The sequence below is a fragment of the Manihot esculenta genome, chromosome 6 (assembly GCF_001659605.2).
Source record: "Manihot esculenta cultivar AM560-2 chromosome 6, M.esculenta_v8, whole genome shotgun sequence".
Taxonomy (NCBI): domain Eukaryota; kingdom Viridiplantae; phylum Streptophyta; class Magnoliopsida; order Malpighiales; family Euphorbiaceae; genus Manihot; species Manihot esculenta.
The window spans coordinates 4,815,358-4,959,536 of NC_035166.2; the positions used below are offsets into that span (position 1 = coordinate 4,815,358).

General features: G+C 34.6%; 7 protein-coding genes across 10 annotated transcripts in view; 3 read left to right on the forward strand and 4 right to left on the reverse strand.

Moving 5' to 3' along the window:
- Positions 1–21,605: 21,605 nt before the first annotated feature.
- On the forward strand, positions 21,606–29,094 carry LOC110617289 (VIN3-like protein 2). The gene is made up of 5 exons (XM_021759989.2): positions 21,606–21,835; positions 21,986–22,056; positions 23,755–24,400; positions 27,054–27,373; positions 27,640–29,094. Exons 2-5 carry the CDS (start codon positions 22,038–22,040, stop codon positions 28,821–28,823), a joined length of 2,169 nt encoding a protein of 722 aa, XP_021615681.1. The 5' UTR covers positions 21,606–21,835; positions 21,986–22,037; the 3' UTR covers positions 28,824–29,094.
- A 1,523-nt stretch (positions 29,095–30,617) lies between these two features.
- On the forward strand, positions 30,618–32,137 carry LOC110616814 (ribulose bisphosphate carboxylase small subunit, chloroplastic 3). Its single transcript, XM_021759308.2, has 3 exons — positions 30,618–31,118; positions 31,313–31,444; positions 31,620–32,137. The coding sequence occupies exons 1-3, from the start codon at positions 30,966–30,968 to the stop codon at positions 31,848–31,850; spliced, it is 516 nt and encodes a 171-aa protein (XP_021615000.1). The 5' UTR covers positions 30,618–30,965; the 3' UTR covers positions 31,851–32,137.
- A 7,798-nt stretch (positions 32,138–39,935) lies between these two features.
- On the reverse strand, positions 39,936–79,974 carry LOC110617564 (replication protein A 32 kDa subunit B). Of its 3 annotated transcripts, none has more exons than XR_002488392.2 (11): positions 79,468–79,974; positions 79,019–79,123; positions 78,856–78,953; positions 78,699–78,740; positions 77,826–77,903; positions 47,206–47,284; positions 47,001–47,087; positions 46,842–46,921; positions 40,768–40,836; positions 40,289–40,430; positions 39,936–40,052 (listed from the first exon to the last, which is right to left on the reverse strand). XR_002488392.2 is itself a non-coding variant. In XM_021760434.2 (10 exons), exons 1-10 carry the CDS (start codon positions 79,576–79,578, stop codon positions 40,346–40,348), a joined length of 834 nt encoding a protein of 277 aa, XP_021616126.1. In that variant the 5' UTR covers positions 79,579–79,974; the 3' UTR covers positions 39,936–40,345. The 3 variants fall into 3 exon arrangements, 1 of the variants encoding a protein (XP_021616126.1); XR_002488393.2 differs by having other exon boundaries at positions 47,001–47,081; positions 79,468–79,968; XM_021760434.2 differs by having other exon boundaries at positions 39,936–40,430.
- On the reverse strand, positions 52,014–53,670 carry LOC122723833. Of its 2 annotated transcripts, XM_043957720.1 has the most exons (3): positions 52,449–53,670; positions 52,222–52,355; positions 52,014–52,109 (listed from the first exon to the last, which is right to left on the reverse strand). In XM_043957720.1, exons 1-3 carry the CDS (start codon positions 53,332–53,334, stop codon positions 52,014–52,016), a joined length of 1,116 nt encoding a protein of 371 aa, XP_043813655.1. In that variant the 5' UTR covers positions 53,335–53,670. The 2 variants fall into 2 exon arrangements, with proteins under 2 accessions (XP_043813655.1, XP_043813654.1); XM_043957719.1 differs by having other exon boundaries at positions 52,075–52,355; positions 52,449–53,334.
- LOC122723832 lies at positions 55,680–58,568 on the forward strand. Its single transcript, XM_043957718.1, has 4 exons — positions 55,680–56,739; positions 56,833–56,966; positions 57,089–57,164; positions 57,262–58,568. Exons 1-4 carry the CDS (start codon positions 55,683–55,685, stop codon positions 58,335–58,337), a joined length of 2,343 nt encoding a protein of 780 aa, XP_043813653.1. The 5' UTR covers positions 55,680–55,682; the 3' UTR covers positions 58,338–58,568.
- Positions 79,975–94,512: 14,538 nt separating the features above from the next.
- LOC110616488 (calmodulin-binding protein 60 B) lies at positions 94,513–102,586 on the reverse strand. The gene is made up of 9 exons (XM_021758861.2): positions 102,426–102,586; positions 101,997–102,138; positions 100,736–100,811; positions 99,666–99,724; positions 98,119–98,612; positions 97,878–98,038; positions 97,595–97,798; positions 95,709–95,946; positions 94,513–95,508 (listed from the first exon to the last, which is right to left on the reverse strand). The coding sequence occupies exons 2-9, from the start codon at positions 102,101–102,103 to the stop codon at positions 94,922–94,924; spliced, it is 1,926 nt and encodes a 641-aa protein (XP_021614553.1). The 5' UTR covers positions 102,104–102,138; positions 102,426–102,586; the 3' UTR covers positions 94,513–94,921.
- Positions 102,587–132,957: 30,371 nt separating this feature from the next.
- The window catches only part of LOC110617283 (bifunctional dethiobiotin synthetase/7,8-diamino-pelargonic acid aminotransferase, mitochondrial), a 25,143-nt gene continuing 13,921 nt past the window's right edge, over positions 132,958–144,179 (reverse strand). Inside the window, exons 10-14 of the mRNA XM_021759975.2 lie at positions 138,660–138,793; positions 138,302–138,433; positions 137,038–137,172; positions 136,309–136,421; positions 132,958–133,453 (exon numbers count right to left, since the gene is read on the reverse strand). Coding sequence (XP_021615667.1) covers positions 133,279–133,453; positions 136,309–136,421; positions 137,038–137,172; positions 138,302–138,433; positions 138,660–138,793 — 689 coding nt within the window. The 3' untranslated portion in view covers positions 132,958–133,278. The remainder of the gene's footprint in view (positions 133,454–136,308; positions 136,422–137,037; positions 137,173–138,301; positions 138,434–138,659; positions 138,794–144,179) is intronic.

Genomic DNA, 144,179 nt, shown 5'->3' on the forward strand with positions numbered 1-144,179 from the left:
TACAGGATGGCTCCAGCCGAGTTAAAGGAGTTGAAAGAGCAGTTGCAAGAGCTGGTAGAAAAGGGTTTCATCCGACAGAGTACCTCACCTTGGGGTGCACCAGTCTTGTTTGTCAGAAAGAAGGATGGATCCCTTAGACTTTGTATCGACTACAGACAGTTGAACAAAGTCACTACCAAGAACAAGTACCCATTGCCAAGGATCGATGATCTATTCGACCAGCTAGCAGGAGCGGGTTGTTTCTCCAAAATAGATCTAAGATCGGGGTACCATCAGCTAAGGATAAGGGGTGAAGACGTACCGAAGACAGCTTTCAGGACCAGATATGGGCATTTTGAGTTCCTGGTAATGCCGTTCGGGTTGACCAATGCCCCTGCAGCATTCATGGATCTCATGAACAGAGTGTTTAGTCAGTACCTGGATCACTTCGTTATTGTCTTCATAGATGATATCTTAGTGTATTCCAGGAATGCAGAGGAGCATGCCCATCATCTGCGGTTGGTCTTGCAGACCTTGAGGGAACATGGCTTGTATGCCAAGTTCTCTAAATGTGAGTTCTGGCTGAGGAGCATTTCGTTCTTGGGGCATGTAGTGTCAGAGAATGGGATAGAGGTAGACCCCAAGAAGACAGAAACTGTGGCTAACTGGCCTAGACCCACTTCAGTGACAGAGATTAGAAGTTTCTTGGGTTTGGCAGGTTACTACAGGAGGTTCGTTCAGGACTTCTCGAAGATAGCAGCTCCTCTGACCAGACTAACCAGGAAGAATCAGAAGTTTCTGTGGACCGACCAGTGCGAAGAGAGTTTTGAAGAGCTTAAGAAGAGGTTGACTTCAGCACCAGTTTTAGCTCTGCCATCTAGTGAGGAGGACTTTACAGTCTTTTGTGATGCATCCCGTGTGGGACTGGGCTGTGTACTAATGCAGAATGAGAGGGTGATTGCTTATGCTTCGAGGCAGCTAAAGAAGCATGAGTTGAATTACCCCACACATGACCTTGAGATGGCAGCAGTAATCTTTGCACTCAAGATGTGGAGGCACTACCTCTATGGGGTAAAATGTGAGATCTTCACCGATCATAAAAGCCTGCAGTACATCCTGAGTCAAAGAGATTTGAATTTGAGACAGAGGAGATGGGTAGAACTGCTGAGTGACTATGATTGCAAGATTCAGTATCATCCGGGTAAGGCGAATGTCGTGGCAGACGCCCTAAGCCGGAAGTCACTAGGCAGTCTATCCCACATCACGGCAGAGAGAAGACCAGTGGTGAAGGAGTTTTACAAGCTCATTGAGGAAGGTCTACAGTTGGAGATGTCTGGTACAGGCGCCTTAGTTGCTCAGATGAAAGTGACACCTGTGTTTCTGGAGCAAGTGGCTCAGAAACAGCATGAGGACCCAGAATTAGTGAAGATTGCCAGGACTGTTCAGTCAGGCAAGGACAGTGAGTTCAGATTCGACAACAAGGGGATCCTCCGCTATGGGAGTCGATTGTGTGTACCAGATGACATTGGGCTAAAAGGAGACATTATGAGAGAGGCTCATAATGCGAGATACAGCATTCACCCCGGAGCCACCAAGATGTATCAAGATCTAAAGAAGGTTTATTGGTAGCCAGCTATGAAGAAAGAAGTGGCACAGTTCGTGTCAGCCTGCGAAGTGTGTCAGAGGGTGAAGCTGGAACATCAGAAGCCGGCTGGAATGCTTAACCCGCTACCTATTCCAGAATGGAAATGGGAAAATATAGCTATGGACTTCGTAGTGGGGTTACCGGCGGCGTCCAACAGGGTGGACTCCATATGGGTGATTGTGGACAGACTCACCAAATCTGCTCACTTCATTCCTGTTAGGAGTGGCTACTCTGTGGACAAGTTAGCGCAGGTGTATGTGGACGAGATCGTCAGGCTGCATGGGGTTCCTGTTTCGATAGTGTCAGATAGAGGGCCCTAGTTCACCTCCAGGTTTTGGCGGAGTCTGCAGAGTGCCATGGGTACCAGGTTGGATTTCAGTACTGCCTTCCACCCCCAGACTGATGGACAGTCAGAAAGGACCATCCAGACCATAGAAGATATGCTCAGAATGTGTGTGCTGGACTTTGGCGGTTCTTGGAGGCAGCATCTACCTCTGGTGGAGTTTGCCTACAATAACAGCCATCATGCTAGCATCGGGATGGCTCCATATGAAGCTTTATATGGGAGGAAGTGTAGGTCACCCGTTTGCTGGGAAGAAGTTGGAGAAAAGGCCTTGGCAGGGCCTGAGCTAGTAGAGATCACCAGCAGGGTGGTACCCTTAATCAGAGAAAGAATCAAGACTGCTGCAAGCAGACAGAAGAGTTATGCAGACGTCCGCAGGAGACAGTTAGAGTTTCAGGAGGGGGATCTGGTATTGCTCAAGGTGTCTCCAATGAAGGGAGTGGTTCGCTTCGGGAAGAAAGGTAAACTAGCCCCACGATACATCGGACCCTTTGAAATCTTGCAAAAGATTGGGAATGTGTCGTACAAGCTGGATTTACCTGCTTCAATGGAAAGAATCCATCCGGTTTTCCATGTTTCCATGTTGAGGAAGTTTGTGTCAGATCCGAGCAAGGTTCTTAGTGAGCCTGATGTGGAGGTCCAAGAGGATCTCACCTATGTTGAACAGCCAGTACGGATCGTAGACACCCAGATCAGAAAGTTAAGAAACAAGGAAATCCCGATGGTGAAAGTCCTGTGGAACCACCACAATATAGAAGAATGCACTTGGGAGACACGGGAGTCTATGCTTCAGCAGTACCCTCATCTGTTTTAAGGTTAGGTCTTTATGTATGTTATGTGTTATGCCATGCTATGTGTGCTAGTTGAGGTACATTCGGGGACGAATGTTCTTAAGGGGGGGAGAATGTAATACCCGGCTAGACTCCGGTATCGGAATTCCTACCGTCCGGTGGAATCCCGGATGTCGGAGATCTCTAGAAGGGTAGAATCATGTTTTTGTAAAATGTTTTCATGTTTTTAATGGTTTTAAGTATGAAATTAAATGAGTTTTTGCATGAAGAGTCCTTGGAGGAAAACCCAGGTTCGGCCGCCGAAAGTCAGGTTCGGCCGCCGAACATGCATGCGTTTTGGAGGCACGTTAGGCCCCCGAAAGCATGAGTTAGGGAAGTTCAGGTTCGGCCGCCGAAAGTCAAGTTCGACCGCCGAACATTGCAGGGATGCGGAGGCACATTCGGCCCCCGAACGTGGTCTGGCCAGCCACCTATAAAAGGGTCCCTTAGCCGAAAATGGGCGAGCTTTTTCTCCCCATTTCGGCCAAGGTGTGCATTCCGCCATCCTTCCCCTATCTTGAGTTTTTCCTTCCTTTTTCCATGATCTTTACAAGTTTATAACTTTGGTTTTGAAGATCTTTGAGCTTAGAACGAGTTTTGGAGCTTGGGGACCAAAAGTTGGAACTTCTCCCATCTCCAAGTTTAGATCTCCTCAACCCACGATCTTCCAGAGGTAAGAGCCGATCCTAAGCTCAATGTATGATTTAAACAAGTTTTATGAAGTTTTAAGGGGTAGAGATGCATGTTAGGATTATATGTTGAGTTTATGGGTTATATTGATGTTTTGAGCAATGTGTGTGGATTTTGTGTGTTTGAAGTGTTGTAGTTGGGGTATATGACTGCTTGAGACCCCTAGGAACTTGTATGCATGTTTTAGTTGAGGTTTATGCATGATTTGAGGTTTTGGGAGGCAAGAGGTTCGTGTGAACCAAGTTTCTGCCCTTCTGGCAGAAACCAGGTTCGGCCGCCGAAGGGAGTTTCGGCCGCCGAACCCCCTTTGTGGAGGCAGCATTCGGCTGCCGAAGTTGCCCCCGAAAAGAGACTTTCGGATCTGTCTGGGAGGTTCGGCCGCCGAAGGTGCCGCCGAACCTGCCTGACTTTCGGATCTGTCCAGGACTTTCGGCCGCCGAAGGTGCCGCCGAAAGTGCCCTGTTCAGCCATTTCTTGCATGTTTTCATGTGATGATTTCATGATGTTTTAGGGGGTTTTTGGGGAGTATGTTAGAGTTATGTTTATGTATGTTTGGTCCCTCATTGGAGTCCACCTGTGTAGGTTTGGACCTGAGGAACCGAGGACCTCAGCAGTGAGCCAGCTGCTACAGAATTTGTCAGAGCTAGCCAGAAGTGAGTGGAATAAACCTTAAGTTTTAAAATAAATGAAATATGAATTTTGAGCATGATCCATGCATCATGAATGCCATGAGATATAGTAGGTTGTTTGCATTAGTATTCACGAATATGTTGCATTTCATTTATGATGTTGATGTGGATTGGTCATTGGGTGATCCTTAGTCCTCATATGATATGATGATGCTACGGCATGAGATATGGTATGGAAGTCCAGGTTGTACCCATTCTACGTCCCTGGCACGATGTAAGAGGAAGTCCAGGTTGTACCCATTCTACGTCCCTGGCACAGTTGGACTGTATGATATGTTATGTTAAGGGAAAGACCGGTTGTACCCATTCTACGTCCCGGCACAGTTGGACTATGTAGAGGACTATTGGTGACAATACCATCCGAGATGTGATTTGTTGTGATGTGTTGCATTACATAATGGCATGAAATTTTAATATATGTTTTCTCTATTTTGCTCACTGGGCTTTGTAGCTCACCCCTCTCCCCTAACCCCAGATGTGCAGGTACAGGGTAGACCAGGAGGTTAGCCAGAGATATGAAGAGTGTATGTAATAGTTAGTTTGTGGACATGACAATTGTATTATGATATAATGTAAGAGATTTCAGTATGTATGTAATGAGGTATATTGAGGTTATAGATGTGCTTGACCCTATGAGTATTGTAATCCCTTGATGCATGATCTTAGACATTTGATGATACAGATGTAAGCCAACTCATCTCATGATGTATTTGCCCATTGGGGCATTGTTGGGATCCCACAGAGGGGTCATGTTTATGGTTATATAATGTATGTTCAGGTTGAGTTGGATGTATGAAAGAAAGGTTTTAAATTTTTATGTATGATTGTTGATCATGTATGGGATTATACAGGTTTAAAGGTTATATGTTTGGCTCGCTACGGGTCCCGGCGGCCTTAAGTCAACCCGGATCCTAGCGCCGGTAACGGTCCGATTTTCGGGTCGTTACAATCCCTTTCAAACCATATACAACTTTATCTCTGAAACTTTATGTACATGCTAAATTTTCAAAATCAACTTTATATAAAATTTACAAAATATACCCAAGATAAATAATGATGTAACTCTGGCTGGGTTGATGCAGAACTTAATCTATTGCTACTTGGGTGTACAACCTGCGCGAGGAAAAATAAATTCCTACGCGCTAAGCAAATTGCTTAGTAGTGCTCAACTTTTTTTTTATAAATAAAACATTTAAATCAAAATTTATGTAATAACAGTAATTCAAACAAATGACAAATAACTATATAATAAATAATTTGAAATAATCTAAATCATACTATTAATTCACATATATTCATACTTTCATTTCATAATCCTTTTCTTTTTCTTCATCATGTAAAAAGTTTTATTTTCTCTCAGTACTTTTATTTATTCATTATTTTTCTTTTGGCCCTAAAAATTTAAATGGGACTGTTAAGTCAGATAAGGAAATTGTAACTGTAGGACACAAAGTGCCAAATAACTGTACGGCTCGAAAGCCGAGTCTATAACTGTAGGGTACCTCATTGTATCCCAAAAATCAGTATAGCTGTAGTGCAGTACTGCAAGATTTGTATATGGCATGCCACACCCTTAACTAACTCACAATTCCCACCAAACTTACTAGGGCCAGACTTTAAATAATTTATATATTTAAACATGGTAAAAAAAAAAACTTTCAATACAATGGAACTGTCATTTGTTCAAACTATAACATTTTATCATATTACAACTCTGCTTTTAAGTATTGTCATATCATATAAATCTATCAATTTAATTCAACTACATAAATTATAAATTCATACTTTAATCATAAATTAATTAACTATTATTCTTTATTTAATTTTTTTTCTTTGAATTTCTATTTTTATCTTATATTATTATTATTATTTTTAAACATCATATTTACACTATATCTCACTTTTCTTACTCTTTTATTAATTTTTTTTTCATCTAATCTAATATCTCTCTTTTTTTTTTATTTGTCACTATATCTAACCAAATTATATTTCTATCAAAGAAAATGGAGTCATTTCATTAGATCCATAATCTAAATTTTTTTTTGGTTAAATTACATATTAATTTTAAAATTTTCTATCTATTGAATCTATTATTTCTCAAACTTTGATTATACAAAATAATTAAACTATTATTCACTTGGTCTATTTTTACTAGGATAATAAAATTTTCAAATAGAGCATACTTAATAAATTCTTAAATTATTCAAACAAAGTTGAGCACAAACCTTCCAAAATCTTCCACAAGCTTAAAACTTCCTAATCTTCATTTTCTTTCCCTTGGTTACTATTCACCCTCCCTCAATCTTGAATTTTCTCTTTGATTTCTCTTCTTTTCTTTAAAAACAATGTATTAGGAGAAGATGGATAGTTAATTAGAGATGGAAATTTGAAGCAATTTTGGAGTAGAAAGAAAAGATGGAGGAAGAGGGGTTTATGCATGTTTATAGGAAGGAGAAGAAAATGAATGGAAAAATAAATTCCCTTCCTCTTCTAGTCTTTTCTCCTTTCTTCTTTTCTTTTCTTTCTTTTTTTTTTTTAACTTTTATTTGGTTGTGCCACTTGGCTTTAAATTAAAATTTCATTTATTTATTTTATTATCTTTATTTCTTTATTTTTATTTTTACTTTATTTTTATTTTTGGGATGTTACATACCATGTGACATATTTAGAATGACAGCACATTACTGGTACTGGATGGTAATTTTATATATCCGTTACATTCAAATTAGTACAATTGTGATAAAGTTTACAATACCAAAAAATCTAAATAGTTATATAAGGTGGATCAATCAACAACTTTATATGAGGAGGCTATTTCATTAAATATTAAAGTATCAAAGAAAAAGACAATCAATGTGTCAATCAATAATATTAATCAACTCCAAACTGCGTTATATCATATAAGAGAGAAAAGCAACCATATTAAAGTACAATTAAATAAGTGGTATTTTACATTCAGAGCTGAAGATTTTAAGGCAGATGATGATATTTATCATTATAGAATTTTTTATAATTTAGGAAATGCGCTAGAGTACTAATCCGATATGTCACTGTCGGATGATGATTGTAGTAATTGAAAATAATATTATAATAGTTTATAAAATATTTGAGTTGAAAATAAAGTTTTGGTGGATGAATGGTTATAATCATTATGCGAAACATTTTTTTTTTGTGAAAATTTTTTAGCATATTACATTCATAACACATTCACCGTAGATAATATAGTAATACAATTATTCTTCATCAAATACATTAAACTATAAATATAGATAGCATAAGAGCACAATTACTCTTCATCATACATTTCTTCATCATACATTTCTTCATCAGATGCATAATTTGGATGGTTAATTATATTTCTTATCTCAGCTTCTATGAGTTCACGATTAACCGTAGCTGTTTGTTTTTTTGCTAGTTTATACATATAAAATCTGCAACAACGAAGCAACAATCTATTGTTTTTTTTTTCCGGATTATACATAGACTTTCTTTATATGCCCTTTATATTATTCCTTGCCATGTTAAGAGAATGACGTTTTATAATAGGAGTATCCAATGTCTGCAAATCAACAACAAGTTTGTTTGATTTATCAACCTTAAAACTCCACTCTCTTCTCAAATCAGCATAATATTCTCTATGATCTCTATGTTTCTCATTCTTATAGTTGTCATTAAAAGTTGGAAGCAACCACACTCGACCCTCTCTATTGAATGATAAACTTTCAGCTTCTTCTATGATCACACAAAGATGATATGCAATATAGATCACAAGCATTACATATGAATTATTTACTGAACTTGCAATTTAACTTTCCTGCAAAGTTGCATGTGACCTCTTCTACACTATTACAATATTGACATATATTACGACTATGCATGTGACCTGTTTTGATATATACTATAAAATTATGACATGTACTATGACCTTACATGTGACTTATTCTGAAACAAAATACAAAATTATGATATGTACTTCAACTTTACATGTGACTTTTCTGATACGTACTATAAAATTATAACATGTACTATGACCTTGCATGTGACTTGTTCTGAAACATAATATAAAATTATTGTAACGCCCCGGAAATCCGGACCGCTACCGGCGCTAGGATCCGGGTCGACTTAAGGCCGCCGGGACCCGTAGCAAGCCTGACATATAGCCTGTAAACCTGTATAATCCCATACATGATCATCAACATGCATAAAAATTTAAACTTTTCTTCATACATACTGTCATCAACTAACTCAACCTGTGCATACTCTGATCATATACATAACATAGTCCCTCTGTGGGATCTCATCAAGCCTTAAAGGCAAAACAACCTGTGTTGAGTTAGTTTACATAAACATCATAACATAAGATCATGTATATAAAAAAGGGATTAACAATACATTATGGTCAAGCACAACTCTATCCTCATTAACCTCATTTCATAACATCCTGAACATTTTTACATTTCATCATAATACATTTGTCATGTCCACAATCTAACTATTACATACATATGACTTTTCTCTTCTTGCCTTCTCTATCTATCCCGTACCTGCAAACCTGGGGGTTAGGGGAGAGGGGTGAGCTAGATGCCCAGTGAGTAGAACTATAAAAGAAAATATTTAAAACATGCTATCATGAAATGCGTCACTGCACAAATAAAGCACACCACGGATGGACTGATTCAAAAATCCCTCAACTCCATGCCCGGCCCTATTATGGGCACCACAGGACTTCGTATTGCCCGGCCCTATTATGGGCACCACAGGACTTCGTACTCAGAGTTATTGCCCGGCCCTATTATGGGCACCACAGGTCTTCGTATTGCCCGGCCCTATTATGGGCACCACAGGACTTCGTATATAGAAGGCTAATGAATCATCCTAATGTCCATCCACTATCATCTATCACAACAATACAATGCGGCATAGTCGTGAATTCTAATGCAAACAACCTATAATATGATCATGATGCATGAAGCATGATAAAAGCATTTCATTTTCTTAATTTAAAAAAAGTTAAGTTTAGTTCCACTCACCTCTGGCTGACTCTGACAACCTCTGTAGCAGCTGGCTCACTGCTGGGGTCCTTGGTTCCTCGGGTCCGAACCTACACAGGTGGACTCCAGTGAGGGACCAACACACACAAACAAAACTCTCATATATTCCCCAAAAACCCCCTAAAACATCCTGAAAATATCACATAGAGACATGCATGAAGTGGCTGAACAGAGCACTTTCGGCGGCACCTTCGGCGGCCGAAAGTCCTGGACAGAGACGAAACTCAGGTAGGTTCGGCGGCACCTTCGGCGGCCGAAAGTCCCAGACAGAGACGAAAGTCTCTTTTCGGGGGCAACTTCGGCAGCCGAAAGGCCTGCCTCCCCAGCCATGTTCGGCGGCCGAAAGTGCCTTCGGCTGCCGAACCTGGTTTCTGCCAAAGGGCAGAAACTTGGCTCCTTTGTGCATTCTCACCTCCAAACTTCACCAATCATGCATATATCTCAACCAAATCATGCATACAAGTTCCTAGGGGCCTCAACAAGCATATACCCCATCTACAACACTTCAAACACACACAATCAAGCTACATTGCTCAAAAATCACATAAAACCTAACATAACTCAACTAACTTAAACATGCATTTCTACCCCATAAAACTTCTTAAAACTTCTTTAAAACATATATTGAGCTTAAGATCGGCTCTTACCTCTTGAAGATCGAGGGTTGAGGAGATCTAAACTTGGAGATGGGAGAAGTTCCAACCTTTGGTCTCCAAGCTCCAAAACTCGTTCTAAGCTCAAAGATCTTCAAAACCAAAGTTATAAACTTGTAAAGATCATGGAAAAAGGAAGGAAAAGCTCAAGATCGGGGAAGGATGGCGGAATGCTCACCTTGGCCGAAATGGGGAGAAAAAGCTCGCCCATTTTCGGCTAAGGGACCCTTTTATAGGTGGCTGGCCAGGCCACGTTCGGGGGCCGAATGTGCCTCCGCATCCATGCAAATGTTCGGCGGCCGAACCTGACTTTCGGCGGCCGAACCTTGACTTCCCCAACTCATGCTTTCGGGGGCCTAACGTGCCTCCAAAACGCATGCATGTTCGGCGGCCGAACTTGACTTTCGGCGGCCGAACCTGAGTTTTCCTCCAAGGACTTTTCATGCAAAAACTCATTTAGTTTCATACTTTAAAACATTAAAATTCATGAAAACATTTTATAAAACATGTTTCTACCCTTCTAGAGGTCTCCGACATCCGAGATTCCACCGGACGGTAGGAATCCCGATACCGGAGTCTAGCCGGGTATTACATTCTCCCCCCCTTAAGAACATTCGTCCCCGAATGTTCCTCAACTAGTACATGCATAGCAAACCACATAACATACATATAAAACACATAGGGACCAACCTTAAAAGAGATGAGGGTACTGCTGGAGCATAGACTCCCGTGTCTCCCAAGTGCATTCTTCCAAGTTGTGGTGGTTCCACAGGACTTTCACCATCGGGATTTCCTTGTTTCTTAACTTTCTGATCTGGGTGTCTATGATCCGCACTGGCTGTTCAACATAGGTGAGATCCTCTTGGACCTCTACATCAGGCTCACTAAGAACCTTGCTCGGATCTGACACAAACTTCCTCAACATTGAAACATGGAAAACCGGATGGATTCTCTCCATCGAAGCGGGTAAATCCAGCTTGTACGACACATTTCCAATCCTTTGCAAGATTTCAAAGGGTCCGATGTATCGTGGGGCTAGTTTACCTTTCTTTCCGAAGCGAACCACTCCCTTCATTGGAGACACCTTAAGCAATACCAGATCCCCCTCCTGAAACTCTAACTGTCTCCTGCGGACGTCTGCATAGCTCTTCTGTCTGCTTGCAGCAGTCTTGATTCTTTCTCTGATTATGGGTACCACCCTGCTGGTGATCTCTACTAACTCAGGCCCTGCCAAGGCCTTTTCTCCAACTTCTTCCCAGCAAACAGGCGATCTGCACTTCCTTCCGTACAAAGCTTCATATGGAGCCATCCCGATGCTAGCATGATGGCTGTTGTTGTAGGCAAACTCCACCAAAGGTAGATGCTGCCTCCAAGAACCGCCAAAGTCCAGCACACACATTCTCAGCATATCTTCTATGGTCTGGATGGTCCTCTCTGACTGTCCGTCTGTCTGTGGATGGAAGGCAGTGCTAAAATCCAATCTAGTACCCATGGCATTCTGCAGACTCCGCCAAAACCTGGAGGTGAACTGGGGCCCTCTATCTGACATTATAGAAACAGGAACCCCATGCAATCTGACGATCTCATCCACATATACCTGCGCCAACTTGTCCACAGAGTAGCCACTCCTGATAGGAATGAAGTGAGCAGATTTGGTGAGTCTGTCCACAATCACCCATATGGAGTCCACTCTGTTGGACGCCGCCGGTAACCCCACTACGAAGTCCATAGCTATATTCTCCCATTTCCACTCTGGAATAGGTAGCGGGTTAAGCATTCCAGCCGGCTTCTGATGTTCCAGCTTCACCCTCTGACATACTTCGCAGGCGGACACAAACTGTGCCACTTCTTTCTTCATCGCTGGCCACCAATAAACTTTCTTCAGATCTTGATACATCTTGGTGGCTCCGGGGTGAATGCTGTATCTTGCATTATGAGCCTCTCTCATAATGTCTCCTTTTAGCCCAATGTCATCTGGTACACATAGTCTGCTCCCATAGCGGAGGATCCCCTTACTGTCGAATCTGAACTCACTATCATTGCCTGACTGAACAGTCCTGGCAATCTTCACTAACTCCGGGTCCTCATGTTGTTTCTGAGCCACCTGCTCCAGAAACACGGGTGTCACTTTCATCTGGGCCACCAAGGCACCTGTACCAGACAACTCCATCTGTAGACCTTCCTCAATGAGCTGGTAAAGCTCCTTCACCACTGGCCTCCTCTCTGCCGATATGTGGGATAAACTGCCTAGTGACTTCCGGCTTAGGGCGTCTGCCACGACATTCGCCTTACCCGGATGGTACTGAATCTTGCAATCATAGTCACTCAGCAACTCTACCCACCTCCTCTGTCTCAAATTCAGATCCCTCTGACTCAAGATGTACTGCAGGCTTTTATGATCTGTGAAGATCTCACATTTTACCCCATAGAGGTAGTGCCTCCACATCTTGAGTGCAAAGATTACTGCTGCCATCTCAAGGTCATGTGTGGGGTAATTCAACTCATGCTTCTTCAGCTGCCTAGAAGCGTAAGCGATCACCCTCTCATTCTGCATAAGCACACAACCCAGTCCCACACGGGACGCATCACAAAAGACTGTAAAATCCTCTCCACTAGATGGCAGAGCTAAAACTGGTGTTGAAGTCAACCTCTTCTTAAGCTCTTCAAAACTCTCTTCGCACTGGTCGGTCCATAGAAACTTCTGATTCTTCCTGGTCAACCTGGTCAGAGGAGCTGCTATCTTTGAGAAATCCTGAACGAACCTCCTGTAGTAACCTGCCAAACCCAAGAAACTCCTAATCTCCGTCACTGAAGTGGGTCTTGGCCAGTTAGCCACAGTTTCTGTCTTCTTGGGGTCTACCTCTATACCATTCTCTGACACTACATGCCCCAAGAACGAAATGCTCCTCAGCCAGAACTCACATTTAGAGAACTTGGCATACAAGCCATGTTCCCTCAAAGTCTGCAAGACCAACCGCAGATGATGGGCATGCTCTTCTGTATTCCTGGAATACACCAAGATATCATCTATGAAGACAATAACAAAGTGATCCAGGTACTGGCTAAATACTCTGTTCATGAGATCCATGAATGCTGCAGGGGCGTTAGTTAACCCGAACGGCATCACAAGGAACTCGAAATGCCCATATCTGGTCCTGAAAGCCGTCTTTGGCACATCCTCATCCCTTATCCTTAGCTGATGGTACCCCGATCTCAGATCTATTTTGGAGAAACAACCCGCTCCTGCTAGCTGGTCGAATAGATCATCGATCCTTGGCAATGGGTACCTATTCTTGGTAGTGACTTTGTTCAACTGCCTGTAGTCGATACAAAGTCTGAGGGATCCATCCTTCTTTCTCACGAACAAGACCGGAGCACCCCAAGGCGAGGTACTCTGTCGGATGAAACCCTTTTCTACCAGCTCTTGCAATTGCTCTTTCAACTCCTTTAACTCGGCTGGAGCCATCCTGTAGGGAGGGATAGAGATCGGTCTAGTTCCAGGCACCAACTCTATCTCGAACTCTATCTCCCTAGCAGGTGGTAAACCTGGAAGCTCATCCGGAAAAACATCCTGAAACTCTCTGACAACTGGCACCGAGGCCGGTTCCCTGACCTGACTGCCTAGCTCTCTCACATGAGCTAAGTACCCCTGACATCCCTTCCTAAGCAACCTACGAGCCTGAAGAGCTGATATCAGACCTCTAGGCGTGCCCCTCTTGTCTCCTCTGAAGACGACCTCTGACCCGTTCTGATCTCTGAACCTGACTACCTTGTCCCTGCAGTCCAAGGTAGCACCATGGGTAGATAGCCAATCCATCCCTAGAATGACGTCAAAGTCTGTCAAATCTAGAACCACAAGGTCGGCGGAGAGGCATCTTCCCTCAACAAAAACTGGACTGTACTGGCAGACTGACACTGCCACTGACGGGTCACACTTGGGTCCACTGACCCATAGGGGACACTCTAACCCAGAGACTATCAGACCCAACCTCTCAACGGCTCTCGGAGCAATAAAAGAATGAGATGCACCCGGGTCCATTAATGCATACACATCAGAACACCCAATGACGAGATTACCTGACACCACGGTGTTGGATGTGTTAGCCTCCTGCTGAGTCATGGTGAAGATCCTGGCTGGAGCTGATGGACCTTCACCTCGGGAACCAGAAGAAGAGGCTGCTCCTCTCCCTCTACCTCTGCCACTGCCCTGAGTCGTGGCTGGAACTGCTGGCTGTGCCACACTACCAGAAGCTGTCTGCTGGGGCTGGCCCATAAAAGGCGCTCTGGGACAATCCCGAGCTATGTGTCCCTCCTGTCCACATCTGAAACATGCATTAGTCCCAGCTCGACACACTCCCCTGTGTGGTCTTCCACATCTCTGGCATTCTGTACCATCTGAGCCTGAGCTCGAGCCACCGCCAAATCCCAGACCGGATTTCAACTTGTTCCAAAACTTATTCTTCTTCGACTTCTTGGTGGTGTTATCCCACCTCTTCTTACCTGAGCTCTGAGAAGAGAAACCTGGTCCTCCTCTGCTTGGGGTCTTAACCCCTGAAGACTGGGTCACTGACTGCTTCACTGACCCCTCAACTATAGCACTTGCCTCCATTCTTCGAGCCATATCCACCACAGTGTGGAAACTTTCTCTCTCAGCTGACTGAACCAACGAGGAGTACCTGGAATGCAGCTTCATAACATATTTCTTGGCTTTCTTCGTATCTGAATCTAGAGCTTGCCCTGAAAAAGGCAATAGCTCCAAGAATTTATCCGTGAACTCCTCTACACTCATGTGCTCTGACTGCCTCAGTTGTTCAAACTCAATCATTTTCAGTTCTCTAGAACTGTCAGGAAAAGCCCATCCAGCGAACTCATTCGCAAATTCTTCCCATGTCATACCGTCTAGTCTCGGGTCCACATAACACTTGAACCATTCCCGTGCCTTCTTGCACTTTAAAGTGAACCCTGCCATCTGAATGGCCCTGCTATCACTTGCCCCTAGCTCATCAGTTATTGTCTTCACCACTCTCAGATATTCAAAGGGGTCATCCCCTGACTTGTATTTGGGAGCATCTAGCTTGAGGTAATCTGTCATCTTTACCTTGCTCCCATCAGCTGAGCTAGGTCTAGGAGGTTGAGTAACTGGGGCTGCTGGTTCTGTAGGTGGTGGAGGTGGAGGTGCAGCATTCCCCGAGGTGGGGTTTGCCGGGTTTGGATAGAAAGGTGAGGGTGGATAAGCTGGGTACTGTGTATAGGGTGGGTAGAAAGGTGGATAAGGCATGTAGGTAGGGTAGGGGTGAAAGCTGGAGTAATCCGATGTACCTCCCATCGGATACCCTGAACCCTGTGGGAAGGGTGGATAATGGGGTGGAAAACCATACCCCGAGGCCTGAACGCCTCCCTGAGACTCCCCTGTCCCTTCTTCCTGCATGCTCACATCCAGGTTCCCATCCCTCCTCTGATCCTCTTCCATAACCTCCCTCACATCTGAAGAACTTCCACCTCTATCTGTCCCCCTTCTGCTAGCATCAAAAGACCTTCTAGGGTCCCTTGACACTCTTTCTCTGTTGGCTCTACAAGACATTGCCCTAGGCAATGTAGGAGGACGGGCGCTCGTGCCCTCATCCTCAGGTGGCACTCCAGTCAATCGCGCAGATCGACGAGTTCCTCTCATCCTATTCTCTGAAAAACAGCACATAGCACAAACATCAGCATCATATGGTTCATGTGGGCACACATGAACCCTCATCATAAACATCACATAGCATAGCATATCATCAATGCATATGTACAAAATCATGGCATATCACATCATCATGCAAGACAGGACTCAACATCCTATCCTAGTGGACATGACTTTCCTATTGTGCTTGACCTTCTATAACATCTATGAACCCGACACTCTAGGTCCGACCATATGAACCTAGGGCTCTGATACCATTCTGTAACGCCCCGGAAATCCGGACCGCTACCGGCGCTAGGATCCGGGTCGACTTAAGGCCGCCGGGACCCGTAGCAAGCCTGACATATAGCCTGTAAACCTGTATAATCCCATACATGATCATCAACATGCATAAAAATTTAAACTTTTCTTCATACATACTGTCATCAACTAACTCAACCTGTGCATACTCTGATCATATACATAACATAGTCCCTCTGTGGGATCTCATCAAGCCTTAAAGGCAAAACAACCTGTGTTGAGTTAGTTTACATAAACATCATAACATAAGATCATGTATATAAAAAAGGGATTAACAATACATTATGGTCAAGCACAACTCTATCCTCATTAACCTCATTTCATAACATCCTGAACATTTTTACATTTCATCATAATACATTTGTCATGTCCACAATCTAACTATTACATACATATGACTTTTCTCTTCTTGCCTTCTCTATCTATCCCGTACCTGCAAACCTGGGGGTTAGGGGAGAGGGGTGAGCTAGATGCCCAGTGAGTAGAACTATAAAAGAAAATATTTAAAACATGCTATCATGAAATGCGTCACTGCACAAATAAAGCACACCACGGATGGACTGATTCAAAAATCCCTCAACTCCATGCCCGGCCCTATTATGGGCACCACAGGACTTCGTATTGCCCGGCCCTATTATGGGCACCACAGGACTTCGTACTCAGAGTTATTGCCCGGCCCTATTATGGGCACCACAGGTCTTCGTATTGCCCGGCCCTATTATGGGCACCACAGGACTTCGTATATAGAAGGCTAATGAATCATCCTAATGTCCATCCACTATCATCTATCACAACAATACAATGCGGCATAGTCGTGAATTCTAATGCAAACAACCTATAATATGATCATGATGCATGAAGCATGATAAAAGCATTTCATTTTCTTAATTTAAAAAAAGTTAAGTTTAGTTCCACTCACCTCTGGCTGACTCTGACAACCTCTGTAGCAGCTGGCTCACTGCTGGGGTCCTTGGTTCCTCGGGTCCGAACCTACACAGGTGGACTCCAGTGAGGGACCAACACACACAAACAAAACTCTCATATATTCCCCAAAAACCCCCTAAAACATCCTGAAAATATCACATAGAGACATGCATGAAGTGGCTGAACAGAGCACTTTCGGCGGCACCTTCGGCGGCCGAAAGTCCTGGACAGAGACGAAACTCAGGTAGGTTCGGCGGCACCTTCGGCGGCCGAAAGTCCCAGACAGAGACGAAAGTCTCTTTTCGGGGGCAACTTCGGCAGCCGAAAGGCCTGCCTCCCCAGCCATGTTCGGCGGCCGAAAGTGCCTTCGGCTGCCGAACCTGGTTTCTGCCAAAGGGCAGAAACTTGGCTCCTTTGTGCATTCTCACCTCCAAACTTCACCAATCATGCATATATCTCAACCAAATCATGCATACAAGTTCCTAGGGGCCTCAACAAGCATATACCCCATCTACAACACTTCAAACACACACAATCAAGCTACATTGCTCAAAAATCACATAAAACCTAACATAACTCAACTAACTTAAACATGCATTTCTACCCCATAAAACTTCTTAAAACTTCTTTAAAACATATATTGAGCTTAAGATCGGCTCTTACCTCTTGAAGATCGAGGGTTGAGGAGATCTAAACTTGGAGATGGGAGAAGTTCCAACCTTTGGTCTCCAAGCTCCAAAACTCGTTCTAAGCTCAAAGATCTTCAAAACCAAAGTTATAAACTTGTAAAGATCATGGAAAAAGGAAGGAAAAGCTCAAGATCGGGGAAGGATGGCGGAATGCTCACCTTGGCCGAAATGGGGAGAAAAAGCTCGCCCATTTTCGGCTAAGGGACCCTTTTATAGGTGGCTGGCCAGGCCACGTTCGGGGGCCGAATGTGCCTCCGCATCCATGCAAATGTTCGGCGGCCGAACCTGACTTTCGGCGGCCGAACCTTGACTTCCCCAACTCATGCTTTCGGGGGCCTAACGTGCCTCCAAAACGCATGCATGTTCGGCGGCCGAACTTGACTTTCGGCGGCCGAACCTGAGTTTTCCTCCAAGGACTTTTCATGCAAAAACTCATTTAGTTTCATACTTTAAAACATTAAAATTCATGAAAACATTTTATAAAACATGTTTCTACCCTTCTAGAGGTCTCCGACATCCGAGATTCCACCGGACGGTAGGAATCCCGATACCGGAGTCTAGCCGGGTATTACAATTATGATATGTACTTCGGTCTTGTTTGTAACTTTTTTATACATACTAATTTTCTGAATGTGACCCATAAATACATAAAATGCATACTATTATGCTATTATCGCATTTGGAAGCATCTGCTAATATTGCATGTTACTCATACCTGTAAAGGTTGCTTATCGATTCTTTTCCTTACAATTTGCAAATGCTATACAATACTTATTTTATTACTAATAATTATTATCAATTTATTACTTATGTATTCACATTTTATTTTAAGATATGACAAGCAGATAAAATTACCGTGATTACACGAGTTTGGGCTCTCATGATCAGTCTTTATTGACACAATAGTCTCATAGATTGCAGTCGATTTGGAATGAGAAAATTATAAATAAGCCACTATATTGTAAGCGATCGACGAGTATTTTGAAGCAAGATTTCCACCCCCGTATTGAGGTATATCTCAAAATTTATGGATTTTATGGTGATGTCAGATTAGGATTCTTTTCGCTGAATCATCATTTAATTATAGCATTGGTTGAGGGATGACGTTTAGAAATGCACACATTTATGATGCGGGAAAGTGTACAATTACTCTCTAGGACATAGATATTATTTTGGGCCTACCTATAGATGAAGATACTGTTGTTGGTAACTTTGTTATAAATTGGATGATATATTGTCAAGATCTTTTGGGTCTCGTACCTTCCACTAATATAATGTGCGGTAACTCTTTGCTATTAAGTTGATTAGTAAAAAATTTTAATGAGCTACCAGATGATGCTGATGAAGAAGTGGTCCAAAGACAAGCTCGTGCTTATATTTTGCGAATTATTAAGGGTTCCCTTTTTACTGATGGAAATCCTAGTAGGTTAACCTAATGTTTCTGCCTCTTATTGCTAATTTACATAGAGCCGATATGTATAATTGGGGTTTAGCTTGCCTTGCTTGGTTATATAGAGAACTTTGCCGGGCCACTGATTCGAAAGTGTCTCAATTAGGTGAAGCCCTACACATTCTCCAGATATGAGTATGAGACCGATTTACTTCAATAGCACCATCTATAAATACACAAAATCCACACAATGATGCCCACTTAAAAGTCGATTAGTATTTTATAGTTATTATGACATCATTATATTTTGCATATAACGCATTCACATTAAATTCTTAAGTTTTTTTTATAATAATTTCAAGTGGAGTAATGCATGACGTATCACTCAAGTCGTGACATATGACTTGACAGAGATACGCTATAAATTTGACAGAATGGGTGATCTAGAGGTATTATATAAAACATTTTATGTACTTTGATTAGTATGATATTTCTTATATTATTGTAATAATTTTTTTTTCAAATGATATGGGAGCCATATTTCGATGAACTCCTTGCATCATTATCATTATATTGTATACAAGGACGTGATATTTGGAGAGCAGTGGTTCTTTTGATATGCTTCCACATGGTAGAATGGCATCAACCAGATAGGAAATTGCACCAATTTGGCATGTAACAACTAATACCAAATCCACCATTGCCAACTAATCTTCACAATATATCTCTACTGTCAACTAATAGTAATTGGCTTACAGTTCATGCGCGTTGGATTGTCATATGAGAAGATAGAGGGCATAGGTGTGCGTTAGATTACCATATAGGAAGATAGATGACATAGATTGGTTGAAGCAGCACCATTAGATGAATAACTTTATTATCATTCAGAGTACCTAGAACGGTATAGAACAGTTTCTCATCGATGGATATTGCATCGTGATGCAACTATTGGTGCAGTGATAATATTTTATTATTCACTATATTTTCATATGGCTTATATTTATTTAAAATATCATTATTTAATTATATAATGCCAACAGGAGGATAATATTGAGAACATTTATATGATAAATCGACAGTTTCCTAATTCGGGTACAAATCTTATTGAAAAATAGACAACAACCATGTTCTATGCCATGGAGGAAGAGAAATGAACAACTGAGATACCTCTACCACAGCCTGCTCCTCGGGGACAACTTATGCCAGATGACCCTGACAAGCTTGTTGACCCGCCGAGGAGACCTTGGCATAGACGTAGCTCACATCAAGAAGCTGATATTGATGCATATACCACTATCCTAACAAATGTCATAATTCCGGCAACTGTTTCATTCCATACTCATGGACCATTTGGTGAAGTTGGACAGTTGTCAGCAAGATTTAGTGTTCTACAAGACAATGTATCACAATATACTACGTGAACATATGGTAGTTATATGTCACTACCTCATATAATCCTGACGCAGTCCTTCCAGCAAGTTGGTATTCAAGATCATCCATTTCAGATGCAGACCTCGGTAGGTAGTACTTTTGATACTTTTTCCCAACATGCCAACTCCGTTAATGCATTTCCAGCTAGATATTCTGTGGATATTCTTCATTTAATCTAGGAGTACAACCATTCTTTGGCCATATAGTATACGTCGGGCTAGCACTATTATACTGTTGCATCTAATAATATTTTTTTTACTATCATATTATACTGCAACACAAGATCCAAGGTCAGTGGTCCTTGATCTTAATATTTTCATGACCTCCACAAATATTAATCCTGCTACTGTTGAAAGTGAGGGTACAAGCTGTGGTCACCAGCCATATAGAAATCGACGTCCATGTAGTATAGGAGGACATTTGCATCATTCTTAGCATTATTTTTTGACTTTATCATTTGTATATATATTGACGTATTTTTATTGCATTTCATGATTTCTAAGTATTTACGTGTATTTTTTTATTTAATTTTTTTATAATTTTTACGATTTATAAATTAATTGTAATAAAAATAATAAAATAGAATGATAAATATGAAAGATATAATGTTATATCGTAAATAAATTAATATAATTAATATTTATAATAATATTAATATAATTTTATAAATTAATTGTAATAAAAATAATAAAATAGAATAATAAATATAAAAGATATAATGTTATATTGTAAATAATTTAAAATAATTAATATTAATATTAATATTAATATAATTTTTATAATTATATTTATATAAAGTTAATATATAATTAAATAAATTATATAAATTAGTAAAATAAATTGATAAATATAATAAATATAATGTTATGTTGCAAATAACTTAAAATAATTAATATTAGTATAATTTTTATAATTATATTTATATAAATTTAATATATAATTAAATTAATTAAATTAATAAAATATAATATAATAATTAAATAAAAAAATTAAATTAATAATTTAAATTAATTAAAATGCAAAATATTGCATTTATTGTAATGCACAGTGCAGTTTGTGCAGACTGGCCACTAATTTACATGCATTTTTTTAAAATTCAAATCCGGTAATATTTAAAAATTTTCTTTTTTTAATTAATTATTTATTGTGGTTTTAGTGCACAATAAACAAGAAAAAAATTTTTTTTTATTATATTTTAAAAATAGATAGGTTCTACCGCGCTTCTTGAAACGCAGTAAAATTAATTTTCACCTTATTTCTCGGACCGGGTTTCTGATTTTTTTTTCTCCAAGTTGATGCGCTCTCTCTCTCATACTTCTTCTCCTCGAATCTCTTTTCACTACAGCTTCGGGTCCTGAAAACCAAAGGAGGACCCACGCACGCAACACACGCATGAAGCCAAACTGTGCATAGCGAGAAATTTAGAGATTTATATTTATGATTTATCTTTATAGAGCCATATATAGCAACAGGGAGAGAGAGAACTTCTTCTAAGTCATGGATTCGCTCGTTGTGGTAGAATTTCAAGCACCCTTTTTTGGGTATCTCTTATTCCCTTCCCTTTCACTCGCACTCGTCCTCTTTTTCTTCATTTGGGTTTATTATATTCTCTTTTTGTTGTGAGAGAATTTCTTTTTATTTTTTTATTGTTTTTGTTTATGTGATGGTGTTGAATTTTCTCTCCTTTGCAGGTTGGGATTTTGGTGGTAATGTGATGTGCTTAATTATTGGATAATTCTAAATATGGATTTATCTTTTGAGGGTAAATTTCATTTCATTTTTTTGGATTAATTTGTTGGATACAATTATTTTTGGCTTTTAAGTTTTGTTGCTTAGATTTGTGATTGATTTGTCATCTCGACCATTGAATGGTTCTGTTGTCTCTGGTTTATTGTTTATTTATTTTTTATTATCTGAAGGTAAACGCTTATGATGTTTTGTAATCAACATGGTCATTCATTTACCATAAATAGTATTGTTCGTGATCTTAATGGTTTGGGTGTTGACTAGAGTTTCTGGATTTTGTAGTCATTAATATTAAATTACTTCCTTTTATTTTTTGAGATAATCAATCTTTTCGTTAAGATTCATGATTCTAATATAGCTTATACAAGAAAAATATTGGGTTGATTTAATTTTGAAGTTAGTAAACTTTGTTTCTCTGTATATTATTTTCCTGCATCATATTAATTTGTTTGCATTGTCAAAGTAGTCTTCTTTGATATGATGAATTATTTTCTTTCTGGCTTGCCAATTCAGATTAGCACTTGCTGATGATCCCTGCAAAAGTGCAGGAGCAGAGGCATTTCCATGTTGAATTCACATTTATTTATTTTATTTTATTTTTTTTTGGAGAAAGTTGTATCCTTGATGCAGTTGTAATGTCTTTGCCAATATGCACAAATGCAAGTGTTTTTATATTCTATTATGTATAAGAATAGAATATCAGATGATAAGTAACTCATAGGATCAAAAGAGGATGGACAAGGAGCACAACGAGTGTGCTATGTAACCACAACAACATCCCTAATAAAGTGAAAGATGAGTTTTATATAATTGTGGTCAAGCTAGCTATTTTGTATGGGAATGAATGTTGGACATTTAAGGTACAATGTACCCATAGTGTGATAGAAATGTGAATGTTGAGGTAAATGTCTATTAACACTATAATTGATAGGATTGGAAATGACCACATCCTTCAGAGAGTGCATTTAGTACACATTGGAGACAAAATAAGAGGTGGGTTAAGATGGTTGGTCATGTCCAATGTAGAGTTCAAAGTGTCCTAATATGGAGGCATGATAAGTTAGTGGTGGAAATAATGAAAGGGAAAAGAGGGAGATCTAAAATAACATGGAGGAAAGTGAGGAAAGTAGTATAAAAAATGTGCAGTTTTTAGATACTGATGCCGAATTGATTTCACATTGACTTAAATGGCAAAAGAGGATATATATAGCTAATCCCATCTAGTTTTGGATTAGAATTTAGTTATTAATTAGTTAATATTATTCAGGGCAATGAGAATAAATTTACACCAGGCAGCCTAGATGAGTCTCCTTATGGGTTCGCTATGGAGACAAGTTACTCCATTCTGGGTATATTGAGTTTATTATATTATTATAGGGATTATGTCATCATCTTTCTCCCCCCACCCTCTTTAAAAAAAAAGAAAAAAGAAAAAGGCTTCCTGGACATCCTAATTGAGCGAGATATTGAATATTTATATTGTTAATTTTGGACTTATCATGGATATTTATCAAGAGGAAAACTTTTGTCTGATACTATTTGCTTTGGAATTCATTCTTATGCTCTTATTATTTCCACACCTGTTATCTATATAGGTCTACTTACATATCTACACGTACTTATGTAAATTGAGTTGATAAAAAAGCCTTTGCTTCTATGAATCTTCACTTAGATAAAGTCTATGAATGAGTCATTGTCCTTTCCTTGTACTCAGGAACTGCACTTGATCCATCAAAATGTAGCAAACTAAGCTTGGATGAAAAGAGAGAACTAGTCTATCAATTATCAAAATGTGCAGGTGCCTGTGAAATGCTACAGTCATGGAGCCGTCAGGAAATTTTGCAGATTCTGTGTGTGGAGATGGGAAAAGAAAGAAAATATACAGGCTTGACAAAGTTGAAAATCATAGAGCACCTTCTTAAAATTGTGTCTGAAAAGAAAGCTGGGGAATGTATGGCCACCACAGATGTTGAGACACCTGTCCAAAGATCTTCCAGGCAGAGGAAAACTGATAACCCATCCCGGTTAACTGTTTCAGTTAACTATGCTGCTGTTAACAATGGAGGCAATGATTTAGGTAATACAGTGTACTGTAAAAACTCAGCTTGCAGAGCTACCTTAAAACAAGAAGATGCATTTTGCAAAAGGTGTTCATGTTGCATCTGTTATAAGTATGACGACAACAAGGATCCCAGCCTGTGGTTAACTTGCAGCTCAGAGCCTCCATTTCTGGATGCTGCATGTGGCATGTCATGCCATCTTGACTGTGCCTTAAGACAAGAAAGGTCAGCCATTGGAAAAGAAGGATATGATGGGAGCTTTTGTTGTGTAGCTTGTTGGAAAGTGAATGATTTACTTGGGTGAGTATGCGTGCACTCTATTCTATTTTGCTTGTTCTCTTTATGACTAATTTCATTCTTGTAAAAGACTTTCTTTTACCTTGGTCAAGTTTTTCTCATGTTGTCTACATTCTTATATCCTTGAAGAAGTTGTCCTGGGGGAAATTTTAGGTGGACCCAGTCCGCCATGGACCCATGAGTCATTGAAGTGGGTCCTATCTGTTTTTTTCATGGAGGGACCCACTTGTTTGTTCCTTGGAGGTGCTTGGTCCATGGTGGATCAGGTCTAAGCACGTTTTTCCCATTGTCCTAGCTGGATGATAGACAATTCTTTTCACCCTTCTGTTTTCTAAGGCACTGATACTCGGGTGTCTAAATTTTAGTCATTGGTTTGGTTGTATGGTTTCTGCTTCTCAACTTTACTTTTATTAGCACAAGGCTGAATGGTGTAGAAAACACTTCCTTTTTCCTGCAATAAAATGCATGAAATTGATATATGCTGTATTGCATTTTTAATATATTCTGTACTTGGAGATTGTATTTCTTGCAGTTGCTTTGCTGTACTCTCTTTCTCAATGAATTATGTTTCATGAACCTTGTTTGCCTGATGAGAGTTTACTTTTATTTGTTAATTTGCTATCTGTCTAAATTCCTCATGGTATTATAGTATGTGGTTTACAATGTCTATAGGAATCGAGAAAATGCAGACCACTTAGTTGTATACTGTCTTCTGCTTATAGATGGGGCACTACCCTTGTCTTTTTCTTAAATTGTTTCTGACTGATTTCCTGATCTATACAAGCCATTCACCATGTATTATGGTTTTGGTGTGTTTGTGACTGTGTATCTTAGATGTTGGAAGCCATCTTTTCTATGAATTTTATTTTACAAGGATGTGAAGCTTTAGGAGTGTGTGTATATATATATATATATATAGGGAATTAATTTCAAATATATTTTCAAAGCTTCCTACTCTTTAAGGATTATGTCATGCTTAATGCAAGGTGTGCTGCCTGGAAAATTGTAGATAAGAAATTTATAATCTTTTTTCATCCTTGGATTTTACAAATAATCTTACAAAAATTTCAGATTTGATTTTTCTGTTTTCCGTCAAATTCTTGTAATGTTTCCTTCAACCCTAATTTGTCCGTTCATTTAGCTTAGCACTTGTCATGGTTATTGTCGACTTTACTGGTACAATAACCATAAAGAATACATCACCTAAATCTTATTTTCGCTTTTTTTTTTGTTTTTCAAGTTGGAACAATTTAAGCCACCCAAGACGTGTATCTTAATGATCCTGAAAGTTTCCTTCAAAGTTCATATGATTGTCAATTACTTGCAGCTGCCTTGCATCAGTATTTGGGAATTTATTTGATCTGTTGTGGGTTTCATACTTCAAGTGACATACACGTTCTTCTCTTTCCTATTTTGCTTCATTATTTATCATTATTATACCTTTGCCAATTATTATTTAATGGGAATAGAATATAAAAATGCAGTTTCTGTTATTTGTCATCCATGATGTATTTGTCATTGTTTAGGGAGTCAATAATATTGAAAGGGAGGAGATTGTAAAAACTTGCAGTGTGTTTCTAGTTTATTTCAGATTGTAAAATAGATTTTGCACTTAGGAGGTATTTTTTGTTTTTTTCTTTTTGTACAATGAATGAGATGGAAGTTTTTGTTAAATTGATAGAGCCGTCCATAAATCTGCCAGATTGATGTGGGTATGGACCTTTGCAGATTTAACAGGCATGATGTGAATGCTTGTTTTTCCATGTAGAAATTCTGGACTTGATTTGCTGCGGGGTAATCTGCTAGCACCAGCTTGTTTGTTTTGTTCACAAACATCAGTGGAACTGTAGTTTTATTTGAATGGCAGAATGTCCACTCCTCTTATCAGGACATCAAGTCCATTGAGAATTTACTTTTATTCTATCCACTGCCCATATGATATTAATTTGTAATCTCTGCATCTGTATTTATACCAAATTTTTTTATAGTCTAGGTCATGGCAGGTATATATCCCCTCTTAATTGAAAGCAAGAGGAAAGGTAGTGTGTGCGTGTGTGTGAAATTGTTAAAATTATGTTCACCCTACTCAACTTTCAGATCTATGATGCTCTTTTGTTTAATTAATTTTATTTGGTGTGATAAGAAAAGAGACATGGAGAGCTTCATCATATACATGTAACTATCCAGTTAATTTTTAAAGCTAAAAAAGTATATCTGTGTGGTAATTAGTGCCTTGTGAAATTGCGGATCTTTATTATCATAACTATGCATTACAAGTAAATGAACTTTTTATTTCGTGGTAGGTTGGCTAAATTGTTTTCTCTCTTCCGGCACTGCTATAACCAATTGCTGTATATTTTTTCTTACTGCTTTTGAATACTATTAGACATTCAAATTACAAAGTTGCAGTATCTCATTGCTTATCCTTGCAACTATGTGGAGAACTGCAAAACTTGTGTGATGTCAATAAGGTTTAGGGCCAATGAGTTTTAGCTGTGTTGTTAGGTGCCTTTCAGAATGAAACATTGGGAAACGAGCCCATAAAATAATCATAAATATGCTCTGTTTCACATTGTTTTTTGCATATAATATTAGTAGATTTATAAACATAGCCAAGTTTAACCAATTATGTGGTTGGAATGTTAATTGTACCCAGATGCTGGAGAAAACAATTATTGATGGCTAAAGATACCAGGCGGGTAGACATACTATGTTATCGCGTGTCCTTAAGTAAAAAACTTCTCAACAAGACTGGAAAGTATCAAAAACTTTATGAGATTGTGGATGAAGCTGTGAAGAAGCTTGAAGCTGAAGTGGGTCCATTAACTGGCTTACCTGTAAAGATGGGTAGGGGTATTGTAAATAGGCTTTCTTCAGGACCAGATGTTCAAAAATTGTGTGCTTTTGCTTTGGAATCACTGGACAAAATGCTTTCACATACTATCGTGCATCCATTCCCTGATTCAATGATAAGAGGTAGTCCTTTAACATATATTAAAAGGAAATAATGATGAATACTTGCAGTGCTTATTCCAAATTCTTTCATTTTGTTTGTGGCTGATATTTGAGTTCATTGCTAATTTTATTTTCAGACACATTTCCACTTAAACCTTGAATTATGAAAGGCCATTAATTTGTGACTGGTGGAAATATTGGGATTCATGTTGGGTGTTTCTCAAGCCATGGACTTTGAAGTTATTTATCTCTATACCTTTCTCAATGCCTTTGTTCAATATTTGCAGATTTAAATGCAAGAGCTTCAACGGTGGTCAGATTTGAAGATGTATATGCAACTTCACTTGCTGTGGTTTTGGGTTCTGAAGATCCTTCACCAAGTAATGTTGTTGGTTATACCTTATGGCATCGCAAGGCTCAGGATACTGATTATCCTACAGAACCAACATGCACGCTGTTGGTACCAAACACAAGGTTTGTTATTACAGGTCTATCTCCTGCTACAGAATACTTTTTCAAAGTTCTTTCCACCAATGATGTAAGAAGAGAAATCGGCATGTTCGAAGTTCAATGCTGTACTCGAGATAAAGACCCAAACTGCTCGGTTGTGGAAAGAAGTCAGAGCCTAACAACCAACTGTAGCAGTCTTTCTAATCCATCATCCGTGGAAGATGAAACTAATCACAATGCTACATGTGGTGACCAGATTATTAACCGGGAAGACAATTATCTTAGTTATCGTGATGACACTGATAAAATAGTTTCTTCTATTGTTTCCAATGGTGTAATAACCTGTATTGGTGCAAGTGGAGGAGCCACAAGCGATGCAGTGCCCTTGTTAGATGAGGAACATGCTATGCAGGTAGTTACCTTGCCCAGTTCTGATGTACATAAGTGTCACAACAATCATTTGCCAGATTACCAAATAGTTGATGAGATAAGCACAGATAATCGGTCAGAAACCCCTGTTCAAACTGGTTTGGAGTGTGTACCATTTGTGGGCAACTCGGATGCTAGTTTGCCTATCACTCCTTGCAAGTTGGAAATAATTAAGGAAGTCCAAGGAAGACATGCACGATCAAAATCCAGCAACAAGGACCTGTTAAATGGTACTGGGAAAGGAGATGAGGCCCAAGATGCCAGAACATCAAAGAAGGGAAGTGGGGAAAGGCAAGATGACGAATGTATGGCCAATGGTCATTCAGATGGGGATTTCGAATATTATGTAAAGGTTATCAGATGGTTAGAATGTGAGGGACATATTGAGAAGAATTTCAGGCAGAAATTCTTGACTTGGTATAGTTTAAGAGCAAGCCCACAAGAACTAAGGGTTGTGAAGGCATTTGTTGATACCTTGATTCAAGATCCAGCATCACTTGCAGAGCAGCTCATGGATACCTTTTCGGAATGTATTTCGTGCAAGAGATCGTCTCTTGTGCCTTCTGGCTTCTGCATGAGGCTTTGGCATTGACAACCTTAGTGTTTCCTGCAACTAGGTATCATAGTTGCCTCCATGAACCTGTCGTGGGTTCATGTGGGCAATAATTCTTTAGACCCCATTAACATTCATCATTTAGACTATCATCATTTACGTGTATCATCAGTATTTGACACTAGTGCTGTAAGAATGTCCGAATTAATTATAGTGCCCTTTCACATTTGTTATAGCTTTTGGAATTAATGGTTGGTTTGCTACGCGGATTATGAATCCTCAGTTCATTTAATACATGACAATTGTTGAACCTTGGAGCTCGGAGAACACCTTTGCTTATCTTGCATGAATGGGCGGTCGCAACTTATTTCTTATGTCATTATCCAGCTATTAGAAAGTAATTTCTCACGCCCCTTGACCATAATTGTTCTATCATAGATATTATTTATCTGTGATGGATTTGAGATTTGTGCTGGGTAAATATTATCCAAATTCTTTTAACAAATAACTATCAAAAATTTCAAATTTTTATTTAAAGAAAAAATATAAAAAAATTACTCAATAATTTTATTTATTTTCATTTTAGAATTTATACAGTGCTATGTTAAAATAATATAAAATAATTAATTAAAAAAATTATAAAAAAATTTCATATAATTTCATTTAAATTCATTTAAATTATAATTTTACAGTTGAATTTATGTTAAATTAATAATCCGTGATAAGATATTTATATTAACATTCTTAATGTCGTCTAAACATTAGCCTGCTACTATTTAATAACAATACGATATTGTAATTATAATACATAAATAGCAAAATGAAAAATTGATAAAATTATATTGTATTTTTTTTGTATTTTTTTAAAAATTCATATTTTATATTTAAAATTTAAAATTTAAAATAATAAAACTAATTTTTTTTTAATTTTTCACAATTATAATCAAGAGAATTAATTGAAGTTAAAAAATTTAATGGTAAATTACAATATAGTTTTTAAAATTTTATATTAATAAAATATATATTTACTTAATTTAAATTATATATTAAAGGTAAATAGATTTTATACTTATCATATATAATAATAAAATTTATTATAAATAAATTCATATTATATATATATATATTAAAGTATTACATTAAATATTTATGCTCAATATTATGATTATGTGCATATTTTTTATATATGAAATATTAAATATTTTAGTGTATAAGGTCGTATTTTATTTTTTATTAATTTATAATATGTATATAAAAGTGAGAATAAAGGAGTAAATAATAATATCGATAATAATAAAAAATATGTACTTTAAGTATTATTTTATTAGTTAAATAAAATTTTAAAGATTAAATTGTAATTTATCATTACCTTTTTAACATTTAATTTAATAATCTGGTTAATCATAATAAATTAAAAAAATATATATTTATTAATTATTTAAAATTTAAAATTTTAGATATAAATGTAAATTAACAAAATTTTTAAATCTTTTTAACCACAAGCCTAGATTTAATTTAAATGGGTGATTTTTATGAGTATAACATTAATATATTTATATACCTATGTCTAAAATATAAAATTATAATAGATTCTATAAAAAGAATTATAAAATTCCATGCCTATATCGACAGATATAAGAAAAAAATATTTTTTTTTCTATCTTTGCCTTATTAAATATGTATCTATTTGGGAGAGAATGTTTTATTTTTTTTTTTAATGGTTTTCGGCGTAAATCAAATTCATTGGATTGCTGAATTTCGGATGCGGATGGATTTATATATAAAAAAAATATGCAACCACTTGTCAGAGCCAAAGGGGTAAGGACTGCTATGCTGATGTCTTCCATTGGGCACACAGCTCCTCCTCCTCAGTAGCACCGTTGGCTGGTGGGTCACAATCCTAAACCTTTCTATGGGCAAAGAGAGAGATGTTTACAAGTAGGAAACTGTGATTCTACCAAAGCCAAAAATCTTAATTAATCTCTCCACCATCTTTGTTTCCATCGTCCTCTCACTGACACTGCTCTAACAACCCAACCCCTTTTGTCCTTTTCTTGAACCTTTTCTACTTTCCATCACCTTTCATAATAAACTAAGAGATCACTTGTCCTTCTTCTAGTCTTCCACATTTCTTTCATTTACTATTGCTCTTTTCTTTAGCTAGCATACGGTTTCAAGAAGATGTCTACCGCCGGAATATTTACAGCTCCGATTATCGGGTCTGGTTACCAGGGCCTGAAAGCCAAATCCACAAACGAATTGTTCCCTGCAAAGGATTCTATTGCATGGAGTCGCAAAACTATCACCAACGGCTCAAGAATTCATTGTATGAAGGTAATGTGTTTACAATTACAAAGAACCCTAGCTTCTTAAATAAATCCTCATATCTGTATGACCTACGATTTCATACTTATATCGAGATCTGGACAATCTTAATCGAATATTTAGTCTAATATTATCAAGTTCATTGTCATATATGCTTGAGATCTTTACAGCCTTATCCTATCTGAGTTTTGTTGATCAAACAGACATGGAATCCAATCAATAACAAGAAGTTTGAAACTCTTTCCTATCTTCCTCCACTTTCTGATGAATCAATTGCAAAGGAGATAGATTACATGATGCAAAAGGGTTGGATCCCTTGCCTTGAATTCGATCAGGTAAGATGATGGGTTTTCTTTTCTTCCCCAGAAGATACTAAAGACTGCTATGATTTTTTGCTTTTTGGATTAAAGAACGTATAATTTTCCAAAAAAATGTTAAAAATTCTCCTGTTGAGTTTCTATTATCAAATTAAATTTTCATTTTGTTTTATTTATTTACTCTTAACTCTAGGTGGGACATGTGCGTAGAGAAAATAGCCAAACGCCAGGATACTACGATGGGAGATACTGGACAATGTGGAAGCTCCCCATGTTTGGGTGCAATGACTCATCTCAAGTGCTCAATGAAATCCATGAATGCAAACAAGCATACCCAAATGCTTATATTCGCTGCTTGGCATTTGACAACAAGCACCAGGGTCAGTGCATGGCCTTTATCATTCAAAAACCTAACACCCCCTAAGCCTTTCACATCTGGTTTCCCTGGTTCTGTGGGGCAAATAAAAATGGGCAGACGGTTGTTGGGTTTGCTAGTGGAAATGCCTAATTAAATAAATTATATATGTTAATAATGCTTGTGTGTACCATATAACTAGCACATGGTTTTGGGCTTTCTTTTCAAAGACAGCCTGTGGATTGCCCATGGTTTTCCAAATCAGCGGCGATTCTAAGATGATGTGAATTGTTATACTAAAGCTAAGCACATCTTTTCATCCTTGACATTATATAAAAAAGTCAGTTCATACTCAATTTTTTTTTATAATTGATATTTAATTAATTAGTTATATTTCATAAAATTTAATAGTTAAATAATTAGATTAGATTAATTAATTATATTTCATAAAATTTAATAATTAAAAAATTATATTTTTATGTAAGTTTATTACTAAACCTTTTGCATGTAAATGTGAATTGTATGGACTCTGAATCTATATATACAGGAATTAAGTGCTTATACTTTTATAAATATAAAGTTTTAAATACTAATCACGAAAAGATAAAGAGTGCTAACTGATTATCTTCACGATGCAGTGAAATTTATTTATTTTATTTGAATAAACCACATCATAATATATTTCCATCAATAATGTAACAATTTTCCTCATAATATCAGGCTATTGCTCCAGGTGTTGGAGTTCTCTTAGACTTATGACATCCAAATTTTTCTCTTACAAAATTTTGATCAAGGGAGAGGTTAAGGATAGCATGTACTCATATACCCACTAACTTTTCAGTTATTAATCATGCATAAATTGAGTGTATTTAAAATTTACAAAAAAATTATCCTATTCCTATATACAAACAGTAGCTGAAAAGCTAGTACTCATACGAGCAAGTATTTTTTTTTAATATTACTCTATGATCAATATGAATACGTCATACTATTCTGTCAATTAAAAATCATTTATTAAGATGTTGCAATCTTAAAGAAAATATATGCGCAGTTAATCAATTCACAGTGAGTCAATTCAATACTATCCATATGGAATTTAATTTATACAACTAGCAATTGGAAACTAGTTTATCAAGTAGGTTTGGCCAAGTGGTAAGTGGTTATGATCCATCTTTATTTAATTACATTTATATTGTCTAAATAATAATATTATTAACAGTGAATGTTTTATTATTATATTTCTTTAATTTCTCCTCCCATTTTTCTTACTTTAAAATATATATTTTGTATAGGAAAATGAATGCCAATAGACAGCGGTTATATAATAGGCTCAAGGATGGATCGTTGAATATTGAATTTTTGAGTGGTTTAGAAGAGTTTATACAATTTGCTTTAACCCATCCTAAACATATAGATGGTATGAATTAAGATGTCCTTATAGTATGAGATGGTGTTCGAATTGCAAATTCCTACTTGTGGATGATGTACAGTATCATGTGATGAAAAATGGCTTCATCCCTAATTACTAGGGATGGATATCACATGGTGAATTCTAGATGATGGAGGAACTACTAGTGTGCAATTATCTGAAACCATCATGGAAAATGACTTTCAAACTAAGGCTAATGGCCGATTACTTGAAGGGTTTGATTTGCCGCCTTAAACTGAATACATGGAAGAGGCATCAAATATCGATGCACAAAAGTTATATAGGAAAATGAATGTCAATCGACAGTGAATGTATAACAGGCTCAAGGATGGATTGTTGAATATTGAATTTTTGAATGGTTTAGAGAAGTTTATGAAATTTGCTTTAACCCATCCTGAACATATAGATGGTATGAATTAAGATGTCCTTGTAGTATGAGATGGTGTTCGAATTGTAAATTCCTATTTGTGGATAATGTACAATATCATGTGATGAAAAATGGCTTCATCCCTAATTACTACAGGTAGACATCACATGGTGAATTATGGATGATGGAGGAACCACTAGTGTGCAATTATCTGAAACCATCATGGAAAATGACTTCCAAACTAAGGCTAATGGCCGATTACTTGAAGGGTTTGGTTTGCCGCCTTAAACTGAATACATGGAGGAGGCATCAAATACCAATGCACAACTACAAAATGATCTCTCCGCATAGATCTATGCCATCTTGTCCATAGAGTAACCACTTCTAATGGGGATAAAGTGAGAATACTTGGTCAAGATGTCCACTATTTCCCATATTGGGTCATGTCTGTTAGATGTCACTACTAACCCAACTACAAAATCCATTGCCACGTGTTTCCACTTCTATTCTAGAATTGGTAGCGGGTTAAACATTCTAGCTAGCTTGTAATTCTCTAATTTCACCCTCTGACACACTTTATAAGCAGATACAGACTGAGCTACCTCCCTTTTTATAGAAGGTCACCAGTACACCTCCTTCAGATCTTGATACATCTTGATAGCTCACAAGTAGACATCATACTTAACATTATGAGCTTCTTTTATAATGTCTCCTTTCAACTTTGTCATCTGATACATATAATCTATTACCACAATAGAGAATCTCTCTATTATCAAATCTAAACTCATTATTCCTGCCCTGTTAACCTATTCCTGCTATTTTTACCAACTATGGGTCCTTATGTTATTTCTGTGCCACTTGCTCAAGAAATATAGGTGTCACTTTCATCTGTACCACTAAAGTAATTGTACCAGACAACTCCAACTCTAAGCCTTCATTGACTAACTTGCAAAACTCTTATACCATTAGTCTCCTCCACTAAAATATGAGATAGACTGCTAAGTAAATTTCAGTTAAGAGCATCGACCACTACATTTATCTTACTCGAATGATATTGAATTTTGCAATCATAATCACTAAGCAGCTCTACCTATCTCCTCTGCCTTAAGATGAATTTCCTTTGACTTAAGATGCATTACAAACTTTTGTGATCTATGAAGATCTTACATTTCACTCCATAAAGGTAATGTCTCCACATCTTGAGTGCAAAGATCACAGCTACCATCTCTAGATCATGTGTAAGGTAATTCAACTCGTGCTTCTTTAACTGCTTAGAAGCACAAGCTATTACCCTATCATTTTGCATCAACACACAACCTAGTCCTTCTCGGAATGCACCAAAAAGACTATGAAATTTTTATTACTTATAGGCGGAGATAACACTAGTGCATATATCATCCTTTCTTTCAACTCCCTGAAACTCTCTTCACACTGGTCTATATAAATAAATTTTTTATTCTTCTAGGTCAATCGAGTTATAGGAGCTATTATTTTGGAGAAATCCTGAATGAATCTCTTATAGTAACTTGTGAACCCAAAAATATTTTATTTTGTCATTATAGTGGGTCTGGCCCAGTTCGTTAAGCTTCTACTTTCTTAAGGTCTATCTCAATTCCATTTTCTGATATTACGTAATACAAAAAAGAGATACTCCTCAATCAAAACTCACACTTGGAAAACTTGGCATACAATATGTGTTCTCTTAGAGTCTACAACACTCTTCTCAAATGATGAGTGCTCCTTTATATTCTTAGAATACACTAAGATATTATCAATAAAGACAATAATAAAGTGATTCAAAAACAGCCTGAAAACTCTATTCATGAGATCCATGAATGTTGTCGGGGCATTTGTCAGCTCAAAAAACAATACTAGGAACTCATAATGCTCAAATCTAGTCCGGAAAGTTGTCTTAAGGATATCATCTTATTTGATTCTCAATTGGTGGTACCCGAATATCAAATCTATCTTAGACAAACAACCTGCTCTAGTTAGCTGGTCAAACAGATCATCAATCCTCGATAAATAATATGTGTTCTTGGTAGTGATTTTATTCAATTGTTTGTAGTCAATACAAAGTCTCAAGGATCCATCCATCTTTTTCACAAATAACACTGGAGCACCCCAATATGAGGTACTAGGTTGGATGAAACCCTATTTACAAGCTCCTGCAATTGCTCCTATAGCTCTTTCAACTTTGCAAGTGCCATTCTATATGGAGGAATAGACATGGATCTGGTACTTGGCAACACTTCAATTTTAAACTCTATCTCCCTATTAGGTGGTAAACCTAACAAATTCCTTAGGAAAATATCTAAGAACTTTCTAACCATAAGCACTAAAGCCGGTTCCGTAATTTGATCATCAAACTCTCTGACATGAGCAAGAAACCTCTGACAGCCTCTCATAAGCAACCTATGAGCTGGTAAAGTAGATATCAACCCTCTAGGCATACCTAACTTGTACCCTCGAAACATAATCTTTGGTCCATCCAATCCTTGGTACCTAATTACCTTGTCTCTGCAATCCAAGATTGCACCATGAGTCGAGACCAATCTATCCCTAGAATGATATCAAGATAAGTCAACTCTAGAACCACAAGGTCAGCTAGAAGGTGCCTATCCTAAATTATAGCTAGAGTGAACTAATAGACTGTCCCTGTCAAAGATATATCACTCTTGGGCCTACTGACCCATAGAGGAAACTAGAGCCTAGAAGTTATCAAATCCATTCTGTCTATGGTCCTTGGAGAAATAAAAGAATGAGAGGCACTTGGATCCATTAAACATACATATCATAACACCCAATAATGAGTTTACCAAACACCACTATGTTTGAAGTGTTAACCTCTTATTGTGTCATGGTGAAGATCCAAGCTAGTGCTGAAGGACCTTCCTCTTGGGAATCCACTGAAGATGAAGTTATCATTTTTCCTCTACCTTGCCCTCTTTCTTGAGATGTGGCTAAAACTGTTGGTTAGGCCACACTACTAGAAGCTGTTTGCTAGGATTGTGCTATCCTAGTTGCATTTGGGCACTTATCTGCCATGTATCCCTCCTGCCCACATTTGTAACAAGCTTTGGTTCCAAACCTACAAGGCCCTTTCTCTGGATCCCCACATCTAACACATCCAGAGTTGTTCGAACCAAAGTTTGAACCACTACCCATTCCATATACTAGACTTCAACCTATTCTCGGACTTATCTAAAAAGGCCATTCAGCATATTATGAGCCTCATCTGACTTATATGGTTAATCTCCTTTGGATAGTTATAATATGAGGAAAGTTGTAATTTGAGAAAAGTTGCATTTTCACATGTTTTCATAGCATTTATTTTGGTGATTATTTTTACCACGTATGTGTTTCTAGAATAGATCATCACATGGTAAGCAGAGGGAGAGTAAAGTTCTTTTTAGTACATTATAGAAATACCTCATTCTCCTAAAGAATTAAAAAAAAGAAAAAGAAAAAGAAAAACTTTCAAGTGAAGAAAAGAAAAGAAAACTAAAAGAAAAAAGAGAAGAGCTCACTGAGTAAAAACTCAAAAGGGTGGTCAAGAAAATGTTAGAGTATAAAAGAAAGATCCACTTAGTTAAAAACCTGAAAAGATGACTTAGGAAAGTCAAAGGCCTAGACTACATAGAAAGTAAAGAGTAGGTTGAAGACTCATTATGTTTTGACAGTTTGCCATTTCAAAGTTTTCTACCATGACTTGACCTTGAGCTTTCGGTGAGTAGAAGATGTGATGTAAGAAAGTAGTATCGAAGAAAGTGCTTTTAATTCAAATTTGAAGTTTGCATTTTTTTTCTAAAATTATTTTCATGCATTAAAGTTTTTTAGAAAATAAAAAAGAGAGAAAAGAAAAGAGAAAAAAAGAGAGAAAATGATCAGAAGATAGAAGAAAGTCAAAGTAGAGAATTAGAGGGAATGAGAAAAAGCATAAAGTAAAGAATCAGAAAGGAAAAACTAGAGAGAAGAATTCATAAAATAGAAAACTGAGGTTGCTCGAGCGCTTGATGGAGCAACAGGGAGAAGGACATCTATACCTTCATTTTTAGGTAGGACACAAGTCAATCATGTAGATCAACGTGAGCCACGTATCATGTCTTCTAAAAAACAACATCAACACTAAAACATCAGCATCATATGGTTCATTTTAATGCACATGTACACACAACAAAACATAACGTAGCATATATTCAAAATATAATGGGACGGTATATCCTGTCCCTAATGGACATGTGTTTTTCCTAATTAAGTTTATCTTTTAATATCTATGAGTCCAACACTCTAAATCCAGTCATGTAAACTAGACTATGATATCAATCTGCAATGACCCCGATTAGGACCACTACCGATGCTATAGTTTATATTGACTTAAGGTCATTGGAATCCATAGCAAGTCTACAATCCATCCTAGTATATCTAATATAACCCCAACATGATCTTAAAAACACACTGGAACATTATCATGAATCAAACTCGATATGTACGTAAAAAATCTAACTAAAACATAAACCTATACTAAGATCCCTCATCAAATATTCCAATATAGTCATTATTACATACCACAATATTTGATTTCAAAGATAACATAAGAATTTAAAACTTCTATATAACTAAGAGATCATAGACATAAAAGGGATTATACATTAAGAAGATAATCATAGCACAATTCTAATCTAACCATCAAGTTTATATGTCCACTAAACTAACATAAATGTAACAGTACTTTGAAGGCATGAAGCCCGTAACTAAATTCTAATCCTGCAAATTTGGGGTTAGGGAAGATGGATAAATTACAATAGCCTAGTGAGTCGAAATATAGCATAAAATAGTTTAAAAGAACATATGTCTGTATGTATGTGATACAAAACAAAAAATTCATATCATAATGAACTTGTTACTAGTAACCGTTTATAAAAAAATTCAATAGTGCTCGGCCCACAACGGTACGCTTTAGAACTTTCATTTAAGCATAACATATCCGTAGTTTGTTTTATCAAATGAGCATAATTTGATTACTAAGTCAATTTTCATGCATTAAAAGTGAAAGCAAATAAAACATCTATAGAAAAGGAGGAGAAAAGAAATTAAAACCCTTATAACGCTTTCTATAATTTTTTTTTTTAAAAAAAGAAGAGAATAAATTAAACTTACAAACCTATAAAACCTTGAAAAACGAAAGAAAAGCCTAACAAACTAAACTAAGTTATTACAACGCCCATGCAAGTGGCTTCATTCTTTGGACTTCTATACTCCAATTTGGTTTCGACACCTCCACACGCGCCATGGGCAGCACCTCCTCCATTCTTGGGCTTGAATTTGGGCTTCTTAATATGCAAGTTTCGGCCAAAGCATGATTTGGCAACCCTAACTTCCCATTTGATATAATCTAAATAAAAACTAACCAAATTAGCACAACAAAATAAGATTAAAATATTAAAACTATAAAGCAAAATAAAATAATCATAGAGAAAACAAAAAGGACCTACCAAAATCTCTTAATCATTGGTTTCCGGATTCTAACAACAAATTTGATAATATTGTTTAATATGCAAATGTACTCAGAAAAATAAAAAAATTTTCAAGAAAGAAATTGAATGCATCAAATAAAAATATAGAAAAAGAACCACTGCAAAAGGACTTGGAAATTGAGAGATATGGCTCTTGAAATTTAGCTGCTCGAAATTTGCACAAATTCTAGACATTCGATTTTGTGAGCAATTTCATATGAAGATAAAGACTATAAACTAAAAAAATGCAAAAGATACAATTTTTAAAGGACTTTCAATATTAATTTTAGGATCAAGAATCACCCAATTTAAATTTTTAGAGATTTAAATTACAAGTCATGAAAGTCAGGTCATGTGTACAATTTTTAGAGATTTAAATCTTCCATAAATATCACTTTTTCTCTCTTCTTTTGAAACCTAAACTTATGGGGAAATGGAAGAAAAATTAAAAGCATAAGCCTAGGTTTTCACGATATAAGTTTCGACCATATGAAGACCTGGTGGAAGATGACTTCTTTTTTTTTTTTTTTTTTTTTCTTTTAAGCTTATTTTGCTTTATTTTTAATGTAAAGCTAAGATTAAGGGGTGATGAAAAATCAAGGATTAAAATTGATTGAAAAAACCTCAAGCATGTACATTGGGAAACCCTTTTAAGCTTGAGGCATTTATCTTATTTAGTATCTATTTAATAGTAAACCAACTAAGCTCCAGTTCAACCCCAATTGAAACTTAGCCTCATAATTCTCTGCATTACAGATTCAAATACCATTTTGTCGCAAATCCATACGAAATCTGCAAAAGTGGAGGCATTTGGTACCCATGCTTGAGAGAACAGAGGGATTGGAGTGCAAATGTAAATGCAACGCTGCCCTTCTGTTATCACAAAAATAGACTTCATATAGCATAGCTGTGAAGAAATCAGTAAACAATGTCGCATCTTTTCTCCATTATACATTGTCAATTGGCACTGTTTATCACCCCATTCAAGGTTATTATAGGTTACGAAAATAGATGAAATAAATTAACAATAATACAGGATAAGAAGAGTAAACATAAAGCACGACAATGTAACCTGAATCTTTTAATCTATCTACAAATTGGTCGAGAGATTGTTTGCTTAGAAGTAGAATATGCTCCTACCACAGACTGATATAATAATGTCGATAACATCGTTTCCAATGGAAGAACATGGCTCTTGTCCTATCTAACGATTTCACCTAATGAGTTATTTTACTCTGGTAGATCGTAGAGTTCAAGCATTAACAGTTGACTTGAAGTGATCATCGTCAATTGTTGAGTAAACAAAGCCATTTTCAACCAGAGATTGTAATTCGTCCCTGTCAAAAGAAAAGTCAAATGTTAAATGGTACCTTTTAAGATACCGTTATTATAAACCTGATCTCATATGAGCATGAGATTAACATATTAGATTACGGTTTATATCTGCATATTTATTATGTTTCAATTAATTTTGCACAAATCTCAAAATAAATGTTTGCTTTAATAGTTGTCCAACCTGTTTGCATATGGGATGATGCTTTATATTAAATGCACCCTATCCTTAAACCGGTGAACATATATGAATGCAGGTCTTTGTGTGTGTATGCGTGCGCAAACATTTACGTGTGTGTGTGTGTGTGTGTGTGTGAGAGAGAGAGAGAGAGAGAGAGAGACATGAGCTTATCCATTGGAATATTTAGCTGCTGGCCAACAACGTTGCGATGCACTCCATCCTCGTTTGCACTGTTCCAATTAAACCAAAGTGAACAAAGTAATCAACGTAGAGCACATGCATAATAAACAATAATGTTAATTTGAAATTTAGAAGTGTTAGAATACAGCTGGTAGTTGCTAGCGAGTATAGAAGATTGTTTTTTTACTGATCTTAATCAGTACCTTGTGTCTGCTAATGTAATATTTTTTAAGTCCACTCTGTTTATTCTGCCATCATCTGTTTATGACACTCAGGGGGAGGAAGATGACTCTTGTAATACACTGTTCACTCTTTGTCTTCTCAGACTATTCCTGCACCTTCCGCTCATGTGCCAGGTCACCCTCCCATCTTTTATGTTTATTCTACACGCTTAGAGGACTCTAACTCCGCTCCGCTACCCGCTTCTTCATCGACAGATCCTACTCTCACTGATCCTTCATCGTTTGATTTGAATTTTCCCATTACTATTCGCAAAGGTAAACGTACTTGCACTTATCCTATTTCATCTTTTGTCTCTTATGATCAATTATCCTCTTTTTTTCGTTGTTTTGCCACTGTTTTAAATTCTATTTCAATCCCCAAAACTGTTATTGAGACATAATCCCATCCTGGTTGGTGTACTGCAATTGAAGAGTAAATAATGGCCCTAGACGCTAATGGTACTTAGGAGTTGATGTCCTTGCCCCCAGGAAAGCAGGTTATTGCATGTACATGGGTGTTTGCAGTGAAAGTAAACCCTAATGTATCTGTTGCTCGCCTCAAGGCCCGTTTAGTGGCTAAAGGTTATGCTCAAATTTATGGAGTTAACTATTCTGAGAGATTCTCTTCCGTTGCCAAGCTCGCATCTGTTCGACTGTTCATTTTCTTGGCAGCTACACATGATTGGCCTTTGCCTCAACTGAATATTAAAAATGCTTTTTTCCGTGGTGATCTTCAGGAGGAGGTTTATATTAAGCAACCACCTGGTTTTGTTGCTCAGGGGGATTTAGATAAGGTTTGTAGACTTTGAAAATCCCTCTATAGCTTGAAACAGAGTCCTTGGGTATGGTCTGGCAGGTTTAGTGAGGTGGTCCAACAGTTTGAAATGAAAATAAGTAAATGTGATCACTCAGTGTTTTATAGAAATTTTAATAGTGGAGTAATTCTGCTTGTAGTATATGTGGAGGATATCATTATCACAGGAAGCGACGTTGTTGGCATCACATCCGTAAAAGAGGAAATGATGGCCCTAGACGCTAATGGTACTTGGGAGTTGATGTCCTTGCCCCCAGAAAAGCAGGTTATTGTGTGTAAATAGGTATTTGCAGTGAAAGTAAACCCTGATGTATCTGTTGCTCGCCTCAAGGCCTGTTTAGTGGCTAAAGGTTATGCTCAAACTTATGGAGTTAACTATTCTGATACATTTTCTTCCGTTGCCAAGCTCGTATTTGTTCGACTGTTTATTTCCTTGGCAGCTACACATGATTGGCCTTTGCCTCAACTGAATATTAAAAATGCTTTTCTCTATGGTGATCTTCAAGAGAAGGTTTATATTGAGCAACCACTTGATTTTGTTGCGCAAGGAGAGTTAGATAAGGTTTGTAGACTTCGAAAATCCCTCTATGGCTTGAAACAGAGTCTTTGGGTATGGTCTGGCAGGTTTAGTGAGGTGGTCCAACAGTTTGGAATGAAGATAAGTAAGTGTGATCACTCAGTGTTTTATAGAAATTTTGATAGTGGAGTAATTTTGCTTGCAGTATATGTGGATGATATCGTTATCACAGGAAGTGACGTTGCTGACATCATATCCGTAAAAGAATTTCTTAAAACACAATTTCATACAAAGGATTTGGGCTCCTTGAAATATTTTTTGGGCATTGAAGTTATGCGGTGTAAGAAAGATATCTTCTTATCTCAAAGAAAATATTTTCTTGATTTGTTGGCAGAAACAGAAAAATTGGGTGCTAAGCCTTGCAGTGCTCCAATGACCCCTAACTTTCAACTTATCACAGAAAACAGTGAGCCATTTGCAGATCCTGAAATGTATAGAAAATTAGTTGGCAAACAGAATTATTTGACGGTGACTCGTCCCGATATTGCATATTTAGTGAGTGTGGTAAGTCAGTTTATGTCCTCTCCTACTGTTGCTCAATAGGATGCTCTGAGACAGATTCTTTGCTACTTGAAAAGGGTCCCAGGACGAGGCCTCTTCTATGGTAACCATGAGCACTCAAATATTGAATACTTTTCTGATACTGATTGGGTAAGCTCGAAGGTTGATAGAAACTCAACTACTGAATATTGTGTTTTTGTGGGAGGTAACTTGGTCTCATGGAAAAGTAAGAAGCAAAATGTGGTCTCTCATTCTAGTGCTGAATCTGAATATCGAACCATGGCACAAGCCGTATATAAAGTCTTGTGGGTGCGTCAACTTTTGGAAGAGGTTGGATTCACAAATTCGTTGCCTGCTAAGTTGTGGTGTGATAATCAAGCAGCTATCCACATTGCCTACAATTCAGTATTTCATTAGAGGACTAAACACATCAAGATTGACTGTCACTTTGTTCGTGAGAAGGTTCAACAAAAGATAATCTCAACAGGACATATCCGAATTGGAGAACAACTGGGAGATATCTTCACTAAGGCTCTAAATGGGACTCGAGTTGATTATATATGTAACAAGTTGGGCATGATTAACATCTATGCTCTAACTTGAGGGGGAGTGTTATAGGAAGTAAATATATTAATATAGAAAATAAATATTGATAGATGTGTTAGTTGCTTAATCTCAGAGATTGCATGTATAAATATGTTGTAATCTCTATTGTAATAGATAAAAAAAAAATTATCTTTCTACATATATAAATAGTCATATAAACCAATTGTAAAGATTAAGAGTGAAATACAAGAATACTCTAAACTTCTCCAAAATTCTTCAGATAGCATTGGGGTAATATCATCTTTTGTTTCATGCTCTTCCCCATCCATACAATCCAACCGAGCTTCTTCCCCGTCAATCTCAATTTCATCTTCCGCCGTCACCACCATTAATTGCTTGGTAGCGCATCAGTACCTAGGAAAATAATGATCCCCACATCTGAAGCAGCTATTAGAATTTCGTCGAATAGTGGACGAATTTTGAAAAGCAGGTGGGAGAGGAGGTAGGGCAGATTTGGGTGGAAAGACAAGTGCTTGCTGAGTATTGCAGCTGGATTTTGGATTATAGGATGAGATGGGTTTTGGAGATAGAATGGGCTGATTTGTGAGGGTAGTGGGCAAGTTAGGTTGTGTTTTGGACCCGGTATTGTAAGTGGGTTCGGTTTGGAAGGAGAGAAGCTTGAGCCGATAACAATTGATTTGTTGGGCTTATAAAAACAATTCCTATAATTTGGCCTGTTCAACTGCGTCAAAGACGAGCGCTGATTTAAACATTTTTACAGCCGCTATTACCTCGTTCCTCAAACTGCCGATAAAGCTGCTGACAAAATATTACTGTAAATAGAGGATTCAACAGCTCCATTTGGCACTTTATCCTCTCGAATTCGCTCTAGTATTCGACCACTGTGCTAATCCGCCAGAGCTCCTTATATGCAATTACTACGTCTTCCACCACCATCTCTCTAAATTGAGCTCCCATGGCAGTGGAGAATTCATCCCATGTACTCATTCCTTTAGCTCTCTTCCACCCGATAAACCAATAATTTGCTTATTCAGTCAAGTACAAGCTTGCCAAATCCACCTTCTAATCAATAGGTACTTCATAAATCTCAAAATACTTGCCACATTTTCGGAGCCACCTGTCCAGATCTGGTCCTACAAACACCGGCAAATCCATCTTCCATTGAAATTGCTTTTGTTTCCCCTGTTGATGGGTTTGGTTCCGTTTTGTACTTCGGATCATCTCCAGATGTTTGAGTCAATAATTCACAATGAAGGATCGATACTCTGATACCAGTATTGTGTACCAACCAGGAAAAGAATAGAGCAAAGGATAGTAGGTTAAGATTTCGAGGAAGGAGAGAAGAAGGAGAAAACGAGAGATGGAGAGGAAGGAGATGATATTTGCATATATTCATTCTGTTTTTGTACCTTTCTCTCATACAATATATTAGTGATTGCATAACAGAATGCATGGCACAAAATAGGAAAATAACAAACTTCTTCTAGAACCTTTTCTAAAGGTGGTATGTGACACAATACCCCAATATATTTGTATAATTATGGGATAAAATCTACATTACAACGCAACTTATTTCAAATAAAATTTCACAACCAGTACATGCTTACCAATTATTAAAGGGTAAATTACACTTTAATCTCTGAATTTAGCATAATTAACAGATCGGTCCCTTTATTTTTAAAACTGAACACTTAGATCCCTAATTTTTCACACCATCCAAATTTGAAGGTCCTTCCATCAAAATTCCTATTAGTAAAATGTAATATGACCATAGTACCCCTAACTAACTTGAGAAATCTCTAAAGAAAATTTAACATTCTCACACACAACAAACATGCATTACTCTACCTCTCTCAAACATTTTATCAAACAATATATATACATAAACTTTGCTTTCCTTACAAACAAGAAAAATAATAGAACAATCTCCAAATTAAATCCCACCCCTTTTTTGCCAAGAACCAACAACACTCACTCCCTTCTTTTAATGAGTAGGAATTCCAACTACATCTTAGTTAAAGTAACTTGAAAGACCATCTAAGATGAGTACATACTTCTTTCTGCAACTGGTGAATGCTAAAGTGACCATATAAGCAACCAGGTAAACATGATCAAAAGTCTCGTCAGGAAGAAGTTGGAATATATATATGCACCATAATCTCTATTTTTTCCTACCCACTCTACCCTATAGACACCAATTCTTAGCACTTGTTAATTCATAAAGGATGCCCAGATTCTTCCAAGAATTTCATTTGAATTTTGACCCGCCAATTTTGTTATCAATAATTCCACTCTATTTCATTTGCAACAGTGGAAGACTATTAAATTTTCCCCCCTCAGTCCTCACAAAGCTCTTTTACTTCTCAAATTTCCTTCTCAAGGCACGTCTCCCACCATGGAGCTAATGAATATTTTTATATCTCTGATTTGTTATTCCATGCTCTTGCACATCATTTTTCTTTCTTTGAACACTTCTCAACCAATTTTCAACTTCCTTCTATTGCTTCTTTCCATAATGAAACTCAGCAAATTGTCCTCCAAGCAACACACGGTTTCCAATTTCCTTTTGAAAGAGTTTGCCTACTTTCATTGATGATCTGAATTAAGGTATAGCTAGCTTTGGGTGCAAAAATAAAAATATACTCAGAATAAATGATGATCCTAAAAAAGAGGGGGAGGAAATCTACTTCTTCTCTCAAGATTGTCTTTCCATGGTTGAAAAATGTGATTGTATTTTGAGAGGACAACGGAAAAAGATATATTGCAGAGAATGAGAGGAGAGAAAGTAATGAAGAAAGAAAAGAGTATCAAGAGAGAGAGAGAAATTAGGGATGAGAGGGCATTGTTGGAATTAAAACATATTTTATCTTTATTTATCATTTTTAAACAGTAAACTGACAGAATATATAGATGGAATGATCTCTAATTTGAACGGAATGAAAAATTAGGGATTTAAGTGTTCGGTTCTAAAAATAAAGGGATTTATCCGTTAATTATATTAAAACTCAAAAACTAAAGTGTAATTTACCCATTATTAAATATAACAATGAAACTCTTTTTTGCAATAAAACCTCATGATCTGGAACTTTGACCAAATCAACTCAATCTCATAATCAAGATGGATATTGAATAACTAGGACACTAATAAGAAATGTATATACATAGTTGCATGGCAAACCACATCAACTCAATTATCCTCATAGATCAACACATGATATTTAGGAAACAATAACATCACAAGTTAGAAGTAAAGAGAACGTAAAATACGGGCAAACATATGAAAGTAGAGAATACACATATGCTTTTAATATAAGAGTTCATGAAAGGAAAAAAGTACAATAACATTCAGAATTTGAGATATCACATGTAACTCACAGGTATATGGGCTGCTGCAAAAAATTCAGTATCATTTGACCAATATTGTTTAGTCCATCAGCGGCAGAATAAGCAGAAGACTGAAAAAAAAATTGAGAATTAACCAAATGCAAATCATCCTAGAACTCTGCAAATAGATGCTTATAGTTTCTATATTACTTGATTTGGTGGGGCAGTTTGGTATCCTTTCAAAGGGGTGTTCATGGTTGAATTTACCAGCTGTGGTTGAGTAGTGGTACCCTGTCGCTTGTAAAGTATATATATACGTTTCATTAAGAAAAAAAAATGGAGGTCAGAACATGAGCAATGTATATCATTTGACATGAATGAAGTTAAAATGAGAAATTTTAGATAATGCCAATACCCGTATTCTTTTATGGTAGAAATGGACGTAAATACACTCGATGAAGTGGCTAGTGATCTCATTGAAGTCAGTAATAGGCCTGAAACACATTGTCAAGTTTGAAATTGAACTCTATGGTTGAGTTGTACATAAAACTATGAAGAGAGTAGATACATAAATAAACATTAAACACTGGGAAGTTTAGAGTGATCATAGAATATGATAATAAGGATTTATGAACAACGAAAGAATCACCATAGTGGTTGGCTGCTGTAAGAATGAACAATTTCATTCATGCTTCAGATAAATTCATTTATACTTAACTATGAAGAACTTAAATAAGAAAGGAATATTAGACAACAAAGTTTTTACACCAAATAAAACCATCGATGCTAGCAGACTACTGCAACATTGCTGTTGTGAAGTTTTTTAAAAAGATGGTTAGGAGGAGAAAAGGAAGGAAGAGAGGAGAGAGGCAAAATGCAAAAGACTACATTTCTATAAACTTGGGTTATTTCCATATTTATAATGGAAGATACATGATACATATGGAATGCTATTAATCAATCATAAATCACTTCTAAGATTTCACTAATCAATCTCATGATTTTCTCATAATCATGAAATTCTTCAAGGAGGCGTATCCCATTAATTAAGGAAAAATCACATTAATTCCAATAGCTGCAAATATTCAAAATCTAAACGTATATTTATGCCAGGAGATGATGTTAATTATATGCTAAATTGAGTAGCTTCAGCAAATTTTGGTAACCAAGCTCCAAAACCAGGTGGAGATAAAACACATACACACACATGAACACAAGGACTAGGGGTAAAAATGTCATAGCATTCAGCAGCAAAATTTAGGAGAAAAAAAATTACTTCAGAAGATGTAAGAAAACATCCTCTTCCCATAAAATCATCCAAAACTTCACATCCTTCACTCCCCAACCAAATACCCTTTCCTAGAAAAAAATATAGTAATAACAATAAATAAAAAAACAAGCAGTTAATAGATACAGAAGAAAATTATTTAGTCTCTATCTAAGGACTGCAGCCTTATTATAAGAAAATGAAAATGTCATTATTGGTCTCAAAACAAGTCATAAACTAGATATCCATTTCTAGTGAAGGTTTAAAATCACATTTTGCTAATAAAGGTGAAATTAGAAACAATTTATTGTAAAGAATGGAAATTGCAAGTAGAATTATGGATGACAAGAGAAAAGAAACAGAGATGGGAACTGAAGAATAAGAATAAATGAGAAAAGAGAAGTCGAGCTAGGTGAGAGAAGAGTAGAATTGAGAGAGAAGTTACATTCCTTCATCTAATATGGCCAAAGATACCAGCACACTTAGTCAACTTCTAGCTTCCTTCTAAAACTTGTAATTGTCACTTAACTACTTCCCTTCCAGCTGCTTCCTTCTTTCTTCTTGAATATGGGACAATACCCTCCTAAGAGACTCTTCGTCTCCCCAAGAGGACTTGAACTAGAGAAGTAATTGACAGTGAAACTGTGATCTTCCGAAGTAGCTTCCTCATTAGGCAAGTTCCTCCATTTAATGAGGCCCTGAAGTACTTGTTGTCCCCCCTTAAAGAGTACCCTGGTTTTCAAGACTAATTTTGGCTCTATGAGCTCAAAGTCTTCTTGAAAGGAATGCAGGTCCTAAATAACACCCTTCCCCAATTTCTTCTTTCGCAAGGACACATCAAATTAGGGTGTATGCTAGACTCCGGTGGTAAATGGAGCTTGTATGCAACTGATCCAACCCTTGCAACCATCTAGTAGGTCCATAGAATCTTGAAAATAGTTTAAACTTCCTCCTAATGGCTAAGGCAGATTGCCTATATGGTTACAGCCTCAAATAGGCCCAATCTCCCACTGCAAATTCCCTCTCAGACCACCTATTTGCATGTTGCTCCACCTCCATCCTGTTCGGAGCTTGCAACAAGTTGTTCCTAACAAGCTGAGACACATGTTGCTCCATTCAGTCATAGGTGCCGCTTGCTCCAAAAGTGAAGTTGTTGGAAAGTAAGGCGACTCAAGTTCACAAACACCTTAAGCTATTGCTCCATATTCAGCTTCAGCACTTAATTGAACAACAAGATTTTGCTTCTTGCTTCTCCAAGTAATAAGGTTTTCTCCAACATTGTGGAGCAACCAGAGGTTGACCTCTTATCATCAGGAGATTCAGTCTAATCTGCATCTCTATAGGCTTCTACTTAGAGGTAACCATGATTGGAGAAAAAAAAGACTTATTCCATGATGCAGACTTCAATATCATAGGATGCAGAAGACAGCTTGCATGTGAGGCTCATGAGGATCATGCATAAATAGACTCTGCATATGCTATGATAAATCAATTTTTCTACCAATCTCTAACATCTGCCAATGTCCACTGACTCACTAGTTCCTGCTTGTAGCTTGGAATTGCTCAAATTTTGCTGGATTGCAACCCAATATACTAGCAACTTCTAAAAGGCCAATATCGTAATTCCCGTGAGAAATGAAGATTCCCTTTTCTAATCTAAAAACCTTAATTCATAGAAAATATTGAAACTTTCCTAAATCTTTAATTTTAAATTTTTGAGCCACAAGCCTCTTCAATCGAGCCATCTCTTCTTTGTTATCTTCCGTCGTTACTATGTTATTAACATAGACTATAAGAATGATTTTACCCTTTCGATGCTTAATAAATAGGGCTTTGCTCTATTAATAGCCAAAAAAAATTAATGCTCAGCTAAATCTATCAAACTAAGCTCTGGTAGACTACTTCAGCCCATACAAGTCATTCTTTATTATGGAAATCAAAAGTAAATATATTGTATATCCTTTTCTTATCAGATAGCTTGATTCTAGGTTTAGAGATTTAATTGGGTTTTACATTCTTTTTTAGTGAGAGAACATGTACATAAATATATATTATTTCTCTATATGCATATATCATATTATTGTCTTCTACATGGTATCATTGCTCTGTGTCGGATCGGTTATTGTCCATTTTAGAGCACCTACTTCGAGTGACTTAAACAACTCAGTGCCTATTTGCAAACAAAGCTCTGTGTGTTGACTGGTCGTTTCCCAAAATTCCGCATCCAAAAAACCGGCACATGGCCCACACTCACCCTTTTTGTCTTGCCGGTGTCATGCCACACACTGGCGTTTGAGGCTTTTTCTAGCAACCTCCGACAATTCCGACTCCTCTCCCGTGTCTACTCAGCTTGGGTATTACAGCCTTAGGTGTTGTTTTGAAGTTTGTTACTCTGATTGAGGAGATTAGCCTTTTTGTCATTTTGGATTTGGTCCTCCTCTATTGATCTATAAGGGTTTATTCTATTTGTGGCTTCTGAGGGCTGTGTTGCCTCTTTGGTGATATTTTTTTATTAACTATATCACGTGTTCTTGGTTTCATCTTATCATTCAGCTTCAGGGTTTGGTTTGGAGCCATGGTTTTAAATCGCGATCGCGGGTAACGGAAACAGGTCTGTAACAGCCGTAACGTAACGGTAACAGCCTGGCGCTACGCAAATTTTTCAAATCAATTTGCAAAGTTCATAAAATGATATGATATCAATAGATTTAATTCAGAACAATGTATACAAATATATAATAAACATAAATATATCAAATATATACTATTTAGCTTAAATTAAATATCATATAGGAAATTACCAACCTCACTACCACCAAAAAGAACGTCGTGCAGGTTCTTGTTGGTCTTGACTTTGGCTTGCTGAGCTTTGATCATTAAGGTGATGCTGCTGATGTTGATAGTATTGCTGTGGATCAAAACTGAATAAGGAACCACCACCCATGATATCATTAAGATCACCATAAGTTGGCTGAGGGTATGATAAAGCTGACTCTGCTCCTGATAAGGGGTAATATGAATATGCAGGAGGATAATTTGTTGGATATGGCACCCCTTTAAATTGGCTATGGAACCCATAATTTGATGAAGTATCTTCATATGATGAGCTACCACCAGGTCCACCACTATACATAAAATTTGGATTATACGTGCCAGTGTCGTATCCATAATTTAATGAATCAATTGACTCCTCCTCATATGCAACACTCTTACCCCTTGTTTGGGATGTTTCAGCACCACCAGTACCAGAACTATGAGAGCCTCTTGATCTTTGATATGTACGCATTGGAGATGGTTCAGAAGCAATTCTAATTCCACTTTGTCTTTGACTAGGTGGATCTTGTGAACTACGACTACCACCTCCTTCAACTGTGGTTCCTTCTCCTTGATCACCACCACCACCATCATCATCACTACTAGAGCTGGATAAAATAAAAGAATCATCATCACCAGCACCACCTTGTTGTCCTTGAGTTTGAGTGGCAGATTCAGACTGTGATGGAGCATTACCCGCCTCTTCATCATCCAACCATGGATTTGGTTGCCCATCAAGCAATGGAGATTCCCTTTCCTCCAACCAAGAGTTTAACAGATCATCTTCTTCAAAAATATAATCCAAATTAATTGGATTGTAACTCCTGTCTAACTCCTGTTGGCTTTGTCTTGTCACATTTCTAATTTTCAGCCTCATGTTGTAGTGCACAAAGACAAGTGCATGTAATTTTTGATACTTCAATCTGTTTCTTGTCTTTGTGTGAATGAGAGAAAATGTGCTCCAATTTCTCTCGCAGTTTGAAGCCGAAGTTGTTTGACTCAGTACTTTAATAGCGATTTTTCTCAACTCAGGAGCACTTTCTCCATAATTAATCCACCACTCAACTGCAAAATATTTTTAAATTTTTATTATTTTAATGAATGTAGTTATATAAAAATGAATGAACAAAAATAATTTATACTTATTTTATAAACTTAGTACATGGATTAGTGAACTTAATTGCTTTTTGCGCCAAAACTGTTTCAAAACTCTCTATTTTGTCCCGAAAAAGTAAGGCCTACATGTTCCAAATTCCAGTAAGTTAACTTCAAGTTCAAAAGCAATAGTTCAAGCTTCAAGCCTTCAACTACACTAACATAGTAACACTTGAGAATTAGCTTGTTACTTACTTGATTTAATGCTTTTCCTTGATTTACTAAATCCCCCTCTAGATGTTGAATCACATTTTTGAGACCCAACATGATCTCATTATCATTTCCAATATCATGTGGGTCATATTGATATTGAGGATTTAGAAAATATCCTGCAAAATAAAATATGAAAATAGATAATAAGTTATTTCTTAATTTAACAATTTAATTTTCTAAACTATTAAATTATAATACAATGTTCTTACCAGCGGCATGTAAGTCATGATGCAATTGAAAATTCCATCTATGATCGATTATTCTCCAATATTCCAAATAGCTTCTGGAATTTTTTTGAATAGCAAACTTTGCTCGCTCCATTGCCTCGTATATAAATCCCATTGTTGGCTTATCATCACCATCAACTAATCTTAAAACCTTCAAGAGAGGTTCTTGAACTTTCATTATTTGTTGTGCCCTCTCCCAAAAGTTTCTTCCTTCACTACCTAATCCAAGCACAATTTTCTTTGCTTCATGCGCTGGACCACTTGTTGTTTGTCCATATTTACTCATCATCCATTGCTCCGATTCGAACATATGCCCTAGCCCCACCCTATAACGAACAATAGATTCTAAAGCAATGAAATTTGTGGCAAATCTAGTGATGCCAGGTCGAATAATATCTCTATTGTCCGTGAATTTCTTCATATAATTGACTACCCAATTATGATTATAAATAAATTGGGTAATTACCTTGGCTTGGACAATTATTTTTTTCACACTCTTCTTCTTTCCAATATCTTCCAAAATCAAATCAATACAATGAGCACTACAAACAGTCAAATATAGATTAGGGAATTTCTCCATCAGTTTCTTCCCTCCTAATTTAATGGCAGCTTCGTTGTCCGTTACCACTTGTACAACTTTTTGAGGGCCAATTTCTTCCACTACTTCTTTCATAATTTTAAAATAGTATTCTCCATCTTTATGTTCCACATCGGATGCATTAATAGACTTGTAGAACATTGTGCCTCTGTTTGAGTAGACAAGGAAATTTACTATACTCATACGTGTTGGCCCACTCCAACCATCACACATTATAGTAACTCCCCTCTCCTTCCATATTCCATCAAATGAGGCTATATATTTTTTCATCTCATTGTACTCATTTTTCAGATAAACTTCTGCAATTTCCTAAGCACTAGGTGGAGATACATTAGGCCTGATTTCTGCTGCTATTCTTAAAAGTGGCTGTCCACGATGACTCAACAATACTGAAGGAAAGCCTATTATGTATAACAAAATTTCCAAATGCTTTCAATATTTTCTCCTTTTGTGTCTTCAACCATTTAGTTTTTAACTTTGGCTACTTTTGTTGGGCTCTGCTTCTCTCTATCTCAACTTCTGTGGCAGCCAACCGAGATGCCGGTGTAGATACTTCTGCATATCTTTGTGCTTCTCTACCTCTCTCACGTGTAGTAGCAGAACGACCCAACCAGGGTATCAAATAACGGCCGTTACGTAACGTAACGGCCGTTATGTAACGGTATCAGGGGGGGCCGTTACCCGTTAGGCCGTTACCCAACGGCCCCCCTGAATTGCGGCCGTTACGGCCGTTACGTAACGGTAACGGCCGTTACCGACAGTGAAGTAATGGTAACGGCCGTTACTTTATCCAACAAAAATTTCAGCCTGCAGAGAATATGTTCAGATTGTGGAATCCAGCTATGCATGACCACTTTTGCTTTCTTTCTCCAGCAAACACAGCAGACAACTTCATTTTTCAACTAAAATTTCCAACTTTCTCTTCCTTTTCTCTCAAATATCTCAATCTCAAGCTTCCCTAAACATTTCTCATTTACAATTACAAGCTTCAATCTACCATTAACTACTTCATTTCAAGGCAATTTCTTCTAAAAGGTGAGTTAATATTTCTGTGTATTTTTAATTAAAGTTGCTGTATTTTTTTTTTTTAATTTTTGTAGATTAAATTTGTAGTTTTGAGTTAAAAATATACTTTTAGGCTATTAATTTGTTAGATCTATAAATTGTATGGTTTTTGTTAGTTTAATTTAGACTCTTTTTCAGAAATTATTATGAATTTAATTTATTTTTAGTTGCTGTAATTTTTTTTTTTTTAATTTTTGTTGATTAAATTAGTATTTTTGAGTTAAAAATATACTTTTAGGCTATTAATTTGTTAGATCTATAAATTGTATGGTTTTTGTTAGTTTAATTTAGACTATTTTTCAGAAATTATTATGAATTTAATTTATTTTTAGTTGCTGTAATTTTTTTTTTTTTTTTGTTGATTAAATTAGTATTTTTTAGTTAAAAATATACTTTTAGGCTATTAATTTGTTAGATCTATAAATTGTATGGTTTTTGTTAGTTTAATTTAGACTATTTTTCAGAAATTATTATGAATTTAATTTATTTTGAGTTGCTGTAATTTTTTTTTTTTAATTTTTGTTGATTAAATTAGTAATTTTGAGTTAAAAATATACTTTTAGGCTATTAATTTGTTAGATCTATAAATTGTATGGTTTTTGTTAGTTTAGTTTAGACTATTTTTCAGAAATTATTATGAAATTAATTTATTTTTAGTTGCTGTAATTTTTTTTTTTTTTTATGGATTAAAGTGTTAGTTTTGAGTTAAATTAATAGTGGTAGACTAAGACTTGTAGTCTGACAATTAAAAATTTCATATTTATATAATTTATGTTAAATAGAAATTAATGTATGGAGTTAGGTTAAAATTAAAATATTAGTTATGAAAAAAAATATTTGCCTTCCATGTATTTGACATTTGATATCTTTTAATTTTTATGAACAGTTATTAAATATTTGTATTGAAAATGCCTCGTGGAAGTGGTTCTAGTTCTACTCAAGGAGGTGGTAAACCAAGTGAAGATATTGGGTGGAAGTTTGCAACACCTACAGGGAAAAAAGGAGAACTGATTTGTAATTTCTGTGGGAGAAAAGTCACAGGTGGAATAACGAGATTGAAATTGCACTTGGCTAATATACCTGGTCAAATTGCTGGTCAAATTGCAGGTTGTCAGAAAGTTTCTTCCCAAGTTAAGAAGGATATGGCCGCTGTCCTGAAAGAATACGGATTAGCTAAAAAGGATAAAGAAAAAAGAGAAAGAGAATTAGAAGAAGAAATTATGAATATAAATAGAATCGAAGATGATGAAGAGGAGGAGGAGGAGGAGGAGGACATCGAAATGGAAATGGCGAGACGGGCGAGCATGAGACAGTTGGAAGAAGATGAATTTAGAAGGAGAACTGGATCTAGATTTGATGTTGGTGGTAGTAGCAGACAAGTGTTGGGTCGTTCTGCTACTACACGTGAGAGAGGTAGAGAAGCACAAAGATATGCAGAAGTATCTACACCGGCATCTCGGTTGGCTGCCAAAGAAGTTGAGATAGAGAGAAGCAGAGCTCAACAAAAGCAGCCAAAATTAAAAAGTAAATGGTTGAAGGCACAAAAGGAGAAAATGTTGAAAGCATTTGGAAATTTTGTTATACATAATAGACTTCCCTTCAGTATTGTTGAGTCACCGTGGACAAAACCACTTTTAAGAACAGCAGCAGAAATCGGGCCTAATGTATCTCCACCTAGTGCTTATGAAATTGCAGAAGTTTATTTGAAAAATGAGTACAATGAGATGAAAAAATATATAGCCTCATTTGATGGAATATGGAAGGAGAGGGGAGTTACCATAATGTGTGATGGTTGGAGTGGGCCAACACGTATGAGTATAGTAAATTTCCTTGTCTACTCAAACAGAGGCACAGTGTTCCACAAGTCTGTTGATGCATCCAATGTGGAGCATAAAGATGGAGAATACTATTTTAAAATCATGAAAGAAGTAGTGGAAGAAATTGGCCCTCAAAAAGTTGTCCAAGTGGTAACGGATAACGAAGCTGCCATTAAATTAGGAGGGAAGAAACTAATGGAGAAATTCCCTAATCTATATTGGACTGCTTGTAGTGCTCATTGTATTGATTTGATTTTGGAAGATATTGGAAAGAAGAAGAGTGTGAAAAAAATAATTGACCAAGCCAAGGTAATTACTCAATTTATTTATAATCATAATTGGGTAGTCAATTATATGAAGAAATTCACGGACAATAGAGATATTATTCGACCTGGCATCACTAGATTTGCCACAAACTTCATTGCTTTAGAGTCTATTGTCCGTTATAGGGTGGGGCTAAGGAATATGTTTGAATCGGAGCAATGGATAATGAGTAAATATGGGCAAGCAACAAGTGGTCCAGCGCATGAAGCCAAGAAAATTGTGCTTGGCTTAGGCAACGAAGGAAGAAACTTTTGGGAGAGGGCACAACAAATAATGAAAGTTCAAGAACCTCTCCTGAAGGTTTTAAGATTAGTTGATGGAGATGACAAGCCAACAATGGGATTTATATATGAGGCAATGGAGCGAGCAAAATTGGCTATTCAAAAAAATTGTAGAAGCTATTTGGAATATTGGAGAATAATTGATCATAGATGGAATTTTCAATTGCATCATGACTTACATGCCGCTGGTAAGAACATTATATTATAATTTGATAGTTTAGAAAGTTAAATTGTTAAATTAAAAGATAACTTATTATCTATCTTCATATTTTATTTTGCAGGATATTTTCTAAATCCTCAATATCAATATGGCCCACATGATATTGGAAATGATAATGAGATCATGTTGGGTCTCAAAAATGTGATTCAACGTCTAGAGGGGGATTTAGTAAATCAAGGAAAAGCATTAAATCAAGTAAGTAACAACTAACAAGCTAATTCTCAAGTGTTACTCCTATGTTAGTGTAGTTGAAGGCTTGAAGCTTGAACTGTTGCTTTTGAACTTGAAGTTAACTTACTGGAATTTGGAACATGTAGGCCCTACTTTTTCGGGACAAAATAGAGAGTTTTGGAACAGCTTTGGCGCAAAAGGCAATTAAGTTCACTAATCCAGGTACTAAGTTTATAAAATAAGTATAAATTATTTTTGTTCGTTCCTTTTTATATAGCTAAGTTCATCAAAATAATAAAAATTTTAAAATATTTTGCAGCTGAGTGGTGGATTAATTATGGAGAAAGTGCTCCTGAGTTGAGAAAAATTGCTATTAAAGTACTGAGCCAAACAACTTCAGCTTCAAACTGCGAGAGAAATTGGAGTACATTTTCTCTCATTCACACAAAGACAAGAAACAGATTGAAGTATCAAAAATTACATGCACTTGTCTTTGTGCACTACAACATGAGGCTGAAAATCAGAAATGTGACAAGAAAGAGCCAACAGGAGTTAGACAGGAGCTACGATCCAATTAATTTGGATTATATTTTTGAAGAAGATGATCCGTTAAACTCTTGGTTGGAGGAAAGGGAATCTCCATTGCTTGATGGGCAACCAAATCCATGGTTAGATGATGAAGAGGCGGGTAATGCTCCATCACAGTCTGAATCTGCCACTCAAACTCAAGGACAACAAGGTACTGCTGGTGATGATGATTCTTTTATTTTATCCAGCTCTAGTAGTGATGATGATGATGGTGGTGGTGATCAAGGTGGAGGAGGAACCACAGTTGAAGGAGGTGGTAGTCGTAGTTCACAAGATCCACCTAGTCAAACACAAAGTGGAATTAGAATTGCTTCTGAACCATCTCCGATGCGTACATATCAAAGATCACGAGGCTCTCATAGTTCTAGTACTGGTGGTGCTGAAACATCCCAAACAAGAGGTAAGGATGTTGCATATGAGGAGGAGGGGTCAATTGATTCATTAAATTATGGATACAACGCTGGCACGCATAATCCAAATTTTATGTATGGTGGTGGACCTGGTGGTAGCTCATCATCTGAAGATACTTCATCAAATTATGGGTTCCATGGCCAATTTAGAGGGGTGCCATATCCAACAAATTATCCTCCTACATATTCATATTACCCCTTATCAGGAGCAGAGTCAGCTTTATCATACCCTCAGCCAACTTATGGTGATCCTAATGATATTATGGGTGGTGGTTCTTTATTCAGTTTTGATCCACAACAATACTATCAACATCAGCAGCATCACCTTAATGATCAAAGCTCAGAGAGCCAAAGTCAAGACCAACAAGAACCTGCACGACGTTCTTTTTGGTGGTAGTGAGGTTGGTAATTTCCTATATGGCATTTAATTTAAGCTAAATAGTAATATATTTGATATATTTATGTTTATTATATATTTGTATACATTGTTCTGAATTAAATCTATTGATATCATATCATTTTATGAACTTTGCAAATTGATTTGAAAAATTTGCGTAGCGCCAGGCCGTTACCGTTACGTTACGGCTGTTACAGACCTGTTTCCGTTATCCGCGATCGCGATTTAAAACCATGGACCCAACACTTGTCTGCTACTACCACCAACATCAAATCTAGATCCAGTTCTCCTTCTAAATTCATCTTCTTCCAACTGTCTCATGCTCGCCATTTCCATTTCGATGTCCTCCTCCTCTTCATCATCTTTGATTCTATTTATATTCATAATTTATTCTTCTAATTCTCTTTCTCTTTTTTCTTTATCCTTTTTAGCTAATTGGTATTCTTTCAGGACAGCGGCCATATCCTTCTTAACTTGGGAAGAAACTTTCCGACAACCTGCAATTTGACCAGGTATGTTAGCCAAGTCCAACTTCAATCTTGTTATTCCACCTGTGACTTTTCTCCCACAGAAATTACAAATCAGTTCTCCTTTTTCCCCTGTAGGTGTTGCAAACTTCCACCTAATATCTTCACTTGGTTTACCACCCCCTTGAGTAGAACCAGAACCACTTCCACGAGGCATTTTCAATACAAATATTTAATAACTGTTCATAAAAATTAAAAGATATCAAATGTCAAATACATGGAAGGCAAATATTTTTTTTCATAACTAATATTTTAATTTTAACCTAACTCCATACGTTAATTTCTATTTAACACAAATTATATAAATATGAAATTTTTAATTGTCAAACTACAAGTCTTATTCTACCACTATTAATTTAACTCAAAACTAACACTTTAATCAATAAAAATTAAACAAAAAAAAAATACAACAACTAAAAATAATTTAATTTCATAATAATTTCTGAAAAATAGTCTAAACTAAACTAACAAAAACCATATAATTCATAAATCGGACAAATTAATAGTCTCAAAGTATATTTTTAACTCAAAACTACAAATTTAATCTACAAAATTTTTTAAAAAAAAAATACAGCAGCTCTTATTCCTCTGAATTCTGAAAGTAAAAATACACTATTAATTTAACTTAAATCTAACACTTTAATCCACAAAAGTGAAACAAAAATAAAATACAGCAACTAAAATTAATTTAATTTCATAATAATTTTTGAAAAATAGTCTAAACTAACAAAAACCATACAATCTTTATAGATCGGACAAATTAATAGCTCAAAGTATATTTTTAACCCAAAACTACAAATTTAATCTACAAAAATTAAACAAAAAAAATACAGCAACTCTGAATTCTGAAAGTAAAAATACACAGAAATATTAACTCACCTTTTAAAAGAAATTGCCTTGAAATTAGGTAGTTAATGGTAGATTTAAGCTTGTAATTGTAAATGAGAAATGTTTAGGGAAGCATGAGATTGAGATATTTGAGAGAAAAGGAAGAGAAAGTTGGAAATTTTAGTTGCAAAATGAGTATCTGGGTTTCTACTGTGTTGGTTGCTGGAGAAGAGGGACAAAAGTGGTCAAATTCAATGCATAGCTGGCCTGAATATATTCTCTGAAATTCTGAATTTTGTGTTGGGATAAAGTAATGGCCGTTACCGTTACAACACTGTCAGTAACAGCCGTTACGGACGCAATTCAAGGGGGGCCGTTGGGTAACGGCCTAACGGGTAACGGCCCCCCTTGATACCGTTACATAACGGAACGGCCGTTATTTAATACCCTGTTTGGAGCTATCTTTTTTTTGTGAGACTTTTCTAAACCTCATCAAATGGCAATCACATCAATCTCTAAGAAAACCATTTGTGCCTGCAGAAGACCATGCGAGACTCACCAATTGAAGAATTTTGGAAAAATTTTGAATATTCTTGTATTTCACTCTTAATCTTTACAATTGGTTTACATGACTATTTATACACAAAGAATTATATCTAAGCAGGAAGCAAATAATCAAATAATAATTACAGAGATAATTAAGGATCCTAATCAAATCAAATCATATCCTTAGAATCAGTTAGGATCAGCAAATAAGTCAACACTCCCCCTCAAGTTGGTGCAAAGATGTCGCACATGCCCAACTTGCAAATTAGATTGTGGTAGATCTTGTTGTTGAGCCCTTTAATAATCACATCCGCAAGTTGTCCAGTAGAAGTCACATGAACTAAGCTTAAGACACCGTCTGTTAATTTTTCTTTAATAAAGTGCTGATCAATTTTAATGTGCTTTGTCCGGTCATGTTGGACTAGATTTTGTGCTATACTTATAGCAGCTTTATTATCACAATACAAAGTTATCTTGTCTCTCTCGGGCAACCTCAACTCCTTCAATAACTTCTGCAACCATAAGAGTTCACACACACCTTGGGCCATTGCTCTGTATTCTGCTTCAGCACTTGACCGAGCAACAATACTTTGTTTTTTGCTCCTCCAGGTGACAAGGTTCCCTCCCACAACTGTGCAGTAGCCAGAGGTGGATCTCCTGTCATCGAGAGATCCTGCCCAATCTGCATCTGCAAAAGTTTCAACTCGAAGGTGACCATGTTTGGAGTAAATAAACTCTTTCCCTAGCGCAGACTTTAGGTATCTCAAGATGCGAAGTACAGCCTGCATATGAGTCTCGCGAGGGTCATGCATGAATTCGCTGACTAAGCTAATAGCATAGGCTATATCCGGTCGAATGTGTGAGAGATAAATCAATCTTCCTACCAATCTCCGGTGTCTTCCAATATCCACGGACTCACCAGTTCCTGCTTTCAGCTTGTGATTACTTTCAATAGGAGATTCTGTTGGTTTGCACCCCATCATACCAGTTTCTTCCAAAAAATTCAGAATGTACTTTTTTGGGGAGATGAAAATTCCTTTTTCTAATCTAGCCACCTCGATACCTAGGAAATATTGCAATTTTCCTAGATCTTTAATTTCAAATTCCTGAGCCAACAACCTCTTTAGTTTAGCCATTTCCTCTTTGTCATCCCATGTCACCACTATATCATCAACATACACAATAAGAAGGGTAATCTTACCCTTGTGATGTTTAATAAACAGAGTGTGATCAACATTGCTTTGTTGGTAACCAAAGGACATCATGGCTCTGCTAAACCTGTCAAACCAAGCTCTGGGAGATTGTTTTAGCCCATACAAAACCTTTTTTAACCTGCACACCTTTCCTTGTGTCTTTTCATCAGCAAACCCAGAAGGAATTTCCATGAACACTTCTTCCTCTAAATCTCCATGGAGGAAAGCATTCTTCACATCAAACTATTGCAAGTCCCAATCCAAATTGGCTGCGCAAGATAACAGAACTCTGATTGAGTTCATTTTTGCAACTGGGGCAAATGTCTCTTGGTAACAGGGTATTAAATAACGGCCGTTACGTATTAAATAACGGCCGTTATGTAACAGTATCAAGGGAGGCCGTTACCCGTTAGGCCGTTACCCAACAGCCCCCCTTGAATTGTGTCCGTAACGGCCGTTACCGACAGTGATGTAACGGTAACGGCCGTTACTTTATCCCAACACAAAATTCAGATTTCAGAGAATATATTCAGATTTTAGAAACCAGCTATGCATTGAATTTGACCACTTTTGTCCCTCTTCTCCAGCAAGCAGCACAACAGAAAGCCTCATTTTGCAACTAAAATTTCCAACTTTCTCTTCCTTTTATCTCAAATATCTCAATCTCAAGCTTCCCTAAACATTTCTCATTTACAATTACAAGCTTAAATCTACCATTAACTACTTCATTTCAAGGCAATTTCTTCTAAAAGGTGAGTTAATATTTCTGTGTACTTTTACTTTCAGAGTTGCTATATATTTTTATTTTTAATTTTTGTAGATTAAATTTGTAGTTTTGAGTTAAAAATATATTTTGAGCTATTAATTTGTCTGATCTATAAAGATTGTATGGTTTTTATTAGTTTAGACTATTTTTCCGAAATTATTATAAAATTAAATTAATTTTAGTTGCTGTATTTTTTTGTTTCATTTTTGTGAATTAAAGAGTTAGATTTGAGTTAAATTAATAGTGTATTTTTACTTTCAGAATTCAGAGGAATCAGAGCTGCTGTATTTTTTTTTTAATTTTTGTAGATTAAATTTGTAGTTTTGAGTTAAAAATATACTTTGAGGCTATTAATTTGTCCGATCTGTAAATTGTATGGTTTTGTTAGTTTAGACTATTTATCAGAAATTATTATGAAATTAAATTATTTTTAGTTGCTGAATTTTTTTTTTTGTTTAATTTTTGGGGATTAAAGTATGAGTTTTAAGTTAAATTAATAGTGGTAGACTAAAACTTGTAGTTTGACAATTAAAAATTTCATATTTATATAATTTGTGTTAAATAGAAATTAATGTATGGAGTTAGGTTAAAATTAAAATATTAGTTATGAAAAAAAATATTTTCCTTCCATGTATTTGATATTTGATATCTTTTAATTTTTATGAACAGTTATTAAATATTTGTATTGAAAATGCCTTGTGGAAGTGGTTCTGGTTTTACTCAAGGGGGTGGTAAATCAAGTGATGATATTGGGTGGAAGTTTGCAACACCTACAGGGAAAATAGGAGAACTAATTTATAATTTCTGTGGGAGAAAAGTCACAGGTGGAATAACAAGATTGAAGTTGCACTTGGCTAACATACCTGGTCAAATTGCAGGTTGTCAAAAAGTTTCTTCCCAAGTTAAGAAGGATATGGCCGCTGTCTTGAAAGAATACCAATTAGCTAAAAAGGATAAAGAAAAAAGAGAAAGAGAATTAGAAGAAGAAATTATGAATATAAATAGAATTGAAGATGATGAAGAGGAGGAGGACATCGAAATGGAAATGGCGAGACGGGCAAGCATGAGACAGTTGGAAGAAGATGAATTTAGAAGGAGAACTGGATCTAGATTTGATATTGGTGGTAGTAGCAGACAAGTATTGGGTCGTTCTGCTACTACATGTGAGAGAGTTAGAGAAGTACAAAGATATGCAGAAGTATCTACACCGGCATCTCGGTTGGCTGCCACAGAAGTTGAGATAGAGAGAAGCAGAGCCCAACAAAAGCAGCCAAAGTTAAAAACTAAATGGTTGAAGACACAGAAGGAGAAAATGTGAGTCACCGTGGACAAAGCCACTTTTAAGAACAGCAGCAGAAATCGGGCCTAATGTATCTCCACTAGTGCTTATGAAATTGCAAAAGTTTATCTGAAAAATGAGTACAATGAGATGAAAAAATATATAGCATCATTTGATGGAATATGGAAGGACAGGGGAGTTACTATAATGTGTGATGGTTGGAGTGGGCCAACACGTACGAGTATAGTAAATTTCCTTGTCTACTCAAACAGAGGCACAGTGTTCCACAAGTCTGTTGATGCATCCAATGTGGAACAAAAAGATGGAGAATACTATTTTAAAATTATGAAAGAAGTAATGGAAGAAATAGGCCCTCAAAAAGTTGTCCAAGTGGCAACGGACAACGAAGCTGCCATTAAATTAGGAGGGAAGAAACCGATGGAGAAATTCCCTAATCTATATTGGACTGCTTGTAGTGCTCATTGTATTGATTTGATTTTGGAAGATATTGGAAAGAAGAAGAATGTGAAAAAAATAATTGACCAAGCCAAGGTAATTACCCAATTTATTTATAATCATAATTGGGTAGTCAATTATATGAAGAAATTCACGGACAATAGAGATATTATTCGACCTGGCATCACTAGATTTGCCACAAATTTCATTGCTTTAGAGTCTATTATTCGTTATAGGGTGGGGCTAAGGAATATGTTCGAATCGGAGCAATGGATGATGAGTAAATATGGACAAGCAACAAGTGGTCCAGCGTATGAAGCAAAGAAAATTGTACTTGGCTTAGGCAGCGAAGGAAGAAACTTTTGGGAGAGGGCACAGCAAATAATGAAAGTTCAAGAACCTCTCCTGAAGGTTTTAAGATTAGTTGATGGGGATGACAAGCCAACAATGGGATTTATATATGAGGCAATGGAGCGAGCAAAGTTGGCTATTCAAAAAAATTCCAGAAGCTATTTGGAATATTGGAGAATAATCGATCATAGATGGAATTGTCAATTGCATCATGACTTACATGCCGCTGGTAAGAACATTGTATTATAATTTGATAGTTTAGAAAATTAAATTGTTAAATTAAGAGATAACTTATTATCTATCTTCATATTTTATTTTGCAAGTATTTTCTAAATCCTCAATCTCAATATGGCCCACATGATATTGGAAATGATAATGAGATCATGTTGGGTCTAAAAAATGAGGTTCAACGTCTAGAGGGGGATTTAGTAAATCAATGAAAAGCATTCAATCAAGTAAATAACAAGCTAATTCTCAAGTGTTACTATGTTTGTGTAGTTGAAGGCTTGAAGCTTGAACTATTACTTTTGAACTTGAAGTTAACTTACTGGAATTTGGAACATGTAGGCCTTACTTTTTCGGGACAAAATAGAGAGTTTTGTAACAGATTTGGCGCAAAAAGCAATTAAGTTCACTAATCCAAGTACTAAGTTTATAAAATAAGTATAAATTATTTTTGTTCATTCATTTTTATACAACTACGTTCATTAAAATAATAAAAATTTAAAAATATTTTGCAGCTGAGTGGTGGATTAATTATGGAGAAAGTGCTCCTGAGTTGAGAAAAATCGCTATTAAAGTACTGAGTCAAACAACTTCGGCTTCAAACTGCGAGAGAAATTGGAGCACATTTTCTCTCATTCACACAAAGACAAGAAACAAATTGAAGTATCAAAAATTACATGCACTTGTCTTTGTGCACTACAACATGAGGCTGAAAATTAGAAATGAGACAAGACAAAGCCAACAGGAGTTAGACAGGAGTTACAATCCAATTAATTTGGATTATATTTTTGAAGAAGATGATCTGTTAAACTCTTGGTTGGAGGAAAGGGAATCTCCATTGCTTGATGGGCAACCAAATCCATGGTTGGATGATGAAGAGGCGGGTAATGCTCCATCACAGTCTGAATCTGCCACTCAAACTCAAGGACAACAAGGTGGTGCTGGTGATGATGATTCTTTTATTTTATCCAGCTCTAGTAGTGATGATGATGGTGGTGGTGGTGATCAAGGAGAAGGAACCACAGTTGAAGGAGGTGGTAGTCGTAGTTCACAAGATCCACCTAGTCAAAGACAAAGTGGAATTAGAATTGCTTCTGAACCATCTCCAATGCGTACATATCAAAGATCAAGAGGCTCTCATAGTTCTGGTACTGGTGGTGCTGAAACATCCCAAACAAGGGGTAAGAGTGTTGCATATGAGGAGGAGTCAATTGATTCATTAAATTATGGATACGACACTGGCACGTATAATCCAAATTTTATGTATAGTGGTGGACCTGGTGGTAGCTCATCATATGAAGATACTTCATCAAATTATAGGTTCCATGGCCAATTTAAAGGGGTGTCATATCCAACAAATTATCCTCCAGCATATTCATATTACCCCTTATCAGGAGCAGAGTCAGCTTTATCATACCCTCAGCCAACTTATGGTGATCCTAATGATATCATGGGTGGTGGTTCCTTATTCAGTTTTGATCCACAGCAATACTATCAACATCAGCAGCATCACCTTAATGATCAAAGCTCAGCAAGCCAAAGTCAAGACCAACAAGAACCTGCACGATGTTCTTTTTTGTGGTAGTGAGGTTGGTAATTTCCTATATGATATTTAATTTAAGCTAAATAGTATATATTTGATATATTTATGTTTATTATATATTTGTATACATTGTTTTGAATTAAATCTATTGATATCATATCATTTTATGAACTTTGCAAATTGATTTGAAAAATTTGCATAGCGCCAGGCCGTTACCGTTACGTTACGGCTGTTACAGACCTGTTTCCGTTACCCGCGACCACGGCCGCAATTGTGATTTAAAACCATGCTTGGTAATCCACTCCATAGGTTTGGGTGAATCTTTTAGCAACCAATCTGGCCTTAAATTGTTCAATTGTGCCATCAGCTTTGTGTTTCACTGTGAATACCCATTTACAGCCAACGAGTTTCTTCCCAGGTGGGAGAGTGACAAGCTCCCAGGTTTCATTTTTAGCCAATACTTTCATCTCTTCAATCATTGCTTCTTTCCATTTAGGATCTGCAAGAGCTTTCTTCCAATCCTGTGGAATAGACACAGAGGAAATAGACAAGGCAAAGGCTCTATAGGAAGGAGACAAGGATTCATAAGAAACAAAGTTAGAAATAGGGTGTTTAGTACAAGATTTGACCCCTTTTCTTTGTGCATTAGGTTTATCTAAGTCATTTGAGCATTCAAGAGTTGTGGGTAACTCACTAGAAGAAGATTCTTGACTCTGAGTAGACTGCATAATGGCTTCATCTGCCTTGTCTCTCCTCGAATACCTTCTCAAATTTGACTTGTACAAACGACCAATTCTCTCTCCCTGATTGGACATCTCCCCCCTGTCTACTAGAACTCACTCTCTAGTTGAGTCATATCATTCAGAATCACCGAATTCGGGATCACCTCTTCTTGCTCATTATTCTCCCCCTGAAGAGGTGAGTAGGCGGTACTGAAGTAGGGTTCAGTTTCTCGGAAGGTAACATCCATACTGACTAAGTATTTCCTAGAGAGAGGGTGATAACACTTGTATCCTTTCTGTGTTGAAGAATACCCAACAATTCACACATTTAAGTGCCTTGGGGTCCAATTTCCCTGCCATCCTAGTATGGACAAAACAAATACACCCAAATACTTTTGGTGGAACAACATATGAATTCTTCCCTTGTAGAACCGCCAAAGGACTCATAAAGTCAAGGGTCTTGAGAGGCATTCTATTGATAAGATAAGCAGATGCAAGAATTGCATCTCCCCAATATGCTTTGGGTAGATTCATAATGAACATAAGAGATCGAGCTACCTCCAATAGATGCCTATTTTTCCTCTTAGCAACGCCATTTTGAGTACAAGGACAACTAGTCTGGTGTATTATCCCATTACTCTCCAAATAAGCAGAAAAGCTGCTATCCATGTATTCTCTTCCATTGTCAGTTCTCAAAATTTTCACCTTAGTATCAAATTGAGTACAAAACATCTTATGAAATGATTGAAAACAAGAAAAGACGTCACTTTTAGCTTTAATCAGATAGACCCAAGTCATTCGAGTGCAACAATCAATAAAGGTGACAAACCATCGATTACCAGATAAGGAGACAGTTTGAGTAGGTCCCCAAACATCAGAATGAATAGTTGCAAAAGGAATTTGACTTTTATTATGACTCAAAGGATAGGATATTCTAGTGTGTTTAGCATACTCACAAGCATCACAAAATAAAGAGTCAAACTGAGTTTTAGCAAACAAATTAGGATAAAGTTTTTCTAAGACAAAAAATGATGGATGCCCTAACCGCCTATGCCACTGTATTATTTCATGATTAACATCCTTATTTTCTCCAAAACAGGCTTGAAATATTGAAGAACCTGGATCACCCTCCAACATGTATAAGCCATCATGCAACCTACCATTGCCAATCCTCTTCCCCGTGCAAAGATCCTGAATAATACAATGATCAGAAAAGAATTCAATTTTACAGTTAAGGGCATTGGTGATAACACTGACAGATAAAAGGTTGATAGGAAAGTGGGAAACATGAAGGACAAATGATAATTTAATGTTGGATGTACAAATAACAGAACCTGTTCCGGATATGGGAGTAAAAGAGCCATCAGCAATTCTGACACTAACTTTGGTTAGAGAAGGAGAATAATTGAGAAAGCCTTTAGAAGAGCCTGTTATATGTCTATTCGCACCAGAATCGATAATCCATGGAACATTATTAAAAGATGAAGCATTACCTGACTTTACAAAATTAGATGTGGCACCGAAGGACGAGTAATCAGAGTTGGGAATCAAGACTCTTTTACCTTATGCCATGGTAAAGATTTATGAACCGTGAAAGAATAGAAGGTACCCAAGGTTGTACACAAGAGAGCCCAATCGATTCACCAAAAGACTAGATAGCGGCACGGGAAGGTCGGAAAGATGGTCGAAATCATCGCCGGAGTGAACGGAGCGGCAAAGCAACGTCAGGCAATTGGTCACACGCCGGGAAGGAGAGGCGCGTGAGCCTCACGTGCGGGCTTTTTCGGCGTCGGAGCTGGGCGATCGGCTAGCGACAGTCCTGGTGCCAGCGGTGAGAGGAGGAAAGGCTCCTAGATGGGTTAGTATCAAAAAAGGTAGATCTAGGGTTTTGAAACCCTAAAGAGGAAAAAATTGAATTTCAATCCTAAAATCTAGAAAGAGCTCTAATACCATGAAAAATTTTGGGAAAATTTAGACAATTCTTATATTTCACTCTTAATTTTTACAATTGGTTTATATGAGTATTTATACACAAAGAATTATATCTAAACAGGAAGAATATAATCAAATAATAATTACAGAGATAATTAAGGATCCTAATCAAATCAAATCATATCCCTAGAATCAGTTAGGATCAGCAAATAAATCAACAGTTACTTTTATTGATTGCTTATTTGATAAAGGCAAAAAGTAATATGGTTTCTTGCTTTCAATCTTTTCACAAGATGATTTGTACTCAATTTAATACTAAGATAAAAGTTTTGAGAATGGATAATAATACAGAGTATATAGATAGCCCTTTTTTGCTTTTTTTGCTTATCTGGAATCTAATGGGATACTGAATCAAACTAGTTATCTTTACACTAGTGCCCAAAATGGTGTTGCTGAAAGAAAAAATAGGCACTTGTTGAAAGTAACCCGATCTCTCCTTTTCACCATGAACCTTCCAAAAACCTATTGGGGAGATACAGTCTTAGCTACAGCTTATCTCATTAATAAAATGTCTCTCAAAGCTCTTACCTTTAAAAGCCCTTTAGAGGTGCTACAAGGAAAAATGCTCATATTGTACCATCAAAGTGTTACGTATCAGAGGAAAAGGCATAAGAATAGGGCAGGGTAAGCACTGTAATTGGAGGGAAAAGTTGTTAGAGATAGTTATAACTGCTGAAGTAGTTAGAGCAGTTATTTTAGGAGAGAAATCTTTTATAAAAAGGGGTTGAAACTATGTACAAAGGCATTGAGAATTCTTGAAGAGCCATTAATAATTCTCTCCTTTCTCTCTCTCTCTCTCTCTCTCTCTCTCCTCTTTGTTCCTATTCTTCTATCTCTCTTTCTATTTTCTATTCTCACAATATTCGGAGTTAGGGTTTCCTACCTAACATTAGTATCAGAGCAGGTTCAAAGGTGGGCATCGATTGCGAACTGGTTCTTTGAAGATCGCAAGCATGGCGCGATCAGTAGTGGTGGGGCCAAATGCAGTCAAATTGGCGAAATTGGAAGATCAAGTCAGAATTCTCCACGGAGATTCTCGCGAAACACAAAAAGATGTAGAAAGAGTAAGAGTGGATCTTAAAGAATTGCAGAAGGAAGTTGGTAGAGTAAACAAGAATATTGCAGAATCAAGGCAATCCATTGTGGAAAAATTGACTGCTGTTATGGCAAAAATGTGGGCTACTAAGGGTAAAGAAAGCGGTTCTGTTGAGAAAATCGATGAGAAGTGGGGAAAATAACAATCTTGGAAGTAAATATTCCACAGGGATCTTGGGGAAAGGAATATTACCAGTTCCAAAGGAATCGGGGATTGGTCGGGATGGAGGTGCTAGCAGCTCCACTTCTGTGGAATTCGAAACTCGAAAGGATGCTGCCAAAAATTGAGTTGATTACTTTTGAAGGGGGTGACCCAAGAGTTTGGCTTAGGAAATGCAGCAAATACTTTGAAGTTTATGAGGTGCCAAATAAAAAAAAAGGTAAGCATAGCAAGCCTTTATTTGATGGGTAAGGCCGATTCTTGGTACCATAACTGGGTTAGAGGAAGAAGTAATCAGTCTTGGGAAGAATTTGAGGCTGATCTATGTAGAAGGTTTGGAGAGAAAGGATTAGAAGATGTTGAAGAATTTATGAAAATGAGACAAGAAGATAAGTTTGAGGATATAAGGGTGAGAATGGAAAGATTCACACCTGCTTTGGAGGAAAATTACTTCTTGTCAGGATTCATTGGAGGCCTTAAGGATGAAATCAGACCTATGGTAAGAATGTTGAGACCTACCAATCTTGCTCATGTATTTGAGATTGCAAGGTTGCAAGAGCAGCTGCTGCACAGCAATGAGAAACCTGCCTTAGCCTCAAAATCCACATTCACCTTCTATAAAAATACTTCCAATTCCAATACATTAACCCTCAATCACTGACTTATAAAACGGCTCAGCTACACCATAATTTTCCCTATACCACCAAACCCCTAAATGAGAGCACAATCTTCAAAAGTGCCTCAAATGTCCCCACTAAACCTTACTCCACGACTAGAACAGCTATGGCTTCAGCCCCAATGGTGTCACTTCCAGATTTCGTACAGTCCTTTGTTATAGAGACAGATGCAAGCAACAATGGCATGGGAGCTGCCCTCCAACAAAATGGCCACCCACTTGCATACATTTCCAAGGCTTTTGGCCTTAGAACGCAAGCTCTCTCTGTGTATGAAAAAGAACTATTGGCCATTACATATGCTACCTCTAAATGGAGGCACTAATTGGAGCAAGGAAATTTTTTTATCAAGACCGATCATGAAAGTATTAAGCATCTCCTTGAGCAAAGACTCCACACTAGTTTACAGCAAAAAGGTATCTCTAAGTTGTTAGGTTAGATTATAAGATACTCTACAGAAAGGGGGTTTAGAACAAAGCTGCGGATGCTCTATCAAGAAGAGGACATAACCCTGAGGATGGAATATATGCCATGCATTCGGTGATAGTGCCAACATGGAAATCACAGCTGCTCCTTATTTATGACAAAGATGCTAAGGCTACTGAGTTGATAACACAGCTTTCCCTAGATCCTAAAGCCCATGATAAGTACCAATTGAAGGAAGGATTGTTGTACCATGCGAGGAAGCTGTATGTGGGAAGTACAGGGAAACTGAGGCAGATGCTGGTGGATCAATACCATAATAGTGTTTTTTGGGGGCATTCAGACATCAATAACACTTATGTGAGGAGGCTTCACAAGCACTTCTTTTGGCCTGGCATGCACTCAACAGTATTAAAATGGGTGCAATAGTGTGCAACTTGTGCTCAATGTAAAGGAGAAACAATAGCCAGCCCCTGGACTTTTACAGCTCTTACCAATTCCCAATCAAAGTTGGCAGCATCTCACAATGGACTTCATAGAAAAACTCCCTAAATCTAGTGGCAAGGATACGTTAATGGTAGTAGTCTGCAGATATACCAAGTATGCCCACTTTCTTGCTCTGTCACACCCATTCACGGCTACCATAGTGGCCCAGGTTTTTCTGGATAACATTTACAAGTTGCATGGAGGCCCATTGTCCATAGTTTCTGATAGAGATAAAGTTTTTACAAATCTCTTTTGGAAGGAATTTTTCAAGGCCTTAGGCACTTCATTAACTTATAGCAGTGCCTACCACCCTCAAACAAATGGCCAAACAAAGAGACTAAACCAGTGCGTAGAAGCATATTTGAGGTGCATGTGCCATCAGCAACCTAAGCATTGGATTAAGTGGGTACCTATGGCAAAATGGTGGTATAATTCTTCCTATCATAGTGCCATCTAAATGACATCATTTGAGGCTTTATATGGATATTATCCTCCTGCTTTGCCGGCTATCCTACCAGCAGAATCTCCAATGCAAGCAGTAGCTGAGTTCTTCACTCAAAGGTAGCACATACATGATCTGCTTAAGTCCAACTTGGAGCAAGCCAGGAATAGGATGAAACAACAAGATTATAAGAGAAGAAGTGTGAGGGAATTCCAAGAAAGAGATTGGGTATACCTTCAATTGCAGCCGTATAGACAAACCTCATTGGCACTAAGAAAGAATTTAAAGTTGGCTGCCAAGTACTATGGGCCTTACCAGGTGTTGAAAAGAGTGGGAAAAGTAGCATACCAGCTTCAATTGCCGGAAAACACTTCCATACACCCTGTATTCCATGTATTGTTACTCAAGAGGAAATTAGGAGATACCGTAGTACCTCAAACTCAATTACCTACAATGGTGGAGGAAGAAGTACCGGTGGCTCCTGTTGCTGTACTCAAGACCAAGACTATTGAAAGAGATGGTCAATCTGTTAACCAGGACCTAATTCAACGGACCAATCTCACTGCTGAGGAAGCCACATGGGAAGAGAGGGCCTTCATCCAAGCTCAATTCCCTGAATTTCGGCATCCTTGGGGACAAGAATGCCTTAATAGAGGGGGTATTGTTACGTATCAGAGGAAAAGGTATAAGAATAGGGCGGGGTAAGCACTGTAATTTGAGGGAAAAGTTGTTAGAGATAGTTATAACCGCTGAAGTAGTTAGAGCAGTTATTTTAGGAGAGAAATCTTGTATAAAAAGGGGCCGAAACTATGTACAGAGGCATTGAGAATTCTTGAAGAGCCATTAACAATTCTCTCCTTTATTCTCTCTATCTCTCTCTCTCTCTCTCTCTCTCTCTTTCTCTCTCTCTCATCTCCTTATCTCCTCTCTACTCCTATTCTTCTATCTCTCTTTTTATTTTCTATTCTCACAATATTCGGGGTTAGGATTTCCTACCTAACACAAAGGTGTTTGGATGCACGCATTTTGTTTATACTAGGACAGGTGGGAAGCTCCATCTGAGGGCGCTTAAATGTGTGTTGGATACTCTTCCACACAAAAGAGTTACAAGTATTAGCACCCTCCATCTAGAAAATACTTTTTCAGTATGGATATTACGTTTAGAAATATTGAACCTCACTTCAGTACTACCCCATCACTTTTTCAGGGGGAGAACAATAAAAGAAAAGAGATGATTTCTAGTCCTATAACTCTAGAGCATTTTACCCTAGAGACTACTATACAGGGGGAGACTATTAGTGATCAGGAAAAGATAATTGGGTGTTTGGATAAACCAGATTGATGGAGATACTCGAGAAGAGACAATAGAAGCAAAAAAAGCCATTGTGCAGCCTACTCAGTGTCATGAATCTTCCTCTTCGCCATTTTAGTGAGTCATCCCTAAACCTTGAGCCCATTGATGATTTAAATAAATCAATTGCTCAAAGAAAAAGAATTAGGTCATACACAAGGCACTCAATTTCTAGCTTTCTCTCTTATGATTCTTTGCCTCCATCCCATAAAGCCTTTGCCTTGTCTATTTCTTCTATGTCTATCCCACAAGATTGGAAGGAAGCTCTCAAAGATTCTAATTGGAAGGAAGCAATAATCGAAAAAATGAAATCCTTGGTAAAAAATGAGACCTAGAAGTTGATGTCTCTTCCACCTAGAAAAAACTAGTTGGCTGCAAATGGATGTTCATTGTGAAACACAAAACAAATGGATCAAATGAAAGATTCAAGGCTAGACTAGTGGAGTGGATTACAAAGAGACATTTATTTTTGTTGCCAAAATGAACTCAATCAGAGTATTGCAATCTTGAGTATTGCAATCTTGTGCTGCCAATTTTGACTGGGACATACAACAATTTGATGTGAAAAAATGCATTCCTCCACGGAGACTAGGAGGAGGAAGTGTATATGGAAATTCCATCTGGATTTGCTGATGAAAAAACACAAGGAAAGGAATGCATGCTAAAGAAGGCTTTGTATAGGTTAAAGCAATCACCCAAAGTTTAGTTTGATCGATTTAGTAGAGTTATGATGATGACACTGAAGAGATGACTCAGCTGAAAAGGCTAAGATTTAGAAAAATTTCAATATTTCCTGGAAATTGAGGTTGCCAGATCAAATAAGAAAATCTTTATTTCTCAGAGAAAATACATTATGGATCTTTTGGAAAAAACTAGTATGTTAGACTGCAAACTAACAAAAACTCCTATTGAGAGTAATTACAAGCTACAAGTAGGAATTGGTAAATCAGTAATTATTGACAGATATCAGAGGTTAGTAGGCAGACTGATTTATCTTTCGCATACTTGAGGAGACATAGTACATGCAGTCAGCTTAGTCAGTCAGTTTATGTATGATCCTCATAAGTCTCACATGCAAGCTATTTTTTGCATTTTGCGATAATTGAAGTCTGCTCCTGGAGAAGGCCTCCTATTCTCTAAACATGGTCATCTCAGCATACAATCATTCACATATGCAGATTGGACTGGATCTCTTAATGATAGGAGATCAACTAGTGGTTACTGCACACTTGTGGGAGAAAACCTTGTCACTTGGAGAAGCAAAAAGCAAAGTCTTGTTGCTTGATCAAATGTTGTGGCGGAATATAGAGCGGTGGCATAAGGTGTTTGTGAACTCTTATGATTGCAAAGATTGTTGGAAGAATTGAAACTGTTGGAGAAGGAAAAACTCCTCTTGTATTGTGACAACAAAGCTGCCATCAGTATAACTCACAATCTGGTTCAACATGACTGAATGAAACACATAGAGATTAATCGACACTTCATTAAAGAGAAGTTAATAAATAGGGTCTTGAGATTAGATCATGTGACTTCCGATGAACAGTTAGCTGATATGTTTATCAAAGGACTAAGCAACAAGACCTATCACACCTTAGTTTGCAAGTTGGACACATGTGATATCTATGCACCAACTTGAAGGGGAATGTTGACCTACATAGAAAGTTCCTAATTAGGAGGATTCAAATTTTTGAGATTCAAATTTTTGAGATCCAAATTAAGCTTGATTACAGGGATTTTATTCTTATTGTAAATATTCCTAATTTAGGTTAGATTTTGTGTATAAATACTCAAACCTTATAAAAATTAATTCAATTGTATTAGAATAAAAAATTTCTCCCAAAATTCTTCACATTTCTTATTCTATTTTGTTTCCATCCAAGTCTTTATTTCCTGTTGAACCTTGTATCTTTGGTTATACTTATTTTGTGAGAGATGTTCATCCACAGGTCACGAAATTAGATCCTAAACCTCTCATGTGTGTCTTTCTTGGTTATTCTTGGCTTCAAAAAGGGTTAAAATGTTTCTCTTTAGTCCTTAATCATTATCTTGTCTCTTCAGATGTTACATTCTTCAAGTCTACAATATATGTATCAATTTACAATGTACGTATCAATTTATACACTGAATCTAATATGTGCACAAGGGACTAATATTTTTCAACAACTTGAAGCACAAGAACGCTATAATATTCTTCAAGTATTCAATTAGAAAAACACAAAACCATAAGAATCCTAGAAGTGTGTAAGCAATTCATGTTGAATGCCACATTTGAAAGACAATAAAAGCCAATGATCCTTATATTTCTTAAAATTTGTGGGTCCAGTTTTAACCATCATTAATTTATTTTTGAAAGGTCATATATAAGATATTTTAGTGTTTTTTTACTGTCTTTTAAGATCTTATATGGATTAAGAGTCAAATTGACAACATTGACTAATGAAATTCTCCTACATGAAGAGAGATTTTGACTTCCTAAAAAGATGGATGAATTTTATAGTCCTAAATTAAGTAGAAAACTACCAATATTTATTTATCCTTTCAGAAGTGGCAATTATGGAAGTGGATTTTTATTTTTATCCTAGTTAAGTTATAATTTTTTTTCCTTGTTTTGATATCCTTACATTAGTAAGAAATAGATTTAGTATTCCTTATTCAATTAGGATTTGTTTTATTTTCATACTCCAACTATGATTAGGAGAATTTTTGCTATAAAAGCCTTTATTTTGCACATAAATTGAATAAGTTAAGAAGTTGATATTTTCTTCATAATGAGACTTTTTAGTTGAACTTATGTTCATCCTTTATCCTTTACAAAGACGATTATTCTTTGTGATCTCCAACTTATTAAAAATTCTTATGGCATTGTCTAAGTAGAATTATCACTTAATTATCTATGTTTTTAATTATCTAAGTTGGTTAGGGGGTGTAGTAGAGGATCCTTTAGAAATTATCTGTCTCGTTTGTTATCAAGTTGTGTAGCAGGATTTTTTATCACAAGTTCATCCTGGATTCCACATCAAAATCCCAACGAAAAAAAAAAAAAAACAAATAAATGCAAATAATCTCTAGAATGTAGGATCTAGAGATATTGCCTCAATTTCTACCTAGAATTTGCCTATTTAGTCAACAGACACAAAATTAGGCATAGCTTGTGAACTAACAACAAATCTAATGCTAGTCGAGTCTTTCATAGGTGGATTAGTAGGTACTTTTGGGCTCCAAAAGACACAACAGGGTTACTAGATATCATGGCAAGACCACCAATGCCTCACTGCTTTCTCCAAAAATTCCCTTTCCCTAGTCAAGTATAGCTACCCCAAAAATCCTTCTCAACTCTTCTAGGATAACATTTTCGGTCTCAGCTACACTTTACTTAATTTATTCCCTCAATTCCTCTCCTTCTTTGCACTTTCTTGGAAGATCTTGATTACGTCTTCCATTTCAACCATTCAAGTCTTCTGATTAATTGTTGTAGATCTAGTCATCCTTGCGACAACTAGAGTTACAAAAATTGATCAAAACAATAAAATTAGCCCTCGCAATCAAGCTTTGATACCAAATTATAAAGCATTAGGGATGAGAAGAAAAAAGATGAGTGCAGAAGAATAAGAACAAATGAGAGAAGTAGGGTTAGGTGAGAGAAGGGTAGAATTGAGAGAGAAGGAAGTATTCGATTCTTGAATGAGCAAATGATTACATTCCTTTCTCCAATATGCCTGAAGGTATTAGTAACTGCCATAAAAAACTTCAACAACTCTTTGACTTCCTCAACTTCCAGTTCCCCTCCAAAACTTGTAATTTGTCACTTAACTACTTCCCTTCTAGCTGCTTTCTTCATTCTTCTAGAATATGCAACATGCATCCATCCAATTTTTTTCCAGAAGTGACATCATAGGATTTTAGTTTGTTTCAAGTTGTAGGCTTTGCCTCTGGCAGCAGGATTGCATGTGAGTGTTTAAACAGGAGATGTCAGATAGGAAAACAAGTTGTTAAGTTTCAACTTTCAAGTGCTATCATGAAGTTGTTAAGTTGAAATATTTTGAGGTTATCGTGCTTAGAGAAAAACTACCAAAAAGAAAGAAGAAGAAGAAGAAGAAGAAGAAGAGAGAGAGAGAAAGAGAGAGAGAGAGAGAGAGAGAGAAGTTCAGCTGTAAGATTGGATTTCAAGTAAGAATCACTAAGGAAATTTGAAAATAAATAAATAAATAGTTACATAAAAAAATTCAGCGTATACATCTCATCAATCAGCATAAACTAATCAACATCAAGCAATATAGATCCAATGGTGGGATAAGATATTGACATGTTAAATTGGTGCAATGGACGAAGATTTCACTCTTTTTTGGGGTGGGACATGTGATACTTTAACCAAGCAAACACAGTTTGTCAATCATTAACAAAAGCAAGTAAAGTAAAATCAAAGACATACCTAATGGAGAAGACATTTATGAACCTTCTACCCTGTAGGCCTCTCAAGTGTCCATGAACACGAACATACTTTCCAATTCTAATTTGGAAACAGATAAAAAAGAAGTATTAGATAAATTAAGTTTAAAGTTGGACAAATGATTACTTCAAACACCATTTGATGTTAAAATGACAAATTATTAAACTAATCATCTAAAGACTTTTACTCTTTATTATCACTAGCAAATTGAAGGAAAATGAAAGAAAGCTTGAATTCTACAAAAGCAATTTCAGTAATCAAATTTTTCAGCCCAACTTGTAGCAACTACCCAGGCTTTTGTTTCTTTCCCTATTACAATCCCCGCATTCAAACCCATTTTCTATCTTGTTGGTGAGCAGAACACAACAAAGGAAAATATTGTTAGATTGAGAAAATGTAATCAAACACATGATTTCTTGCACCGGGTATCTCTTTTACAGAACCTCCAGACAGATGGATCAATTAGGCTATGCATTACTAAAAAGAAAAATTATTATTTAGTCCTATGATATGAAAAAACTCACTAATTGGTCCTCCAATTTTAAAAAGTTATATTAAAATGTTCTTGACATTTTAAAAAGTCTACTGGTTAGTCTTTCCGTTAATTTTAACCGTTAAATATTTTACTATTTAGTTTCTATGATTTTAAAAAACTTATTGGTTGATCCATCAAGTTTTTAAAAAATCTACTAATTAGCCCTCCATATCAGGGTATTTTAAACTTTTTGCAATATCTAACGGCTAAAAATTATCGTTGGGACCATCAGACTAACCAATAGACTTTTTAAAACGTTAAGGATATTTTAATATATTTTCAAAATCGAGATGCTCAGTACAAACACAAAGAGACCATACAAGATTCCCTCCGCTTCATCTGTGTCTATGCGTTCTTGAACCCTGTATAAACACAAAACTTTATCATAATCCCAGCAATATGAGTTAATAACAAATAAATATTAAATGAAAAGCAGCTAAAGTGTTGAAAAAATGAATAATAAAATAAAATAGATACCATCTGGTACATTCAATCTGCCCAGTCCCATCATCGACAAGGAAGGTATACTCGCTAGTTTTGTCTTCCTTTTGGCATACCCTCCCCACAATTGTAACCTATGTACAACTTAAACTCAGAAAGTAACTCAACCACATTTGATACAAGTTGTAATAATACTTACATTGGTCACTTCAACGCCATCAATGACGAAATTGGATTCATCATTGCTTGATAGCTCACATATCTGCTTCACGGTCAGTGCTAATAAACATCTAGCCTCGCGATTCTGCAGAGAAAAATCAAAAGTTGATAGCATATTGTAATTTGAGATGATTTTTCACCATCGCCATTCTCATATAATTCTCATTACTTGAAGCTCGACTGTATAACCCCCTAATCCACCGTTCAATTCGTCAAAAAAGTTCGCAGTAAACAAATTATTACTAAATCCATCGCTGATTCTTAGGAATTTGGAAAAAAGAAATCCGTCGAAAAGCAAACGCGATCCAGTGTTTTGGCCACTCGGAAAGGAAAGGGAGATGAGAGAAAAATTATAAAGTTGAAAAAAAAAACATAAAAGTAAAGGAAAAAGATAAGTAAAAGAAATTAAAGAAAGAAATGAAGAAATACTTTGGATGAAGGCAAGAAGGAGGAATCTGGCGGCTGGGTAGTCTGAGAGGGCATGAAACCGCCACCCATGAAGGCGGCTGCGCTGCCATCGAATTCACTGCTTCGGTACATCTTCGCTTCGTTTCTCCTTCCCTCCCACTCTAGCACCCAATTGCTAAGTAAAATTGGCTGAAGCGTGACAAATAAGCCTAATCGCTTGGAAGGTCCAGCCTTCCCGCCAAATATATTTGGGAATCGCGACCACGCGGATTTTCCTTTTCTTTTCACCAAAATTAAATAAATCAATTGAATTCGTTCCACAATTTATAACACCACAAGAATATCACCCCAATCTTTTTTTTTTTTTTTTTCTAATGGTAAAAAACAATTCAAAAAATGTACCATTTTTATAAAAAAGCAAAAATCATAAAGTTATCAAGAAAGAGGGGATAGGGCAAGGGAACGGTCAAGTTCATGTGATCCAGACTTGATAGTGTTTATTCGTCATCCATGGTGCCTTCGTTTTGATTTATTGCTTTTTGTTTGGTTTTTCTTTAGTACTTTGCTTGATTCCTCTTTATGAAGGCTTCTGCCTCCATGGATGAGCGGAGCTGATTATTTCTTTTAGTTTTGTTTTACTCTTTCTTAGAGTGGTTTTTTTTTTTTTGCAAGTCTTAGGTAATTGACAATAAAGAATATTTTCCAAGACATGAGTTGAAAGCTAGTGATCTTCTTTTGGCTTCCAATGAGAATTTCTGTCCGTGTGATATTGACGTCTCAGGATTGCACCGCCACATCTTGATTCACGCTCCCACAAGCCATTTACAATCTAAGAGTTCCATCTTTGATAAATATATTTATGCATTAATTGATCCTAGTTTTGTACATTAATACATCAGTACATTCATAACTAATGAGACGGAATTTAGGTAAAACCTTTAGAACATGACATAGCAGTGACTAATCCTTGAAGATATCTTGTGATTGTAAATAAAGTTTACAGAGATTGTCTTTTATGTGTATAAAGTCACACCTTTTTAGGTGACTTAATAGAGTTACCTTTTAGAGAGTTTGATGTGATTTTAGGTATGGATTGGTTGTCTAAACATTAAGTTATAGTTGATTGTAAGTTAAAACGAGTTACACTCAAAATATTAGAGGGTTCTAAGGTTATAATTGTGTGTGAAAGGTTACATTACCTCTCTAATGTCATATCTGCCACTACAGCTAGGAGATTGATTAGAAAGGGTTGTACAACCTATCTAGCTAGTGTAATGAAAACTAGTAAGGAAGGTCCTAGTGTGTCAAACCTACCCACAATATGTCATTTTTCATATGTATTTTCTTGAAGAGTTACCTCTAGAAAGGGAAGTGGATTTTGCTATAAAAGGTATACCTGGCACTGCACCTATCTTTATTGCTCCTTACAGAATAGCTCCTACATAATTGAAAGAGCTGAAATTACAGTTACAAGGATTACTTGATAAGGGCTTTATTTGACATAGTGTTTCATTATGGGGTACACCAGTGCTGTTCGTGAAAAAGGAAGATGGATCTCTTCGATTGTGCATTGATTATAGATAATTGAATAAGGTAACTATAAAGAATAAATATCCACTTCCCAAAATAGATGATTTATTTGATCAGTTAAAAGGGGTCAGCATTTTCTCTAAGATAGATTTAAGGTCGAGCTACCATCAGTTGAGAGTTAAAGGGACAAATGTGCCTAAGACTGCATTTAGAACACAATATGGACATTATGAGTTTATAGTTATGCCATTTGGGTTAACAAATGCACCTGCAATATTCATGGATTTAATGAACTATATCTTCCATCCATATTTAGACCAATTGTTTGTAGTATTCATTGATGATATTCTAGTATACTCTAAAACTAGGGAAGAGCATGACAGACATTTGAGAATAGTATTGCAGACTAAGGGAAAAGTAACTTTATGCCATGTTCAGTAAATGTGACTTTTAGCTCAATGAAATAATATTTTTGGGACATGTTGTATCAGCAAAAGGAATCAAGGTAGATCCATAAAAAATTAAAGTTGTTCTTGAATATAAGCCAATAAAGAATGGTGTAGAGATCAAAAGTTTATTGGGTCTAGTTGGGTACTACAGATGGGTTGTGAAAGGGTTTTCACTTATAGTAGCTCCACTGACTAAGCTATTACATAAGGATGTTAAGTATGTTTGGGATGATAGATGTCAGGCAAGTTTTGACAGATTAAAGGCTATACTCACCGAAGAACATGTACTTACACAACCTATTTCTGGCAAGAAATTTGTGATCTACAATGATGGTTCTATGGACTTGGATGTGTTTTGATGCAAGAAGGTAAAGTGAATGTCTATGCTTCTAGACAACTGAAACCACATGAGAAGAACTATTCTACCCATGATATAGAGTTGACTGCCATAGATTTTGCACTAAAGATATGGAGTCATTGCCTATATGGTGAGAAATGTTACATCTATACAGATCATAAAAGTCTGAAATACTTACCCACACAAAAGGAGCTAAACTTGAGACAAAGAAGATGGTTGGAGTTACTAAAAGGTTATGATTGCATTATAGATTATCACCTAGGCAAAGCTAATCTAGTAGCAAATACACTCAACAGGAAATCTTTATTTGCATTAAGAGCAATGAATACGCGGTTGACTATAACAGATGATGGAACTATCATAATTAAAAAGTTAGACCCAACTTACTATAACAAATTAAATAAGCACAGAAAAAAAGATTTAGAGATAGCTTTATGGACTAGACAAGTACAAGAGGGGAAGAAGCAGAAGCATGTGATAAGTGGTGATGGCTACTTGTACTATAGTAACAAAATATATTTACCTAACACTGGAGAGTTGAAACAGAGTATTCTTACAGAGGCACACAACAGTCCACATGCTATGCATCCAAGTAGCACTAAGATATATCAAAATCTGAAGATGCACTATTGGTGGCCAGGTATGAAAAGAGATATAGTTGAATTTATAACAAAATGTCTGACATGTCAACAGGTAAAAGCAGAACATCAGGTTCCATTAGGGTTATTGCAGCCTATTGTTATACTAGAATGAAAATGGAATAGAATTACCAAGGATTTGTAACATGATTGCCACTTACACCAAGGAAGAAAGACGTTGTTTAGGTAATAGTTGATAAATTATAAACACATAATAGGGTCGACTAGGTAGATAAGGAGTTATAATGGTGGACATATGGTGCCAAACGGTAGGCTCAAAGGCCAAAACTGTGACAGCAGGGCTCCGTGGCCATGCTTATGAGGTACCTAATATATAATCTCAAATATAAATCATGTATCAGTAGCAGTACTGTGAACTTTGTATGTTTATATGGCATTCAAAAGCTAATAAAATACTGGTCATATACATATACAGAGCTACCACCAAAAGGTGACCAACTGACATACGCTCCAAAGGCTGTGTGTATATTAAGCGTTATCCCAAGGACAGTATAAATATATGCTAAGCTGAAAATAAATCACCTGTCATTAGGGTGTTATCTGTTCGATGCATATACAGAGTGTAATCGGCTATTTATTCAGTTGTGTTTTAAATTCAATTTTCATTAATCCAAGAAATATGAATTCGTTTTTATCTATTCCCATTTTAAATAAATAAAATAGTATATATATATATATATGATATCATAAGGGCGCTTACCATTCTAGCAAAAGTTTAAACTGTTAGTAGAGGCGCTACTTTAATCCTACATAGCCCAGGAACCCCGCACATGGTAACGTCTCCACGTTAGTGCCCCATTTTTGGGAAGGTCCGATCACACGACCAGATGGCCCAGGCCCGGTCAAAGACCAAACGGCCCATTATATATATAAGAAAAGTATCAATATTATATATTTATCCACTCACCAGTACTGAGGACAAAATAAGTTTAGATTGTAGTAACACCCTATTATCTATACTGAAAGTTGGGTCCTCCCTTAGAATTAAGAGGAGAAATAATATATCAAGTAATAAATAAATATTCTACGATGAAAATATAAAATGTAAAATGCGAATTTTAAATATATATATATATATATATTTAAAGAAAAATTTGACAATATTCCGGCATAACTAGACCTCCCAAAATTACATAGACTCAACAAAAATACACAATAAACTATAAATATTATTTGGATCAACTTATGAATATTATCAATCCAAAAAAAAAAATAGAATCTCATTCATTGGTCTAACTAAAATTTATCTCATTTTAATTCTCAAATAACAAAAATCACTATCTAATGGTAGAGAAACTAAATTATATCATAATAATCCAAATAAAAGGAATAAAACTCACCTATCCAAATATTGGAGTCTCTAAAAGAAATTATTGAATTTTCGGTCAGGATATTGATTTAAATAAGGATCTAATTGAGAATTTCAAAAATTTATGAATTGATTGGGCTGCGGAGGAGAAGGTTTGGATTAAAAAGGAATTTTTTAAAAAAAAAATAACAGAGTTTTGCTCTGTTTCTTCATGAGGAAGAAGATGGTGAGTACTCTGGTTTCGGGACCCTTCCTGAAACAAGAGCTTTTAATATTTTTATTTTATTGTTTTATTATTTTTATGGGAAAATTACTTTTTAGTCCCTGAGGTTTAACGTAATTAACACTTCTGTCCCTCTATTTTGGCGACTCAACACTTAAGTCCCTCACTTTCTCTTCCGTCCAAATTCGTAGTCCTTCCGTCCATTTAAACCGTTTGATCAAAGAGTCAAAAGTGAGATGTGATGATTTTTTCCAAAAATACCCTTCTTTCAATGTGAAATTCCAGAAGAAGAAGAAGAAGAAGAAGAAGAAGAAGAAGAAGAAGAAGAAGAAGAAGAAGAAAGAAGAAGAAGAAGAAGAAAAAGTTGCTGGGTAGGAAGAAGAAGAAGAAGAAGAAGAAGAAAGAAGAAGAAAAAGTTGTTGGGTAGGAAGAAGAAGAAGAAGGAGAAGAAGAAGAAGAAGAAGAAGAAGAAGAAGAAGAAGAAAAAGAAAAAGTTGCTGGGTAGGAAGAAGAAGAAGAAGAAGAAGAACAAGAAGAACAAGAACAAGAAGAAGAAAGAAGAAGAAGAAGAAGAAGAAGAAGAAGAAGAAGAAAGAAGAAGAAGAAAGAAGAAGAAGAAGAAGAAAAAGTTGCTGGGTAGGAAGAAGAAGAAGAAGAAGAAGAAGAAGAAGAAGAAGAAGAAGAAGAAGAAGAGGAGGGTTAATTTTGTCAATTCACGTGTCCCAAACGGCTATTTTGGACGAAAGGACTACGAGTTTGGACAGAAAAGAAAGTGAGGGACTTAAGTGTTGGGTCGCCAAAATAGAGGGACAGAAGTGTTAATTACGTTAAATCTCAGGGACTACAAAGTAATTTTCCATATTTTTATTCATTTATTTTTTTTAAATTTTATTTTAATAATTAATTTTTATATAATTTTTTATATATATATAAGTTTATGGATTTTTTTTAATAGGTCAGGTATGATATATCTCATGTTAAATGGTACATGACTCACCATGCTGCTGTTATTAGAATCTCTATGCTAATTAGCAGAGATAGACGGAGGTGACAGTCTAAACTAGACGAATCACAACCATTAAGACATCCTACAATTGTGAACCAATTTATAGTAATTTGTACAAAAATGTTCCGTCACACTTATTCTTAACTCTTTAAGAATGAAAAATCTAATAAAAAGCTAATGGAATAGGTCAATTATTAATTAAACAACATTTAATATAAAACAAAAAAAACTATTTAATTTCCAAATGGAATGTTTAATCACAAAACATAATACAAAATATTGCTCTAGGGCATATATCTCTAACAATTTTAGGGATTGTCTTATACTTTGGCTTGAAAATAACTAAGTAATAAAAATCATTGGGCAAGTTGACCATAAAAATAAGCTAAAAGATGTATGCTTAGAAACCTAGTGAATGCTTATTTGCTATATCAAATAGACTTAGGAACCATGCATGTTAGAAACCCACTTTTGGATGCAAATTGAACAATGGCATGAAATGAACTTAGAAATATGGCTAATAGAAAAATACGGTAATCATCTTATCTAAAGTTAAGTAGATATCTCATATGCTTAGGCTAAAGAATATACATAAATTGGATAATTATGTGGTCAATGTGTGTAATGTTAGTATGCATTATACCTGAAAGGTATTTCCTACTAAATACATTAAGATAAAATATAAGAAACATGTGTAGGGGATTAATGCTTACTCTCAGCAATAAAATGCAGACGAGAAGGATGCTTAACTCCTCTCTGTCGTACCTACTATCCCGAATCTAAACCATTGGATCATGGATTATAAAGGATAAAGGAACTCTGGTAGGGGTCTGTTACTAAACCACGTCCTTTATTTTATTCCCCTTCTCATCAGGATAGCGACTCTTTTCCTCCACTCTTTAACGAAAAAATAAAATATATATGTTCTTCTTAGTGTATTTTCCCTAAGCCATTATCTTGGATCTTTTGTATGTCATTTTGTTTATTAATAAAAGATATTTTATTATCATTATTATTTGTTTGCATGTTATTATCTATGGTTATTTATTATTATAATGATAATAAAAAAATATGATTAGCTAGTATGATTATTTATTGATAATCATGAGATGATTATGTGTATGTTGATATAAATCAATAATCATAGATACTTGTTAGAGAATAGAGTATTGGATAGACCCATATTGAAATCACTACATGGGTTATTGTCATAAGTGAATCTCAATATAGTTATGTTTTAATCATTTAACTTGAGATTGTCATAGTTTCCAACATAAGGACTATTATGTTTTGACATAACCAAACATTGTCTTTAATCGGATAATCATAAAGATTATGATCGAGCATAATAGAAATTATGTAGAGGATATTGAACAATCAAGATAGAATTTGTCTCTCTCTTTGAGAGAGATATCTTCTGGGCCCCTCGATAAGTGAGACTGAGAAATGCATAGTCGTCCTCAAATGAATTGATGATATGATCAATATCATTTGGTTTTATTTTAACTTGAGATTGTCATAGTTTCCAACATAAGGACTATTATGTTTTGACATAACCAAACATTGTCTTTAATCGGATAATCATAAAGGTTATGATTGAGCATAATAAAAATTATGTAGAGGATATTGAACAATCAAGATAGAATTTGTCTCTCTCTTTGAGAGAGATATCTTCTAAGCCCCTCGATAAGTGAGACTGAGAAATGCATAGTCGTCCTCAAATGAATTGATAATATGATCAATATCATTTGGTTTTATCAGTCTACCTAGAGATCAAGAAATTATAAGTTTGAACATTATAAGTTTGACATTGACTATGACTTATGTTCAAACCAGATATCGTGTGACAAATGGATTAATACATATTTTGTTTATTAGGCTTTATCGGACTATCGATCCTCATATTAATTGGGTAAGCATAACGTCTTGTTAGAGGCTGCTTATAATTTATAAGCCTTGTTGGACTAAGCTTATTACCAATTAATGTGAGCCTATTGGGTTATACACAAAAGAACGTCATTGATGTGCTATGCCATATTAATGGGCTAAGAGCCCATTAGTATAATTAATAATAATATTAATAAAGATGTTATTATTATTAATATTAATTATTTGTAATTATTATAAGATAATGATATTTAAAAAATCTACAGCCTATCTGTAACGGTTACAGATAAAAAATATTTTTGTTTTCTTTTGAAAAGTAATTATCGCATAGACATATTGGTATCTGTGATTCTATGCCTGTTATGATAATCACAACTCTTTTACGAAAAGGAGAGTGTGAAAATGAAATGATTGAGAGAAATGAGTGAATAGAAAACGCCTTCTTTAAAAGATTTACAAAAGCGTGAGGAGGGTTTTTATAATCATTTTATGTGTTGCAGATTTGGAGCACATAGCTAATCCATCCGTTCAGAGAGCTAGCACTCCAGGCGAAAACATTCGTGTGGATACCATTGAGGGTATTCAATTTAGAAGCACCACCATCAGTCCGGAACAGTTTCTTTTCGTAAAAAAAAAACGTAAAGTTATAGTCCTACTAGGATTTTCGAAATCTAAAAAGGTTAGTTTCTTTATCATTTCTTTCAAATTAAACGAAGCACTCGGATCCTGAAAAAGGAAACAAAGATCTTTTATTTTTTCGCTGCGTAATTTTGGATTGCAGTTACCTCTGGGCTTCTTTACAGTCGTCCCTTATTAACCTTTGGATCTCATCTTTCAACTGTCGATACTCCTCCGTTGTATATCTGTGGTCCTCATGAAAGTGATAGCACTTGGTCCTGTCTTGCCTTTTGGCTCTCCCTGGATTGAGCTTGGGAGGCCACTTGACCTCCTTATCATTTTTTTTTATCCACATTAGAATATGTGTTTGTGAGTCCTTCAGTGGAGATACTTCTTATACTTATTTTGGTCATCTCTCCTTGGGAGACTGGGTAACTTCTGTGGTCTCCTTCATATTCTCACATTTCTGGCTTTTGATTTTACTTTTGACTCGTCTTTTTGTCTGCTCTCAATGGTTGGACTTCATCATCCAACTTGATATACTTTTGGGCTTTATCCAATAGCTATTGGTACGTAGCAACTGGGTTCTTGATTAGGTAATCTATGAACTTGGCGTTGTGTGTCCATTTCTTCAACAGTTCACATGCTATCTCATGATTTAATTCCTCCATCTCTATTGATTATGCATTAAAATGTGAGATAAAACTCCTTAAAAACTCGCCCTCTCCTTGTCAGATAGGTCGCATTAGTTTATTATTAAAAGAGAAAAATGACAGATAGGTCACATTAGTTTATTTAATTTGTTTGGTGGACTTTTGACAAGCATTCCAATAGTCATACGTAGTTTATGTAATCCTATTAAGGGGGCACAAAAGCAAAATTAAAAAAATAAAGAAAGAAAAGATATAATTTATGAGTGTTATTCACGGTTATATATGAAAGTGGGTAAACAATCTCAAATATATATGTATGAAAGTATATAAACAATCTCAAATATATATGTATGAAAGTGTATAAACTATCTCAAATATATAAGTTGCCATTCATAGTCATTCCAAGGTAGAAAAATAAGTGTATGGTTATGTAGCGCAATATATAAACAATTGAAACGTATAATACTTCTCAATAATAATGTTATGATTTGAATTGTATAAAAATTAATATGGCAAAAAAATATAAGATTATAATCACCAATATGATATTCACCTACAAAATAATAAGCTAACATACTCAAAATAAACTTTATGTTTTCAATAGACATTTTTGTCATAATATGGTAGCATTTTATTCTTGTTGATTCAAATTTCTTGCACTTACAGCTCAAATATTGTCTTTTTTTTATATTCTACCTCAAATACAATCACATTCTAGTACCAATCATAGACTATCGATCTCTCCTCAATTTTATATTTTACAATACATGTATCGTTATCTAAGTCTCTCACCATGCTTTTTAGTTGATTTAATGCGATGACAATGTCATTTTCATTCTCGACCTAAACTTTCTTGAATATTGAGTTTTTAAATATCGTCTGAAATTGCATTTTCCAATGAAAATATGATATGTCTTGATAACTATGGTTTTATTTGTAATCGATATAAATCTCTTTCTTAATTTTGTCACATATGGTTATCTCATACTGGGCAATAAATTGCTTGAGTCTACTCATAGAGTAGACACATCCATCGAATTAGGTATACATGTTCTCACTTCTTTGAGTAGAAACTATTATAGCCCAAAAAAATATGATTTAAATGTATTAGAACTCAGTTCTCCCTTTCATAATAAAGTTTAAGAAGTCATTCATTACTTTCTAAGCCATGCTTTGTCAAAAAGACACTTTAATTTCTCTTAAATATCTCAATGGTCAAGCTATCACATATTAGTGCTTTAAACTCAAGGCATTTAACATCATGATGAACAAACCTTAAACTTCTCAAGTACTTTGCATAATATATGTCGCAAGGACAAAAGCTATATGAAATATTAGAAAACACCTCTTAAATTGCCTTCTTGATTTCTCACATTGATTTGTAAGAATTATTTTTTGATGAATGTTTTCCATTGATCCAATCCATGTGTTGAATAACCATATGAAAGTACTTGCATTCTCATGAGAAATCAAGACATGACCTAGAAGAATGGATTGCCCATGATGATTTATTCCAATAATGGTTGCAAATGGTAACTTATATCAAAGCTAACTATATAAAATTCTTCATAAGCAGTCTACCATGAGGATGAATCATAGAACATTTAAAGCTTACAAGCATCATCATGATCAATAGCATGGAAAAATTTTACGATCTTTTTACTGCATATTCACAAACAACCTACGTATAGCCTTAGTATCACCATCACCAAGTTGAAGCCTCCTCCTTCTCTCAATAAATTTTCAACAATTTTTGGCAAACAACTTAAGTTCTTTAGCCTACCAGCTTGAACTTCAAGTAGCGTTATGCTTTTCCACGGTCTTATACCAGATATATCATTTGTCTCCAATCTCCTCCTCGTATCATTATCCAATGACCTATAGCCAGCTACGAATCTAAACATAGAAGGATCTAATTCATGATTGTGACTTGAAATAAATTTAGAAACTTGCTAGATTCCACTATCCCTTAGAATTGCATTAAGCTTTGTAGGGCAATTTATCCTCTTTATTGATTTTTCAGTGGTTCATTTCCTTTTCTTATCATAACTAATTGCTATATATTTAAAATTTCCACCATATACTTTAACTACAACTCTTTTAGAGCACTAAAACCTTTACATCTACCATATTCTTTATAAAATTTAAACAAACTGTCAATGCATGGAAAAACTATCTTGGGTATAGAATCGTCTTCAACATCTCATTGTTCGTTATAATGTCTTCATTGATATATTGTTCATCATCCCGATTGTCAGGATCATCATCTTACTCATCAAATTATTAGTTAGCATCCTCACATTATTCATCAAGTCGATGGTTAGCATCCTCATCTTCTTCATTGAGCAAACTATCATATTCACTTAAATCAAATAACTCCTCAAGTAGTTGCCTACGCAATACATTATCCTGGTTTAAATCGGCCATGATCAATTTGAACAGAGAGGTAATAAATAGAGAATGTGACTTAAAGAGAATGATTCAGATAATACACAAGAGTTCTTTGCATTCCTATGAGTTTTAACTTTCTCACTACAGTATCATCATTGCTTTAGCATGCTTTGAATGGTTCAAAGTAACGGCTAGGGGTGAACATTCGGTTGGTTCGATTCAAAATCGAATCGAATTGAATAAATTAAACATCAAAATTTTGATATTTTTGAAAATAAAATCGAATCGATTTTTACCAGAAACTAAATTGAATCAGACCGGTCTAATTCAGTTTGATTTAGTTTGATTTAATCGATTTGAATTTTTAATAATTTTTTTATTTTTTATGCTTTATTTTTAGTATTTTAAAATTTAATTGAAATATTTTAGTCTTAATATGATCTAATCTCTCTATATTATTGAAAATAATATACTATTATCACTAATCAATTCGGTTTGATTTTTTTTAATTTTTTTCTGATCAAAACCGAACCGAACTGAAATAACTGAAAATTTTAAAATTAAAAATCAAATCGAACTGAATTTTACTTCGATTTAATTGATTTTTTCGATTTAAACCGAATACTGCTAATTCCAATAATGGCTAAATCTGCGTGGTTCCACATAACCACAGTTGTACATGGTTTCACATAACATCTCAATATGATTGATTAGTATGGTTGGTCACAACCAGGTGGCAAAAATTTTGATTCCCAAAGGAGATAAATTGATTAATGTGTATGGCTGCAGGAACCACACATTGTATGGAATAACAGCAGGTACCTATCAGCCGTAATGCTTTGTAAGTCATAAAGCTTACAATCTTTAAGCCATTTTAAGCTTCCTTAAGCCATGAAAACTACCATGGTCATAAAAAGTTTTATATCATTAAATATGGGTATTTTTAATTTATTTGAGCTAGCTCAAATTGAGATATTTAATATTACTAAAAAATAAATGTTATGGATAAATTAATTGGCATAAACATAAAAAAAAAATAGTAATGTTTTTTTGGGACTTGTAATATTTAATGAATAATTGAGAAATTATAATTTGAATTTCGCATTTTGCTTACTATTTTAAAAAAAATTCTCTACAGGACACTGATATAAAAATATATAAATTTTAATTAATAAAATTTAAAAATAACTCTATTAATTCACATTTAATGTGAATCAAGTTGATCCCTTATCTTTTTCCAATCCAATATTCAATGCAAAGTTTAGTGAAAGATTCACTAAAAAATCAAGCTTACGCAAGTTAACACTCAAAAAGTCAAAACAAGAGCTTCTAGAATTCACTTTTGTCAATTTCTTGCCTCATCGACTTAATTCATAATTGCTTTGTTGTGCACAGCGTTTAGCTACTGTCTCTCTCAAAGTTAGGTTCATTTTGTTGAATTTCGGCTTAGATATTTTTCTTTTTTCAAACTAATTCTGAATGAGATTCAAATTTAAAATAGTATTAGAGTTTTTCATCAATGTTAGATCTCCTATAAATATGTTATATTCCAATATAATCCTGAACGTGAGAGATATGTTGAATATCACATCGGTTTAGAATAGGGTAATTTATCTCTTATAAAAGTTTTAGACACTCCTCCCTCTTAAATTAGTTTTTGAGTGAATTAAGTCTGATATAAATTTAATATGAAATTAGAGTCTCTTCACTTGTATTAGATCACCTGTAAATATATCAACTCCAATGTAGTTCTGTGCGTGAGGAATGTGCTTCTTATAAAGATTCTGCCCCTTATGAAGATTTTAAACACTATTCATCTCTTGAACTAACTTTTGAATGAATTAAATTTAATTCAAGTTTAACAGATTTACTGTCTGGATTTTCTTATTAGAATTTTAAACCTTCTTTTATTTATCCAACACCTTTCTACCTTTGCTAATATCTTATTGTGCCGAGGCTTTAAACCTCCACTTAAATGAACATTTTCTGTCTAGCCAAAAAAATAAAAAAAGAGGTTATGGTATATAATTGGCATGTAGGCTTTCTTACTCCATAATCAAATGAAGATTGTTCATCATATACAAAACACAATTTGCTTTGGAATTTGTTCTTTTCTCTGACTCAAACACTACTCGTCCAATAGGCATCCCTCTGCCAAATTTCATGTGGGTGTTATGGTGTGAATTATAAAGTTTACACGACCAGTTCTTGTAATCCTCTGCCCTACTTATTACACGTGATATCATATGGCCACACTACATGACTCTACTCCTAATTCTTAGAATGCATTAGATTTGTTCATAATGTCTCTATATCTTATCTCCACATCACAAATGAAGATTTTCACGTAACAGGCAAAATTAAGAGTTCTCATTCAATCAACAAGCGTAAGATTCCCAAGTTCCTATTTTTAATTTAATATTCTCCATTCAACAATTATGTCATGAAAAATTATATCACGCAAGTTTGTGATATAAAATACACAAATTGCACAAAATTCATTAAAATAAATCCATTTTATTTTATTTAAAATAAATAAAAAAATATGAAAAATTAAAATAAAATATCTAATATATTAAAATAAAACTTTTAAATTATTTCTTGACTTAATTTAATTTATCTATCCAACAATTCAAGTCTTACATTCATTCGGTAAGCACTATCATATAGATCTCATTTGGTTCAAAATGGTCTAGTTTTAGAGAAATTAAATTTTTGGGAAATACACCTCCAGAGAAATTATTTTATAAAAAGTATAATTTGAATGCATTTGGTTAAACATTAAATTCTCAGAAAATAAATGGAATCCGATTACAAAAATGATATAAATATTTCAACTTCAAATATATCTATACTATTTAAAATATAATATTTAATTTAATAGAGAAAATTATATATTGACTAAATACTCAACTCACATAATAATCAATATATAATAATAATAAAAATTACTATAAAATATAAAAAATATTTATATTTATATTTAATTTAATTAATTTCTTTTTTTATTTGAATGAATATATAATTTTAATTATATCATAAAATTTCTGACAGCATCCTTATTTATCAATAAACATAATCTTCAATTTTTTATTAATTTTTATCTAAATACTTAATTATGAAAAAAAAATAAAAAGGATAAAATAGAAAATAAGAAAAATAACTTGAAGTTACTTAAGTTGAAAGGGAAATTTACTTCTCCACAAAAAGTAACAAAAAAATAATCTTTCGAAAAGTTATAAAATCATGTCAACTAAACAAGTTAACATTCATACTTAGGAAAAGTTAAACTTCTATTGCTAAATTACCCTACCAAACATAGCCATAATGAACGGCGCTCAAGCCTCAAATTAATACCCCTCAGCTCAAATGAAGTTTTAAACTGTTCATATGGAAATCTAAACCAATATTTTTTCCGTGCAAAATATTTTGCTCAGAATTTTTTTTTAAATTTTTTTTAATATTGTAAAAAATTAATTAATAAAAAATATTATTCTTATAAAAATAATTAAAAAAAATATTTTTTTTAAGAGAAAATTATTACTATATTCTTTTAAAATGAAAATTAAAAAAATAAAACTAAAACCTCTTAAATTTACTCAAATACACTTGCAATTATTTTTTACACTTTTAAAAGTTTTATTAATACTGTTATATATAAATTTATTAGTATCTTTTATTTTTAAATCAAAACTAAATAATGAAAAATAAATTATTTTGTTACGGATAAAAAAAATATTTTCTAAATATAAGTTATTTTCTACACATAAATGAAGGACAATATCCAAATAGCATTCAGCTGAGCTTCATTCATCTGATTGTATTAAAAATACCTCCTCGAGAAGCTACTTGTAACACAACAAATAATCCAATGGAAGCAAAGACAATCACATCATTCCCAGTTCTGCCTTTTCTTCACTAAGGATGTCTAAAAAAGCAGAGCAGCAACTCGCAAAGTAAAAGGGTAACTAAGTTCCACCAGCTCAGCAAACATTGATGATTGATCCATACAACAAATAAACTTAGCTAACATTAGAAACAGGTCCCCCTAATCAGTCAACAAGAATGAAGGGCCATTAGCTGAAATATAAAATTCACCACTTACAGGATCTTTGACAGATTATAATACACCCAAGGATAATGTGATCAGAGAGAATCATCTTGCTAAAAGGAATAATCAAGGAAAACAACTTACTGTACAGGTGGCTGTACAAGAAGAAATTCTCTGATACCTAATACCCAGCAAGCAATTCACACAAGAGGTCTTCAAGACTTGCATGATCTTTCAGTCCCAAAACCTAGATATATTGCTGCCTGCCTTATGAAAAGTCGATTGCTGTCTTCCACTATCTATTGATGTTGTAGATAGACTCGACAACAAGAACCTAACTACTATTCATCATCCAACTCAACAAGTTGAGCTCGCCTTTCAGCTGCTTTCTTCCTGATAAAGAAACCCCACCTCATTGCTGCCTTGATCTTCAACCATCCCACAACAGCCTTACCAGGTCGTGTGCGATCCTCATCAAAGTTTGGCATTGGTGATTGCATAAATGATGGGAATGTAAACCCATCTTCAGGTATATTCACAGACGCATGTCCTCCCATGCTGAAGAGTCTGAGCAAGTGTTGCATATCTTCATTCTCAAGCATCTCATGACTTCGGATGCGAATCTCTTCCTCTGTGAAGTAGTCATCAACTCCCTTGTCCCGGTTGTTGGTCCAGTCATCAAAAGGATTGAGGTTGGGTGGCTGCATTGAAGAGCCAAGGACTTGAAACCCTGAGGTAGATGACTGAGGAGGACCAAGGGCCAAGCCAACACTGTTATCACTCCTTATGCTTTGGTTCTGGTGAGAACTGCTGATTAAAGGTTCATTTGACATGAATGAGGTGTTGTCAAATTGGGCACGTGAATGCGGATTCACAAGCTGGGACTGGGATGAGAACCCTGCTCCCATATTTTCATTATAACCAGATGCTACACAAGAAAACCCCCAAAAAAGTACAGAATGTTAGAAACTAACTGGCCTGTTTAAATGCTATTTATTATTGAAGATTAATGCAGGCAATAAGAACTAACTCCCCAAAAAAGGGAAAGATAGTTGGAAATTAAGCAGACTGTTTAATGCCATTTATTCTTGAAGACTAATGCTTATAATGCAGGCAATAAGAGCTTACCTCCAACTTGGAGGCCTGAATGCACAGAAGCTTGCTCAGTAGTAACCGAAGCCGGTTGCCGAGTCAATTGCATTTGATGGTCTAAAGCATCAGGGTAACCTATTTGGCCTATCTGAAGATCATTTTGGAAAGCATTTGACCTCTTATTTTGCTTGAAATTCATAAGAGACTTGCCATCATATTCTACAACCTGATTCCAATTCTCATATGCTTTCTTCACCAATGTATCCACATAGACCTACAAGATTGATTTTCCATGAATAATTTCATTGTAAAAAATTTTAGAAAAAGCAAAATAAAGGGGAAAAAAAAGGAAAAGGTACCAAGAAAAAGAAAACCTTGTAGTGCTTTTCCAAGTAGGGGTTTATGGTTCCCTTATACAAGCTAGTACCATGTGTTATGCTCCATTAGCAATTAGCAGCTAAATGCACTAACACCATTAAAAATGATGGCACAGCAAAGGTAAAATTAATATATATATATATATATATATATATATATATATATGAGGCTCAATTACATTATTAATTTTTACAAACTCAAAACAATCAAATTTGATTCTTAAAGAAATTCCCAAAAATAGTTTTTTATTATCTCACCTCTGCCACAATAGCATCTTTTACAACATTAATGCATTTGGCTGATAGTTGTTAACAGAGCAGAACATGGTATTGACTTGTCACCACAAAATCCACATACCCTATGAGGGGAAAAGAATAAAAAAGCTACAATCACCTTTTCTTTTTGGTTCTTTAACAAAAGAAAAGGGGAAAGCATTATCATCCAGACCTAGCATAACCAACAAAATAGCTGACAGCCACAAGCTCAGTTCCATTCCTAATGCATAGAAAACTAAGATATAGAAATAATTCACCATCTGCTATAAAACCCATCTAACCTTAACCAATGCAAAGATCAAAACACAATCATGAAACTTAAATCTGACATAAAACAAATTAAGTAATTTTAATTTGATATTATAACTTAACACCTCATAGAACCATTTGTGATCTAGGATCTCCATTATACCAATAAAGTTTGCCAGCAAACTTTCATCCAACCCTTTGAGGAAGAAAAGAACTTCCATTCAAACCAGAAATGTAATACAGGTAAACTTATCAAAAAGACAAAAAGAGGGGGAAAAGGAAAGAAGAAACATATCTCAGGAAAATAAAAATTAAGGACTTAAAAAGCTCAGAATTATGGTCCCAAACTAACATGCTGTTTATTAAGGGTATTAAGGAGTAGCTCTTAGTCCTTGCATCTATGTTTATTTCAAACAAATTGGCTACTGGTCTAGCAGTTAACAATTTGCTGACAATAGCAAAATTAAGATTCTACAGCTTTCAAAGATGCTAAAGAACTAAAGGAAATTAAAATAAACTTTGGAGGATCATATGACATGAGCAAGAAAAAGTAGATGATGCCAGAGAAAATTTTGGGACACTTTGAACTCTTACTACCAAAGACAGTGAAGCAACTAGAGAATTCCCCAAAAAGGAAAGCTTAAGTGACCCAAAATAAGTGGTACTAATTTGGACATACCGACGTAGAAGATTTAGCTTGGAAAAGAATGCAAGATGAAAACAGAGCATTAGATATGGAGCTATAACTTAGATCACATACTCAAAATTGCTCCAGGCTTACAAAGTAATTCCTAAGTGAACTGATAGTCTAAAAGTTTCTGCTACATGGTTAAGAAATAAATAAAACATGAAGACAAAATATCATATATCTCTATTACTGAAAGTATTGAGGGAGTGCTGCATGGTAATACCTAGCATATCAGGAAACACAGGAGACTATTGACATTACAGCACCAAAAGAAGCTTAAGAAAACAACAGGGGCAAAAAAAATTATTCCTGAAGATCTGTATGAAACAAACCTTTTGCTCATCAGAAAGAGAATCAGCTGAAAAATATTGTTCCCCTGAAATAAGGCCATTTAGTTCATAGATGTTGTTAAAAACAACACCAACATTTCTCGAATCTTCAGGATAATAGATATAAAGCTTCCCACCCAGAGCACAAGTCTTTGCATGCTCTACAAGAGCATCCCACATTTTGTTTGACATGCCAGAGCCAAGAATCTACACCCAAGAGATTGACAGATCAGTCGGTAAATACAAAACCTAACTTCTTAATTCAAGAACCAATTCTTACACTTACATTTCGCAACTTTTGAGAATCCCTAACATAAAGACGTAAGAAATCTTCAACTGTAAATATTCCCTGATTATTTAGCTTTTTATGGAAGGAACCGTCTTTGCCAATTTTCTCCAACCTCCATACTTCATCATTCAATGCAGGAGGATAGTGTTTCTTGTAGACTGTCAACATTAACAACACTAACTCAATATTCTCCTACAGGTACAAAAATAGATAAAAATAATGCAGGAAAAGAACTCACGTTCCCCTCTGTGATCTTTAACAGTGAAAGCTTCTGTCTTTGCCTCACGAATTCTTATGCCCTCATGATATCCAGAGGCAACCTTCAAGCCAAGCCTAAACTTCCTGCTCCTTATCCAGCTTGAGTTGTCTGTAAAAGTGAGTTCCCCCAGAGTTCCTACACCTTCCTTGAGGGTCACTTGTAGATCCCCAGTCAACAATGGTCTCTTTCCTTCACGCTCTTTTACAACATGGCTTTCAAATTCTTCTTGGCTCCAGTCTTCATCATCTTCATTGTTGAAATCACCTTCAAGCACAACAACATCTAGTTTTACAGAGGCTTCAGGGCCAGAAGTTACAACAAGGCCATTATTAGCATCAAGCAGAACAATGTGGATTGCAGCACCCTGCTCCCCCTCCACTTTTCCTCCAGTGAAAAGAGGAAGAGACAACCTAGACCTGAATTGTAATTGCAAGTTTCTTCCATCTGGCCCTTCAATACGTTTTGGGGAAGACCTGAAATAAAAATTTTGGAAAAAAATGTTGAAATAACAAACCAACTTTATCAAGAAACCCATATCTTTAGTACCAGAGAGAAGAGATGGCCTTAAAGTGAGAATCAGGACAGCTGAAGAACAAGTAATCATCATTAAAAAATACACAGGAAGGAAAAATACATCCAGTGTTATATTAAATTCATATCAAACTGGATAGATCATATCAATGAAACAATGCTAATTAAAAGACCATCTCCTCAATTTCATGATATGCTTCATATACACTTAAAGGATAAAGCTTTAGAATAAGAATACAAAAAAGCTGTATTATCCACATTATCCATAAATAACAAACAGCAGCCAAAAGAACTACATCAAGAGTGCAACCATGAAAATACCAAAAGAATTTCCCTCTAGCTCGGCTATCATGGTCCTCACAGATGTCCCAATTCCTAGGGCCTGAAGACTTTTTATTTAGTAAATCTATAATAACGTATAACTTGGTCTGGCCAGATGATGTAATGCCAAAACATTTGCAGGAAACTGATTGAAAACAAATTTAAGATTTAAGACTTCGCATTAATGAGTCTGAGGTGTTAAGAGCTCCTTCTAATGAGCTCCTTCCCGATCATTCATCCCGTGACGCGATCTGAGACCTAAGACCGTAACAGCTATGATATATGCAAATATAAAGGGAAAAGCCTCCCACTACTTAATCCCCACTACATCAACTACAACAACATCCAACATAATGGAATTGCTTTCCCAGTGATTCATTCCACAATCCACAAAGGAATTGCTGGCATGGGGATAGAAACACAATCCAAGATACCTCAAATTGGTGAACTACTTGGCCAATAATCATACTCAATGACTTTCGCTCCTACAAATATTTGACAAACCTTATTCTTGAATCCGAGTGCCATGGTTGATTTAATATCATTAAATACAGGTTAGTCAAAAAATAGTAAACAAACATTTATGGTTACAACCATCAAACATATGCCACCAACACTCAGAAATGTGCAACTCATATATGAAAAGATGAACTTCAATAAAGAAATTCTTCTACCTTCCACTGATTCTCGGGGGGCCCAACTTTGCTAAAGCACGTTCCACTTCCTCACTTACCTGCTCAGCATAAATTGCAATGACAAAACAAAAATATAAATGACAAATTAAATATGCTAATAACGCATATAAGAATGACATAAAAGGGAAATAGTTAATCTAATATTTTCTTATTGACAAAATAAAATCTCCACAAGCAACCATATCCATTTGACATTAGCCCATTATTTTCCTTTCTCTGACAATTATTTACATCCCACATCACTGCAATAGATATCGACATTGTTAACAGTTAGGTGGACTCATGCACCAGTTGAACAAAATTGACAAGTGTAAGGGTGGAAGAACAGGGTTTTAAATAAGAAATCAGTCTTGGAACTGGAATCTTCAGCAGTCACAGAATCAAACTAAACTACATTGCATTAATTGCAGCTCATGAAATTTTTCACAAAATTAGCCAAATGACCTGAAAACCTAACAACAAATGCAATATATCAACACAATAAACACCTGTAGGAACATTGTATTGAATAATAAATCATGAATTGCTCGCTTGGAAAGGGTGGAGGGACATCCAGAAAAGGGAGAAGGGTAGACCAAAAAGAATAAACCAAGTTGTGCAGTTGAAACTTGAAAGCCCTTCTATCATGGGATAGTCTCCCTTTAAGAGGACTTCATTCTCACCCAAAGCACCTGCTCCTTTCTTCAATTCCACAAAGGGAGAGTACTCACTTTATTAATATGGTTGTAACCTCAATTCATAAAAATGAAGCTGACAGAAACATTCAGCCTTGAGTACTTGGTGAATGTGATGAGATTCCTAAGACAAGAGATGTATGGCATTTGAGCTCAAATGAGATTCCTTTTTATCCAATGACATATTCCTCAGAATTGTGATTCCTGCTAATGATTTATTACAACATCCCTAAATTCAAAACTAAATGACCCAGATCATAAAATCAGACATTAATATCCCAAATTACATGTAGCCTCCCAGAAATGCAGCCCTGTATGCTTCATTTCTTATCAGTTCATACAGAAAAATGGTAGAAAAACGAGTGAAATTCTTACAACTCTACGAAGAATAGGTTCCAAAGATGAGCAGAGCTTTTGCAGACTGTCCACCTTAAGAGCTTCTACGATGACACTGCATGATGCATATCAATTAGCATTAAATAGAACTCCATAGAATGAATAACCATTAGAAAGAATAATAATCATGTCTTTAAACAAAAGCAAAACATTCATAGTAATTTTAGCATTTGAAAGAAGAGGAGAGACGTGACAAGAAGCTAATACAAAACAAACAAAACAAGCCAAAGGAAAACATCATCTCACACCTAAATTAGTAAAACTAATAATTATAAGAACATTGATAAATCATGAATTTCTTGATATAAATAGAATTAAATAGAGTAATGAGGAAAGCGTAACTCTTTGATAGTAAAAGGGGTGAGAGGGATAAAGAAGCAGCATCATGCGTCTATGCTTTCTTCAACTTCAGAACTACAAAATCCTATAAATTTTGAAACACTTTGAAGAATGACTGCACTATTGGTTGCATCTGTGCTAGGGACTCATGAAAGGTTCCTCTTTCATGCTTACTTTAACAGTAAAAGAGTAAAACAGGAATATCAAAGGAAGCAAGAAAACTTGTGAACCTTGCCTAAAAGCCCAAGCCGGAATGGAAATGATAAAGATATATCCAACCTGATAAATTAAGTACTTTGTGTTGACAATAAGATCCAACCACATCCTTCTTTTTCCCTAGACCACCCAGTAAGTCTAACTTTACAAGGTAAACACTAGAACAGTCATTCTAGTTTCTAGGTGCTTGAAATTATGCAAGGCAATATAGAATAGTATTCCCAATTCTACAGAAAAATAAAGAAGTAAATGAAACAAGAAATATAAAGTCCCATAAAATGCTGGTTGAGCATCCCAAATACACCGCCAAAACGGTAACATTCTGGGTCACAATTAAGGGTTTTAGAAACTAAACAAGTGTTTAAAAAATAAAAATTAACTATATATAGAATAAACTTAGACAAAGTTTGAGCTTAGCAAGCGGAGTAAACAGCCATAACCAACAAGAATAAAACCAGTTTTCCGAATTATCAAGAGCTGATTCCATTTTCAAGATGAAGAGAACAGAACTCAACAAGCAGCAAAATGAGAGTCAACGCATTGCAACATAACACAACTCAATTACCCACCTGCCACTGATGTCAACAACAGCTTGAGCACTAATTCCCAAAATTGCACAAGAAATTAATCGTAATATAACAACTAAATGACCATCCACATAACAATAAAAAAATCACTAATTTACCTAGCTAAAGCAGGGCGCTTTCGCTCAGGTTGCTGCTCTTCTCCACCTTCTAAAGCCCTCTTCCCTCTAGCCATACTATTAGTCCTTTCCATATACCTGGTATGCATTTTCACCCAATCACCGAAACCCTAGCTTCCCAGATCTGCAAACAAACCAAAACACATAATTTCACTCCCTGAACTATCAAACACCCTACTCCCTATACAGATCCAAACTACAAAATGAATTCAACTCAAACCCTCCATATAAACGTCTCATCAAAACCATAATCCTAGTTCGAACTGCAGCAAGTAAAAACTACAATTTTAAAAAAATAAAACGAAAGAAAAACGTAATTTTCTCTTCGATTAACAAGAAAACAGTTTAAATCGTTAAAATTTTCTCGCCACTAATCGAATTTAACCAGAATAGCAATAAAGCGAGGGAAACCTGAGAGAGAATAAGAGTGTGTTCAATGTAAGAGAGAGAGAAAGTCGAGAACAGGTGAAAGCGTCTCCTCGTGGTTTTGTTTGGTGATCTTTAGATTTTTCTTTTTCCTTTTCATTTAAAAAAAATAAATAAATCTACTCGGGTCTACCCTGGCGACTCCTGCTAAGCAGAAGAAGGGAGAATGATCACGTACATTGTGGTTTAGGGTTGTCTCTCTTGTAATGAGAAGTCAACGATGACTTTTGTTTATATGCTAGTGGTGGATGGAGTGTGATAGCGAACACCGTGGATTTTTTTAGGGTCCGTAGACTGTACGGTTGGATTTAATCGAAAATTGAATTTAATTAAAAATTTATTTTAAAATATATTTAAATTTCAATTTAATTTTCATTCTGTCAGTTTTGACTTATTTGAACAAATTGTGGCCACCTTAATTATCAAAGGTTGAAGCCAATCACAAACCTGTAAGGATGAGAAAGAGGATAGGCCGGCAAATTGCTTACAACACTCTCCGATTAGCTAAAATTACATTTACTAGAAAAATTCTGTGTCATCAATGCTATCCCAAAAGAAATTTGCAAATTGCAAGAACAAATTTCCATCAATCCCACAAACTACTTTTTTTTTATCTCAGCAGTAAATAAATAAATAAAACTTTAGTATTTTTTCAGTTACAGCCAAAATTTTCTTTTTTTTAATTTTAGCGAAATTTTAAATTTTTATATTAATTATTATTGAGTGCATAAATTCAAAATTATAGTTTCCGCGTAGTTACTGGCATTGCACTAGTAATATTATTTTATTTAAATTTATTGAAGTAAAATTTTACAATTTTATTTATTTATATTCTAAATTTAATATTTTAAATAATAAAATCAAATTTTTCATATTTATTTTAATTTTAGTTATTAATCTTAATTAATTTTAATTAAAAATTTTTTAATTTACATGTCATGTGGATTATTTCTTAAAAAATTATTGAATAAAAAAATCTAAATGTTTATATTAATTTATATTTATATCAAAAAATTTTAAATTTTGAATAATAAAACTTAACTCTTTTTAATTTATCAAAATTATAAAAAAATAAATTGAATAAAAAAATTAATGTAAATTATAATATAATTTTTAAAATTTTATATTAATAAATTAAACTTTATATTAAAAATAAATTTATTTTATATTTATGATATATAATATTAAATATATTATTTTTTAATAAATATTTATCACAAATAAATTCAAATTACATAAAATAGTACGTATAAATATTATATATTGAAATATTTATACTCAATATGCATATTTTTAATATATAAAAAACTGTATTTTATATTAATAATACTAAATAAAATAAAATATTATATATTTTAATCTATAAAGTTATATATTTGATAATCTCATAGAAGCATCTCTTATTTGAACTATTCAATATTTTTCTCTCTTTGTTTTGCTCACCTATATTAACAAGTATATTTATGATTTATGATGTATATTAATTTATTAGTTTTTTAAACAAAAACTATATTTTTTATTAATAATATTAAATAAAATAAAATATTATATATTATAGTATATAATTTTTTTTACATTTTAAAATTTTCATGAGTTTGTAATATATGTATAAAAGTGAGAATGAGAAGTAAATAATAGTATCAATAAAAAAATATTGTTAAAATAAATATATATATTTTAAGGGTTATTTTGTTAGTCAAATAAAATTTTATGAATTATATTATAATTTATTTTTAATTTATTCAAATTTAATTTAGTTGTTATAGTCGTAATTGTGACAAATTAAAAAATATTTGACTTTACTGTCTAAAATCTAAAATTTAAAATATAAATATAAAGTAATGTAAATGTTTATATTTTTTATTTAATATGCATTTTAAAAAATAATCCACATGGATTAATAAAATTTTAGTTAAAAATAATTAAAATTGAAATAAATATAAAAAGATTAATTTTGTTATTTAATATTTTAAATTTATGGTATAAGTGTGAAAATTCATAAACCTTTGGATTCTTTTATCAACAGGTTTTTTATTTATTGTGGTTGATTTTTATTTTTTAATACAATAAATTTTTAATATTTGTTTTACTTCGCATGATAATAATAAAATTTCTTCACTCTCTTTCAAAATAAATTTTAATTTTTATAATTAAAAATTCATATAAAATTTGTAATAATAATAATCATTATAATAAAATAGGTGGAGAGAGAATGAGAGTGAATGGATGGTGTATAGAGATAGAAGAGCTAAAAAAAAAAACCAAGGCTATTGGAAAAAATTAGGGAGAGAGAAAAAGAGATGAATGAAGAGGGGCTTTATCTCTTTTTCTTTTCATTCCATGAACCTTCTCCTCTCTCTCATTCACCTCTTCCATCCTTTCGCTCATTTTTTTTTAGATATCCATTATTTATTATATATATTGTTATTGTTGATTTTTTATATGAACTTTTTATTTTAAAAATTAAAATTTTATCTATTTTTCACAAATAATTTCTATTAAAAGCATTAAAAAATATACAGAAAGAAAGAGATCAAATTTTTTAATTTTATTAAATAAAATAAAATATTAACTTTATTTTATTAAAAATAAAATATTTATATGATGTTCTTACTTCTAGAAAAGCGGACTATTGGATGTAAGTGGGTGTTTCTGGTGAAAGTGAATTTTGATGGATCTATTGCTCACCTCAAGGCCCATTTAGTGGCCAAAGGTTATGCTCAAACTTATGGAGTTGACTATTCTGATACCTTCTCTCCAGTTTCCAAGCTCACATCTATTCGATTGTTCATTTCCTTAGCAGCTACACATGGTTGCCCTTTACATCAACTCAATATTAAAAATATACTAAAAATGTTTTTCTCTATGGTGACCTTCAGGAGGAATTTTATATTAAGCAACCATCTGGTTTTGTTGTCCAAGGGGAGTTAAGCAAGGTTTGTAGATTTCAAAAATCCTTCTATGGCTTGAAACAGAGTTTTCAGGCATATTTTGGCAGGTTTAGTGAGGTGGTCCAATGGTTTGGTATGCGAATGAGCAAGTGTGATCACTCCGTATTTTATTGAAATTCTGATAGTGGAGTAATTATGCTTGTAGTATATGTGGATGATATTGTTATCACAGAAGTGATGTTGCTAGCATTAATCTCTAAAAAATTTTCTCAAAACACTCCAAAGGTTATGCTCAAACTTATGGAGTTGACTATTCTAATACCTTCTCTCCAGTTTCCAAGCTCACATCTATTCGATTGTTCATTTCCTTAGTAGCTACACATGATTGCCCTTTGCATCAACTCAATATTAAAAATACTTATCAATTGGATATTAAAAATGTTTTTCTCTATGGTGACCTTCAGGAGGAAGTTTATATTAAGCAACTATATGGTTTTGTTGCCCAAGGGGAGTTAAGCAAGGTTTGTAGATTTAAAAAATCCTTCTATGGCTTCAAACAGAGTTCTCAGGCATATTTTGACAGGTTTAGTGAGGTGGTCCAATGGTTTGGTGTGCGAATGAGCAAGTGTGATCACTCGATATTTTATTGAAATTCTGATAGTGGAGTAATTCTACTTGTAGTATATGTGGATGATATTGTTATCACAGGCATTACATCTCTAAAAAAATTTCTCAAAACACAGTTTCATACAAAGAATTTAGACTCCTTGAAATATTTTTTGGGTATTGGAGTTATGCGGTGTAAAAAATGTATTTTCTTATCTTAAAGAAAATATGTTCTTGATTTGTTGACGAAAATAGGAAAATTGAGTGCTAAGCTTTGTAGTACACCAATGACCGCTAATCTTCAACTTACCATAGAAGACAATGAGCCATTTGTAGATCCTAAAATGTATAAAAGATTAGTTGGCAAACTGAATTATTTAATGGTGACTCGTCTTGATATTGCATATTCAGTGAGTATGATGAGTCAGTTTATGTCTTCTCCTACTGTTGCTCAATGGGATGCTTTGAGGCAGATTCTTTGCTACTTAAAAGGGAGTCCAGGACGTGGCCTCTTCTATGGTAACCATGGGCACTCAAATATTAAATGTTTTTCTGATATTGATAGGGTAGGTTCAAAGGTTGATAGGAGGTCAACTACTGGATATTGTGTTTTTGTAGGAGGTAACATTATCTTATGGAGAAGTAAGAAGCAAAATATGGTCTCTCATTCTAGTGTTGAATCTGAATATCAAACTATGGCATAAGCCATACGTGAATTCTTGTGGATATGTCAACTGTTAGAAGAGATTGGGTTCACAAATTTAGTACTTGCTAAATTGTAGTGTGATAATCAAGCAGCTATCTATATTGCCTCTAATTCGGTATTTCATGAGAGGATCAAACATATCGAGATTGACTGTCATTTTGTTCATGAAAAAGTCCAATAAAAGATAATCTCAACAGGGTATATCATAATTAGAGAACAATTAGGGGATATCTTCACTAAAGCTCTAAATGAGACTCGAGTTAACTGCATATGTAACAAGTTCGACATGATTAACATCTATACTCCAACTTGAGGGGGAGTGTTATAGGAAGTAGATATGTTGATATAGGAAGTAAATATGTATAGATTTGTTAGTTGTTTGATCTTAGGAATTGCATAATTATAGGTTTAATAAAAGGATTTCATTTTCTTTCTAGATAGGTCTTTTATATATAAATATGTTGTAATCTCTATTGGAATAGACACAAGAAATATCACTTCTTACAATTAATAATTTATTTAAATTTTGATACAAATATTTAAGTTAATAATAATTAAATATATTATCAGAACGGGTTTATATTAATTATATCTAATATAAAAAAGGAGAATACCTATAGAGAATATTAATTTTTTAATAAAAGTTTGTGATGAGATTAGAGTTATTGGATAGAAATATCAAATGGCATAATTAATGAGATAAATAGTCAGCAAATCATTATGTGGAGGGAAGAACAAAAAAAAAGCATGAGATAAAAATGACAAATTTTCTACAAAAGCGAAAGAAGGCAGGGATATGATGTGTTATATATATTTTTTTACCAAAAATATGATTTCACTAACAAGCATAGTAGTAAGAGAGCTAAAAAGATCTAGAAATGAGATTTACAATTCCAAGGCCTAACTGCTACAAGAAAATGCCCATGAACCTAATAGAAAACCCTAGCAGCTAAATAACAAGATCCGATCTGTAGCTTTGGTGACCTGGATCTCTGTTCCTAACGGTGTCGATCTCCCTTCCACAATTAATTCTCTCTTATCAATACTTACTTCTTCTTTCGCAATAAAAAAAAAATCACAGGAAGTCTAGGAGAAGAACCACAACATGAATTAAGAGGAAACCAAAGAAAGATTAGAGAAACCATAAGAGAAAGTAAACAGAAAAAGCACAAAAAGCACCAAGGAATAGTCAAGGAGAGGCAAACTTAGAAAGCTCATCGAGGGGGGAGGACAGAGCGCCTCACCTTCTCAGTCTTGTATAGGCTGAAGGGACTGGGAGCTTAAAGTGAACACGAGTGCCGTGAACATCCCCGGAAGTGTTGAACCCAAAGCAGAACCCCTTAAGCAAAGACTCTTTAAGCTTCAAGAATTGCGCTTGGACATCCCAAAGATAGAGCTCGTTAGAGACTGGAGCAACCCAAGAGCTGTTGTCGTAAGCGTTCCAAAGATAGCCCTATCACCAGATGCTGGAAGATAGACAGATTTGTTGATGAACGATCATTCGGACACTATAGGCAAGACTTGCAACCCAACATTCAACCACACTACTAAAAAAATCATAATAAAAAAACACAGATCTAAAAAAATTTCTCACAAATATACTTTGATTTGCCCTAAAAAAGGAAATGAAGGTATATATAACCCACCTAATGATGGGAAGAAGAAACTCACCATCGGGTAAGGAAAAACCAGCTTCTCTTGCCCCCTTAGAATAGGAGAGGTCGACGACTATAACAAAGGAAAAAGGACTCGCTCCAGAGAAAAAAAACAGTGACACAGAAAACTTCTCTCTCTTCAAGCAAGAGAGAGAAAGAGCGCCTTTTGGTAGAAACTCCCACAAAGAGCTATATGATATGCTAACTCTTTTTACCAAAACTGCAACACATAATTATAATAAGGGGAATTATAATTAAATTCTTAGATTTTTAAAAAATTATTAATTCATTTATAGTTCAAAAACAATCAATTAAAATTTTTGATTTTGTAATACAATAAAATATCACTCAATTTATATTAAATTTAGTTAGTAGGACTAAATAATATGAATATTTAAAATTACAGTGACTAGATATTACATATAATTAAAATTATATGGCTAAATAGTATAATATTCAAGGCAACTAATAGTTCATTTAACTAAAAAACTAAAAGTTTAAATTTTACAAAATATAAAAATATTTAATTAAATAATTTTAAAATAAAAATAAACTAATAAATTTTTTAAAAAATATTCAAGATAACCGATGATTTTTTTTAAAAAAATATTAAAGTGTTAAATTTTATAAAATACAAATACATTTTAATTAAATAATTTTAAAATAAAAAAATAATAATTTTTTTATTGATAGATATTTTTAAAAAAAAATCAAACTCTGATCATCCGATAATTTCTATACGTGTCTTGCTAATACATCTTATGAATGATAAATATTCAATTGTTTATTTATATAAATTCATCCAGATACTGAAAATAAAAATATTTTTAACTCGATCAGTTTTAAATTTATTATAAACTATTTAAATTCAATAAAACTTAATCAGATTGAATATAAATACAAGTGAATAATTAATTACTATTCCCTTTTTGCAAATACATATTTGATTTCTATTTTTGTCCGTACTAAATTATTAAACACTTTTTATATTAATTTATTTATTAAATTTTAATATATTTCTATTATATATATTGATAAGTAAAACTTATTAACATTAAAAATAATTTAATAATAAAGCAAAATTAATATAGAGTGTATTAAAAAGTAATAAAAAATATTGTTTTAAAATATAATAATATATTTTTATAATCTATATAATAAATAAATAGATGTATTTTATTTGATGGAAAGAGTGTATAAATAAATATTTGTATTTTAAAAAAATGGTAATTAATTATTTTTTTTAAAAAATTCCATTAATAATTTTTATTTTTATAAGATCCTGTATTTCCTCGTTATTAGTTTACGGTTATATGTGAAATTTATTTGCTCAGCGGTGAATAATATTCGATTCAAATAAAAAAAATCGATCGAATTGAGTTAATTTTAAAATTCAGTTTGATTTTTTATTTATTTCAGTTCGGTTTGATTTTTTATTTATTTCAGTTCGGTTTGATTTTTAATTTTAAAAATTTTAGTTATTTCAGTTCGATTTGATTTTAATAAAAAAATTGAAAAAAATTGAATCGAATTAATTAAAGATAATAATATGTTATTTTTAATAATATAGAGAAATTAAATCATATTAATATTAAAATATTTTAATTAAATTTTAAAATATTAAAAATAAAGTATAAAAATAAAAAATTTATTGAAAATTGAAATCAATCAAACTAAATTAAATCGAATTGAATCAGACTAATTTAATTTAATTTAATTTTTAATTAAAATTATTCGATTTAATATTTATAAATATTAAAATTTTAATTTTTAATTTTTAATTTATTTAATTTAATTTAATTTTAAATTAAACCAATAATGCGCAGCGTACGGCTTAATACTATTTAATTTCTCATCATTCAGTGGTGGGACACTTAACTTTTACTTTCATTGGCTGAGTTAGATCAAAGGCTTCCCTGCCTTAGATCTCACAAGAGTTAGATCGTTACCGTCCAATTTCAGATAAGGATAATGCTTACAACATCAGCAACCTGATGATTTTTTTTGCTCTTTTACCAGAACCGGATGAATTAATTCTCGTGTGCTTTCATTCTTGGCTAACGTCACTTAGCTTAATTGCATGTCTCTTTCTCTCTTTTTCTTTATGAAGGTTCATTTACTTGATTATTTATTCTATAATATATAAAAGGGAAAACGGGGAGAATAATGGTATTGCTAAAATTATCTGTAATAATTCAGTTTTATTATTTTAGAAGATTAGATTTAATTGGTTATTAAAAATTAATTTATTTTAATTTTTTATGTTTATATTATTTTAAAGTTTGTATAGATGTAAAATATTTTATCCTATTTATATCTAAATTCTATTTTATTATTATTCTGATTAAAATTGTAAGAAAATAACTTAATAGATAAAAATTATTAATTACTTCTAAAAAAAGTTACTTTGCAAATTAAAGGGACGTCCAAATCAAAGTTACACGGGATGCAGACAACTACGTGGGTCCAATTTGTGTAGTATTTTGCTACAAAACATCAAAATTCAATTTTAAATAGGTGGGTAGATAGCCACACCGAGTCTAAAACATGTGGCATTTTGCCCACTAGTATTGAAACTTAATGTTACACGAGTTGCAGAGCTACCCGTGTCACAGTACATGGGTCAATATTGAGTAAATAAGTTGCGTGCCCCGTGCAATCATTATTTTATAACCCAAATTCTACAAATGTTCCAAAAAAAAACATGCAAATTTCACAGAATGCTAATGGGTGGTTTGAATACCAATTGAAAGTTAAAGGGATGGGAGTGAGCAGTATTCGAATAAAATTGATCAAATTGAATTAATTTAAAAATTTGAATCAATTTTTTATTTATTTCGATTTGACTCGATTTTTAATTTAAAAAATTTTAATCATTTCGATTGAGTTCGATTTTGGTTAAAAAAAAATAAAAAAAGCTGAACCGAACTAATTAGTGATAATAATATATTATTTTCAATAATATAAAGAAATTAGATCATATTAAGATTAAAATATTTCAATTAAATTTTAAAATACTAAAATAAAGTATAAAAAATAAAAAATTTATTAAAAGTTCAAATTAAATCGAATCAAATAAGTTTAATTCAATTTAATTTATAATCAAAATTAATTCAATTCGATTTCTATAAATACTAAAATTTTAATTTTTAATTTATTCGGTTCGATTTGATTTTAAACTGAACTGACTGAATGGTCACCATTTGGGAGAGCGAGAATACTGGTATTTAAGTTTAACTACCTTCAGAGAAAAAAAAAAAGTTAACCTAGGATATGATGTTTAATATCAATTCCAATTTTTTATCCATAAATATTATAACACAATAAAATGCAACTCTTACATCTCGTGAATTGAAACTTTGCCCATTAGCCATTTTGAGAAATGCAGAAGAAAGAAACCCTATTTTATAGCTAGAGATCTTATCTTTTGTTGTCAGTATTGTTTCTTTCGCTTTTGAAACCAAAACCTCTAAATATTGTCCCTCTAGCTAATCCACATGAACTCTCGTCAATAAGAAACTTCCATGTTATGCAATCCATCCTCCTCCAAACTCTTCAATGGCTAGCCACAAATAGAAGAAGTTGAAGCACCCAAAACTTGGTGGAAGTGACCAATGTTAGTATCAAGTACAACTTTGATACATTTAGTGAAAAGGCCGGTAATGGTTCCGAGAATATGCAATGGAAGGAAATTTTTAGTATTCCTGAGAAAATTACTGTAACGACCCGGAAACTGGACCGCTACCGGCGCTAGGATCCAGATCGACTTAAGGCCGCCGGGACCCGTAGCAAGCCTAACATACATCCTGTAACACTGGTATAATCCCATACATGATCAAACATAAAACTTTAAAACATTTCATATACCAAGCTTGATTCGTATGCTACATAACTGAAAACATATAAACCCCCATGCTAGAGCCCTCATCAATAAAACTCATGAAAACTTGAGGGATTTGAAGAAAAAGCATAAAAACAACCAAAGGAGAGCATGAACTCACCTATGCCCGAAAAGAGAGAGAAAACTCGCCCATTTTCCGGACAAAGGGCCTTTGATAGGTGGCCGGCCAAACCTCCTTCGGCGGTCAAAGCTACTTCCAAAACCTCACCACGTTCGGCGGCCAAACATGGGGTTCGGTGGCCAAAAGAAAGCCACTTTCGGAAGCCTAACGTGCCCCCTAAACTATCCCATGTTCGGCGGCCGAACCTGGAAATGTTCTCCTTGGTCTTTTCTTTTCAAAACTCAATTCCTTTTGCATTAAAACCATAAAATCATGTGAAAACATTTTAGAAAACACATTTTACCCTTTTAGAAGGCTCCGGCATCTTTGAATTTCAGGTTCCGATGGAGATTCCACCGAAAAGTCGGGATTCCGATGCCAGGATCTAGCCGGGTATTACAATTACCATTTCTAATTTTTAGCCTAATTAAACTAGAGTTGCATGTTTAATACTCTAATATTTTGTTAAATTCAATTAACAATCATTTAAGCCTTAACAACACAACCCATACACAAAATTACATGTTGCCCATTAGATTGTCTTAGCTATTGTGTTAAAAGATATAGAGGAGAGGAGATTAACTATTTTTCTACTAAGTTAGGATCCTACCTCTTATAGCATACAATATTTCCTTGGCTCGATGGAATTTTACAAGATTGACAACTTGTAATGTATTTGTTACTCATAAAATTGAGGAAAAAAATGTCTTTCATCAATGGAGAAGAGAATGATATATTCGTTTGCAATCGTGTAGCGCTTGGTTTGAATATTTTCAAGCCAAGTCAACATAAATAATCACCTGATAATCTGTAATCACAAGTAATCCTGTTAGTCAAGATTATGCAAGCTAACGATGAAGCCAATAAGTAGGATATATTCATAAGCCTTACAAGAGTCACAAGAGAAAGAAATGATAATAAGAATTCATGAATGGACTACTTTTTTTATTAAAGAGGCAAAATAGTAATAGTACAATCACATCGAAACTATCGTTACAATAATCCTCATATTGCAAGTAGATAGGGGGAAGGTCTACAAGGAGTGGGGCACAATATAATAACTCTATAGGTCTACGATAGCCAACTGGTCCTAATTTTTACTGGCGGCCAACTAGTCACTGAGCTTTAGAAACAAAATGACTTGTGATAAGAGGAGATATTAACATGTCTCATATGACACAACTACAACATAATTCGGTTTTATTTACTTCTAGGAGCGGTTAAAATAGCCGCTATAAGTGGTAGGGGGAGTCTTTAGAACCGCTCCAAAACCGTCACTAATGACACCGTCTCTACTATCTAGGGGTAGTTTTATCAAATGTTGGGGCAAGTGATTTACTAGCGATACTTTATTGGAATGGTTAAAACTACCACTATGAATTTTGTAAAGACGGTTCTAACTGCCTTTAGCTGATCTTTGAGCTACACTATTAATATTTATAGACACATTACTCTTGTATGTTGAGAGAGTTTTAATCGCTCCTATTTAACGACCCGGAAATCGGACCGCTACCGGTGCTAGGGTTCAGATCGACTTAAGGTCGTCGGAGCTCGTAGCAAGCCTACTATATATCTTGTTACACTTGATAAAATCTCATATATGATCACACGATTTAACAAAATATAAATATTACATGAACCAAGACTCGACCTGCATGCATCATAACTGAAATCATATAGCTCATACTAGAGCCCTCATCAAATACTCAAGTATGAACAACATAACATGCCTCAACCTCGGTTCAAACATACATATATTTAAAACTTTTACCTAAAAGGGATCATGAAATAGGGATTACAAGGACAAAAACTAGGGCAAAGTACAATTCTAATCCATAAAACAATATATGTCCACAACTATACTATTATAATAGAGACTATACCAGCAACTCAGACGATCTCCTGAACTAACTCTGATTCTGCAAACCTGGAGTTAGGGGAAAGGGTATAAGCTATAAGAGACTAGTGAGCAGAACATAAAAAAAAAGTTTAATAAAACATATGATCGTATGAATGCGTCACAACACAAATAATTCACATCAAGATGGACTTGTCACTATTAACACTCTACAAATTCCAATAGTGCCCGGCCAACGACGGGTGCTCCTCAGGACTTCCACTTAAATATATCATAACATGTCCATAGTGCCAGGGGCGTAGAATGGGCAGCTCTGGTCTTTCCCTTACATAGTGCCAGGGGAGTAGAATGAGCAGCACTTATCTTTTCATATCCATCATAGTATATCATAACATACTCAAGGGCTAGTGGGTCATCCAACATCCATCCACAACAACAAATAAATTATGCAATGCATCATATTCGTGATGCTTTTTACACAAAAAAATATTGTGTATTATGAAATTTGAAGGAATTGCCTCAATTTTTTTATCCATAAATATGGTATTATTTAATACATATTCATTTTTTGATTGTAGGAAAATAATGTATGCATTATTATTTGAAATTGATCAAAATAATAAGAATGTAAAGATTCAAGTGAGAATTGCAAGAACCTAGTACTTTTATTGTCCTTATAATCCAGATAATCTCTTTAGCTTTGATATTTTGATATAGATGCAAAAGTATGCAACTAACTTAACACTTAATTCTAAATTATTACATGATATCTAATTATACTAACATATTATTTTCGTATAGGGAGATACAATGCAAGGATTTATGAAAAAGCAAGATATTGATGCCGTTAAATCATTATTCTTAGAGAGAGAAATATGTTATATATCTGGTTTTATTGTGTTGTCATCTCAAAGAAATTATAAACTAAATCGTCATTCATATTACTTTAAATCGGGAGGAATGCAATCATTAAAAAATTGATGAAATAGAGTTACAAATTCTATTTGATCGATTTATTTTTTTAGAATAATGCGCTTTATGGTAACGACACATTTTTAATAGGTCAGTATCAAATTCACTAATAGAATAAAATATTTCTTTCACACAATCTATTAAATTATTTTCTTAATGTATTTAAATGTTCTGGAACAAGTCACTTTTGTTGAACATATTCAAATAATTCGGATGGACACTAGAGTTGCTGAAAAAGAGATGTTAAAATACAAAACATGTATATTTTATACATGAATTTCTTTCTTTATATATTCATCCTTACTCTAATTTTTCCCCATATAAGCAAGAAGAAGTCAACATTATGTTGTGAGAAAAAAATTGAAGTTACTTTCCTGCTACTACTTTTTTTTGAAGAAGAGCAAAATGGACCCATTGTTGTAGATTTTATTGAAATGGTTGTTAAATCTTTCAGAAGAACTTTAGTCAATTTTACTTTCAAAAAGGATCACTAATTTTTCAAAAATAATGACTTTTTCCCTCTTATTTAGACAATGTGAATGTTAATAGCACATTGACTATAAAAATCCATATCAATCCAAAAATACTTGAAGTGATTGATTTCATAACAAGATAATTATTAAAATTTACTATACTTCATTTTATGATAATTCTCAAATATTGAAAATTCTCTATTTTTATTATTATTTTCAAATGCAGCCTTCTTGAGAACATTAAAAAAATTGAAAAATCTGAGGCAAGTGCTGAACTATCAATACATCTTGAAGCTGAAAAGAATAGTAATAGAAGAACCATTTCTCAGTTTCTTTCATTAGACATACATACAGAAAAGGTATACAATCTTTTCTTTCATTTTAAAATTTCTATTTTATTTTAATTTTTTTAAATATACAATTTAACCTTTTTATTATCAACAAGATGCCAAATTCACATATAGATCAATCATTAAAAATATTGATTCAACGGTTGGTTGGTGGTATAATGCTGCTCTTACTGTAAAAATAGTACAAGAAGTCTTAGTGATACTATTTGGTAGAATAATAAATATGAAATGTTGAAAGAAGCTCCAATGTCTTACTTTTCTTTTTTCTTTTTTTTTTAATTTATTTAAAAACAAAAATATAATACTAATTAACTTATTTATGTTGAAAATAAAATTATAGGTATAAATTGAGCATTATTGTTGAGGATTTTATAGCAGTTGTCACGTTTGTAGTCTTTGGTAAACTTGTAGTGGAGCTCATTGGGATTCCTACTTATACTTTAGTTCACAGTTCCAGAAACAAAGTTTCAATCCCATCAGTGGTTACAAAAACATATATTACTGAGAAAATGTTTCAAGTGGTTTTGGATTTACAAGTTGTAAGGTTATTTCGAGTGGTCCAAATTTTTATAGATGATGGTATAATATTGAGTTCACAATCGGTTGTTACACTATTCCAATTTCAGGGTCCAATCTTGACTCAAACTCTACTTTCCAAAAGAGTGAAACAAAATGTTCGTAAAAAATTTGATTTGTCAAATGTTGGAAATAGTATTACTATTGATCTATTTGTTGAGCATTGATTCTTTTAAATCCGAGCCATTGCGACAAGCTAAATTAGTTGATAATCTAATTTTGAGTCAAATTGAATTAGCTATAAAAAAAAGACTAGAGAGTACGAATAAGTCACTTTAATTTTTCAAAAAGATAATTATAGTATAATATTTTTTCTATTATAAAAAAAGGCTAAAGAAACTTGATTTATCAAATGTTGGAGATAGTGTTACTCTTGATCTATTTGTTGAGTATCGGTTTTTCTCAATCCGAGCCATTAAGATAATCTAAATTAGCTTATGATCTAACTTTAAGTTAAATTAAATAAGCTATAAAAAAAAAAGTAAGACTAGAGTACATATCAAGTCACTTTAATTTTTCAAAAAATGTAATTATAATATTAATTTTTCTTCTATTACAGAAAAGGGCTAAAGAAAGAAGCCGAACCAACAAAAAATTTACAGCTAGAATGTCAAAGCAACCACAATTTCATAAGCAAATATCAATGAAATCAAGATTTCAGAGCCAAATGTGAAATTGTGATTTATATTATTATATATATGACATTTCATACATTCATTTTGTTAATTACTATTTATTTAAATTATTTTTTTAGAGAAAAAAGTGAAAAAATGAATTTTGTTGAATTATTTTAACTTAATTTTGATGTCGCTACTTCATTTCAGTGGAATGACTTGTATAATAAAAAAAAATTAAATTAAATTTTATTTAATTTTTATATAAAATCACAAATTTAATATTTTTTTTTTTTGAAATTGAGAATTGGGGATTTGGAGAGTAGAACCTGAGACCACTTACTACCAGGCTAAGCCTGTGAGTGCATCACAAATTTAATATTAAAACCTGTTAATAAAAATTAATGCATATTTAATTAAATATAAAATATATTATGATAATATTATATTATATCACAAAAAATAATAAGAAATATATATATATATATATATATATATATATATAAAATTAGATCAGAACAAGTTCAAACATTGTTTAAAATATATTGAAATAAAAAAATTAGTAATTATAAAAGTACATAAATATTTAAATTAATTAAATTACACTTTAGAGATACGAAGGCATTTCTCCCTTTAAGACTTAAAATTTTGGACGATAAAAATTAGTTTTATTCTACATATTTATAGTCCGGAGCTCAAAAAATATAAAAATAGCAAAACTTCTAATGTCATTTTTTTTTCTTAAAAATTATATTATATTAAAATTATTGTTCTAATCTATATCTAGGGGTGAGCAGTATTCGGTTAAAATTGAAAAAATTGACCGAACTAAATTAATTTGAAAATTTGATTCGATTTTTTATTCATTTTAGTTTGATTCGGTTTTTAATTTTAAAAATTTCAATTATTTCGGTTCGGTTCAGTTTTAATCAGAAAAAATTGAATCGAACCGATTAGTGATAATAATATATTATTTTCAATTATATAGAAAAATTAGATCATATTAAGATTAAAATATTCTAATTAAATTTTAAAATATTAAAAATAAAGTGTAAAAAATAAAAATTTATTAAAAATTCAAATTAATCAAACTGAATTGAATCGAATCGAATCAAACTGATTCAGTTCGATTCGATTTCTGATCAAAATCAGTTCAGTTCAATTTTTATAAATATTAAAATTTTAGTTTTTAATTCGATTTAATTATAAACTGAACCGACCGAATGCTCACTCTATTTATATTAATGTAAATATTATGAAGTTAGAGCTATAAAATTGACTCGTACCATGTTGCAATATGACTTCCTAAGATTAATGCCACTTGGCATAATTGTGAAGCAATTAAAAAAAAATTTAAAGACGTAAGATAACGCGGCTTCCTTTGCTTTTTTTTTTTTTTTAATCTCATTGATGCATTTACTAAGATTTTTTTTACTAATTATCTTCTTCCTTGAATTTACGGTCTTTTAAATATCAACTCTCACCCTTGAACTTTAGGTGTTACAAAATGTTATTTTATAGGCAGAGAAATTCATGGTAATATTTGCATGTATAACTCTATATAAAATGCAAGTTAGACCTCTAAACACAACTTTTAGTTCTCGATCTATAAACGAATTGTGTGTCAAATGGCTATGGATAAGCTAGCACCTCCCCTATTTCGCTCGAGATCAAGTTAGCACCTTTCCTGAACCTAATTACTCTAACTTGGAATGGTACAATTTAAATCTAATAATTGCTCTATTTCTATATGTAGGTTTTGGAATGTAACAAATGCTCTATTTCTCCAAGCAACAAATGAGCTCTTCTTCAATACCCAACACCATGAAGATGATGGAACATGAGTTGAGCAAGAATGATCTTGTTCTATATCTCTCAAAGAGCCTATTCTTATCCCAAGCAAAAAGCTCTAATGTGATTTTCTCACAATATTGATAAGGTTGTTGTTTAACTTGGTCGCCGCTGTTTTAGGTGGTTGATATTGGACTAAATGTTTTTCTCTTTAAATCTAAAACGACCAAAGAACTCTACACCTTTTATAATAAACTTATCTCCATTGTTTTTACTTATGCAAGTGCTATATGTTTAATGAGAATCTAACCAATACTTTTAATTTATACAAAATTCATGTCTTATCTTTATTCTTGAAAATAAAGAAAAAGAGCATATGTTGCAATTATATCTTCAACCATGTCTAGGATTCAATTTCAAGCATACAATTATTATAACTTTTTGTATAATACATTTTGATTTCCATGAATTTAATAGTTAAGAACTCCAACAAATTACGTATTAGTGCTCTTCCTTCTTTTGAGCATAAATTACATTGCAAGAGAATTGGTAAGCTTTGTAATTTTGTTGTATTATCTTATTTAAGTTTTTTTTTCATAAGAGATATGTTATGATAATTATTCGCAAATAATAAAAAAAATGTAAAAGTTCAATGTGGTTTAATATAAAACTACTATATAATAAATCTACTAATAAAGAAAAATAATTACAATCATTAATTATTTTTCCTCTTTCAAAAAAACAAATCACTCACACTATTCAACTATTTACAATTTGTCCTAACTATATACCACTCTCATCCAACATATTCTTTTCCTTTTATAATTGACCACTAGTTGACACTAGTTGAATACAATTTTAAATGAGATTTTTCAAACACAATTTTTTCCTCCTCAAAATTCTACTTGAAGCTTGCCAAATAATATTATAATAGTAATAGATTTTCTATTTTATTTTGAACTATTAATTCTATTTATATTGGATTTTAACAATCTCCATCTCCAATTCAAATAGAATTAACTCTCACAATTTTTGCAAAAGTCAACTTTTTCTTAAGTACCACTTTACACTCTTGATTGTTGATGTTATCTCTTCAACTTGCAATCTTCCAATCAAAGTACTCTCTTCCAATATGTAGAGATTCTTTTTCTTAAGTTTCACAACCTTCGTGATTACAAGAGCACTTTAACTAACTCTTATGACTCCACCGTGAATTAAAAATCTATAACGCAAATGATCTAACTTATCCAAAGAAATTAAACTCCTCTTAATCTTAGAAACATACCTTGTCTTATCAAATATTTTCACATGATTTATGCCTCAAACTTTCACTTTACTTCCATCAACTAGTTTCACTTGATCTTCTTTCTTTAACTTAATTGCATCAACCATTCCTTTTTTGAACAAAAATGAAAAGGGTAAGCAGAATTCATTGTTTATTCATCTTGTAATGGATCATTTACTTTTTCTTCATTATCATCCACATTCATTATGTCGTATTCATCATTCTCAATTGCAACTGCAATAATCGCTTCTTTTTTACGTCTTTTCTTGAATTATTTAAACTCTGTAAGAACTTCTTTTATTTGCAAGTCTACTCGTGGTCTTGAGCTTAATTTACTTCTTGAATTATTTCCACGTTAATTCCTTCTACTATGATTTGTATTAGTAATAAAAGCTCTACCTTCATTGTCACTACTTATTTTCTTGAACTTTTAATCTCTAGGACCATTGTAGTAACCTCTTCCACCTTCAATGTCTTATTTCCAACTGTTAGAGCTGTTACCATTCTTTTACGAGATTGTGGGAGAAAGGTTAAAAGTAAGAGAGTTTTGTCTTCATCAATCTTCACTCCTACATTAGCCAAATGAGTAATTAATTTATTAACAATATTAAGATGATCTAGAACATCTATACCTTCTTTTATTTTGAGTTAGTATAATTTCTTCTTCAAGTACAAATTGTATGTGAATGACTTTGACATATACAAACTCTCCAACTTCTTCCATAATACAATTGGTGAAGTTTCTTTCATGAAATTATACTTCACATCAGAGGCTAATGTCAATATAATTATACTCACTGCCCTTTTGAAACTCCTCCTAATCATCATCCTTGATCATTGCTGATTGTTTTTCATTCAAAACTTTAGTCCATTCTTATTGTACAAGGACATCCTTCACAATACTTTGTAATAGACTTGATGTTACACAGCAATCACCCAAAGTAGGCAATGAGTTATCATCATAAGACAGGGTCATGTGGCAAGGATCTGATAAATCAATATGCAGTCCCACCCGTAGAAAGGAAGACATGGACGCTTCAGAACAACCTCAAATCAGTTAGACTTGCCCTTTCAGCTTCAAGGCGAGTCTCCATAAGGAAGTTACCGTTAGACAACAATAATCTAGCAGATCCCCTTTACGCCCGAGATCACTGAATTCCTGACCAATTAATCGGTGGAGATCCCTTACCAACAAGCCGGCCACATCGTTGTTGGATTATCAGGAAATGCTATATTTATCTCCATCTTCTTATAGTATAAAAGAGAAAGGATCACAGAGGCAAATGTATCTTATTCTCTCACACAAAAGCTTTAAGCAATTCGTTGCATTCACTCTCTTCTTTAGTATACTGACTTGAGCATCAAAGTGACTGCCGTGGGCACCCATCACCTCACGTTCTCTTCTTTATAGGTCTAGCCAATCACAGCGTAACTCCATTTCGGCCACATCATCAATCTAATATCTACAACATATGTCAAGAAATCCATTGAATTCTCTCTATTCATTTGAATTAAAACTGGTCTCTTATTCATTCTCTTTGATAAAGAAATATCTCTTTTATCTCTCGAAATGACCAACAATCCATGAGCCGCTGCTAAGGTTGCTACCAATGAGGATGCTATCATTTCTTCCACGCCTGGTAGTGGACAAAACGTACCCCCTATGGTTAGAGAAGTAGATCCCAACAATCTGAGCATTGAGCAAATACTCCAATACGTTAGAAGGTTGCAGGTTATTTTTTAGCAATACAATGCTTGGGAAGAGGCATCACCCATGTCTATCAGGAGAGGAAATTAACTCTCCATTGATACCTTAAAGCCTCGGACAGGGACAATCTAGACACAGTCCGAAGGGAAGGATATGTTCGAGGAAGAGGAGTCATCAGACAAGGCTCCGAAGGACATTGGCTGAAAGCTAGTACAGGCTGTTCTAAGGTATCATGGAGGACACGAAGAGGATGAAAGGATGAGACTAATGCAAGACTAAAAGCCAAAGAAACAAGGATATGAGTAGGGGTGAGTATTCGGTCGGTTCCATTCAAAATCGAACTAAACCGAATAAATCGAAAATTAAAATTTTAATATTTATGAAAATCGAATCGAATCAATTTTGGTCAGAAACTGAATCAAATCAAACAGGTCTGATTTGGTTCAATTTGATCGGTTTCAATTTTTAATAATTTTTTTATTTTTGACACTTTATTTTTAGTATTTTAAAATTTAATTAAAATATTTTAATCTTAACATGATCTAATTTCTCTATATTATTGAAAATAATATATTATTATCACTAATCGATTTGGTTTGATTTTTTTAATTTTTTTTCTGATCAAAATCGAACCGAACCGAAATAACTAAAATTTTTGAAATTAAAAATCAAATTGAACTGAAATGAATAAAAAACCAAACTGAGTTTTCAAATTAATTCGGTTCGGTCAGTTTTTTCAGTTTAAACCGAATACTGCTCACTCTTAGATATGAGGGAGATCAAAAAAGTTACTCAATCTCCCGATGAAGGGACGAACGAGGTAAGTATAAGAATTACACTCCACTGAATAACTTACGGATACATATTTTAGGGTGGATCAGGAAAAATGACAAAATGGCCTCTTAAACTCAACTCAAAGAAAGCCGGAAGGCGAGATAAGACGAAGTACTGCCATTTTCATGAAGACCACGGACATAAAATGGAAACGTGTCGGCATCTAAAAAACGAGATCGAAAGGTTAATAAGAAATGATACACTTTAAAAGTTCATCAGAAAGAGTAAAAGACTTGAGCGCGAGGTAACAATTCTCGAAACCACTCCCGACAGTGAAGCTGTGGAGGTTACTTGTGTATTTGCAGGAGGACCGAGCGTTAATAGTAGTGACAATAAGGAAAATGTCACAGATGTCTAGCTCTTGAGTCAAACTCCGAGTCTTGAAATCGGTCAAGTCAAACTTTTATTTTATTCTTAGAGAAATATTTTTGATTTATAGAAATGTTATAAAACTAAAATGCATTCTTCAAGCTTCTTTTTGATAGGAAAATCAGAATCATTAGAAGCGTTGGTCTGCAGAAACAAATTCATAAAAGGCCATAAGGCCATCCGGGCATGGGTCCCACATATACTTCGGGCATGGGTCCCACATATACTTCGGGCATGGGTATCTGATCAAGCATAATTTAGCCACATTTTTATTATATTTATTATTGCTTATTTACACATTTTTCAGCTTAATTTATGGTTTTTATCTTGTTTTTGTAGAAAAGGAAGAAATTGAAAAACTGGAGAAAAAGTGCAGAAAATGACAAGAAAAGTGATTGGGTCAGTAACTTGGCCAAATCACTGCCCAGATCAAGCTAAAGCAGAAACCTGAACTATCTCACAGGAGACTGATTGGGTCAATGAATTGGCCAAGTCACCCGCAGGAACAGAAACCCGGAGGCAACACGCAGAAATGATTTGGGCATGACGATTTGCCCAAATCACTGCCCAAATCAAGCGGAGGAAGCAGAGACAGAAAGCTAAAAACTGGACTGACTCACAGAAAGCGATTGGGGCAGCGATCTGCCCAAATCACCGCCCCAATCACATTGACAGCAGAAATTGACAGCAGAGGCGGGAAAGTGCAGAAATTCAAGATTTAAAGTAAAGAAGTCCTAACCCCTCTCAAACACTTCAATATCAATCCTAGGGCATCTCAAAGAGTCACTCTCAAGATAGACCTCCTCAAGAAGAAGATTTATTCACAATTAAAGAAGAGATCAAAGACAAGGACCAATCCAATTTAGGATTCCAAAACCTAATTGGATTGGGATTCCTCACCTATAAAAGGAGGCAGCCCAAACCAGCAAACATATCTTCTCTCCACAGCAGAAATTCTGCAGAAAGCACAGCAAGCTTGTCTCCTTCTTTCTTTTCTTCTTTCTTTTGTGATTTAGTCCACCATGAGTGGCTAAATTCCATTCTTTTCTAGTTGAAGCTGGTGAATTTCATATTTGTGATGAATTGGGAGATTTAAATCTCCATTATTAAACTCTTATTTACCTTCAATATTTATGCAACTTGATCTTTCTATAATTATTATTTTGCTTTTAGAATCAATTAAGGCCTGTTGCTTTTAAATTGCTTGAGTAATATATTGTTTGAATAATTTAGGTCCGTAATTGCTTAGATTATTTAAACACAAATATAATCGGTTGCATAATCTAAACTTGACCACGCGGTTGGCAAGGTTAGAGTTGGGTTCCTCTAAGTCCTAATGCAGTTAACAGTTGTTCGATGCTAAAAGCCCCAAGGACGTTCCTTGGCAACTTGTTAACTAGAGTTTGAGTAGCGAACGTTTCCTAATCAAACTAAAACTAAGGAGGAATTTGGATTGTGAGAAGCGTCTTCCACGTCCTAAACTAACTTATTGAAATAGATAAGAGTATCAAAAAGATCAATGATCAATTCTAAACAAGCTGAAATAGATCCATGCTTCAACTAGAATCCTTCTCCCATTGAAATTCTCATCTTTTTAAATTATTGCTTTCTCTTGCTATTTAATTCATCAAATCAAACCCCCCTCTTTTAATTACTTGTTATTTACTTGTCCAAGTCATTAATAGGAAAATTCTTAGTGTCAAATCCCTGTGGTTCGACCCTATTGCCACTATCTGCAATTTATTTTGTTGGTTGATAATAGGTTTATTTTTGACAGCTTCGACAACCGCTATAAAAAATTGGCGCCGTTGCCGGGGAATTGATCTAACTAACGTATTTTCCTTTTATGACCAGGGCTGATCGTAAAGAAGCTCTTCTTTACGATTCAGAAATTGAACGCACTGCCAAGACCTTACAAGCATGGCTACGGTAAGTATGTCTTTTCTCTCTTCTCAAATTTCTGAACTAACCTCTATTGTGAGAAATTATGGTATAGGTCAAGCTCAACAAGTTCAACAACTTCAGCGAATCATACCATGTGGGATTTGCACATATGTAGGACACCCAACTGATCGATGTCCTACACTTTATGAGGATTACCAGCAAGTACATTCCTTTGGAGGATCCAATAGCCAGCCAAGACATGATCCCTACCTTGATACCTACAATCCATGTTGGAGGGACCACCCGAATTATGACTATGCAAGGGCTAACTACTACCAAAACTATCAAGCCCAAGCAACACCTCAAAACTCCAATATGGAACTTGAAGAGATGGTAAGGAAATTGGAAATTTCTGAAAAAATTCTCCAATAGCAAGTGGATCAAGCGGTCAACTCAGTGAATGCGCACATATTAAGAAGAGAGGAAGAGCTTCAAGATCTATGGGACGATGACGAAAGTTCCCAAGAAACAGAACGAGCTGTTGAGTCTGCTGCACAAATCACCACTGCACTTGAAACTGAACCAGCAGCTGTCCAAACAACACTTGTTGAAGCTTCTGCCATCCAAGAGACAGCAACTACTATCAAAAATCCAGACTTTACTGCTGTCCAAACTACTGCAAATAGAGACAGCAATTACTGTCCACCTGCTGAAACTTCCACAATTACACCAGCAATTGCTGAACCTGCTGTCCAAAAATCAGCAAGTGCTGAATCAACCACTGTTGTATCCCCTGCTGCTGTCCATAAACCAGCAACTGCTGGAAGTACCCCAACTGAACCAGAACCTGCTGAAATTTTGGAAACAGACCATGCAGAATCTAAACAGAGGCAGAATGCTAATGCCATCACATTGAGGAATGGAAAAGAGCTGCAAGACAGCAAGGCTGAGAAATTGAAGAAACAGGCCATGGAGGAGAATATGCCAGAAAGTGATCAGGGCAGTCGATCTGCCCAAATTACTGACCCAATCGCTAGGCAGACTGAGCTGTCCAGCAGTGATCTGCCCAAATCGCCAGACAAGGCAGAATTCGATCTTCCCAAACCAATAATCCAGGCAGAGTCTAGCTCCAAGCAGACCAAGGCAGACCAGCAACCAATGGAAAAATTTAAGGTACCTCTTCCCTTCCCAAAGAGATTTGCAAGGTCCCAAAAGGAGAAAGGGGAGAAAGAAATACTTGAGACACTCCGCAAGGTAGAAATCAACATTCCCCTATTAGATGCTGTGAAGCAAATTCCAAGGTATGCCAAGTTTTTCAAAGAGCTATGCACCAACCGAAGGAAACTTGCTGAACGTGAAAAGGTAAGTGTGGGGGAGTGTGTCTCAGCTGTCATTCAAAGAAAACTTCTAACCAAATGCAAGGATAGAGGAATGTTCGCTGTTTCATGCAAAATAGGCAACGTTGGGATAAAGAAGGCCATGTGTGACCTTGGGGCTTCAATCAATGTCATGCCCCTTTCCATCTTTAACTTGTTGAATGCAGGCACACTCAAGGGCACCAGCATTGTGATCCAATTGGCTGACCGATCCGTCGTCTATCCCAAGGGAGTGCTAGAAGATGTGTTGGTACAAGTTGACCAACTAGTCTTCCCAGCAGATTTTTATGTGATTGACATGGAGGAGGATAAGGGCAAAATCACCTCTGACATCCTACTTGGGAGACCATTCTTGAGCACAGCCAGAACAAAAATTGATGTGCATGATGGGCACATTGACCATGGAGTTTGAAGGGGAAGTTATCAAGTTTAATGTTTATGATGCCATGAAATTCCCCAATGATGTTTCTCCTGTTTATGGCCTTGATATAATTGATGATTTAAGTCAAGAAATTTTTGACTTTGATCTAGAGGACACACTCAATGCTGACTTGTGCAGATTTGAAGAGACAGACAGCAGTAGCACCAAGACAGACCAGATGGAGTACTGTTCACAGCTGGTTGCAGGTGATTTGCCCAAATCACTGACCAAATCACTGGAGCAGACAAACAGGACAGACAGTGATCTGCCCAGATCACCTGAAACAGCACCAGATGATCTGCCCAAATCAACCAGCAGACAGCAGACAGCAAACTAGCAGACAGCAAATGCACCAGATCTGAAGCCCTTACCAGAACACCTCAAATATGCCTTCTTGGGAGCTGAAATACACTTCCAGTTATAATTTCCAACCAGCTCAGCCCACAAGAAGAAGAAAAACTCCTAGAAGTGTTGAGGAAGCACAAAGAAGCAATTGGGTGGACCTTGGAGGACATAAAAGGCACCTCAAGACCATTCGGTGGAGGCTCATCTCACCAGAATCGAAGACAGGATGCAGCACATGGAAAGCATGCTGCAGCTGCTGGTGGACCATTTTCTGCCCCACCACCATGACAGACAGTGATTTGGCAAGTGATTTGCCCAAATCACTGGCCAAATTGCCCACAGATCAGGCAGTCCCTTTCCTTCTCCTTATTAATTTTTTTCATATAAATGTTTAACCATTGAGGACAATGTTTGGGATAGGTGTGGGGGTACTTACTGTTAGGTTATATTTTTTTCGTTTACATTATCTTTTTGCTTTTTTTTGTTTCTTTTTGCATCTTTTTGCCCCATAAACACACCAAAATTTTTTCACACATTTTTCACTTTTTGAACACACACACAGAGAATTTTGACTTAGTTTTTACTCTACTCAGCATAGATAATAAGATTAAAAGAGCTTCATATCTCATGACCCAATTGATTTTCCACCCCTTTAAGCCTAAATTGAATCAATTATAGTGTGCTACCTTCACTTTGGAAGTTCTTTTCTTGAATTGAATCTCTAAATTTGCATTGGTCAAGGGAAATAAAAATATAAATACATGCAAATAAAAGTTAGTGTAACTCCCTATGAGGTGATTTGCCCAAACCGTCATGAAAAGAAAAGAAAAAGAAAAACCAGCACAAAAGCACAAATCATAAAACCTGTTCCTATGGCCAAATAAGCTATGAATAGAGCTAGTAGCCACTTGAACAAGTGACTAATTGAGTAACCGGGGGTGGGTATCACCAATATGCACCTTCGCGTAAAAAGGTTAGTGACTTTTTCAGGCAAGAATAAAAAAGTGCTGCTGAATAAAATAAAATAAAATGCTCAAAGAAGGGCAAGTCACTCTTAGAGGTTGCATTGAGCTTATACAAAGAGAATTAGCATGATTGAATCAAAAACCTTTCCTTTGACCATGATAGGTAAAGGGAAACAAGGTAAAGGGAGAACAACCTTAGTGCATGTAGTCTACACTGTAATACTTCAATATAGGAGTCTAGGGGGGCTAATTAAGTGGTACTTAGGCTCTAAAGAAAAAGGAGCTTGATTGACTAAGTTGTTTGTTGCTTGAGGACAAGCAAAAAGCTAGGTGTGGGGGTATTTGATCAAGCATAATTTAGCCACATTTTTATTATATTTATTATTGCTTATTTACACATTTTTCAGCTTAATTTATGATTTTTATCTTATTTTTGTAGAAAATGAAGAAATTGGAAAACTGGAGAAAAAGTACAGAAAATGACAAGAAAAGTGATTGAGTCAGTAACTTGGCCAAATCACTGCCCAGATCAAGCTAAAGCAGAAACCTGAACTATCTCACAGGAGACTGATTGGGTCAATGAATTGGCCAAGTCACCCGCAGGAACAGAAACCCGGAGGCAACACGCAGAAATGATTTGGGCATGACGATTTGCCCATGACGATTTGCCCAAATCAAGCGGAGGAAGCAGAGACAGAAAGCTAAAAACTGGACTGACTCACAGAAAGCGATTGGGGAAGCGATCTGCCCAAATCACCGCCCCAATCACATTGACAGCAGAAATTGACAACAGAGGCGGGAAAGTACAGAAATTCAAGATTTAAAATAAAGAAGTCCTAACCCCTCTCAAACACTTCAAGATCAATCCTAGGGCATCTCAAAGAGTCACTCTCAAGATAGACCTCCTCAAGAAGAAGATTTATTCACAATTAAAGAAGAGATCAAAGACAAGGACCAATCCAATTTAGGATTCCAAAACCTAATTGGATTGGGATTCCTCACCTATAAAAGGAGGCAGCCCAAACCAGCAAACATATCTTCTCTCCACAGCAAAAATTCTGCAAAAAGCACAGCAAGCTTGTCTCCTTCTTTCTTTTCTTCTTTCTTTTGTGATTTAGTCCACCATGAGTGGCTAAATTCCATTCTTTTCTAGTTGAAGTTGGTGAATTTCAGATTTGTGATGAATTGGGAGATTTAAATCTCCATTATTAAACTCTTATTTACCTTCAATATTTATGCAACTTGATCTTTCTATAATTATTATTTTGCTTTTAGAATCAATTAAGGCCTGTTGCTTTTAAATTGCTTGAGTAATATATTGTTTGAATAATTTAGGTCCGTAATTGCTTAGATTATTTAAACACAAATATAATCGGTTGCATAATCTAAACTTGACCACGCGGTTGGCAAGGTTAGAGTTGGGTTCCTCTAAGTCCTAATGAAGTTAACAGTTGTTCGATACTAAAAGCCCCAAGGACGTTCCTTGGCAACTTGTTAACTAGAGTTTGAGTAGCGAACGTTTCCTAATCAAACTAAAACTAATGAGGAATTTGGATTGTGAGAAGCGTCTTCCACGTCCTAAACTAACTTATTGAAATAGATAAGAGTATCAAAAAGATCAATGATCAATTCTAAACAAGCTGAAATAGATCCATGCTTCAACTAGAATCCTTCTCCCATTGAAATTCTCATCTTTTTAAATTATTGCTTTCTCTTGCTATTTAATTCATCAAATCAAACCCCCTCTTTTAATTACTTGTTATTTACTTGTCCAAGTCATTAATAGGAAAATTCGTAGTGTGAAATTCCTGTGGTTCGACCCTATTGCCACTATCTGCAATTTATTTTGTTGGTTGATAATAGGTTTATTTTTGACGGTTTCGACAACCGCTATCAGTACCGCATATAATCTGGGCGTTGGTCCGCGAAAACAAATTCATAAAAGGGTCACAAGGCCAACATGGGTCCTGCATATAATCCGGGCGTTGGTCCGCAAAAACAAATTCATAAAAGACCACAAGGCCATCCAGGCATGGGTTCCTCACAACAAGGCATTTGATGCCAGACCTCAAGGGAGGTACATGCCAGGCCAACTTTCCAGGTGTTAGTCCCGAGATATTTCTAAGGCATTTGATGCCAGGCCTCAAGGCAGAAATACGCCAGGCTGACCTTTCAGGTGTTAGTCTCGCTTTTCAAAAAATTTCTAAGGGATTTGATGTCAGGCCTTAAGGTGAGAATACGCCAGGCCAAAAGATCAGGTATTAGTCCTGCTTCATAGGAAGTTTCTAAGGTATTCAATAACCAAGCCGCAAGGTGGGTATGAACCAGGCCACACGACCGAGAGCATTGATCCTATCTCACAAAAAGAATCACAAGCATGTGTCACTGCTCTTACAAAATACTTTTGAAAATCTAAAACTTTTTGCAAAAGAGGAAGACCTATTGTAAGCAGGTGAGATTTTTCAACGATTGACAAAGGCAGGACGGGATGCCAAGTGAGCAAATGAAGATTGCAAGAAGCTTGAAAATGCCCAAAAGCTCAAAAAGGTTGGAAAAAGCCAAAGAGCTCATCAAGGCTAGAAAAATTTTTAGAAGCTCGACAAGGCTAGAAAATGCTCATAAACTCGTCAAGGCATTACTATATCACTGGGATCAATTTTGATCTAAGAAGACCTCGGACCTAACGGGTCAGTAGGGCAGGTAAGAAGAAAGTAAGGACATCGTGCGCTCAGTTCGGACAAATAAGCCACATGCCCCAAATCATGAAGACAACTAACACCATCGAATTTAAAGAATCCCAGCGAGGGGACCTTTGATATTACACAGCAATCACCTAAAGTAGATAGTGAGTTGTCACCATAAGATAGGGCTATGTGGCAAGGATTTGATAAATTAATACGCGGTCCCACTCGTAGAAAGGAAGACCCAGGCATTTTAGGATAGCCTCAGGTTGAACAAACTCGCCCTCTCAACTTCAGAGCGAGTCTTCATAAGGAAATTACCGTTAGATAGTTATAATCCAGCAAATCCCCTTTACACCTACAATCACGGGATTCCCGATCAATTAGCCGGTGAAAATCTCTTACCAGCAAGCTGGCCACATCATCACCGAATTATTAGAAAATATTATATTTATCTTCATTTTCTTACGGTATAAAAGGGATCACATAGGCAAAAGTACACTATTCTCTTATTCAAAAACTCTAAGCAATTCATTGCATTCACTCGCTTTTTCTGACTTGAGCATCCGAGTGGCTCCATTTTGATAAGGTTAGCCAATCACAGCGTAGCTCCATTTGGTGGACACCCACCACCTCACATTCTCTTCTTTGCAAGGCTAGCCAATCACAGCGTAGCTCCATTTCGGCCACGTCATCAATCTAATCTCTATAACATCAAGACAAATTATTTTTTCTATCGAATAATTCCATATCTAATTTTGTGCTCAACATCTTTGACATCATGAATTTTTTGACACCATAGATCTCAACTTTGATACTAATTTATTGTGATAATTATCTGCAAATTACTAAAGAACACAAAATTTTAATGTAATTCAGTGTAAGTCTACTTCATAATAAATCTTTTAATAAAGAAAAATATTTATAACTACTAATTATTTTATTACTTTCTCACAAAAAAACAAAAAATCTTACTCACACTGCTCAACTACTTACAATTTGATTTTATTACATACCATCCTCATTCAACATATTATCCTCATTTTATAATCCATCACTAGTTAAATACAATTTTAAATGGAATTCTTTAAATGCTATTTATTCCTAATCAAAATTATACATAAAACTTCATAAATAAAACCTTTTATTTTATTTTAAATTACTAATACTATTTATATTGAAATTTCAACAAACTGAAACTATTTATCTAAGAATCGCAATGAGTTAAAATTTAATAATACCTAAATATATTATAAGAAAAGCAAAGCCTTTTGAGATTATATTAGCAAAATTGGTAAGGCTATAAAAGAAAAATTCAAAATGTTTAATGACAAAACGAAAATTAAAAAAAAAAAATCATAAATATAACAATTGTATATAAAAAAGCACAACAACAAAAAAGAAAACTTCGTCGAGCTTTTCTTTAAAAAACTCTTATAAAAATTCAAATTATTACATTCATAAATTTAATCTATCACAACTGGTGTAAGTGACTAAATCTGAGAGGTCTCAAGTTCTACTCCCCCAATCCCCATTTCAAATAAAAAAAAAAATCCAAATTATTACAAATTTTCATCATTATATCTTCAAAATTATGGTAAAAAAAAATCGATTAAAGCCTTTTCATAAATATTTTAAGAATTTACTATATTTTTATATTTTTAATTTCCTAAAAAAATCTTTAAAATACTATTTCTATTATTTATTCTATTAACTAATATTTTAAAATTAAACATAACTATTCATGCGAGTAAATATCCAATTTTATAATTTCCTAATTTAACATTTTCCTGATTTAGCATGATTCATTTTATAAAAAAAAATTGATAAATCCTTAAAAAGATCTTATAAGATCTCTTCTTTCTTTTAAACTATTTTTTTAATTAAAAAAACTAATTTCTTTCATTTTAAATAAAAAATTATTGAAATAGAAATTAATTAAATTAAATTATGTAAAAATTTTTATTTCCATTTTGCCAAAAAAATTCTTGATTCCGGAAATATGAAACGTCAACTTATAATATAAAAAGCTATGTAAAATACACATTTAATGCTCCAAATAATTGAGGAAAAAATAAACAATCTTGTATTAGAATGAATTTAGCAGCTATTAAATTAAATATTTATATTGAACTTACTAATTACCAATTAAAATATATAATAAATTCATGAATATAAATATAAATATTTGATCAAATGATGACATAACTCACATTCATATAAATTTAAGTTGCGGCACTAAGAATTCGTAAAAGCTAAGATTGTAACTAGGGATGACATAATTAAAGGATTCTTTGCATAGGATTGCGTCACTTCGAGTAGAGGGCTTCCAAGCTATTACACGACCGCAAGATTGCATCCCATTTGCAAAAGTAAAGCACATAACAATAATCCTAAAAAGGTACCACTTTTCTTTCAAATAGGGAAAATGCAGACTGAAATTTACTGTTCAGAGCTAACTAGAAGCTTGCAGCTGTTTAACTTTGGCTGAACTCGTCAAGTCTTGTGTGAAGTTTGATGAGAAGTTGGTTGCAGATCTCGGGAGATGCACAGGGCCCGCAAAGAAGATAGATGACATTACCTAAAGGTCTCATGTAAACACCGTCTTCGCGTAGCCTCTGAAGAAAAGGACGTGCGTATAGAGATCCATAACTGAATCAAAATCAGCTGCTTTATCAGGCATTTGTGTCAAAAAACAAAAAAACTGCATAGGAAGCAATTACTGGAAGAGACGTTTCAGCATGCAATGCGTAGGATAACGGCTTGATATTAAAGGGTGTTTGGTTAGCTGCATACATTGGAACAGACACCTAAGAGTAAGTTTTAATAATTTGCTACCAAAATCAGTTACAAGTTATTGCACAAATTCCATCAATTTTTTACAACTGAAAATTGAACTCATCAAGCTATTTTCTCAATCATTATATCAACTATACCTGTTCAACCATTTGTCTAGGCTTTGCCCAAATGCTTGCATTTTATAGGCCTGAACCGAAGCCCACTTTGCGGGAAGCCTTCACTAGGCTGGACCCAGACAAGGTTTCAGTAACTCTATATGGTCAACCAGTGTGAGTTTGTATATAACATTTAATAATACAAATCTAAATATGATTGGTGTTCCATAATTTATGGAAGTACCATAAAACCAGCAGATTGTTACATCAAGTTTCTGTCAGAAAGGCTTGATGCCTCGCGCTATAAACAATAAGAAGCATTCTTACGTGGACATTAGGGGCGTGTACCGTGTAGTAAACAATTTTAACCTCAATGTCAAACTTATTTTAATGTAGTTTGGTTCTCGAGTTAAAAGGTTTGGTTTAGTTAACAATTTGATTTTCAATTCTCATCTCAATCGTCAAAGGAGGTATTTCTTCTTTTGCCTTCTTGACATCTTCCATTCATCCTTCATAAGAATTATAAGCTCAGATGAACAGGACTCACCATCTTCTAATTTCAGCTGAACATTTGTGTTGCTCTTTGATTAAATTGCTCTACACCAAAATACAGGAAAAGAACTTATGCACATCAATGATCAACCTCTACCTCACCAACCGACCAACCTTACAGCAACCCAAGAGCTTTGACAGCCTCTTATACTTTCTCGTCAAACCTTGCAGTAACCCCCCCCCCCCCCCCACCCCCCCTTTCCCATTGATGTCATAGGCTGCTTACAGCAATCTACCAAAGAGCTTTGGCAGCCTCTTACACTAACATTGCAGTACGCTTTCTCATTGATTATTGGCTGCTTACATCCTTCTTCAAGCAACTTCTTATCTTCACCACCATGAAGAATTATTGCGTCAACCATTACCCCAGGAAATCTTAATTATATGGACTTGGATTTCTTTTGAATCAACTTCACCAATCTTTCCATTTTCAGATCCATTGCTCTCCATATCTTTTAAAGTTTCTAACAATAATTTCAAGCATTCCAAGTTCCAAATTAACAACCTCTTGATCCAAGCTTGTACTTCCATGGTCTGGTCGTAGAAGGGCTAGGGTAGTATCTCCAGAAGGTTGCAACACCAAGCAGAAAAAAGAAACAGAGTAGCAGAAAGGGAAAGTCAAGGGACGGTTCTGATTGTTGAGAAGAAATGACAGGAAAAGAGAAATTTGGGCCAGAAAGAAGAATAGCGGGGAGCATAAGAAGAGAGATGAAATTTAGGAAGCAATGAAATGGTCTGCTTAGATACCAACTGTTTACAGAGGCCAAAATTCTGAATTGTTCTAGTGCACCAAAACCAAAGAAGAAAGAAAAGATAAGAGGGACATAAGGAGAACAAAAGCAGAGAAGGAGATTAGAGAGGAGGGGGAAGGAAGAGATAAGGTAAAGACAGAAAGAAGAAAGATACATGTATTATTGATTGAACCTTTGAATATTTTTCAATTACAATGCAACGGCTTCACACAATCACTCCCTATGTTCTATTATTGGTTCTTAGCTACTACTAACCACTCATTATCATCTCAACTAACTCGCCTAACCACCCCAACTTTCATTAACATCCTTAGTTATAACAGAATGCGAACCCATTTCAAAAGTCTTCTTTAAAATCTAAACCCATCTACTCATTGTGCCTGTAACGCTGTTCATATTCTTTATCTGCTTCATCTTTCATTCTTCCTCCTTGTTCTTCTTCCTTGATGATGATGGAGGGAACAATGGAGGCACCAGGCAGCCACATGCAGATGCAGTTATGCGGATCCATACTGATTGAGGAAAGGGGCAACAGGGGCACATACAGACAGGCAGTTATTACATTCTCCTCTTCTTTTTTTCATATGAAAAAACTACAGATTTGACTGATTTCCCTGGTTTAGTGGTTTGTGGATACTTTTTATTATTTAACTGCTGAGGAAGTGAAATTGATAATTGTTGTGTACATTAGTTGAGAATTTGACAGGTTATCATGTTGATTCTTTGATGAACTGAAATTTGTAGTTTCTGCACATGAACTTTTGCTTCCCTATGTTGAACTTTTTGTGCATTTGGCATAAATATTGAAAAATCTTGCTTGTTTGCATCTATGTATCAGAAATTGATGGAGCGAACAGAACCGAATTAAAAATTTCGGTCCAGTTTAATCTTATTTCTTCTATACTTTTGTTCAGTTTCCATAATTTTATGTGTCAACTTTTTGGTTTGGTTTGGTCTGAAACTGAACCAACTAATTGCACAGCCCTTAGCATATGTGACATTCCCAAGTGCTTGTCACAAACACATCAATGTCTAAGCAGTTCCTATAAGGGTCAAATTTGATGCTGGTGGCCTATAATGCAATGATTAAAGAATATAGTTTATCTTTCCTCCAGCAAAATTTAGCAATGGAACATTAGGATTCGCTTCTTGTTTGGAAAAGAAGTTTCCCAATAACTGAGTAAGGGCCATTCATGACATGCAGCAGATAAATAGCAATACTTGAACTAGAAAAGAAGTTCATAATCATGGAAGTAATTTATGCACATGAAATGACGGAAAGAGAAAGAGCAAGCATATGAGACAATACCCAGCATTATTCCCTTCTGCTCGTAGTTCTAGAGCAAATAGAGTTCCCAATGCAACCACTCTTTGAACAGAAGGATGCGACGAGATCTGTTGCACCAGTTTCACATTCCATAACTGCAAGGATTAAAATACAATATGAAATCTTCATAGATAACAAACAGAAAACCAGTGACACCCTTCCTCTTTTTTTTTTTTTTTTGTTTTTTTTCGTTTTGGGTAGATGAATAGTTGGCAGTGCTTTTTTTTCTGGCCGGGGAAATGAATAGTCAGCAGTTCTCTTTTTTCATTGTTTAATGGTACATGCAAACTAGCTTGGAATGAAGGGAAATCAATAAAGAGAATCATCCAGGGGAAATTTTTTTTTTTAAATAATAATGTTAAAAATAAAAAGTAGCCCCTATTTCTAGCCAATTAGGGGAATTGAGTAACCAGTTAACTCAGTTCCATGGTTGCTAAGATATCAAATCAGATCGTATAATTTCAGTTCAGCATGCTGATTCAGCAGTAATATACAGTGCGTGTGCTTTGTTTGTCCTCTGCTCCTCCCCCCCAAAGACACCAAAAACCTTTTGTATTGGAGATGGAGTAGAAAATTGGAGTGAGTTAACTTAAGTTGCTGTGAAAATCAACATTAGTTAGATGCAGATGGTAAAGAGGCATACCAAAGAAAAGTCATACACTAAGTACAAAATAAGCTCATGTATGGTCAACATTAATAAACTCCACGTACCTCCCTAAGCAACCCTTGTTCAGCAATGACATTATGATTTGTCAGGGGATCCTTGAACCATTTAATGGATTTAGCAGCAGCTGTGCACCCAATAGCATGAGCAGAGTACGAGTGTCCATGCAACAGGGCCTTGAGCTACAACCAGATTCAAATAGATGTAAATGACTTGTACGTTCTGGCCATACATTCCAAATCCTATTGCTGACATAATAAGCTTTATAAAAAATGCTCAATTGAATAGAAAAAGAACTGTTTGAATAGCATATACTAGCATCACTAAAAACATTATTAAAACACTTTTAGGAAAAGGTTTTATTGACAATATCAGGAAACAGCAGGAGAGCAACAAAATTCTGGTTTTAACTCTACAACATAGAAGAAAGAGGAAGGAATCCTATAGAACTAGTCTTGATTTAAAATGGATCAGCAGACCTGGTCTACCAATCTATTCTAACTACCGAAAAATTCCTAAACAATTTTGGGCGGAACAGGCATTGTAATTCTTTCTACTTTTCAAGATATAATAACAGACCAAGAAGCTTGACTTGAATGAATTGACAGAGCAATCTTGTGTCATATATGGTAATCTTTCTGATATCCAAATTGAATCCAAACTTTCTATTTGTGAAGAGAGAGAGAGAGGGAGAGGGAACAGGTTTCTAATATTATTCCTCTCAAACCACACCAGTTGATACTTTAAGAGTTCTTTTTTTTCAGTGGAAGACAAGTAAAGCACTCACATCCATAAATAATCGCAAGAAAAATCAAACCAGAATTTTGAAGTAAAAAAGTTTAATATTTGGAAAGAAGAGATCACAACTGTTGAATTATCATTAAAAAATTTAACATCCTTAACAACATGGAAAACTTAAACGCATCGAAATTCAGATTTTGAAACTTCAGATTGACTCAACTACCAGAATATAAATTGAAAATCTCCCAAAGGCCAAAGGTTATACATCTAGAAAATGGACCAATATGGCCATAAAAGGCATAGGTACTTTGGCAAACAATTTAAACCCAATTCAGTTGCAAATGCATCCAAGCTGTCAAGGAAACATTGTTTCAAGAATCTAATTGTCATATGAGCAACATGAAGCAGCTTCTGTGACATCTTCATTCATATTGGAAAATAATGTTGGTATAAGAGGGAACTGTGCAGTCAAAGAGCAACGGAAGTAGGCACAAGTAAAATCTCACAACTCGTCAGGTAAATTTCTGGTGCTAAATTTTGGTATTAAATAAGCCCGCTGCAATATACTACCTTTGAGTCTCCAATAAATGAATCAAAAACTTCTTCTGTAGCCAATGTGGCAGCCAAGGGTATCATCCCCCCAGTCATCAGCTTTGCATAGCAGGCTATATCTGGTACACAACCAAGTAGTTCTGCTGCACTCTGATGAAATAAGATAAAAGAAGGATAAGCTTCCAAAAAAATAATAATAATGGAGTCTAATTGTTTTAGTGAAATTCACAAATTGAGCACTATGATGAAATAAAAGAAGGATAAGCTTCCAAACAAATTAAATGCAGCCTAATTGATTTCCACTAAATTTAGTGAAATTCACAATTTTTTTTTTTTTGGAGGGGGGAGGGGAGAATGAGAAATGAAGGCAACCAACCTCAGCTCCGAGACGCCAGAAACCCGTAAAGACTTCATCAAATATAACTGGAATATTTCTACTTCGGCACTCATTTACAAGTACCCGTTGGAAAAGTGGATCAATCATAAGCATTCCACCAGCACCTTGAATAACTACAGAAAAGTCCAACTGGCAGAGAATTAAAAATACTGAGAATTCAGAATCAAGTCTAGTACCACCCACACTGAAGACATGGCAAACATGCTGAGGCCCAGTAGCAGATCAGCTAGTCATGGGTTCCATTGAAAAAGAAAGGAAAAATAAATGAAATTGATTTGTTGGATATGACATGAAAATAAATTGTTGTGCATGCAAATACAATTTCCTTGGATTCATGTGTCTTATCAGCAACCAATCAAATGGACAAAAATGGAGAGCTTAGAAAATTGAAAATTTGGAAAAACACAAAACAGAAAAAAGAAATGCATAGAAAAAGATGAACAGTTAATTGCAAAAAGTTATTGTTATCATTCTAAAATCTTCAAAAGTTTGTGATCATGTTAGAAAGGGTGACTTTGGTGCAACGACAAAGATACTCCATTTGAGGCTTAGGACACGGGTTGGACTAATTACGAAATAGGCCCAAACCTTCTCACATTTGGCAATCTAATCTAAATGAAACTACAAAAATTGGCCCATTTTTTAAAAGATTTGTTAAGATTTTATACAATTTTTTTGAAATTATGAAATATGTAATATTTATCCATTTTTTTCTTTAACATATTATTCATCTTTGTCGTTCATGATGTATAAGTTATCTTGTAAGTTCTATACACCTATCATTAGTTTCTCCTTTAAGCCATTTGATTATTTCATGCCTCTTAGGTTTCACCATCGAGGTTCTAGGTTGCATAAATTGTTGTTCTTTAAATTTATATCTAAAGCAACTAACCCATGCCAGGTAATTAGAGCTTCAACAAGGATAAGCAATTCTTAAATTGAGCTTTATCCCCTCTTCTAGCGAGGAAATATCTAACTGGCTATAGTTATCTATACTCTTAAAAGTAATCTAGTGTAGTTCCTCTTTTCTTCAAAAGGTGTTTGCCAAAACCAAATCATGAAATTTAAAATGGTTTTCCCCTTCTTCATTCCTACTATATCCAAACCCTCCCTGCACTCATTCAACTATGGCCCACAAATCCTAGTGATAAATCTATCACCTCCACCCCCCCACCCCCAAGGGAAAAGAGAAAAGAAAATAAAAAGAAAAGCCTAACAGCAGAAAAACTGTCAATTGTTTTATTAGCCATGTCAACTCAAAGCAAAGATGGCATTAACAACTTTTGTACCCTCAAGGATAGTAGAACTCTAAACACAGATTTATGTCTGCCACAATTTGCAAAAAGGCCTATGGTTACTACAGGACATGTAGATCCTATGCCGAGTAATTAGAGGTTCACCGAGGATAACTTAGAAATTCCTACCATGAGCGCTATCCCCCCTTCTAGGGAGGAATATCTAATTGGCTACAGTTACTTATCCTCTTAAAAGTAATCTAGTGTAATTCCCCTTTTCTTCATAAAAGTGTTTGCCAAACCAAATTATAAAAATTTAAGAAAAAATTACTATATAGTCCCTGTGTTATAGAAAAATTCATTAATTAATCATCGGTTTTGAAAAATGTATTAAAACGTCCTAGAAGTTTGAAAAAATCTACTAATTAATCACTCTGTTAATTTTAGCTATTAAGCATTGTATAAAGATCTAAAATGCCGTCAATATGAAGGGACTACTAAGTAGCATTTCTATAAACCTAAGAGACCAACTAATAAGTTTTTCTAAACTATATGGACTAAATAGCAAAATATTTAACAACTAAAACTAATGAAAGGACCAATTAATAGATTTTTTAAAATTCAAACACATTTTAAAGTATTTTTCAAAACTAAAAGACTAATTAATGATTTTTCCAATAACACAGAGGAGTAAATAGTAAATTTTCCAAAATTTAAAATGGTGTTCCCCTTCCTCATTCCTACCATATCCAAACCCTCCCTACACTCGTTCAACTGTAGCCCACATCTCCTAATGGTAAAGCTAAACATTCCAAAAAAAAAAAGGGCTAACTATAGAGAAACTATCAATTGATTTATGATGCTTACCATCTCAAAGCAAAGATCCATCAACAACTATTTACCATAAGGTTAGTCATAGGCGGAGCCGATGTGGGGCAAGGGGGCATTAGCCCCTTGAAAATTTTCAAATTATGTAGAGGTATTTAGGTAGTTTTACATATAGCAAGAAAAATTATCATTAGATCGCTATATATTTAAAAAATTTATCAGTTAGTTCTTATTCCAAAATTACTCAATTAAGATATAATAGAATAATTTAAGTCCCTAAGTTTTAGCATAATTGATAGATCGAACCATGCATTTTTAAAACCGAACACTTAAATCCCTATATAATCAGTCCGTCCAAATTAAAAGTCTCTCCATCCATTTTTTCTGTTAAAACTGTTGAAATATCTTTATTACCCTTTTTAAATGGATAAACTATACTTGATTCCTTGAGTTTTGACATAATTAATGAATCGATCCTTATATTTTTAAAAGCATATACTTAAATTTCTCTATAATCAATCCGTCCTTATCTATTATAATTTAAGCATTTTGATCTCTCATTTTTTATTTGAAAGAACACTCAAGTCCCCATTAACTTTTGTCTATAATATCTTATTTAACTAATTTTTAACATTTTTTTTTCCAATTTCCATTCATTAAAATACTTAATACTTATAATTTTAAATTTTTTAGAAAATACTTACAATTTCAACTATTTTTAAGTGGTACTAAATAACCTTTAAGTAGGTTGTAAATTCTTATAAAGAGTATTTTATAAAACAATTATACTTTCAGAAGAAATTTGATCATTCACTAATTCATGGAAAAACTATAATTTTAAACGGATTAAATATAAAGGAATTTAAAGATTTAGTTTTAAAAATACAAGGATTGTTTCGTTAATTACACTAAAACTTGGGGACCAAAGTGTAATTTACATAATATAAAATTATTCATCCATATTGGAAGGACCTTTAATTTTGACGAATTGATTATTTAGAGTTCAAGTGTTCGATTTTAGAAATACAGAAACTGATTCGCTAATTACTAATCCGTTAATTACGTTAAAATTTAGAAACTAAAGTGTAATTTACCCTAAAATATTTTATACTTTATAAAATTAAACTCTATAATCTTTTTATCAAATAAATCCATATCCGCCTTTAATATTTATGTTATTTAGTTCATTTAATTTTAGTTGTTCATTTTGTTTTGTCCCCCCATTCTCTCTTTTTTCCAATTCAAAAAATTTACTTTTCATCTTTAAAATTTCAACTCCAATACCTAAAATTTATTTTAAATGATTCACTCATTGCCTAATTTAATCTTATACGCTATTTTTATTATTAAGAAGGAAAATATAAATTAATGGGTAATAAATTAGATAAATTAAATTTAAAAAATCTTAAATATAAATAAAGTATTATTTTTATAAAGGCCTATTAATCCAAACAATCCAAACGTTTTGATCAACTAATGTTTATATTCTAAACTTTAAATTTTAAACAATTAAACCAAACTTTTAAAATTTGTTACGATTTTATTCATGAGTGCCACATGTCATCCCATGTGGCTTTTTTATTATTTTTTAATTAACTATATTTTTATCTTTTGGACGAAATAATCCAAATATTTTTGTAACTTCACATTTATATCCCAACCTTTATGTCTATTGGACAAAATAAATCAATTTTTTTACAAATTTACATTTATATCCTAATATTAAATCTTGAAGGTGAGAATACAATTATTAAAATACTGAAACAAAAAAAATGTGTTAAATTGATCAATGGCTTACTTTGCAGCTCTAGTTGCAAAGAAAATAATAGAATCTAAATAAATAGAGTAACAATAAAGAAAGAAATAATAATAAGGGATATTAGTTTGGAGAAAAACACAATTATTTATCTCTTCTAACCATCTTCTTCTCCAAACTAACCTCCTTGCACATTGTTTTTATTTTCATTATCATTCATTTAGGTTCTATCCTCTCCGTTACCTCAAAACTACAAAAAAGGCCATTGACCAATTTGGTATTTCTTCTCGTCAGTGCCTTGTCTAAAGATGCGACCACTGATCTTCTAGTGTCTTAATAATTGTTTTTGCAACTATTCAATATTAAAATATTAGAATATAATTGTGATTTTTCTAAAAAAGTTGGATTATTTTGTTTAACAAACTAAAAGGTTGGGATATAAACGTGGATTCATAAAATTATTTAGGTTATTTTAGCCAACAAGTAAACAATATAAATTAAAAAATAATAAAAATGCCAAGTAGGATGATAGGCTGGCACTCTCAGTTTTTGGTCAAAATTAATTTGTGTTCATAGATAAAATCATGATAAATTTTAAAAGTTTGGTTTAATTGTTCAAAATTAAAAGTTTATAATATAAATGTGATTTGACCAAAACATTTGAATTATTTAGGTTAATTGGCCTTTTATAAATAATAGGTTAGATTATTTAAATTTAGGAAAAATGAAATTGAAATAGTGTTTCTATAGCTAATAAGTCAAATAACTTATATTTTTTTAAAAAATAAATTTTATACTAAATATTATATTAAATTATTATGTTACTTTAACAGTGTTATTTCTTTTACGGGTTTGCATACCACAACCATAGTAGAAAGTTTTTTCTACAATAAATTTTATTAAAAGTCAATTTTGTAATAGAATGAGAGATGAACTATTGAATGTTTGATTGTTGACTTATATTGAAAGATATATTCATAAATATATTATTAATAAAGTTATTAATAATATATTTTTTATGCTACACAAGAATTACCCAAAGTAGGCTATAAACTATCACTACAAAATAGGTCCAGGTAGCAAGGATCTATAAGTGAGTAATGTGATCCCACCTGAGAAAAGAAAGATCTGGACGCCTTAACACCCTGTTTGTCATCAAGACTAGCCCTTCCCCGAATAGATCGAGTCTCAATACAAAGTTAGTATTAGCAGGCAGGATCACCCAACCTATCAGCTGGCAATATCCTTTATTACGCAGCAAGCCACATCATCGCCAAATTATTAGAAAATCCTATATTTAATTTCTATCTCTTTATAGTATAAAACAATATAACATCATATAAAAGGAGAAAGACCTCAAAGGTAAAAGTACGTTATTCTATTATACTACTCAAGTTCTAAGCAATTCATTATTTTTGCAGGTCTAGTCAATCACAGCACAATTCTGTTTTCCGATCGCATCAATTTTAATCAATAAAAAATAGATAAATTGTAATTTAATTATAACATTTTAACATTCTATAAAATTTTTATCTCCTGCATTACATTATGTGTTTGATAATAAAAATGAAACTTATAAATAGAGAAATTACTACTTAGTCCTTATTGTATGGAAAAACTCACTAATTAGTCCCTCGATTTTGAAAAATTCATTTAAACGTCCCTAACATTTTAAAAAGT

Excerpts from the sequence above, each read along its gene's own strand:
- LOC110617289 (XM_021759989.2), top strand. Across the intron at positions 24,401-27,053 it reads AAAGTGAATGATTTACTTGG|ATGCTGGAGAAAACAATTAT; the intron begins GTGAGTATGCGT and ends AATTGTACCCAG. Across the intron at positions 27,374-27,639 it reads CCCTGATTCAATGATAAGAG|ATTTAAATGCAAGAGCTTCA; the intron begins GTAGTCCTTTAA and ends CAATATTTGCAG.
- LOC110616488 (XM_021758861.2), bottom strand. The coding sequence starts at position 102,103 with ATGCATACCAGGTATATGGAAAGGACTAATAGTATGGCTAGAGGGAAG. Across the intron at positions 98,039-98,118 it reads TAAAGATCACAGAGGGGAAC|TCTACAAGAAACACTATCCT; the intron begins GTGAGTTCTTTT and ends TAATGTTGACAG. Across the intron at positions 95,947-97,594 it reads CTCTTTCTGATGAGCAAAAG|GTCTATGTGGATACATTGGT; the intron begins GTTTGTTTCATA and ends TCAATCTTGTAG.
- LOC122723832 (XM_043957718.1), top strand. The coding sequence starts at position 55,683 with ATGTTGAAAGCATTTGGAAATTTTGTTATACATAATAGACTTCCCTTC. Across the intron at positions 56,967-57,088 it reads AAGGAAAAGCATTAAATCAA|GCCCTACTTTTTCGGGACAA; the intron begins GTAAGTAACAAC and ends TGGAACATGTAG. Across the intron at positions 57,165-57,261 it reads AATTAAGTTCACTAATCCAG|CTGAGTGGTGGATTAATTAT; the intron begins GTACTAAGTTTA and ends AATATTTTGCAG.
- LOC110617564 (XM_021760434.2), bottom strand. The coding sequence starts at position 79,578 with ATGTACCGAAGCAGTGAATTCGATGGCAGCGCAGCCGCCTTCATGGGT. Across the intron at positions 47,285-77,825 it reads ATAAATGTCTTCTCCATTAG|GCCTATTACTGACTTCAATG; the intron begins GTATGTCTTTGA and ends AATGTGTTTCAG. Across the intron at positions 40,431-40,767 it reads ATTCCAATGGATAAGCTCAT|GGACGAATTACAATCTCTGG; the intron begins GTCTCTCTCTCT and ends TTCTTTTGACAG.
- LOC110616814 (XM_021759308.2), top strand. The coding sequence starts at position 30,966 with ATGTCTACCGCCGGAATATTTACAGCTCCGATTATCGGGTCTGGTTAC. Across the intron at positions 31,119-31,312 it reads CAAGAATTCATTGTATGAAG|ACATGGAATCCAATCAATAA; the intron begins GTAATGTGTTTA and ends TTGATCAAACAG. Across the intron at positions 31,445-31,619 it reads CTTGCCTTGAATTCGATCAG|GTGGGACATGTGCGTAGAGA; the intron begins GTAAGATGATGG and ends TCTTAACTCTAG.
- LOC122723833 (XM_043957719.1), bottom strand. The coding sequence starts at position 53,334 with ATGAAAAAATATATAGCCTCATTTGATGGAATATGGAAGGAGAGGGGA. Across the intron at positions 52,356-52,448 it reads TCATGACTTACATGCCGCTG|GATATTTTCTAAATCCTCAA; the intron begins GTAAGAACATTG and ends TTTATTTTGCAG.